Raw genomic sequence first — 144,179 nt, 5'->3', positions numbered from 1 at the left:
GGAAGAGGGAACCAGAGAGATGGACTCTGCCTGATGCTACTGGCTTTAAAGATGGAGGGAGGGGGCCATGAGCCAAGGAAAGTGGGCAGCCCCTAAAAGCTGGAAACAGTAGGAAATTTTATTTTCTGAGTTTATAGTTAGACTTTACTTACAAAGAGAATCTACATCCTCTTACGAGCTATGCACATAGCCCCTCCTACTCCCACTTCTATTTCCTGTAATTTTCTAAGTTTCTCCATTTCTCCAAACGGAGCAGAGCACAAAGGCCATGATGCACCTGTTGGTACAGGCTACATCTATCCCTCAGAAACCCGGAAACACAGCACATCCTTGGCTGCATGCTTGATGCAAAAACCCAGGAATTCCTCAACTATTTTATTTCTCTGACTTTGAAGAACCTTAAGCCACTTAAAAATATTCTCTCACACTACAAGTATTAACTGCACTTCTACCATGTCCCAGGTATTGTGCTTATCTCTGGTGAGCTAGCGATGAGCAAGCTAAACACTGTTCTTGTCCCTGGGAAGCTACTGAGTGTAAAAAAGTAGTAAATGATTAATCACATTGTTTAGCAAATACTTAGACACTATTTTAGGTACTTAATACACATTAACATTTTGTTTCCTCAGCAGTCCTAAAGGTTGTTATTATTTCAGTTCAGTTTAGTCGCTCAGTCGTGTCCGACTCTTTGCGACCCCATGGATCACAGCATGTTATTATTTATGCCCCCCTTATACAGATGAGAAAAACAGATTTCAGAGGGTTTAAGTAACTTGGCCAACTTATCTATCTAAATAGTAATGGAGCTAGGATTCAAACCCAGGCCATCAGGGCCCAGAACATTATGTTCTCAGTCTTTTCAATACATTATCTCTTTGTGACTCTGTGAATACAAATATTCCTTACACTACTCGTTTATTCTGCCACAAGATCTATTTTGTCTAGAGTGACAGGCCAGAAATAAGATTACTGAAAAGCAGGGTAAAGAAAAGTATGATCAGGGTCTAATGCTTGACCCTGAGCTCAGAAGCCCAGTCTAATTTGAGGGGAACCTGTTGTGGTTCAAGAAATGATGCCAGTGTTACATCCTTCTAATCAGACAGCAGAACTCTTTGCTATTCAGTGTCCTTGTCCCTGAGAAGTGAGACTGCTCTGCAGATCACAGTTCTGGATAAGCCTGTTTAAGGCCCCAAAACATATCCCTAATTTTATCAAAAACAGATTCAACCTATCATCTCTCCTACTGCAAGAGCCTGGATCTCTGCCTGAAACTTTGCCTTCAAGGAAATGCAACTGTGTTTTCTTTGTGCAATCACTGAGAAACCTGCCCTCAGCCAAAAACCACTTCCTCTCCTCGCAAAACTCAAACATGACCAGCTTGACAGTGGGCATTGCCCAGCAGCATCCAGCTGCAAGTGAGGTTTGAAATGTCACTGTGAGAGGTCTCCCAGTGCAGGAGGAGCCCCACTCTTTGTGTAAGGCTTTTCCCCTGAGGATATACCCAGTTCAGTCTGCAGAACACACCAATGTGTCTAAGAAGGAAAGAAATAGAAAAAAAGGGATGAGACTCCTAAACTCTCCAGCACCTGCCTCCTAAGGTCAAAGAGATCCCAATTAGATCCCCGTAGAAGACTTAAATATAGAGGATAAAGCCAAAAGAGTATTATTAGAGCTTTGCCTCCAACCTTCTCTTAGGAACCCTGGATGAATAGACTGGACCATATTTCAGAGGATCTTGCTTTGGCTCATCTAGATATCTGAGTGGTTGTTGTTTTCACTAAGTCCAGTCTGACTCTTTCAAGACACCATGGACTGTAGCCCATCAGGCTCCTCTGTCCATGGGATTTCCCAGATAAGGATACTGGAATGGGTTGCCATTTCCTTCCCCAGGGGGATCTTTCCAGACCCCCTGGATTGAACTCACATCTCCTGCATTGTCAGGCGGATTCTTTACCACTGAGTCACCTGGGAAGCCCAGATTGACCTGAGTAGCCTGATTTAACAGGAGGGCATTGCAACCCACTCCAGTATTCTTACCTGAACAACCCCATGAACAGAGGAGCCTGGTGGGCTCCAGTACACAGGGTCGAACATGACCAAAGCGACAGCACAGCACAACAGTGCCTGATTTAAAAACCATCTGAGTGGCTTTCTTGTCCCACTGTCTCTAGATCCATACCCTCTCTTAGTCCTGGAGATTTCACCAGGATGAAAAGAGACAGGGAAAGATAAATCTGTGGGGAAACACACCCCAAAGAGGGCAGTGTTTCCCTTAGGGGTCCCAGGATTGGCCCAAAGCTATCTACCTAGGAGAGAGGGGAGGAAGAAGCCTCCCAAGGGACAGAAGGGTCCAGACTCTCTCATTGCATTAGCAGAGGGAGCATTCAAAAGGAGACAGCCCCAGCTACAACACACATGGAGGGGAATAGGACTCAGTCTCCTGGGGGAAGATTCAGGAAGGAAACCCCCCATCACCACCACCAAAAAGTCTTGAACAAGAAACAGGAGTGATGATGTTCTCCTTATTTTCTATTTTACCTAATTGTCATGAAAAATAGCAATAAAGTTAGAAATAAAAACCTTTTAAAAAAATTTAGCACCTAGGACAGTGCTTATTATTCAAATATCGACATTTGTTGGGTGAATGCATACCCCCTTCTCCCTACCCAGAAAAATTCCCAGACTTCCAAAACAAGTCCAGGATTCTATAAGCCACACTGGATCCAAAACGCTGGTAAAATTTTGACAGGTTTAGCCTCAAGCCCCACTGCTTGTTTTGATGTGAGACATCATTTGGGAGTCTACTTCCAGATGCTTCCAGACCCCTTCTTGCTGTAGGGGCAGGAATGGACTCAACAGTTGCTCGGATGTAATAGTGAAACTCCTCTGTTATGTCCCACAATGCCTGAAACAAATCCTCTAGAAGCCAGCCACAATTTCAGAGCACAGAAAATAATGCAGACTTTCCTTTATTCTTTGGAGCATTGAATACTTACTGTGTTCAGGTACTGTTCATATATTTAAACTAATTTAGTCCTTCTTGGTGGAGAAGGAAATGGCAACCCACTCCAGTGTTCTTGCCTGAAGAATCCCAGGGACAGTGGAGCCAGGTAGGCTGCCGTCTATGGGGTCGCACAGAGTCGGACACGACTGAAGCGACTTAGCAGCAGCAGTCCTCCTTGGATCAACAAGATCAGATCAAATAGGGAAAAATAAGCTGCCTTCTTAGAGAGTGGGTATCATGGTCTGAGAAGGACATCAGTGGCTTTATGAGACTGTCTCATTTAAAGAGCGCTGTGTCCAGTTCCTGGTGTCACATTTAAGAAAGTCTCCACCTGTACCGGGGGCTTCCCAGGTGGCTCAGTGGTAAAGAATCCTGCCAATGCAGGAGACGTGGTCAGGAAGATCCTGGTCGGGAAGATCCCCTAGAGAAGGAAATGGCAACCCACTCCAGGATTCTTGCCTGGGAAATCCCACAGACAGGAGCCTGGTGGGCTACAGTCCATGCGGTTGCAAAAGAGTCAGATACAACTCAGGACTAAACAACAGCAACAAGCACCTGGACTGAGAAGACATCTCAGTAAAGGTGACCCCCAACTCCTAGCTAAAACAATAAACAACAGCACATTAACACTGGTACTCAAACAGAATCTTCACCTGCTTCATTTTATCCAATTACGCCTACTTTCAGCTCTTCTCTCTCTCTGTGAAGGAAGAGTTCAAAGGAACTCAAGGCAAAACGCCCACTCCTGATTCATTTATGAAGTATGGTCTGTTTGCACCAAGTCTGCATTGGAGGGGGAATTACTTTTCCCTTTTCCTGAGGGACATCATTAGCAGAGTGATAATTAATGAAAGGCTGCAGCCAGGGTTTGGTAAATGATTAATGGTTTCAATCACCCAGACGGCAGACAGCCCCTGTGTGCAGTTGTCCCTGGCGACAGTGTGCAGAGCTCTGGGCAAACAGGGGTGGTGGACAGAGAACCAGAGCCGTGTGTGTAGCTCTGCCTCCCAGAGTCTGTACACACAGACTCAGCCTTTCCCATCCAAGCAGACTGGGTTTTCACACATGCATGCGTGCTAAGTCACTTGTCCAACTCTTTGTGACCCTATGGACTGTAGCCTTCCAGGCTCCTCTGTCCATGGGATTTTCCAGGCAAGAATACTGGAGTGGGTTGCCATGCCCTGCTCCAGGGGATTTTCCCAACCCAGGAATCAAACCCGCATCTCTTGCATCTCCTGCACTGGCAGGCTGGTTCTTTACCACTAGGCCACCGGCTATAGAAGTGTTCCAGGATTAAGACTGGAGCAGGTCCCTCTGGCAGATGGTGGATACTATCAGATTCTCCCCATAAAATGGCCAAGTGGGAATTAGGCCTGGTCTCAGGGACCTGTTAGAACCCTATGGGGAAGCAGTGGTAGGTTTTTACAGCAACCACAGATATTGGGGGCCAGAGGGTAAAACTGAGAACTGCACTAGGAAATCAGTGTCAAACTGTAGCTGAAGGGTGTTTCACAAAGAGTTATCAGAACATGTATATATGGCTGAATCCCTTTGCTGTTCACCTGAAACCATCACATCATTGTCTGTTAATCGGCTATATCCCAATATAGAATAAAAAGCTTTTTTAATCAAAGTGTTATTAGAGTCAACAGGTTGGAAACAAATGTCAGGATCTGAGATACACAGACAAGAGGAACTACAGGCAACCTGGGGAAATGACGGTGAAGAGGAACAGGTGAAAGGAAAGATGATCAAGACACATCCCAGGGGACAGGGACTCAGTCCCTAGTGGGAATCTTCCTTCCTCCCTAGTCCACCTGCCGGGTCCCACTTAAACGGAGCCCTTTTGTTACATAAGATCATAAGCTCCTGGAGGGTGGCACCTTGACTGTCTTCTTCTCTGCTCCATCTCTGGAGCCCATCACTGTGCCTGACACAGGGAAGTGCTCAAAAATGTTTGTTAAAACAGACTCACAGATATAGAGAACCAGGGGTTCCCGAGAGGAAGAGGGAAGGAGCAAGACAGGGGTAGGGATTAAGGAATACAAACTATTATGTATAAAATAATTAAGAAACAAGGATATACTGTAGACCCCAGGGAACACAGCCAAGATTTTATAGTAACTTTAAATGGAGTATAATGTATAAAATATTGAGTCACTATATTGTACACCTGAAACTAATAAAACTGTAAATCAACTGTGCTACAATTAAAAAATGTTTGTTAAATAATGAATAAAGGGATAGATGAATGGATACAGCTATCTTACCACACTAGATATTGCCTAAGGGAAGAAATGTTGATAACCATTTTTTTCAATGAAATCACATCCATTGTTACTTTGAGTAAGAATTTATTGAAGAATTCATCAGTGAGTTGGAAAAGAAGGTTTCTAATATACATAAGCATACACCAAGTAACTAGATAAATGCTCATTAGATATTTATGTTCTTCCCATAAATTCCTTTTCCAAATGTCTCCTTGTTTCTCAACACAGCACACAAGCACTCTCTCACTCTCTCTCCTTCTCTCTCCTCCTACCCTCACTAAGTGCAAAATAAAAACAAACAGTTCTTTCCATACTGCATGTGTTTAAGAAAACCACTCCTCCAATCATGATGTGATTTGAAGAATGAGAGATGTCACTCCCACATGCCATCCCAAGAACCCTTGATACTCTTTCTCCCTTTGCAGGTGTGTGCTGAGCCTTTGAGATGCCCAGCCAGAGGCAGGCTCTAGCAAAGTATGAAGCAGATAAGGCTGGTCCCAGTGTGTCCCTACAGTGCCCTAACACCTCAGTCTTTCTGTCATCACCAAAAAAAGGGGCTATGGAAAACCCACCCTAATGTAAGCACGAGTAATTGGGTGGTCTGGGCCTTTCAGGAGTATTTGCTTTTTACATCAGCACCACAAAAAATGGGAATTTGGGGAAATGTCTTTTGTGGGGACTGATCTAGTGGACAGAAAGTGAGTTACTGAATAAAACAAAACCTATGAATTAGAGAACCACCTCAAAAATTTCCCGCAGGACTCAGAGGGAAACTATCAAGGTGAAAAGGAGAAAAGATATAGTTCACATAAATATAGATATAAGAGATTCTATATTTATATAAAAAGAATCCCAGAAAGGGAACTAAACAAACAGCAGAGAAGCAATAATCAAAGAAATGAGAAAAATAACTTTCTCTTAATCAAAAAAAATCTTGAAATTTTCCATTGAAGGGGCTTAACAAGATTCAAGCTAGATTATGGAGATAGATATACCTCCAAGATACCCTGAGTGATATTTCTGAAGTGTAGGAAATAATCTCTACTCAGAGATTGAGGAAGAGATAAGACTCCTACCCCCAAAAAATGACAATTACAGTGAAAGATTTCCCTTACCCCAATGCCAGAAAAAATAGATCAGCAGCATGACAGGAAGCATCTACATCAATTTTTAAAAGCCTGTTCCCTGAAAAAGCAAAATAAACACAAATTCAAGTGTGCAAGGAATGAGAAACACAGTACCCAGAACTCCAAAAGTCACTAAAAGAAAGATTCTCATGAATTGAAATAAATAACTCAAGAACTGAGACAATGTTAAGAAGAATCAATGATGAGCAATACCAGTAAAATTTAGAATGAAGTCCAGAAAATGTTTGCTATTGGTTGGGAGATTTAATGCAAATGTTAGTATATTATTGCTAAGATGAAAAAGGTAGAAAATTTTAAGTGTTTCAGTTACTTAAAAAGAGACTAGAAAGTGCCATGGAAGATACAAGTTTAAGATTCTACTGTAGGAGCTTCACTGGTGGCCCAGTGGAAAGTCCACCTGCCCATGCAGGAGACATGGGTTCAACCCCTGGTCTGGGAGGATCCCACCTTGCTGCTGGGCTACTAAGCCCGTGTGCCACAGTACTAAGCCTGTGTTCTAGAGCAGGGGAGCAGCAACTACGGATCCCCCTGTGCCCCAGCTACTGAAAGCTGCACACCCCAGAGCCCATGCTTCACAGCATGAGAAGCTACCACAATGAGAAGTCTGTGCACGGCCAGCTAGAGAGTAGTCTTCACTTGCTGCAACCAGAGAAAAGCCCATGCAGCAACGAAGACCCAGCACAGCCAAAAATAAATAAAATTATATAAGATTAAAAAAAAAAAGATTCTACTACAGGGAATTCCCTGGCAGTCCAATGGTTAAGGATGCCACACTTTCACTGCCAGGGCCCAAGTTCAATCCCTGGTTAGAAGTGATCAATACATTAGAAAATCTATCAATAAATTCACCATGTCAAGCTGACAAAGTGAAGGGCCAGGCAGCACAAACAGCAGGACTGGAGCAGCACTGTTGGGGGAAGTGTGTGATGGGGGCAAGGGCAGGAGCAGGGGTGTGGTTTTCCCACTGGCTGCTCAGAACCAAATGGTAGCTGCTCAGAAAGGGATCCAGGCCCTTAGCTGTGAGAGGTATTAGCCGCTCACCTGGTGGGATCAAGGGCTATAGCTGTAGAAAATGGCAGAATCTTAGACCCCAGCCCTGATCTTTCCACCTCGGAATTCCTCCAAGATTGACTGCTCAACCACTCCCTTGTAGCCACGGAGTCAGCTAGGGGCTGCCTACTTCTCTGGGAGGCAGATTAAGTCAGATCATTAAAAGGTAAGTAAAATTAAGTAAAATATTAATAAAATTAATAGATTAACATAAAATGACTATTTCAATAAATACAGAAAAAATTCTTTGACACTTTATACTCATTTATTTTTAATTTATTTTTTATTGAAGTATAGTTGAATTACAACATTGTGTTAATGACTGCTGTGCAACAAAGTAACTCAGATATACATATATACGCGTTCTTTTTCATATTCTTTTCCACTGTGGTTTGTCACAGGCTTTGAATATAGTTCCCTGTACAGTAGGAACTTGTTGTTTGCCCATTCCATATATACCATCTGAATAGGTTTTTTAAAACTTTTTAAATTGAGGGATGGTTGCTTTACAATACTGTGTTGGTTTCTGCGATACATCAACATGAATCGGCCATGGGTATACATGTGTCCCCTTCATCTTGTTCCTCTCTCTCACCTCCATTTTTGAAAAAAAAAACAAAGTAAAATACCTTAACCTAAGAAAGGGTATGTATTTTTTAATACACACACACACACACTCCCTGTGAAGCTTTAGAAGCTCTGTCGCTGAAATCAAGCGTCACTAAGAATGCGGGCTGCCACCTCCGTATACTGACATTACACTGATAGACCTAGTCAATGTAATAAAGCAGTAAGTGGAAGTACAAGAATTAGAAAGGACTCGAAAACTACCCTTATTTTCAGATAACACAATCATCTATATAGAACATCTAAGAGAATATATACACAATATTTAAAGCTAACAAATGGGAAAGTTCAGGAACATTACTGGATCTTGCCAGTCTATAAACATAGTATGGAATATTCCCATACACAAATCAACCAATTATGAAATGTGATTGAACTAAAAAGCATACATAATAGCACCAAAAAATACTAAATAATAAATCTAAAACTTAAAAAAAATTCTAAATAACTAATAAATCCAAAACCTGTCTGAAGAAAATTATTAGTTATTTTAAAATTCAAACTTAGAACTCCCCTGGTGGTGCAGTGGTTAAGACCCCACACTTCAACTGCAAAGGGCACAGGTTCCATTCCTTGTTGGAAAGTCCCCCATGGTGTGTGGTGCAGCCAAAAAATAAAATAAAACTCAAACTTAAATTGAGGTGATTTCAGGTTCATTCTTTCTTTTTAAAGCCTGTGGTTCAAGTAAGTGAAAGTTGCTCAGTCATAACCAACTCTTTGCAATCCCATGGACTATACAGTCCATGGAATTCTCTAGGCGAGAATACTGAAGTGGGTAGCCTTTCCCTTCTCCAGGGGGTCTTCCCAACTCAGGGATCAGACTCAGGTGTCCTGCATTGCAGGCAGATTCTTTACCAGCTGATCCACAGGGGAAGCCCAAGAACACTGGCGTAGGTAGCCTATCCCTTCTCCAGAGGATCTTCCCTACCCAGGAATCAAACCAGGGTCTTCTGCATTGCAGACAGATTCTTTACCAACTGAGCTATCAAGGGAAGCCCATGGTTCAAGTAAAGTTGAAGCCAATTTGGATTGAAGCTTATTTGCTTTATTTCCCAGTTCCTCAAATATAGAATATTAGATGTGATAAAATAAAGTCGAGTTCAGTGTCCAAATATCTCAACTGGAGGGGGAGTCTTAGATGTCTGCCTGTTGGAAGCCCTGCAAGGCTGCCCAACTCATGGGGGCAGAGCCATGATTGGAAGCCAGGCTTCCTGCTTCCTCTGCAAGGCAACCCTGCCCTTACCTCTGTTCTGGTGAAACCACGCCTGAATTGGAGTCTGGAGCAAATCTAGAGAAGCTCCGGGTTCCTTCAAGACTTCAGTCCTTTCCCCCAACAAGCGTCTCTCTCTGTGTTTCCTTTCTCTGGCATCTACCATCCTCCCAGCTTTTCAGACTCCTCATTTTATAAGCCTCCATGAGTTCAATGGCTTCCAGATTTCCAGATTTTCTAGACCAGTCAAATTTCTTCCCAAATTCTGGCATTTGAAAATAGAGATGCCAAATTCTGTTTTGTTAACGGAAGCATTAGGAAAACAACCACCATTTATTTTCACAATCATTAAAGAAAGAACATTTTAACACTGAAATTGGGGACTTTTCTGACAGTCAAGTGGTTAAGATGCCACGCTTTCAGTATAAGGGCCATGGGTTTGATTTCTGCTTGGGGAAATAAGATCCCACATGCTGTGTGGTGTAGCCAAAAATAAAAATTAAAACATTTAAAAATGAACATTGAAAACATAGGGAATGTACATTTCAAAAGGATGAATTTTATTACATACAAATTATACCTAAATAAACCTGACTTTTTAAATGCAAGTATGCTAAACTTTGAATTATAACAATTAAAAATCGGATATATCTAGCTTTGGCACCCCCACCTCCACACTATTTTACTACAAGAGAAAACACCATTATGAAAAAAAACATTAGTTTCCCATTGGGGAAACTACTGCTTTGGACTTTCCCCTGAATGATGTCTTTTTTGTCACTCCTGTCCATTCTTACCGCTCTTATCTACCCAAGCCCTTATCACTTCTTTCCTAGAATTCTGTGATAGCCTCCTGCCTGCCCTTTCTGTGCTCGTGTCTCCCTCTCTGGTCCCTCTCTTAATGTGCAATCAGAGAGCTTCCTAAAACACAGCCCTAATCATGTCATTCTGCTACCAGGAATAAAGCCCTGGGCCCTTACCCACAGCCTGAGCCCCCTTGTCTCCTCCTTACCAGTTTACACCATGTGGACATCACATGGACTCAGCATTCAAGTTATTTCTTACTGCATCCCCTTTTCCCGATGTACTTCATTCACACTATTTCCCATGCCTGAAATAAGCTTTTCCAATAGTCACCTTTGAAATATACATTCTTCAAAGAATATTCGAATACCACTTGTGTCTTCTAAATTCATTTTTCTCTGTCTAGCATTTGACGTATCATGTCATACGGTGAATCTCTTACATTATGGCAGAGACCTGGCTATTATCAATTTCTATATTGTGTACATATAATTACTGAACAGACAACTTGCTTCATCTTCTCCTAGCAGAAGACTTTACATCCTACTTCCCTTGGAAAACAGAAGCCATAAAATAACCACCCCAACTTCTTGCCATCACACCTACAAAGTCACCTGTATCTGTCCACACCATATTCTCCCACCTTACCACTCTTCCTACAAACTAATCTTTTTCTTGGCTCTGAATCCTATCCCCTCATCCCTGACCAAGAGCTTGCTTCATCAATTATCTCTCCTTTCTTCTAAATTTTTAACCTCTTCCTTTCTGCTGATTCTTCCTCTCAATAGTGCTAGAAACACCAGCTAGAAATATCCACACAAATTATTTTCAAGTCAAAATAATTTTGCTGACAGATTCTCAAGGCTAGATACCGTGAAGAGCGCACATATGCTTAGGAAGGTAAAGAAAACAAACTGTAGACACATTAGCCAGGTAAGAGAATCCTATTCTGGAGAAGGAAATGGCAACCCACTCCAGTGTTCTTGCCTGGAGAATCCTGCGGACAGAGGAGCCTGGTGGGCTGCTGTCCACAGGGTCACACAGAGTCGGACACGACTGAAGCGACTTAGCATGTAGCAGAATTCTATTCATCCATCACTGAGACAAAGAAAACTGAAAGTTGATGCCAGGACAACCCCCTCCTTACTCTCAGTCCCACTTTCCCGTGAGATATCTGTGACCTATGAATGTTCGTTAATATCACCTGGCATCTGATCAAGGCAACTGTGTACACCCAAGGGAACCCAAAGAACTATCCACAGGGGTAGCCCTTGTGCCTCTCCTCATCTGGCATTCATCTGCTAAGAGTCCTGGCTCTTCTTTCAGTTCCTCAAGCACGTCGACATCTATCCTGCCTTTGAATATGGCATAACCTCTGCCTGAAGCCCTTTGTCATTTCTTCTCCTTCCACTCTGTCTTTGACATGACTGGCTCCTTATCCGTCAACTCCCAGCTCAATTATCACCTTTCCTGACTGCTCATTTGATATCACCATGTCCTTCATAGAATTTCTCATGGCTTATAATTTTTGTTATTAATTTTTCTTACCACTAGACTGTCAATCACTAGACTATAAACTCTATGAGAACAGGAATTATATCTATCTTACTTACCATTATGTTTTCAGTACCTAACATATGGAAATACTTGAAAAAGTGTGGAATGAATGAATTATATTAAAAATTAGCTCAGCGTTATAGTGGTTCTGGAAGAGGAAGCTTCGCAGAACCACCTGAGGTTCTTATTTAAACTAAACAATCCTAAACCCCCTTCCCTAACTACATTTCAAACTGTCAAAAAAAAAAAAAAAAAGCTATAGCTGGACAGTTGTTAAAGCCATAAAAATGAATTTTATTCAGGACTATTGCAATAAGGGAAAAGAGACTTAGGTACAAAAGGGGGCGCAAGTCCAAATGAACAAGTAGTAACTTATGGCCAAGGAACAGGTGGGAGGTCCATGAATGGAAAGTTACTAAGAGGTAAAAGGGGAGACTCTGGCTAAACTGACCTAACAAGCTCTTTAGTGAAGGAGGGGCCAGGGTGATCAGACATCACCTAGAGGATGGTGAGGGTAAGGAACCTGATCATATTTGGAGAGTGATCAGATGTCCAAGGTGGGGTTTTTTTTTTTTGATAAACTGACTTAGCAGGGCTCTCGGTAATATTATATTTTGCAAGGAAGTACACAGATGGGTCTAGGACAAGGTTCAGGAGCCCAACTAAAGTGGATCAAGCAAAGAATCTATGCCAATACCTAGAGTCAGATGTGCCATTTTCTGGATTGGGAGAGGGTATTGGTACACAAATAGAATCTGGGTCCCTCAGAGCTCTCCAGATTCTGGCACAGGGTAAGGGGTATAATATCAGTAATCATCACAGGAAGAGGAATGGTTGTGCGCAACTGAGAAAAGTCATCCATCAATCTTCACATGTCATCCCAGGCTCCTGTGAGAACCACTGCTCCATTCCTACACTTTATTACTCCTCAGATCTTCATGTGGAGGAGCTTGTCAATTCCCAGACCCTCGATCTTTCAGCCAATCTCAGAAGGAGGAAATGGTGACCCACTCCAGTATTCTTGCCTGGGAAATCCCATGGACAGAGGAGACTGGTGGGCTACAGTCCATGGAGTCACAGAGAGTTCGACACAACTAAACAAGCACCCACTATTCACACACAAAAGTCTCTAGGGAAGCTTCCATATGGGCAACAACTTTGATCATTTCAACTTTCTTGATCTTTAACATTCTTGTCCTCTCCACAGGGACCTTCAATCATTAAACATATTTAAACATTCTACTTGAAGAGGCGCTCTTATACTGATAAAATGAGAAGGCAAAGTTACTTCTAACAAGCCACTTAAGTGTTGCCATCACCAATGTAAAATGTTATTAGCACTGTGAACTTAAAATCTGGGCCCCTCCAAAAAATTTTCAGAAAAAGTCGTTTCATATCCAGCCCACAGATTCTCCGTCATCAGTCTCCCATAAGTCCACACCCTTTAGTTGTATGAAATAAGAAAGGAGGGATGATATAGTAGGGGTAATGGTGAGGGGTACAAATTAAAGGGGTTTGGAACAATATTCTTAAAATATTTTTATTCTTTTTTTGAACTGCAAATTCTTCCAACACTTCTTGCTTTGGGGAGAAATACTGCAGGGTAAAATAGGAAGCAGTTCTAAGAGTTATCCCTGAGGGTCTTGTCTATGCAGTAACCAATGATTAAAACAGTTTCCTCACCTCACTTACTTAGGACTGACATGAATAGGAAAAGTTAAGGTACTCAAGAAGAAGATTAGAATTTCAATTGAACTGCTTTCTGGAAAAGCAGTGGACTAGAAATTACTTAATCACTCTTTTCAGTTTTTAAAAATTAAAATGCAACACATTTCAATCACTACTAAGCCTGGTATTCAAATGGAAATGTGACTCCCCTAAAATACATTGATCTAATTTCTATTAAAGAAAGAAGTGTTTTCTGGGGAATTTGAGAGTCCATACAGCCTGCTCAATTGCCTGGGGTGACACAGAGAGAAAAGACAAACCTTTTGAGAAATTAGAGCTGAAATCATGATTTAGGATTGATTGAGCTAGTCCTGTCTTCTGTCTTGGTGTCTGCTCCCTCCTCTGGGGAAAAAAAAAAAGTGATAATAGTATCTTGCAAGATAATTAAGAGGACCAGTCATGCTAACAGTAATAATAAGAGCAAAGGGCAATAAGACTAAAGGGCAATTGTGTATGGCAATATTTTACACACCATATTCTAGATCCCTAAGAATCAGTGGAGGGACCTTATTTTTAAATTATATTTTTATGCAGGGGCCTCCTGAGTTTGCATTAGGAAAAAGCCACTCAAGATGCTTCTTCCTGAATATTATGTAGTTTGATTTACAGTCCCAGAAATGTGACCTCAGGTAAGCACTCGGAAACATTTAATGGCTCCTAAACTTTACTTTTAAGATTTTTGTATTTCTCGAGTTGAACCTGCCCTCATCGATTTTCATTTGTTCCCTTAGAAACTGTTTACTGAAATGATCATTTTCCCCTTTGAATTGAGAATATTTCCAAGATTGTGTATCAAACAGTGGTAATTATTGGGTTTCACACTCTTAGAGCTGCTAAAATGGCTATTTACCTTCCTCTGGACATAAAACAACCCCCAAAGAGTCTACTTTTTTAACCAATGCATAACTTCTAATAAAGGAACTGTCAAAACAAAATTCTTAATTTTTCAAATTGCTCTTAATGTGACTAAAGGCTGAAATAATTTCTCTATTGTTCTCCCTGTTTAAGGGTTCTACTGAAGGTTTTAATAAACAAAATGTATCAACTCAACTCCAATCATCTTCATTTCATCTCTCTCTCTCTCTTCTCACACACACACACACAGCACCCACACACACATCCATACACACAAACACACATACTTCACACACCACTGCAATCAAAGGAAAATAATATACCAAAGTTTGTGCAGCAAACTCCTAATTAATGATGAAAGCTCCTCGGAGTCCTGGTGCTGTTTTCCCAGTGGACCTCTATTTTAAAAACATTTTTCTTTGAAAACAACAGCATGATTAATCCCACCATTCCTATCTAAATTATTTATGCAGAAACAACAATGCACTATGAGCAATTATGAAAAACACTTTATTATGTATAATTTGTACATGCTTCAATTTGTGATGCTTGGGTGATTTATTTTCCAGGTTGTGATGTCATCTGTCAAGATTTTACCTGATCTAATTTTCATCCTGTCATGCCACCTACAAAAATACAATTTTCAAAGTGAAGTTCTTCCTCTTTGCTTAAATATTCACTTTTAAAAGTTTGTCAGACAGAGAAAATAAGAATAGAATACTTTGTACACAGAGCCACACCATACAAGGCATTACCCTTCACACAGTAACATCTAATGTGTTCTTTTTATTTGGAAACAGCAGGAAGACAGCCCCCTTTTCCTTAGAGGGAAATGCAAACTTTGTTGCTAAAGCCAGACTCCAGGGATGAAGGTGTGGTCCCCTGGGGAAAGTGGGGAGGGGGCTTATGGAGAAGCGTGGGTGCCTCATAAGCACTTCAGGAGGAAGGAATTGCAGGAGGTTCCTCGGGGACAGTCACACAGCTTCCCAATCCTAGCTCCTTTCCGCACGGCGCACTGCTCTCCCGCGTCACACTGCAAACAACACAATGTATAGTCATGCCGCACAAGCACACCTGTGCTCCCAACAGGCGCGTCGCCCCATCAACAGAGTCTGCCTCTGGGGAGGGACAGATGAACCCTACCACACCACCGTGGGTCTAAGTATAGTCAGGCTTGAAACAAGGAGAGCCTTGGGCTTGTTATTTGAGAGAGAGAACATAAAAAGTAAGAAATTTAAATTATTAAACTGCTCCTACTGTGTTCTACCTTTTTCAGGGTACCTTTCCTGGGTCCTCCAATTGCTCATCAAAAAAAAAGTCAACCAAACCTTTTCATCTAAGAAATAAACAATAGACCTTGCAATCCTTGCTCCCTGTGTCCACCTTCTCATCCCAAGAAAAAAAGATTAAAATGTGTGTGTGTGTGTGTGTGTGTGTGATTCAAGGACGGTGAACAGACAGGAATCAAGATTTTTTACTTGAACTTAGGTTTTTAAAAACTGGCAGTGCTTCAGAAGGCAGGAAGTAAATTAGAGGAACAAGAACTGACTAGATTCAAGGACTCTTCCACTCAGAGAATTCTTTGGGAGGTTTAAAAAAAAAAAAAAGCGTATTTTCAGGAAATACTGCTTTCCACAGAAACCCAAGGGCAGATTCCTGGTACCAGTTGTTTGATGTTCCAGAATGGCCAATCTATTCTTTAACTTTAGAGACCAAGAGAAAAGGGTTGACACAGTGGAAGCAAAGGGGAGCCCACGAACTCTGCAAACCCATTATCTGAATGAATAGCCACATCCTGGGAAGAAGCTGGTGTCTAAGGAAGGTTCAAGGGGGTGCATTTCCTCGTAGAAAAGCATGGGGAGGGGTGACCCCAAAGCCTTACCATGGGGACTTGGCCATACTTCTTCTCATAAATTGGAATACGTTTACTCTTGAGCTTCTTCAGAACTTCCTGCAGCGCTTCAATCTGCAACACACCGCCCCCCGGATCCCCAAGTTGCCGCCTTGGCTGTGCGCCCAGCCCAGGTGCTCACTTCCAGCCCTAGTTATAAGGAACCGGGGCACCACACACTCCTCCCCTGGACTCCGCAAAGAGGGACGTTCGAGGGGTGGAAACTTAGCGAGCGCTGTCCCACGTACTGACCGCAGGGCCAGGAGCCGCAGAGACTCCTGTTGCTCTGAGGAGCCGGGATCAGGGATTTGCTCCACAGACTATCTGGAGCCCATGGGCTCAAGACGTTCTTCGAGTGACATCGGGAGCCGGGGATTTGTGCCCACCTCCCCGGACCCTGAATCTAAGAATCGGGGTGGGGAGGCAGGGAGAGAGAGAGACGCGTACAAAGCAAGGAATATCGCGGCAGCCAGGGGAGTCCGGGGCGAGGGGGTACCGACCAGCTCCTTCTCATGGGAGGCATCCTCCACGGCGGAGTAGATGTCCAGGGCTCGCGGCTGGAGCTCGGCGTCCTCCTGGGCTAAGGCGCCCAGCAAAGGTAGCAGCAGCAGCAGGGCGGCACCCAGGAGGGGCAGCAGGCGCAGGCGGGGGCTCTCCATGGTGCTGAAACTCGGCGCTACTCGGGCACCCTGCGCTCCCACCTTTTATAGCGAGCCTGAGCCGGGGCGCAGGGAAGAAGGAGGGGGCGATGAAGGAAGGAAGGGGGTGTGGAGGAGGGTCCGGGTCAACCGTCTGTAGGCAGCGCTTCGCCGCCGCTTGACGTCAATGCCCGCCGGGCTCCAGGCGCCCCGGAACGAGGTTCTGCGCACAGATGGGCAAGAGCTCGGAGAACCGGGACCCTGCGCCCCCAAGTGCTGTCAGCCCCGCGGCAAGGGACGCTCCCCTAGGGGCCTGAGCTGAAGGCCAGGGGCGAGAGGTGAGGGATGGAGAGCGGGAGGGGACTAGGAAATGGAAAATGCCTTCGAGTCGAGGCACAGACTGAAGCATCCCTCCCCACCACCTAGCAGCCGAGGGAGTAGCAGGATCCACCTCACAGCACTGCCTTACTCCTTACCCCAGCCCCGTTTGCGGCACCAGGAAGACTGTGTTGCCTCCAGGCACGAACGTTTGCTGAGCACCTTACTAGGCACTCTGTGGTGGAGGGGAGGCAAATACAGTCCATAAAAAAAGAGAGAGAGAGAGAGAAATCACGGCCTTCCTCCTACTGGGTTCTTTGATGGAGTCTGTGTGGTAATGAGAAGAAAAGGAAAATAGACTAATCCCAACTCGGCAGCTACGTGGAGAGTGTAGGGAGCCAGATTCCGGCTTCAGTCCTGGCTCTACCCTTACAAACTGTGTGACTTAGGGCAAAATGAAAAACATATCTGATCCTCCCCCATTTTTTGTTTTGTTTTGGAAAAGTGGAATTTTAAAATGTACCTCACAATGTTTTCAAGAGAATGGAATGATAGATTAGGTATATAAAACCCCCGGCCCTTAGCACAATTAGCGCCAAGCCTTTCCTTTGAAATTTGAGGCTGACCAGATAAGTGACTGTGGGCAGTATCTCAGTTTTTCCTCAGGTCAAATGCAGCCATCCTTGGAACCCCTCCTACCCACTGCCCACCCCTGAAATCTAAGAAGTCTGACTAGAGAGAAAGCAAAGAGGGTGGGGAAAATGCAATAACCTAATTATGGAGTTATCTTCAAAGATCAAAAGTCAATGGTGAGCCAGGTCCTCAGTGACTGCAGAAGACAATTTTTTCAGAGACTGGAGTTCCTACAGTATAAATGGAAATGCAATTCCTATAGGAGATGTTTTCCCACTTACCTAGAGGCTTATCCCACCTGTCTGCCCATCTGGCTTCTTCTTTCACCACACCCACTTTCTCTTAACTGCTCCTGAATCTATCCACTCTTGCCCAGCCCCATTGCTACCACCCTAGTTCTGGACAGCTGTCCCAACTTACTTCGTGCTTACCACCAGCTGCCACCCCACCTTCTCTTGCTTTCCTCTAATCCATAAGTCACCCCCAAGCAGAGTGTTCTTCCCCTTAAAGTACACTAATGGCTTCCCATTACTTTCCATACTAAGCATGCATGCTAAGTCACTTCAGTCGTGTCCCACTCTTTTTGACCCTATGGACTGGAGCCCATGAGGCTCTTCTGTTCATGGGATTCTCCAGGCAGGGATACTGGAGTGGGTTACCATGCCCTTCTCCAGGGCATCTTCCCCACCCATGGTTCAAACCTGCATCTCTTATGTCTCCTGCATTGGCAGGCAGATTCTTTACCACTAGTGCCACCTGGAAAGCCCCCTCACACGAAGCACAGAATCTAAATTTTTATCCTGACTTACAAAGTACTACTTGATCTGTACCCTTCTCCAACCACATGTCCTACCATTCTGCACAGACCCCTCTACTCCAGCCTCAGTAGCCTTCTTTTTGGTCTTCTCACAGGCCAAGCTCATTTCCACTTTGAGGCCTTTACACTTACCTTGCCTAGAAAGTTCTTCCTTCATCCCCAAATGACTATTCCCTGTCATTAAAATCTCAGTTTCAATGTCCTTAATCACCCCATCTAAAGTATCTACCAATTTATTCTCCAAAAGATTTATCATCTAGCAGATGATCTGTGTCATTAGGCTAGTTAATACATAACACACTGTTTCATTTATCAAGTTATTTAATGGCTACTCAAATGCACACTGGAAAGCAATCCAAGAAGTAATATCTCAGGACTTTCCTGGTGGTCCAATGCTTAAGACTCCACACACCCAAGGCAGGGGGCCTGGGTTTCATCCTTGGTCAGAGAACTAGATCCCACGTGCGGCAACTAAGGGTTCACATGCCACAGCTAAAGATCCTGCATGCCACAACTAAAAAAGATCCCACATGCTGCAACTAAGACCTCATGCAGCTAAATAAATGATAATTTTTAAAAAGTAGTATCTTCCCTAATAAGTAGCACACATATTAACAGCATCAAAATACTTCCCTTTGGGATAAACACAACTTGAAAATTAATCTAACACCTCTCCTAGCTCTACCTTTCACACATACTTGCAATTCTACACAATAAAACTTCGTAGCACCACATATTGCCATTCATACCTTACAGACACATATTGACACTCATTGCAAAACCCATTTCCAGTGATAAAGCTATTGTAAGCTTTAGAGGAAAAATAGTCCCAGATAAGATTTTAGCCCATCCTTCTGCAGAGATGGGATATTCCCAATGTAGCACTTTCTTACATGAAGAGGATGGCACCAACCCAATATCAGCAGGGCATGAACTTTTGAGCTATCTTTCCAAAGGAGTGGCACAAAGGAAAAGCTATTGTTTGTGTCTGGATAGAGAGAAAGTACTACATAGGGAATATTCCCATCTTTGCAGAAAGATGGGCTAAAATCTTATCTGGGACTATTTTTCCTCTAAAGCTTAAAATACATCATTTACATGCTACCTTAAATTCTTAAATATTTGTATTTAAGATTGTTTTTTTACCTGAGTTTGCTGTAACTCCCCTCCCTCAAGTTAAACATTACTCTGTTGTTTTTTGTACACATTTATAATCTCTTGGGGGGTTGGGGGGCACACTTGCTTCTCTACATTGTCTGCCGTCCACCCTCCCTACCCCCAGAAGGGAGATTACTTTCCACTAATGTTCATCTTCTGTTTACTGACTTTCAGTGCATAGCCTTTCTTCCAAAGGAGCTGATGTTCACTCTGTTCTGACTAAACATCTTTATCACTATCTGAAAGAAAATAATCTTTCAGAGAAGGACATTTGGTGTTGGTGCTAAATTGGGAGGTGTAGTAGGGAAGAAGATGTGCCTAACAGACAGCCTCCAAAGGAATAAAGCAGAGGAAATTAGACAAAGCTTTCCATTAATTTTATTATGCTTTCAGTTAAAAGGCCTCCAATTTCAAGGTTTCCAATTTTTAAAAATATGAATGCCCAATATGTTCACAGCACTGCTAAGTCTTAGGAGGACTGCTAAGATAATCAAGACAAAGTTCTTCCCTTGATCTTTGGGTCTGGTCATACCCACAAATACCCCTAATACAACATCTCAGTGAAGTCAGGGTCCTAACAGAGAAGGAGAAGCCCAGAAAAGTTGGAGATTAATTCCCTCTGAAGACAGGAAGCTTCATGAAAAAAAAAATGGCAAATGAACTGCTGGATCCTAGAGGGTGGGTAGAATTTCAGCGATAACAAACATCCCACTCTGAGGCCTTGGACGCAAGGGGGCTGTGTAAATGAAGTCACAGAGGCGAGGACATCTTGGGGGATACTGGCCAATCTGCTTTGCTGGTGAGTAGGCTGCATGGAGAATGTGAGAGGTGGCAATGTGTGATGGGAAACAAGACTAAAAAGGAACAGTAGAGCAGAAAAAGAAAATCCAAGGCAGCAATAAACAGTTCCAGATTTGGATCCAATGAACAGGAAGCAGGAGAATGGGTGAACTCAAATAATTCAAATTTTTAAAATGCTAACACGAACACAAGCTTCCTGACCTGAAAGGTCTAGCTTAAGTTACGTAGAATACAGGAAGGAATCACTGATGAAGAGATACTCATCCCAGGACAAACCCATTTTTCTCTGCTTCTTTGGCACAGCACACCTGGAATGCAACAGATGGAGTGCCACCCAGTCCACACTCCCTGGGCCACATCCATCCCAGCTTCTCCTCTAGCTCTTCTAGATCCAGACCTCTTAAGCTTACAGGAAAGATAGTTTGTTGTTGCTGTTGTCCATGTCCATGCTGTTGCTAAGCCATGTCCATGCTGTTGCTAAGCCATGTCCAACTCTTTGCCACCCGAGGGACTATAGCCTGCCAGGCTCCTCTGTCCCTGGGATTTCCCAGGCAAGAATACTGGAGTGGGTTGCCATTTCCTTCTCCAGGCGATCTTCCTGACTCAGGGATCAAACCCATGTCCCCTGCATTGGCAGGTGGATTCTTTACCCACTGAGCCACCACAGAAACTCCCAACAGGGAGTATAGGGTTAGCACTAAAGCAGCAGACTCTGACTTACTGGAGCAATTTGAATCTAGTTAACTTCCCAGCAATAGTAACAAAGTTTCTCATAATTTGGTCCTGCCCATATTTTCAATCTCATTTTCCTCCATTCCCAATAAGTCCATCAGATATCTTGTATTGTATATTGTAGGCACACCATATTTACTTCTTAATTTTGCACTGAATTAGAGAAATAGACTAGGCTATAGTAAGTAACAAACAATCCAAAATCTCAGTGACTTGAAAAAAGCAGGTATATTTCTCACTCATGTCCATGTGCATCAAGAGTTGATGGAGTGCTATGTTCACCATGGTCACTCAAGGATCCAGACTGGCATCATCTGGATCATCATTTCTGATGTTGTCAGTGTGTTCCAGAAGGACAAAAGAGCTTTGGACAGTCTCGAACAAGCTATGAAAAGCTTTGGCCCAGAAGTGATATATTTCACTTTTGTTTCCCACTGACTATCCTAAACTAGTCACGTGGCTCCAACAAAGTAAAAGGCACAAAATAAGAAGTGCGATGTTCCCAGGTACCTAGATTGCATTAGTGACTACCACACACTCTGCATGTTTGTACCTCTGCTTCTGTCCATGTCCTTCCCTGTGGACCACACCTTGAACATCTAAAAAGCTCATGCTTTGAGATATATCCTACCTGAAGCCTTCCTCATCCACTGCTCCATCACACCACCAGGTTTGCCTTGCCTGTGTTTCCATGGAGTTCTCTACATATACTTATTAAAGCACCCATCTTAATTGCTAGACAAGATGTTTGAGGGCAGAGAATTTATCTAATCACCTGTGTGTTCTCAGAATGTAGCATGGTGCCTGATACACAGATGAGGAGAGGAAATGCTGTGAAATGAAAGATTACCTTTAGACACTAACAAGATGACCATCCAATAACGTACAATACACAATCTATTACAGAATAGGTTCATCCAAGCGGCATAAAAGTACTACCAATTTACTAACCAGAAACACCATTTTTACCCTTGTGTAAGGAGAAAAAAATGTGCTAGAGGAGGTAAAATTGTTTCACAGTAGTCAGTTTCAGAAATAGGATTTCTAAGGTTCAGACTATGGCCTCTCTCAACATTACCTCCCTACAACTAAGGGTATTTCAGTTGCAAAATGGAAAATTTTTTTCCCAGATGCAAAACTGGCTGTGTCACTAGGGAGAAGGCTATCAACTCCATGCTCTTCTTATGGACTTCATTACTTTCCCCTCACACTCTCATGGTCCAGTATGGAAAGAGAACTGGGATAGGATCAATCCTAAAAAAATTCTCGAGAAGTTTAAAACCGACCCCTGATCATCAGTCTACAAATCATGGAGACGTGAATATGTGACTCCTGTGCTGGACAGGGGTTTGGCTTAGATGGCATCTAAGGTCACTTTTAAAACCACTGTTCTTCTTTGCCTCCTTCAAAACTCATCGAAGTGAAGTCTACTTCTTTTGACATAAACTATAACCTCAGGAGAAATAGGATACCATCTAGCATGATCCAAAGAGGCAGGGCCTGAGGGCAAAAGTATATTTTATAGGAAGAAAGATCTTCAACAAGTTTCTCCTCTCCTTTTTAGAAGTTCTCTGGTCCTGACATTTCTCTACAGTACATCAACAGAAGTTTAATCTGGCTCTGCTTTGAAAAGTAGATTCATCACGTTGGCTTGGCTTACCAACTAAGTCAGACCCACTTCTCCTGCTCTGCAAGCTAGATGTATTGACCATCAGGCTTCTGTTTTTCCCCTCAAACTGCCTCTCTAAAGCCAGTCTGGCAGCCTCTGAGATGGATGGGCCAATGATCATTCCTTAAGCTCCCCCATCACTTGCAGGATGTCCACAGGGATTGTGCTTATTACTCAGGAAGGGGAGATTAGAGTGGGCTTTGAGAAGACTGAAATCCAGAGAACCGTAAGCTTGCCCAAGGTAACATGTCAAAGTTTTCCTCTCCTGTTAATGATTGCTGGAAGATAGTTGCTTAAAAATCCAGATGAACAGGATTATAGACAAGGCAGGTTCTTATATTTCTATACAAAGGAAGCTTAGGGACTTTAGGGAAGGCAATCCAATCAGAAGAGTTGTGCCAGAAGGGCATGTCTTAAAAGTTGAACTTGCCGGAGAGTTCACTGTTTTAGGAAGATGTTAGACAGACAACAATGAAGATTATGGACATGCTTTTAAAAATTCTCAGTTTTTTTTCAGTGCCCTGTACTCCCCTAATTTTCCAACCTTCTCTGAGAAAGATAGCTCTTTAATAGTATTTTCCTCTCTTGGGCCCTGGGGCCTCTACTCCAGTTCATCTGAGGATGTGAGCCATTACTTCCCTTCTTTGTTTATCACAGCAGTCTGTGGCGACCACTCCCTCCGATGGTATATTATGCACTGTGTTTCAGTTCACGACTATTTACTGCCCCACTGCGGGAAAGGATTATACTTTGGGTCCTAGTGAACTCATACGTGGCCTAATGACTCGCTCTTGGCCAGTAAAACACTAAGCAGAAGTATGTTGGGTTGTTTTCATGGGAAAGTTTTAAAAGTCAGGGTATACTCAGCCTCATTTTCCTCTTCCATGGTGATTAGCAATGTTCCAAAATGCAGTGGCTCTGTCAGCCTGGGTTGTGGAGGGTTTTGGAAGGAGGGAAATGTTGAGTACAGCTATAATCAACCTTCCGCGGACATGTAGTGTGTTTAAGGAAATAAACTTTTATAGATATGAGCCACTGAACTTTGAGGGTTGTTTATTGTTACAGCATAATTTAGCTCAGTCTGATCAGTTCAGATAGACTACCATACCCATCAAAATATCTCATAGACAGTATTAGTTGTCTATCGCTTATAAGCAAAGTAATTTGCTTATAAGCCCAAAGCTTAGTGGCTTAAAAGAATCCATGTTTGTTATGTCACCATGTCCGTGGATCAGGATCGCAGGTGTGGCTTAGCAAGGTCATCAGCCCAGGGAATACAGACCCTGTATTAGGGAATACAGCCCAGGGTCTCTCAGAAGGCTGCAATCACAAGAAGTTGACTGGGGCGGCAGTCATCTCAAAGCTCAACTAGAGCAGGATCCACTTCCAAGATAACTCAGTGGATGCTGGCAAGATTCACTTCCTCACAAGCTGTTGCACTGAGGTCTCAATTACTTGCTGGCTTTTGACCAGGGGCCACTCTCAATTCTCTCAAGGTAGCCCTCTCCATCAGAATAAACATGAGAGAAGAGCCTGAGAGAGGGAATGCCAGCAAAAGAACAGGCTCAGTCTGTCCTAATCTAATCACAGATGTGACATTCCATCACTTTTATATTCTATCAAATGTCAAATTCTATTCGCTGGGTGCTGCCCAGACTCAAGGGCAGGGGTTACATAAATGTGTGACTGTCAAGAGGCAGGGACCACTGGGAACCATGTTATAAACTGTCTACCACAATTATCTGTCAAAAAAAAAAAAATTAACACAAATTGTGCAAGAACCGAGGCTTGTCTGGTGAGGTAAAAAAGAGAACTGCAGATTTTACAACTAGGTTCAGAAGCCCAAGAAGTCTAAATACCTCGTCTAGAATATACAGTCAGAAGTCAAGCCAGGATTAAAATTCAGGTCAGGGACTTCCCTGGTAGTCCAGTGGTTATGAATCTACATTCTAATGGGACGCAAATTGGGTCTCTGGTTGGGGAAATAAGATCCCACATGTCTCAGGGCAACTAAGCTTGAACACTGTAACCAGAGAAGCCCCTATATGCTACAACTAGAGAAAAAACCCACTTGTAGCCAAAAAACACACACCAAAACCAAAAACAATTGTTTCAGTTTTCTAAAGCTAGTTTGGAAAATTCTATCTGAAATGATCATATTCATTCATGAGTTATAGTATCCTTTCATATATAATGTTGAGTATATACCAATAATTCCCAGAACATTTTAAAAATTAAAAAAAATTAAATTCAGATCAGTATTATTTCCACTAGAGATAAGTGAAAAGTTAAATAGCAATATAAGACAAATTGCATTCAACTGAAAGAGAAGCTAGCCATCAATTTCTAGTTGAATTGCCAAATAAATCATCTAGACAATGAGTGTACAAGATGTGCAGAGAAAGCAAGCTCTTTGGGCTGGAGCAATTGGAAAGGTAGGTCATGATATGAGCGAGGCTTTGCAGGGTGTAATATTTGAGCAGAAAAGAAGGGGAAAGTGTTTTTAGGATTGGCCAAACTGAGGCTTCTTTAGGGAATGCTAGTGTCATTGGGAAAAGTTCCCCCAAGTGACTCTGATATAACCTGTTATAATCCCCTGGTTGAGGAGCACTGCTCAGGGGATCTTTTGCATCATCTAGTGAAATGTCAGGGAGCATGCTTTGCCCTATAAAGATCCCTAAGGCCAAGTCTTTCAGGATTCCAATATGCTTTCCTCATACAAGAATAGCTGTATAGACTCTTCCCAGTATTGATGGATAGAGTCAAGTTACTGGCAGTTAAGCAAAGACTTCCATGGTCCCCTCATCTAAAGGGTCATGAACACACCCAAAGGGTCTCCGAGAGCACCTGACATGCAGAGATAAGCCCCCAAGATATAAGTCATTAAACTTTGAAGAAAGACTTATTAAAAAAAAAAAAAGACTTATTTATATTCACCTTGAGCTGATACTGTGTTCCCAATTCTGCAGGCGATATCATTGATAGTTTAAGCAATTGGATCCAAATCCCCAGTCAAGTGGGAAGGAAGCTGGACCCAAATCATCTGGAAAAGTGTTTTCTTATTTACACCTTCCTTCCATCTTGTTTTATCAACTTGATCATTTTTTTTTAAGGAGATTGGGAAAAAAGAGAGAGCAAAAGAGAAGGAGAAAGTAAAATTTGAATTCTAAAATAATCTTTAAATTTGGTAAAAGATAGTCCCTAATGGTCAAGATCCCCCTTTGCTCCCTGAGAAACCAAGTCATTTTTCCATTGAAAGCTGCAAAGATAGCCGATTAAGCGTCCAAGTGCAAGCTTTGACTTTCCAAACATGAACTGGGACTGGCCGTGTTATGACAGAGACCTTAATGCCGGGTAGAAGGGAGAGGCCTTTAGGGCCTTTTAGCCAACAGAACAGTAAAGATCTCGGCCTACAGAGACACAAACACCACCCCCACCCCACGCCTGACTGAGGAGGGACCCTGTGGAGCCACAGTGATGGGCATGTGAGATGCTTTGTACCCAGACGCAAATGTCATCTTCTGCCATTTGCACTCTTGGCCCGGGTCGCCCTGGATGAAGACTTTGCTGATGGATATGGCCTCTGTCCAGCGCCCTGCAGTGGGGTTTGGAATGGACGATAGCTGTAGCTTTGCCCACAGCAGCCACAAGATACCCACGGAGACCTATGTCCTCCAAGGTTTGCTAACAAAATTTCTCCTCTGGGAATTAAAAGGACTTCAGTGAAACCTGTCCAGTTTATTGTATTTTTTATTATGTTTTTCTTCTGAAGCAAAGCTGAACATAAAAGAGCAAGTAGCTTCAAAATGTTTCCTGTTTCCTAGGAATCTTAATATTTGCCATAAGACAGTCTTGATGTTCGAGCATTTCAAAGGAAGACTGAAATAACTCTTTGTTCTTTTCTCATCTTCTCTCTTTCTCCAGAATTCTATAAAATCTTAGCTCTGGAGATAACAAACATAAAAGTCAAAAGTGCCCAGGACTTCTCCGGTGGTCCAGTAACCAAGGCTCTGTGCTCCCAATGCAGGGGGGCCTGGGTTTGATCCCTGCAGGGGTCAGGCAGATCCCACATGCCACAACTAAGACCCAGCCGCAGACAAATTAAAAAATAATTTTTTTAAGTCTACAGGGCCCAATTACACATCAATAAATCAGGATGAGGTGAACGGGGCTAACCCAGAGGTGCTGGGAGACAGGTAAAAACACCAACTTTGATGCAAGGCTTCATGAGCCCATTTGTCTGACATAGAGACCTGAGCCTGGAGTACTACTTATGGGCAAACCCTAAGTGGAGATTTTTAACCTGGCTGGGGATTAGAACCCCCTGGGGAGCTTTTCGAGCAATACTTATCTATCCTCAGACTCTGATTCAATCAGCCTGGGATGGTGCCCAGGCAAGGGCCATTTAAAAGCTCCCCAAACACCTGTCAATGGATATTTAGGTTGCTTCCGTGTTTTGGCTGTTGTGAAGAGTGCTGCTAGGAACAGAGAGGTATATGTATCTTTCTGAATTATAGTTTTGCCGGATATATGTCCAGGAGTGAGATTGCTGGATCACATGGTAACTGTATTTTTAGTTTTCTGAGGAAGCGTCATACTGTTTTCCATAGTGGTTGCAAGAAATTACTTTCCCACCAACAGTATAGGAGGGTTCCCTTTTCCCCATACCCTCTCCAGCATTTGTTATTTTTAATGGTGGACATCCTGACCGGTGTGAGATGGTACCTCACTGTAGTTTTGATTTGCATTTCTCTAATAAAATTGTAAATCAACTATACTTCAAGATAAATAAATAAATGCAAGCTCCCCAGGCGGAAACCAAACGTATCTCACTCTTCCAATGATCAAGTGGCCTACGCACTAAACTAGACTTGGGGTCAATGGCTTTGTTCTAGCCTTGGGGTTACAAACTCAGATATCTAAGATGGCCAGTAAGGTAAGGCATGAAGAGGGCCATATACACGGCAACAGAGAGAGGTAGAACTTCTGGGTTTTCAATAGAGGTGGAAATTTGGATTTTTACAAGAAACTTACTGACTTTAAAGTGCTGACAATTTATTTAACGTGAAACTCTTTGAAGGTACACAAGGCAATAGCCTTGGTTCCCACTCATACCATTTCCTACGCTGGGTCCTCAGATGACCTGGTTATCTCTTTCTTTCATGGATAAACTAGCAAAATTAAGGCAAGAGCGAACAGGTCAATAGAGCTTGAGTGCATCACCTGGTTAACACAGGCCCGTGTCAATATGGGGCAGAGAGGTGAGTTCTCATATATACCCTTGTGTCATTCATTCATTCATTCATTCATTGTGCTGGGTCTTTGTTGCTGCTTGGGCATTTCTCCAGTTGCAGTGAGGGGGGGCTACGCTCTAGCTGCGGTACACAGGCTTCTCATTGCGATGGCTTCTCTTGTTGCACAGGAGGGCACAGAGCACAGGCTCTGTGGCAGGGGGGCCTCAGTAATTGTGGCTCAAGGGCTCCAGAGCACGGGCTCAGTAGTTGTGGCACATGGGCTTAGTGGCTCCCGGGCATGAGGAATCTTCCCGGACCAGGGATCGAATCCATGTCCCCTGTCTTGGCAGGTGGATTCTTATCCACTGTACCACCAGGAAGTCCCTACCTGTGTGTCTTTAATTGCATTTAATGACTGTGGTTACAGGGAAGGCACGGGAATATCCCCATCACCTAACTGGGCAACACTGAGCCTGAGGCCAACCCTAGTGTAACTCTGAGACCAGGTCTTAGACAAGGATGTGCTACTGGGTCCGGGACTTCAGAAGAAACCCAACAAAAATAAGAAGGGGAATAACTGAACCCCCTAAAGATCACTGTTGAGCCTGTTTATTAAGATCACAAATAAGAGCATGTGGTGTATAAGGGAAAGCACAGGAACTACAGCCAGACACCTAGAGTCTAGTATGACACTGGCAAACTAGACTGTCCCCAGACTCCACATCCATAAAAGGGACATAAAAAGAGCTCCCCCCAAGAGTTACAATGGCAACATAACATGTTCAGAGCATTGCGCAGTACCTGGTACATACAAGGCACTCCGTAAACTCCCAGTCAGAAAAGGCAACCATTTGCACTCCTTTGTAACTGAATTAAATCATCTCAGAACACTTATTGTTGGAGAGCTCTTCCAAATATCTAACTTAATTCTAAATCCTTTTTATCTGCAACAACTGGCAAATACATATGTACAAATACATACATATGTTCTTTCCACATATTGAGCACAGATTAAAAAAAGCCTCCCCCCATCATAGCCCTTTCCTCCAGCATTTTCCGAAGCTCCAGTGATTCCTGTCGCCTCTGAATCTGTCTCTCTTCCCGCATACCTGAGGTACACCAATTATCACTGAACCTACTGTATCATCTGCCACTCAGCTCATCAGGCTGTGAAAACACCACACCTTAGCAGTCTGCATCGAGTCTCCAGACAGAATCACCCTTAGGGAAGAGACTGTGTGTCATTTATCTTTTCATCCTCTTCAGATACAAAACATCACCCCGAAGACCAAAAGTGTCACCCAAGACACTTTCTCCCAGCCTCTCTCCACAAAGCCCTATCTTGCCTCCAGCACCACAGCCAATTCCGAAATTATATCTTCCATCTTGGTGGACTCTGCATTCCACAGAGCAGCCCCAGTCACGGCTCACCATCTTCCAGAACATCTATTTACACGCAGTTCAATTTGCAAACAGGTGGTGACTTCTACCTCCAGCCACTCTATTTAAGGCCTTGAGGTTAGTGATAGTGTTAGTCGCTCAATCATGTCTGACTCTTTGCAGCCCTATCGACTGTAGCCCGCCAGGCTCCTCTGTCTATGGAATTCTCCAGGCAAGAATACTGGAGTGGGTTGCCATTCCGTTCTGGACAAGCTAAACAGTGCAGTGTCCTTGTTCTGAGTTCCCACATTACAGAACAAGTTTTCTTGAGAGGATGACATCCCATCTGTGGTTAGGCAACTTTTTATTAATACTTCTCTACTCTGTATCTCTTTACCAAGACACCCACCTCTGATTCAGATTCCCTGGCCCAGAAGTGGAGGGGTATGACTATTAACTAATATAACTGATTTTTTTGTTAATTTATTTTTATCAAGGTAGTACTGATTTACAACATTATATAAGTTTCATGGGTACAACATTATATTTCTACTGTATACACTACAGCATGTTCACCACCAAAAATTTAGTTTCCATCCACCACTATACAGTTGAAACCCTTTAGCTCTTTTGCCCTCCCAACCCTCCACATTTTCCCCCTCTGATAACCACTACTCTATTCTCCATATCTGCATTTGTTTTTGTTTCGTTTGGTTTATTCATTTATTTTATTTGTTTGCTTTTATATTCCACATGTGAGTAAAATAATACAGTGTTTGTCTTTCTCTGTCTGACTCATTTCACTTTAGCCTAACACCCTCAGGGTCCACCCATGCTGTCGCAGATGGAAGATTTTATCTTTTTTATGGCTAAGTAATATTCTATTTAGAACTTCCCTGGTGATGGTATGGATCTAACAGAAGCAGAAGATATTAAGAACAGGTGGCAAGAATACACAGAAGAACTGTACAAAAAAGAGCTTCAAAACCAAGATAATCACAATGGTGTGATCACTGATCTAGAGCCAGACATCCTGGAATGTGAAGTCAAGTGGGCCTTAGAAAGCATCACTACCAACAAAGTTAGTGGAGGTGATGGAATTCCAGTGGAGCTATTTCAAATCCTGAAAGGTGATTCTGTGAAAATGCTGCACTCAATATGCCAGCAAATTTGGAAAACTCAGCAGTGGCCACAGGACTGGAAAAGGTCAGTTTTCTTTCCAATCCCAAAGAAAGGCAATGCCAAAGAATGCTCAAACTACCACACAATTGCACTCATCTCACACGCTAGTAAAGTAATGCTCAAAATTCTCCAAGCCAGGCTTCAGAACCGTGAACCGTGAACTTCCAGATGTTCAAGCTGGTTTTAAAAAGGCAGAGGAACCAGAGATCAAATTGCCAACATCCGCTGGATCATGGAAAAAGGAAGAGAGTTCCAGAAAAACATCTATTTCTTCTTTATTAACTATGCCAAAGCCTTTGACTGTGTGGATCACAATAAACTGTGGGAAATTCTTCAAGAGATGGGAATACCAGACCACCTGACCTGCCTCTTAAGAAACCTACATGCGGGTCAGGAAGCAACAGTTAGGACTGGACATGGAACAACAGACCAGTTCCAAATAGGAAAAGGAGTACATCAAGGCTGTATATTGTCACCCTGCTTATTTAACTTATATGCAGAGTACATCATGAGAAATGCTGGGCTGGAAGAAGCACAAGCTGGAATCAAGACTGCCAGGAGAAATATCAATAACCTCAGATATGCAGATGACACCACCCTTATGGCAGAAAGTGAAGAGGAACTCAAAAGCCTCTTGATGAAAGTGAAAGTGGAGAGTGAAAAAGTTGGCTTAAAGCTCAACATTCAGAAAACGAAGATCATGGCATCTGGTCCCATCACTTCATGGGAAATAGATGGGGAAACAGTGGAAACAGTGTCAGACTTTATTTTTTTGGGCTTCAAAATCACTGCAGATGGTGATTGCAGCCATGAAATTAAAAGACACTTACTCCTTGGAAAGAAAGTTATGACCAACCTAGATAGCATATTAAAAGGCAGAGATATTACTTTGCCAACAAAGGTCCATCTAGTCAAGGCTGTGATTTTTCCAGTGGTCATGTATGGATGTGAGAGTTGGACTATAAAGAAAGCTGAGTGCTGAAGAACTGATGCTTTTGAACTGTGGTGTTGGAGAAGACTCTTGAGAGTCCCTTGGACTGCAAGGAGGTCCAGCCAGTCCATCCTAAAGGAGATCAGTCCTGGGTGTTCATTGGAAGGACTGATGCTAAAGCTGAAACTCCAATAATTTGGCCACCTCATGCAAAGAGTTGACTCATTGGAAAAGACCCTGATGCTGGGAGGGATTGGGGGCAGGAGGAGAAGGGGACGACAGAGGATGAGATGGCTGGATGGCACTACCGACTTGATGGACATGAGTTTGAGTGAACTCTGGGAGTTGGTGATGGACAGGGAGGCCTGGCGTGCTGCGATTCATGGGGTTGCAAAGAGTCTGACACGACTGAGCAACTGAACTGAACTGAATATTCTATTTCTGAATATATTACCTCTTCTTTATCCATTCATCCATTGATGGTTACATAGGTTGTTCCCATATCTTGACTATTATAAATACTGCTATGATCACTGGGGTGTATATGTCTTTTTGAGTTAGCTATAACTGATTGTTTAAAAGTAAAGCTTTTGTGTGCAAATACACCTGGAAAGAGATCAGAGTATGCTACCCCCAAAATAAGTACATTAGCCTAAGGTTTATTTCAATAAGAATTTGAGCTGAAGAGAATCAACAGACACAGAAAGAATTCTCTGTCCCCCCTTTATCTGCCTATAAGCAGAAAATAAATTTTTCTGTACTAGAAGAGAAGAGTGACCCTTTTAACTGAAGACTGAGAGACAGCACCAAGATGAGTCTGCAGAAACAAACTTACCAAAATGGCCCTCGTCTTCTGTAAGTTTCCCCCATGTATCTCCTAGTCACTTTCTTAAAATTTATTGTCCCCTGAAGCCCAAACCCTCTTTCCTCTGTTAAAAAGGTTATATAAGCTACCATGTCTACCTGCTTCTCTGAGTTTCACTTCTTTTCTGTGAACTCCCATGCATGTAAATATTAATAAAAATGTGTGTTTTAAATTGTGTTGATATGTCTAATGCCAGTCAAATTTGCAGACACCCAACCACTGAATCGAACAGGTAAAATCTTTTTCTCCCTAACAAGTTCCTTCAGAGCAGACATTCTTGGAGACAGTATTCTTATTCTCTAAACCTAAGGACCTGCACCCCCTTCTTGGAAGATTCATTGTAGTTTATTTAATTAGGAAACAATTATTGAGCCCTCATGCATGCAAGGCTGCTGGTGGAGAATTATAAACACTTATTTGCCCTGAAGCCATGGCTAAGCTACTGGAGATAGGATGAGGATACATGAAACAATTTCAGAGCAGTGTGAGATGAGCTGTAAAAAAGGAAAGCACGGAATGCTACAAACTGGACCTTGGTAGCTGTGCTTCCAGCTCAGATCCCGTGCTCCCACAGAGCAACCGTGGCAGTCCTGAGTCTTATTTTTCCCCTGCTCAGATCCCCTGAAGGCTGGCTTTGCACTTAGAATGAATTCCTAATTCTTTTCACAGTCTACAAGACATGGCGTGTATAAATGATTTTATTTGCAAAGCAGAAATGGAGACATAGAGAACAAATATATGGATACCAAGGGGGAAAGGGGAGGAGGGTGGGAGGAATTGGGGGATTGGGATTGACACATACACACTATTATTGATGAAAAAGTGAAAGAGATAGTCGCTCAATTGTGTCCGACTCCTTGCGACCCTGTGAACTGTGGCCTGCCAAGCTCCTCTGTCCATTGAATTCTCCAGGCAAGAATACTGGAGTGGGTAGCCATTCCCTTCTCCAAAGGATCTTTCTGATCCAGGTATCAAACCCAGGTTTCATGCACTGCAGGAAGATTCTTTACTGCCTGAGCACCAGGGAAGCTATAAAATAGAATAGCTGTTATAAAATAGACCACTGTTGGGAACACGCTATACAGCACAGAGAACTCTACTTGATGTACTGTGGTGACCTGAATGGGGAGGAAGTCGGGAAGGGAGGGGATGTATGTATATGTTGGAAGAGGAAATGGCAACCCACTCCAGTATTCTTGCCTGGAGAATCCCCAGGACAGAGGAAACCGGCTGGCTACAGTCCATGGGGTCGCAAAGAATCAAACATGACTGAGCAACTGAGCACACACACACCCAAATGTGTATGTATGGCTGATTCATTTTGCCATACACTAGAAACTAACACAACTATACTCCAATTAAATTTTTAAAAAGTAAAATAAGGAGAATGAGAAATTCAAATATGGGGGGAAGAAAAAGATGCAGAGTGATCTGTTCCTTGCTGCCCTCTCCACCCACATTTACTGGTCCTTTCAGCATCTAGGCTGCAGGCCTCCACTCATCTCACTTCAGGCCACTCCCCTTGACCCTCACCTACTCCTGAGTGGTTTCTTCTCCTCCTCTGTGTCTTTTGTTCTAATGTCACCTCGATGGCCACTTAAAATAGCTGCCCTCTGTTGCTCTCAATTACAGAACGCCATTTCCTTCAGAGCACTTATCACTGTCTGAAATGGATTAACCTGTCTCCTTGTCAAAGGTTTATCTTCCTCCTTAGATTGCAGACTCAGTGATGACCGGGTTCTGGTCTGAGTGGAAGAGCACTGCACACAGAGCCTCTCCAGAACCAATGGTTCTGAATGATGAATGGAGTCAGAAGGTCAGCCTTCAGGACAGCAGCCCTCCTCCATGCCCCCATCCATCACCCACTCCCCTGATGTCTGGGGCTTGTGCTGTCTGAAGCCAGTCACCCCGCACCTGGCCACAGCCGAGCAGGAGCAGGTTCTCCCACACACCTGGTAGTCCAGCAGCATCTCAGGGCCCCTTTGCAGTTGCATTCCTGTTCCTGAGTTCTTTCCCCACCCAGCCTCCAGGCAAGCCTTTGGAAAATGGACTGGATGCCAAGAGAAACCTGTTCCTTCCTCTCCTTCCTCATCGCACCTCCCTAACAGGTGTGCGTGCACACACACACATATACACACACACACACATGCGCACATCAGGAAAGCATGGCTGGGCTTCCACAAATAGAGACACAAACTATCCAACAGGTACAATTCTGGCTTTATTCTAAGATCTTCAACTCCTGGTCCCTCACTCCCAAGCTGTTTCCCACGGGAGTCTGTGCTGGGCCCTGGCTCTGGAGCTCCTGCAAAAACCCTCCTGAGTCAGCCTGAGGGAAGGCCGGGCCACTGCCGCCCAGAACATCCAGTGTGACCAGAGTTTTCAGCGATGTCAGTGCGTGACTGTGGGCACTGGGTGACATCATACATGACCTAGCACTGGACTTTCAACACGGCACAGCATGAACTTCATCACAAGAACCAGAAAATATAGATTTGATGCCTCCAGAAAGAGATGACTGAGATCTCATTTCCTAGGGATCAGACAGATCATGCTGAAATGGGTGTTGATAATGCCCACTGATTGCATCTCAAGGGCCATTCCCCTGAACAAAGCCTGGGTCTTGTCATCAGAGAGCTTATTCCTTTAAAGCTACATCTACTGCGAACATTTTAGCTCTAAAATATACAGCATTAGAGAAATGGAAAAAAACCTTTTAGGATTGTATAGTGAAGACAGTTTCATAACAACCTAATTAAATTTTAAGATACCATAGAGCTTATTGAAGGGCAGCTATGAAGAAAAGATGCATTAGTGTCTTAGGGGATACGCTCAATAGACTCTGACATCAGAACCCTGCCAGGGACGCTACCAGAACCCTTACTCTGGGCCAGGCACTGAGCAAAGCAACAGGCATGTCTCATTTAAACTGAGGGTCAGAAATTATTCTATTTTCACATGAAGAAACTAAGGCTCAGAGAGTTTAAGTAGTCACACAGCTTATAAGTGACTCAGCCCTTTGCCACATGGCTCCATCAGTTCTTCCTGCCATCATCTCTGTTGCTTGTGAACTTGGGAGTCAGCAAGAGAGCCAGGGAGGTAACCAGCTTAAAATCCACCAGCCACTGCCGCACTGTCTGCTCCCTATTGCCCATCTAGGTGGTCTCATCACCAGCCGCCCCAGGCAGACAGCCCTCAAGGCTGCTGCTTGGAAATGGGACCTGCGGGAACAGTGAGGAGAACAGAGGACCAGAGGGCAAGACCCTCTCCTGCCACTGACTCACACAGCCCCCAGGAGCCCGCATCCAGGGTCCCACCACAAAGAACACTGATGACACGGCTTTCAAACCTGACAGTATCTGCTGAACTTGAAAGCAATGTGCTCTCAATAAGCTGCTCTTTCAAAGCTCTAAGAGCTGAGTCTAATGGGTGCCCTTTAAACATAATCCAGGGTATATTTCTTTCCTGATATATTTTACTATTATTATTGTATTATCATAGAATTATGTAATAATAGTAATAAATGGCTAGTGTTTACTGAATATCTACTATGTGTCATGAATTACATAGATATTTCTCTTAAATAGCTGTATCATGAACAATGCACACTGTACTAACATTTTAACAGCTATTAATGGCTATTCATAGTATCTTAGTATGAAGGTATTATTAAAAGTATTTTGTTTATCTATTTCAAATCATTTGCAAGGTTAGTAATTTCAATCTTTCAGATTTTTATAGCAATTATAGTTTAGAATAGAGCCAGGCCCTATACAGACGGGAGTAGGAAATGGCAACCCACTGCAGTATTCTTGCCTAGGAAATTCCATGGACAGAGCACAGACCATGGGACCACAAAAAGTCAGACATGACTGAACACCGGCACTGGCACTCTAAAGATTAATTCATTTCATTCTTCTTAGCAACACTACATTATTTTTTTTCATGGTTATAGTCTTTTTTAAATATAAATTTATTTATTTTAATTGGAGGCTAATTACTTTACAATATTGTATTGGTTTTTGCCATACATTGACATGAATCCACCATGGGTGTACATGTGTTCCCCATCCTGAACACCCTCTCCCACCTCCTTCCCCATCCCCTCCCTCTGGGTCATCCCAGTGCACCAGCCCTGAGCACTCTGTCTCATGCATCAAACCTGGACTGGCAGTCTGTTTCACATATGATAATACACATATTTCAATGCCATTCTCCCAAATCATCCCCCCCTGACAGAGTCCAAAAGACTGATCTATACATCTGTGTCTCTTTTGCTGTCTCGCATATAGCGTTATCATTACCATCTTTCTAAATTCCATATATATGCGTTAGTATACTGTATTGGTGTTTTTCTTTCTGGCTTACTTCACTCTGTATAATAGGCTCCAGTTTCATCCACCTCATTAGAACTGATTCAAATGTATTCTTTTTAATGGCTGAGTAATATTCCATTGTGTATATGCACCACAGCTTTCTTATCCATTCAGCTGCTGATGGACATCTAGGTTGCTTCCATGTCCTGCCTACTATAAACAGTGCTGCGATGAACATTGGGGTACACAACAACACTACATTATTATCCTTTTTTTTTGCAGATAAGGAAACTGAGGTCCAGAGAGAGTAAGTAATTTGCCCAGGGTCACACAGCAAACTGATAGCCTAATGGAGATTTGAACCCTACCAATCTGATTTCAGAGTCCAAGCTTATGGCCTCTTCGCTTTGCTGCTACAAATGATTCCGGCGGCTAACTTCTTGAGAAGGCAAAGGATAATTGCATAAAGCTAATGATTGCATTAAAAAAAAAATTAGCAGATTCAGACAAGTCCATCCTGTGACAGAGTCAGAATCACATACATCTCATAGGAACACTTTTACACACTGAAAGTGAAAGTGTTAGTTGCTCAGTTGTGTCCAACTCTTTGCAACCCACGAACTGTAGCCCACCAGGCTCCTCTGCCTATGGAATTCTCCAGGCAAGAATACTGGAATGGGTAGCCATTCCCTTTTCCAGGGATTGAACCCAGGTCTTCTGCACTGCAGGCGATTCTTTACCATCTGAGCCACCAGGGAAGTCTTTTACACACTTAAGTTGATTAAAAAAAAAAAAAGTGTTTAATGTTGCACACTACAGAGATCCTAACCTTTTAAGATTAAGTAAATAAAGACTTAGAAGTGCTTACAATACTTATTAGCATTTCTTTTTTTTAATATAAATTTATTTATTTTAATTGGAGGTTAATTACTTTACAATATTGTATTGGTTTTGCCATACATCAACATGAATCCGCCACAGGTATACACAGGTTAGCATTTCTAACTGTAATTTGTTAGTGTCTCCATTTATAAATCAACAGGAACCACATGTAATATACTCACTGGATATTCATGCTCTCAGTGGATACTCAGCTACAACCCACATGCAGATGAATCTTGGGGAAACATACTTAATCAGGTGTGTGTGTGTGTGTGTGTGTGTGTGTGTGTGTGTGTGTGTATAACAGACAGTAGCCTGCAATGTTTATTGGTGGGAAATAGGACACTCAGGTAGAATATGTAACGTGTCCACTACTTACTCACTACACTGCCTTTCTGAAAAAACAGAATGAGAAGAGGTTTCAGCTATGTTTTTCTATGAAACCTTGAATTTATGTTAAAAGTTATTCATCAAAAGGAGATAAACAGACCTAACACTCATAAAGTATGATTTATCTGCCATTCTTTGATCTATTTATTTTCTATCTTCTGTAAGTTTTGTATCCCCAAGGTCTTTCATAAGTCATATTGGTTGTCATTAAAAAGATTATCTATTTAATTGATTGTTTTTACTTAAAAATTCTGTATACTAACGCATATATATGGAATTTAGAAAGATGGTAACAATAACCCTGTGTACGAGACAGCAAAAGAGACACTGATGTATAGAACAGTCTTATGGACTCTGTGGGAGAGGGAGAGGGTGGGAAGATTTGGGAGAATGGCATTGAAGCATGTATAATATCATGTATGAAACGAGTCGCCAGTCCAGGCTCGATGCATGATACTGGATGCTTGGGGCTGGTGCACTGGGACGACCCAGAGGGATGGTATGGGGAGGGAGGAGGGAGGCGGGTTCAGGATGGGGAACACATGTATACCTGTGGCAGATTCATTTCGATATTTGGCAAAACTAACACAATATTGTAAAGTTTAAAAATAAAAATAAATAAAAAAAAAAACTCAACATTCAAAAATGAAAAAAAAAAAAATTCTGTGAAGTAGGTTTGCTAAATGCTTGGAATTCATGTTTTACAGTATTTCTTTTTAGTGTACCATAAACTAAAATTGTTCCTTTCTTCCTTTTTCTAAATGACTAATTTTAACCCAAAAAATAGCAATGGAAACCAAAGGATTTTGTGGGAAACAAAACTGTGCATATTGTTATCATTTTGTCCTCTCTCTTGTTACTCACTGAAACCATGAATCCTTATCACAATGATGACAGACAAGAGAACTCCGGATAATACATTGTCTACAAAGCAGGTGAGGAAAAAACGGAAGAAATGAGAAAAATGGTCAGACTTCATCACATCTGGGTCAGGTGCACAGGACAAAATGCCTGTAAGCTGCTTTTTTTTTTCAACTGCTTCATTTAAAAAACACCATTTGATCTTTTTTGCCTTTGACTTCATCTCTGAGGCATGTTTCCACCCTTCGGTTGGCTTCAACTAGCTAGCCAACCCTAAGGTCATGCGTGATGACTTCCTAAATGTCAGGGGAAGATCATGGCTGGAGGGTTTAAGACTCAGGCTGCTCCTATCAGAACTGCCTGGTGTGGGGGTCCAGCTACCTCAGCCCCCCACCAACTCAAAGAAGCAAGTGGTCCACTTAAGGCCTGTGGCCTGTGTGTCTCTCAACCACTTGAGAGACTGGGTTAAGGTTAGAGCTGGGGACAGGCATGAGCCAAAGCAAAGCCCTGAATGTTCACAGGCTGAGGCCCCTCCCCTCTTGCTCGGCAACCACACTGAAGTGCTCTTCCCGTGTCCTGAGCAACCATAAAGGCACAGCATTTCCCAGACAATGTGCTCAGCCTGACCCCCATACACAGCAGCCCTACGGAGTGAGTGCTACCATCTGCATCCTTGCCCAGAAGGGGAAAGCGAAGTGCCAGCTGGGACTACAAAACCCAGCAAGCTGGCTCCAGAGCCCACTACCAAGGACCACAGCTCTGCCAGTGGAGCACCCCAGCACCTTTGCAGGTGCCTTGGGAAGAGAAGGGTAAGCCCAGAGCAGGGGTTTGAGCACCAGGGGAAAGCCTCACCATCTGCATCATGCCCTCCACTCCCTGGACCTGGTGAGAGAGCATAAGCTTCCAGACCCACCTTAGGGCTGCCACTGCGGTCCTCAGAGGCCTGAAGGAGAGGAAATGAGGCAACACATGAGTTTTCAAAAAATTTTTTTGAGCCTAAGGTCCGTCTAGTCAAGGCTATGGTTTTTCCAGTGGTCATGTATGGATGTGAGAGTTGGACTGTGAAGAAAGCTGAGTGCTGAAGAATTGATGCTTTTGAACTGTGGTGTTGGAGAAGACTCTTGAGAGTCCCTTGAACTGCAAGGAGATCCAACCAGTCCATTCTAAAGGAGATCACTCCTGGGTGTTCTTTGGAAGGAATGATGCTAAAGCTGAAACTCCAGTACTTTGGCCACCTCATGTGAAGAGTTGACTCATTGGAAAAGATCCTGATGCTGGGAGGGATTGGGGGCAGGAGGAGAAGGAGACAACAGAGGATGAGATGGCTGGATGGCATCACCAACTCGAGTTTGATGTGAGTTTGAGTGAACTCCAGGAGTTGGTGATGGACAGGGAGGCCTCACGTGCTGCAATTCATGGGGTCGCAAAGAGTTGGACACGACTGAGCGACTGAACTAAACTGAACTGAACTGAAAAGCTAAGAGAGGTCTTTTTGAGGGAGACTGTAGAGTCTGTCCTTGAACTTTACAACAGAGGATGGACAGTCCCCTCGGCTGCATGCTGAATGTCCTTCCATCAGACCAGGACATTTTGCTATTGTTCCACCCCCACCCCAGTGAAATCCTCTTTTGTCTTCTTCTATCTGCCCTTTACTTTCTCCCTCTCTGTAAGTCTTCACTGATTTGACAGTCTGAAACACTTTACTTCTTGTCCAAAACTTAGTCACACCATCCAATAATTTCTTGACCTCCTTGATATATAGACAACTAAATAGTTTGGGGCTCAGTAATAAGACTTATTATGTCAGACTGAAAAGGAAAGAACATTTAAAACATCTTTGCCCCACAAGTCACTGCTCTTTCAAGTCTGCAACAGATATCTACAATTATCAACTGAATAAAAAAAATTAAAATGCTGCTTTCTAATAAACCCTAATTCTTAGAGCAATAAAAACGGTTTGTGTGACAATATCCCTGTAAACCTTTTTTTTTTTTTTCTATTGGTCTCATGTGTTCACTTTCAGCTAAAGGCTCAACATGAATTCATTTACAGATCAAGGAGACTTTTAATAGCTCCCTAGCCAAAGGCTCTGCTGGATGACTGCTGCCACTGCCTCTCAGCGACAATGTTCACCTCTGGGGAATTTTTCCATTAGTCATGGGTCATCACCATTCTCAAAATGTAATAAGTTTGTGGCTACACATGACCCTGTAAGTGAGAGAAACGTAACTGAGTACTTTGGCATTAAACGTGCCTGGGTTAAAACCTAGCCCAGCAATTCTGTCCTCCCCTATGTGCATAACGAGTTATGGACATAGATGAATACTGTAGCACTGTGTTTAGCAGAAAAACAAAGAAAGCAACCTAAATGTCCACCCTAAGGAAATGCGCTGCTGTGCTGGAACACTATACAAGAGTTAGAAGAGCTGATCTAGATGTTTACAACAGCTTATGTTTATCAAGTGCTTACAGTGGAATAACCAGACAAATTTCTGTTCTATGACCAATGATTCCAAATCCACCTCCCATGCAGTAATGTTGGTAATGCTTGTTTGAGGACACAAGAGGGATTTGGTGGAAATTTGTATCAGTGATAGAAAAAAACAATTCAACAACTTTGTCTTAGTGATGGACAGCCAGGGGCAATCTTTAATAAATAGCAGCAAAAATGAACAGCAATTACTGAGCTCTTTCTGGGTCAGGCACTGTTGTGCACACTTTACATGGTTAACTCAATTTCTGCTTCAACAACACAATAAAGACGATAAGAACCTGCATGTCACAGACAAAGAAACTAAGATACAAAGAAAATAGGGAGTTTCCCGAGGTCACACACTAGTGATGGCAGGGCTGGAATTCAACCCAGACCATCTGACTTCAGGCCCTGTGGTTCTAACCACATTGCTATCTATTTCTCTATTGGAATCAAAATGATAGAAGTCAAAATAAAATGAGAATGGGGAAAAAAGGCTGCAGAATTTTATACAAGACATAACTCATGGAAACTTTAAGAACACATATATATTATAATAATACCACATGTTAGCTACTAGCATATAAATGTATTATGTAAAAGTATTTCTATGTGGTTCATTAGGGAAAGAAGGGGTAAAAGACATCAGGATGGGGAGGTGAGGAAAAAAACTGAACAGAGCTGTATCCCTAATATTTTCTCTCTTTAAAAAGGTTTCTTCAGCTTCAATGAATATGTGAAGTCAACGCACTGCTCTTTTAGTTTTCCCAGTACTCTTACAAAATGTCTCATTTTTCCCTGTGGTATTTGCAAAGCCCAGAATCCATAAACATGCTTTCAATTTAATCCTACCAATTAATACTTGTATTATTAGGAGACAGTTTAAATGACATTTACTTTTACTGAGTTATGCATTTTAGTAGTATGAAAAGATTTGAAAGAAAAACCAAATAGATTAAACAAACTTTACTTTCTTATGATAAAAGTGTTGCAGATTCATTTTAGAAACTTAGAAAGTTTCAATATGCAAAATGACACTTCACTGAAATACCACTGTTTACAATCCCATGTATATTGTTCCAGGGATATTCTGTGACTCAACATACATATGTAATTTTTATATAAAATGACATTATATTGTATATCCATTTCCGTAAACTGTTATTGTCCACTAAAGACACAGGAAATGTCTTTAAATGTATTTCTGCATTAAGCAGCTACATATGCTTGATTATACGGATGTACATATTTAACAACTGTTATTACCACCCCCAAAAAATAGGAAGGTTAAATAAAGACATTTTTGGAATAATGAAAGCTAAAAGAATTTGCTACTAGCAGATCTACGCTATGAACAAGTGTGAAAAGTAGTTCCTATGACCGAAGGAAAATCATTCCAGACAGAAACCTACACACACACAAAGGAATAAGGTGCATCAGATGGTAAATATGCGAGTAAACAAGTTTTTGTTGTTTTTTTTTACACATCTATAAAATATAATTTAAAATTTAAAACAAAAAGGAATAACAGTGTATCCCAGGTTTTGTAACAGGAATAAACTCGAAAGATATGACAATAACAGCACAAAAGGTGGCAGGAAAAAATGGAAGCAAACTCTGGTAGGTTCTTACATTATTCAGGAAGTGGTATAATTGAAGTAAAATGTGAAAAGATGTACATTGTAGACCTGACAGCAACTGTTATACATTTAAAACAAAAGTATGAAATAAGACAGCAATTATATGATTCCAATAACTGATATTTAAAGAAGGAGAGAACTTTCTTAAAATTAAAAGCTTTTACACAGCAAAAAAATAAAAAAATGAAAAGACAACCTATTGAGTGGAATAAAATACTTGCAAATGATATGACCAATAATGAATTAATAGTCATATATATAAACAGCTTATACAATTCAACATCAAAAAATCAAACAACCTGATTAAAAAATAGGCAGAAAACCTGAACAGATATTTTTCCAAAGCAGGCGTGCAGGTGGCCAATAGGCATGTGACATCTCTAATCATCAGGGAAATGCCAATCAAAACCACAATGAAAAAAGAATAAAAATCATTTTATAAGACCACATGGTTTATCACTGCACACTTGTCAGAACGGCTTGATAGCCAATGAGAATTTGCTGTATGACTCAGGGAACTCAAGCAGGGGTTCTATGACAATCTGGAAGGGTGGGATGGGGATGGAGTTGGGAGGGAGGCTCGGGAGGGAGGGGACATGGGCGTACCAATGGCTGAACTTGTTGATGTTTGACAGAAAGCCACAAAATTCTGTGAAGCAATTATCTTTCAATTAAAAAAATAAAGTGGAAAAAACACACACAAATACAAATGTTGACAAGGATATAGAGAAAAGAACCCTCGTACACCTGACGGGAAGGTCAACTGGTGCGGCCACCAGTTGTTTTTCAGAAAGCTACAAATAGAACTACCGTGACCCAGCAATTCCACTCCTGGGTATGTATCTGAGAAAAAACAAAAACACTAATTCAAAAAGATATACACTCCCCAATGTTCACAGCAGCATTATTTATAACTGCCAAGATACAGAAGCAACCGAAGTGTCCATCGGCAGATGAATGGATAAAGAAGATGTGGTGCACACACACACGAGGGAATCCTACTCAGTCATAAAAAGGAACAAAGTCTTGCCTTTTGCTGCAGTGTGGTTGGACTTAGAGGGCGTTATGCTAAATGAAATAAGTCAGACACAGTCAGACACATACTACATGTTATCACTTACATGGGGAATCTTAAAAATACACAAACTAGCGAATATAACAAAAAAGCAACAGTCTCATAGAAGACAAAAATAGTAGTTGCCAGTGTGGAGAAGGGGAGGAAGGGCATATAGGGGTTGGGAAGCAGGTGTGCAAACTATTGAGAGTAAGATTAACCAGAGAAGCTTGGGCCCTGAAGCTTTGACATTAATCACCCTTTTTCTATTTTAACAGTTTATCACCACTGAAGATATTTTAGATTCACTTTTTAATACAGTTTCAGGTATGATAACCAAAGTGGAAGTCTGCTGGCATTTTTCAATATCAAGGGATCAATTTTTCTAAGGTTCAGTTCCTTTTTGCATCCACAAAAGGACAGAGACAAAACACAGCAACTTGGCCTTGAATGAGCCCTCTGGGAAAGCCAGCTGTTGTTGCCAAATACATTGGAACTCAGGTGGTGGAAATCAAACAGACTTTCTGAATCATCCCATTTTGTTGCCTGGGTCCAGGCACAGCTCTGCACGTCTCTGACAAATCCTCTTGTTCAGTGAGGTGCCGCCAGTGCCTGGAGGCCTCTGGCAGCTGAGAATTTTTTTAATGGTTCATCAATCTCAAAATATAGTTATCACTCTAGACCCATCCCAGACTTCCTTTGTGGCTATGGGCAAAACACCTGACCTCCTAGAATCTTGCATTTGTCACTGGTAATTATTATATTAATTAAACCGAGCACTTGGGCCTTAATATATGCTCTGAATGGGCACTAAGTGACTATATTATACACATGTATAATATATAATACATATGTATAATTTAATAAATAATATATATGCACTTAATCCTCACTATAGATGATGAAACTGGGACAGAGAAAACTTGAGTAACTTGCCCTCAAACTAAAAACCAGAAAGTGGCAGAGCTGAGGCTTCAAAGCCAAGACTTGGCTCCAGCTCTTCACCTCTGTCCCACACAGCCTCTGGTCAAGGAAGGTGAAAGACGGAGTCAACACAAAATCAACTCTTTTTTAGCCCCAGCTTCCAGGTGACAATAGCCGAACACTGGGACAGAACGCAGTAACCTCGCTTCTTACTCATGCCCCTGCCGCTAATTTGCTGCCCCCACAGCCTCCCCTTGACTGCTCCAAATGTAGCATCATGTAAGCACCTCCCCCAAGAGTGAGAGACAGCCCCCTGTGGTCACTGCGGAGGGTCCATCTACCGTGCGGGTCTCTTCTAGTGCTGGCACCTCAAGCCAAGTTGGCTTTCTTACCCATAAGGAATGCATCCATTTGTTCATCCCACCAATATTTATCAAGCACCTATTATGTGCCAGCCTGGGCACTGTGCCAGGACCTGGGAATACAGAGCTAGATAAACAAGAATAACCCATGCCTGTGAAGAATATACAACCAAGTAAAGAAGACAGACAGTGAACTCATAATTAACAGTTTGAAGAGAAAGAAAAAATAGGGAAATGTAGCAGAAGAGCTGACATTTGAGCAGAAATTGGAGGCTTTTGTGGGAGTTTGTCAGTCAAACAAGCAGAATAAAATTCCAAGTTGAGGTCAAGCACATGCAAAGACATGAAAATACACTGTTGGTGGGAATGAAACTGGTACAGCCACTGTGCACTTTGGAGAACAGTACTGAGGTTCCTTAAAATCCAAAATTAGAGTTGCCATATGATCTAGCAGTTCCATCCCTGGGCATACACCCAGACAAAACTATAATTCAGAAAGATACATGCAGCCCAATGTCCACAGCAGCAGTATTTACAATAGAGAAGACATGGAAGCAAGCTAAATGTCCATCAACAGCTGAATGGATAGAGAAGATAATGTGATACATATATATATGGAATATATATAATAGAATATTACCCAGCCATTCAAAAGAATGAAATAATGCCATTTGCTGCAATATGGATGGGTCAAGAGATTATCATACTAAGTGAAGTAAGTCAAAGATAAACACCATGTGATATCACTTACATGTGGAATCTAAAATATGACACAAATACATTGAATGAAGTCAGACAGAGGAGAAATACCATATGACATCCCATATAGGTGGAATCTGCAAGGAAATGATACAAATGAACTTATTTACAAAACAGAAACAGACCCACAGACTTCAAGAAGGAGCTTATGGTTGCCAGGTGGTGGGGGAAAGATGAGAGGAAGGAATAGTTAGGGAGTTTGGGATGGGCATGTACACATGGCTATATTTAAAATGGGTAACCTTCTGGAGAGCACATGGAACTCTGCTCAGTGTTATGTGGCAGACCGGATGGGAGGGGGTTTCAGGGAGAATAGATACATGGATATGTATGACGGGGTCCCTTCTCGGTTCACCTGAAACTATCACAACATTGTTTATTAATTGGCTATACCCCAATTGATGCTTTTGAACTGTGATGTTGGAGAAGACTCTTGAGAGTCCCTTGACTTCAAGGAGATCCAACCAGTCCATCCTAAAGGAGATCAGTCCTGGGTGTTCATTGGAAGGACTGATGCTAAAGCTGAAACTCCAATACTTTGGCCACCTCATTGGAAAAGACCCTGACGCTGGAATGGATTGGGGGCAGGAGGAGAAGGGGACGACAGAGGATGAGATGGCTGGATGGCATCACCGACTCAATGGACATGGGTTTGAGTAGACTCCAGGAGTTGGTGATGGACAGGGAGGCCTGGTGTGCTGCAATTCATGGGGTCACAAAGAGTTGGACACGACTGAGCGACTGGACTGAACTGAACTGAACTGAATACCCCAATTCAAACTAAAATTTTTAAAAATATGACACAAAAAAACTAATCTACAAACAGAAATAGATTCACAGACTTGTGATTGCCAATGGAGTAGGGGAAGGGGAGGGATGGATTGGGAATTTGGGACTATTATATATAGGATGGATAAACAATAAGGCCCTACTGTATAGCATAGGAAACTACATTCAATAGCCCTTGATAAATCAGAATGGAAAAGAATATGAAAAAGAGTATATATATATGTATAACTGAGTCACTTAGCTGTACAACAGAAATTAACACAACATTGTAAATTAACTATACTTCAATAAAATTTTTTTAAAAAGAAGGAAAGAGATTGGAGGGTCCCATGACTGTGGGATTATGGGCAAACGATGGCAGGACAGGAAGTCAGGTGAAAGAGATTAGGCAGCCTTTGACTGAAGAAGGTAAACTAAGCAAGGATGTGTGTCTCCTCACCCCCTTTACACACCAGGAAAAATGACAGGAAGCAGCACAAGAGGAATAAGCTGACAATAGCAAAGATATAGGAAGGGGCTCATCAGTGGATGTATCAAGGTGGAAAGCACAAGAAATGGTGGTGATTCATAAAGCAGAGTAGATGACAGACATCCAAATTTGAGGTTTCCCAAAAGCAGATCCTGAGACAAAGACTTGTGTACAGTTAGTTTATTTGGGAGGTGATCCCTAAAAAGCATAAGGAGGCAAATTGCAAACAAAGGTTGAAAAAGTCAATAAAGTACATGTTAATTTGAAGGTTTTGTGTGTGTCTTAGTCACTCAGTTGTGTTCTGCTCTTTGCACCCCATGGCCTGTGGCCCACCAGGCTCCTCTGTGCATGGAATTCTCCAGGCAAGAATACTGGAGTGGGTTGCCATTTCCTTCTCCAAGGGATCTTCCCAACCCAGGGATCAAACCTGGGTCTCCTGCATTGCAGGCAGATTCTTTACCATCTGAACCACCAGGGAAGCCCAGTTCGAAGGTTATTAGTACTAACTAGGGATCCATCCTGGTGGGGATGTAATGAACCTCAGAATTGGAGTATTTATCCAACAAATTCCATCCCTCACTGGTTAAAGATTGTCCCTGGAGGCTTAAAACTCCAGCACTTTCAGGCTGCCCTGTATGCTGAGCCAAGCCCTCCTGGCCTGGGAGAAAGCCTACATGCAGGGAGAGGCAGGTACCTGAAGTAGGAAGTTGGTGGTATCTACAGTGACAGACTTTATTTTCCTGAGCTCCAAAATCACTGCAGATGGTGATTACAGCCACAAAATTAAAAGACGCTTGCTCCTTGGAAGGAAAGCTGACAAACCTAGATAGCATATTAAAAAGCAAAGCCATTACTTCGCTGACAAAAGTCTGTCTAGTCAAAGCTATGGTTTTTCCAGTAATCATGTATGGATGTGAGAGTTGGACTATTAAGAAAGCTGAGCACTGAAGAACTGATGCTTTTGAACTGTGGTGTTGGAGAATACTCTTGAGAGTCCCTTGGACTGCAAGGAGAACAAACTAGTCAATCCTAAAGGAAATCAGCCCTGAATAGGCATTGGAAGGACTGATGCTGAAGCTGACGCTCCAATACTTTGGCCACCTGATGTGAAGAGCCAACTCACTGGAAAAGACCCTGATGCTGGGAAAGATTGGATGACATCACCGACCTAATGGAGATGAGTTTGAGCAAGCTCCGGAAGATGGTGAAGAATAGGGAAGCCTGGCATGCTGCAGTCCATGGGGTTGCAAAGAGTTGGACACGACTGAGCGACTGAACAACAGGCACTGGGACTGCACGTAAATTCAGAGGCGATCTGCAGGGATGTGGTGCCAGGTATAAGCAGCTTCTGCTATGTACAATAGGCTCCAGACTCAGAATGTGTGAAGGACAGCAGGAATGGGGCAGGTATTAGCTGGAAACTAGCTGAAATTCAGCTCACCAAGCAAATATTCTCTCACAACACCATGCGAGGTAGGCTCTGCAGTCAGATCATTACCCTTCTCCTGCTCTATTATTCATCCAAAACTGAAAGGTTATGAAGAGTGGTGATACCAGATTCAAGTATGCTTCCTCCAAAATCCAAAAAGGCCCACCAAGTTCTGGACCTCATTTTACTGGCGGACAATGAAAGAGCAACCTGTCTCTCCCCCTCAGGCGCTATTTCAACTGGACCCCCAGAAACTTCACCAGGGAGACAGATTCCTAAATGTTCACAGGCTTTATCTCCCACCCCAAGTTCACGTATGTCTCACTAAGGCATCTTAAGTATCTGCTACTTCCTGCTCACCAAATCTAATTAACTTGACATCAAAATAGTGGTGAATTATAATGCTGTATGGAAAGTCAAAATGACCAAGGCTTTGGTGGATTGTGTTATAACAAGAGGGCAGAACAGGTCGTGTAGACCTGAGGTAAGACTGGGCAAACACACTGTTGGTTCTTTCATGTAAGAGCAAAATTGCTTCTGGTGATACTCAGAAATTGGTAAGAAGAAAAGGGCATTTTTCTGGGTCAAAATCTGAATACCAGATGCCTGTGTGCTAAGTCGTTTCAGTTCTATCTGACTCTGTGAGACCCCACGCACTGTAACTTTCCAGGCTCCTCTGTCCATGAGATTCTCCAGGCAAGAATACTGGAGTGGGTTGCCGTTTCCTTCTCCAGGGGATATTCCTGACCCAGGGTTCAAACCTGGGTCTCCTGCATTGCAGGCAGACTCTTTACCATCTGAGCCACCAGGGAAGCCCCAAAAGGCAAAATAGGAAGGTGAAACGAGGATGCAGTAAGCAGCAGCAGCTCACATCTTTTACGTATTTGACAGCAGCTCTGCAATTCTTCTGCATACCAGCTATTTCCTCCCACATCAGACTGTGTGCTTGTCACCCTAATTATGGATCTCGTGACAACAAGGAGAGAGTGGGGTGGGTCTTGATGACATCAGGCATCCTCTTGTAAGGCAACTTCCTTGAGTAAAATTATTACAGTCTTCAAGCTAGAGAAAGCTTGTCTTCTCAGATGCAGGGTAGCCTGCTTCCTCCAACAAGAGAGCCTTGAAAAGACTGGGGATTTGAGATTCTCAGCTCTACCTGGGTCCATAAGATATCCCCATTCCAAGTCTTTTTTTTTTTTGGCTGTGCTGGGTCTTAATTGCAGCATGCAGGTTCTTCTTATTGCTGAGCGTGGACTCGGGTATACGGGCTCAGCAGTTGCAGTGCTGGGCTTTCCACTTGTGTTGCATGGGCTTAGTTGTCTTGCGGCATGTGGAATCTTAGTTCCCAGACCATGGATTGAACCCACATCCCCTGCATTGGAAGCTGGATTCTTAACCACTGGACCACCAGGGAAGTTCCCCATTCCAAGTCTAAATATTTCATTCCTTCTCAATGGTTTCACTCTCACAAGAAAGACAGCTTTGTCATGCAAAGCTGTGAATTCAGTTAAATTTTGTATTTTACTTTCAACGAGATTGGCTCTGTGGCTATAACAGGAGATTATTTTAGGGCTGCCCTAGAAGCTCTCTGGTTCTCTGTAACTAGAACTGAGAATTTAAACATCTAAGCTTGTCACTTTCTTTCTCCCGAGTTCCCAGGAGACTCCATCCCAGGCTGTTGTTCTCTGAGGCCATCATTGCTGCCACACTGGTCAAGAGCAACAGCCTCTTGTTTCCACGGACACTTGCTTCCATAGACGCTGCATCACAATTAGCCACACATGAGATTGTTCAGAGGTTGAATTTGCCAGCAAATGGGTTTCAACACCAAGATTTTTTTTTAATCTTTTCAATTTCATAGATTTCTGAGTTTTAAAACTGTAGACAAAAGATGATGAACCTGTGATAATAAAACTATACTGGGAGGAGAAAAAAAGAGGAGATGGGGATGGCTGGGTAGGTGAGCTAAAAGTTTATTCTAGCAAGAATTAAACAGATTATTTCTAAAGCTAAAAAGCAAAGAAACTATTAATCTTTTAAATGGGGATATCACCTAAAAACAAAACAGAAATGTTTTACAGTGATTACTCCTATGGATAAAAGATGGATGAGAAAGGTGGATCTGGGGGACTGTTATGTACCCGCTTCTTCTATTTATTTCAACCATTTGTAAGTATCATTTGATTTTTTTTTTAATTTAAAGAATTTAAGCCAAGCCCAGATCAGTCAGGGATGCCAAGGAAAGTCATGTTAAGACATGTTAAGGAATCATGTTGATCCGCTAAGTGATAGGGAATCAACAAAAGTATTTAAGCAAGAGAACAGCATGATCAAAAAATGTTTTAAGAAAGGTCGGGGGTCTGCAGTGTAAGGAGTATACCATATGATCTCACTTACATATGGACTCTAAAAAAGTCAAACTTGTAAAACCAGAAAGGATCGATAGAACAGTGGTGACCAGGGGCTGAATGGTGGGAGAAACAGGGAGGTGTTAGTGAAAGGGCACACAACTTCATTAGAAACAACTACCTTCTGGAGACCAAATGTATGGCCTGTGACAACTGTTAATAATAATGTGTTGTATTCTTGAAATTTCCTAGGAAACTAGATCTTAAGTGTTCTCAACATACACACACAGACACATGCACACATACGCACAAACAGAAATGGTAACTATGTGAGGTGATGGTATGTTAGCTCCATTGTGGTAACTATTTCAACAGTGTATGTGTGTGTAGGAGCATCATGCTGTACAACGTAATACATATAGTAGTAGCAGTGTCAGTTGCTCAGCCGTGTCTGACTCTGTGCGACCCCATGAACTGCAGCCCTCCAGGCTCCTCCATCCATGGGATTCTCCAGGCAAGAATACTGGAGTGGGTTGCCTTTCCCTTCTCCAGAGGCTCCTCCTCACCCAGGGATCAAACCCAGGTCTCCTGCATTGCAGGCAGATTCTTTACCATTTGAGTACAGGGAAGCTCTTTAAATATATATAACTTTTGTCAGTTGTACACAATAAAACTAAAAAATATATATTTTTAATGTAAAAAAAAAAAAGATCATATCAGAGGCCTATTAGAAGGTGGGGCACAGGAGTGTATCAAGACTAGTCAGAGGGGAACTTTCCACACCCATAGTTCTCATAGCTGAATAGTTCAGAAACTATTTCACTTGCAATTCCAAGTTCCAGCAGTGAGAATATTTAAGCTCATCCCTCATACAGCTCTTATATGGTCAGACAGCACACCGATGAAGGCTGTTTTTTAATCTATTAGTTATCATTATTACTTTGGGGTATATTACTACCTTAGGGTATAGAGTTAATAAACCCTGACTATTCATTGGAAGGACTCATGCTGAAGCTGAAGCTTCAATACTTTGGCCACCTGATGCAAAGAGCTGACTCATTAGAAAAGACCTTGATGCTGGGAAAGATTGAGGGCAGGAGGAGAAGGGACCGACAGAGGATGAGATGGTTGGATGGCATCACCGACTCAATGGACATGAGTTTGAGCAAGCTCCAGGAGTTGGTGATGGACAGGGAGGCCTGCCGTGCTGAAGTCCATGGGATCACAAAGAGTCAGACACAACTGAGCAACTGAATAACAACATAAAGAGCTATATATGGCCCCATATTGTACTGAGGCCCAATCTAGAGGATTAGCAGAAAAAGTCTTCCACTAAGAACCAAAGAGTCAAGGTGGATGCCTGGTATTTAATGGCCATGGGATAAAGGTGTGGACAGAACAAGGATCTGAATGGCATGCTTCAGATGCCCCAGGTACTCCCATGCCCACTCACTTCCCTGCTGGCATGTGTGAGTGAGACTTGGAGAGGAAGATAACCAAGAGTTAATGTACTCAGTCTTTAAACTGATCCTGAATTTGCAAATATTTGAAAATACTACCCATCAAATTTTAACCCAAATATATATATATATATATAGTATGGATGGATGAAGAGAGGAGGGAAGAGCTTCAAAATGGTGATTCTGTGGCTCAGTGATGTGACCAAGGATCCAGACCAAGGATCCTTTCAACCTGCTCTGCCACACTCAACATCAGCTTCATCCTCTGATGGGAAGCAACCAGTCTCCAATCCCAGAGCCACGTCCCCACAAGACAAGATCCAGAAGAAAGAGATCAAATTTTTGGCTTTTCTCTGGAGCAGAGAAACATTTCCTAGAACCACCCCTCTACAGACTTCTTCCCATGCCAATTCCTGGGCCAATCACTGAGAAAGAGACTGGGAAACCCTTTAAACCAGACAAGCCCACCTGGAGCCAAGGGTTGACAGGACTTACCTGAGGCATGTGGATGCATTCATCAGTATGAATAATTGAAGAAAAAACAAACAGAGTTATACAGGAGAGAAGAGAGTAGCCTGGACACTGGGCAGACATCCACTAACATCCATTATAACATCTACGTGGGAAAATTGGCTTATGGGGTCAGGAAATCAAACTATACTAACTGGTAATTTTGTTCAAAATCAATAGGGAAAATATCCTGATTTCTGAAAGTAAAGGAAAGAAAATGCTAACAGGACATAAGACCCACAAAAAAGTATTTCTAATAATCTCACAGAAATCTGGGAGAACATGTGGCCTCTGAGATCTCAGCTCTCAAGAAGCCTCCAAGAATACAGGAGGCACAGGAAGGTACCGATGCAGAACCCATGAATGTCTGAATGAATAATTACATACCATAGCATAGAATGTATCAAGCTCTTGCTCTACATTAAGCACTTTACATGCATTAACACACAAAATGCTCATAAAAACTCAATGCTGCTGCTGCTAAGTCGCTTCAGTAGTGTCCGACTCTGTGCGACCCCATAGACGGCAGCCCACCAGGCTCCCTCGTCCCTGGGATTCTCCAGGCAAGAACACTGGAGTGGGTTGCCATTTCCTTCTCCAATGCATGAAAGTGAAAAGTGAAAGTGAAGTCGCTCAGTCGTGTCTGACTCCTAGCGACCCCATGGACTGCAGCCTACCAGGCTCCTCTGTCCATGGGATTTTCCAGGCAAGAGTACTGGAGTGGGGTGCCAAAAACTCAATGAGGAGTCATCAAAGATGAAGAAAATGAAGCTCAGGTAGGTTGTTACTCGCTCAGCTTCATAATCCTAGTAATGACAAAGACAAGACACAAACTCGAATTTATTTGATTCTGAAGCTCATGCTCTTAGTCATTCATCTACAATAGTTTCTAGAAAAATGGAGGAATTAAACTAAACAAATTAAACCATGGTCTATACCAAAAGTTCTGAAGAAGTCTAATGTAGTTTTGGTAGCAGGCTTTATCCATTTGGAGAAGGAAATGGCAACCCACTCCAATACTCTTGCCTGGAAAATCCCATGAACGGAGGAGCGTGGTAGGCTACAGTCCATGGGATCACCAAGAGTCGGACACAACCGAGTAACTATTTTTTTAAAATCCATTTTCACTTAAGTAACCTTTCCTAAATACCCTCTCTGCCCTTAAACAACACCTAGGTCACCCGGCCAATCAGTACGAGTATTCCCTATTGTCTTCTACTAAAGTGTGGTCCACAGATCAGAAGTCTTGGCATCAGTAAAAGCTCAATAGAAACGCAGAGTCACAGACCCTACCCCTAACTTAGTAGACTAGAACTGTATTTTAATAAGATCCTTGGGCAATTCATGTGGGAGACCTGAGTTCCATCCCTGGGTTGGGAAGATCCCCTGGAGAAGGGAACAGCCACCCACTCCAGTATTCTGGCCTGGAGAATTCCATAGACTGTAGTCCATGGGGTCACAAAGAGTCAGACACAACTGAGCAACTTTCACTCACTCGGGCAATTTACATGCACATTAAAGTTTGAATTACTGCTCTATAGCCTCCCTGACATCTGGGCTCCTCTAATTTTTCCTGGGGACAGCTGACTCCATAACAACACAGCTCCCATTATTATTAAATTCTTACTAAAGTTTCTCTGATCATTCTACTCCTTCCCCCAGTCTGCCGTCTCAACTTACAAAAGGAAACTCTTCAAATTTTAGAAATACATATTACATCCCACCATGGTCCTCCCTCTCTAAGCGCCTTCAATGTTTTCCAGGTCACGCTGTTCATTTCCTTCATATCAGTGGTCCCTGATCTGATATGTGTATTGAATCACCTGAAAATACCCAGACGTAGATCCTAAGCATCTGTGCTTTTTACATACTCCCCAAGTTCAGCCAACCACTGCCTTACATGCCTTCCAGTATCTTATTGATAATATTCTCCTTAGAATGCAGCTTACAGAGCTGAAGACAATGATTTGTCTTAAATATAGGCATTATGCCCATAATGAGAGCAGCCTGAAGTGTGACCAGCCTGAAGCGTGACTAGCTCTTGTAAAAGGTCTCATCACACTATTAACCCTTATCAAGTCTGTTAATAACCAAAACCTCCAGGCCTTTTTTCCCCCTATGAACTGCTACAAAGTCAGATTTCCCCAGTTCTACACATCAGCTTTTTATTCTCCTTTAGAATTAGATGTAAGGCTATGTACTTTTTACTCTTAGATTTCCTCTTGTTGTTTTAACCCCTTAATTTCACCTGCCAGGAGTCCTAAATCTTTAGTCCATCCTTTATTGGATGGCAATGAACGGACTGTGAAGAGTTGGACTCTAGCATTAGACATGCTTAGGTACAATCAGATTTATTTCATTGAGACAAATGACTCAAATAGCTCAGCACAAATCCTTACAAGAAATGTTCGTGCGCTAAATTTGTTGAATGAATTAATGATGTAATGACTGATTAGCAGTGATAACCAGGGAGACTGGTTAGGAGGCTCTTGTACTGATTTAAATATGAATGGATGGTCTGAACTGAGATTGGTTCAGTGATAAACAAGGAAGATTTAGGGAGCTACGGAGAGGTATAATCAATAATATTTATTGGACAAGAATAAGAATGTCAGGATAAGGAAGAGGGAAGAATCACAATGGCATCCATGCGTCTAAACTGAGCAACTAGGAACAGGCTGGTGCCTGGCCCAAGACCAACCCATATCCTACCTCTGCCCACCCCACACGATTGCCTAAAGGCTCCAGGGAAATAGAAATGTTCTCTATCACCTGTGCGTGTGTTTAATTGAAATGGGGCTGATGACTTTATGGACCTAACTCAATTGTGACACAGACAGAATTGATTAAAAATAATCTCCGGATAACCTTGAAGACCTTATGCTAAGTGAAATAAACCAGACACAAAAGAACAGATACTGTGTGACTCCACTTACATAAGATACCTAAAACAGGCAAATTCATAAAGACAGAAAATAGAAGGGCCTGGGGGAAAGGGAAGAATGGCAATTATTTTTTAATGAATACAGAGCCTCAGTTTGGGGTGATGAAAAAGTTCTGGAAATGCACAGTGGTGGTGGCGGTGGCACAACGATGTAAATAAACTAATTCCACTGAATTGCACACCTAAGAAGGGTGACAATGGAAAAGTTTTGATGTATGTTTTGCTGCAACGAAAAACGTTTTAAATGGACCTCACGTTATCAACCACTGATGTTGATGAGCATTCCACTTTTTTTCTAGTTACGGTTGGTTGGGCTTGAGGAACTGACAAAAGTCCTGGGAGACTTAAACCTTCTGTTTAATTTACTGTGAAGTTACAAGAAAGGCACTAAGGCATAAAGAACCAACTCAGAAAACAATTCACTGAGAAGTTACAGCAAAGGCTCCAAGGCATAAAGGACCAACTCCTCGGAAGCAAACTGTCAGCTGCTGTGATGGCCCATGATGTAGAATACTTCTGTTTTTACTGGTTTTTGTTCTGATCTCATCTTTCCATCACCTTGAATAAATCTCATAGCAACTTTTACCTACTGATAAACACTTTCAGCAAATAGCCTGAAATGAGGTACATATAGAAGTCAAGTAGGCCTTAGGAAGCATCACTATGAACAAAGCTAGTGGAGGTGATGGAATTCCAGTTGAGCTGTTTCAAATCCTAAAAGATGATGCTGTGAAAGTGCTATACTCAATAAGCCAGCAAATTTGAAAAACTCAACAGTGGCCACAGGACTGGAAAAGGTCAGTTTTCATTCCAATCCCAAAGAAAGGCAATGCCAAAACAATTGCACTCATCTCAAGTACTCTTGCCTGGGAAATCCCATGGACGGAGGAGTCTGGTGGGCTGCCTTCTATAGGGTTGCACAGAGTCGGACACGACTGAAGCGACTTAGCAGCAGCAGCAGTCTTTATTTTGGAGAATGAAGTGGCAACCCACTCCAGTATTCTTGCCTGGAGAATCCCGTGGACAGAGGAGCCTGGTGGGCTGCTGTCCATGGGGTTGCACAGAGTAGGACACAACTGAATCGACTTAGCATGCATGCATGCATTGGAGAAGGAAATGGCAACCCACTCCAGTGTTCTTGCCTGGAGAATCCCAGGAACGGAGGAGCCTGGTGGGCTGCCTTCTCTGTGGTCGCACAGAGTCGGACACGACTGAAGCAACTTAGCAGCAGCAGCACGAATTAGCAAAGTAATGTTCAAAATTCTCCAAGCCAGGCCCCAACAGTACATGAACCATGAAATTCCATAAGTTCAAGCTGGATTTAGAAAAGGCGGAGGAACCAGAAATCAAACTGCCAATGTCCGTTGGATCATCAAAAAAGCGAGAGAATTCCAAAACAACATCTACTTCTGCTTTATTGACTATGCCAAAGCCTTTGACTGTGTGGATCACAACATACTGTGGAAAATTCTGAAAGAGATGGGAATACCAGACCACCTGACCTGCCTCCTGAGAAACCTATATACAGGTCAAGAAGCAACAGTTAGAACTGGACATGGAACAATAGACTGGTTCCAAATAGGAAAAGGAGTACGTCAAGGCTGTATACTGTCACCCTGCTTATTTAACTTATATGCAGAGTACATCATAAGAAATGCTGGGCTGGATGAAGCACAAGCTGGAATCAAGACTGCCAGGAGAAATATCAATAACCTCAGATATGCAGATGACACCACCCTTAAGGCAGAAAGTGAAGAACTAAAGAACCTCTTGATGAAAGTAAAAGAGGAGAGTGAAAAAACTGGCTTAAAACTCAACGTTCAAAAAACTAAGATCATGGCATCTGATCCCATCACTTCATGGCAAATAGATGGGGAAACAGTGGAAACAGTGAGAGACTTTATTTTTGGGGGCTCCAAAATCACTGCAGATGGTGACTGCAGCCATGAAATTAAAAGACGCTTGCTCCTTGGAAGAAAACCAACCTAGATAGCATATTAAAAAGCAGAGACATTACTTTGCCAACAAAGGTCCCGCTAGTCAAAGCTTTGGTTTTTCCAGTAGTCATGTATGGATGTGAGAGTTGGACTATAAAGAAAGCTGAGCACTGAAGAATTGATGCTTTTGAACTGTGTTGGAGAAGACTCTTGAGAGTCCCTTGGCCTGCAAGGAGATCCAACCAGTCAGTCCTAAAGGAAATCTGTCCTGAATATTCATTTGAAGGACTGATGCTGAAGCTGAAACTCCAATACTTTGGGCACCTGATATGAAGAACTGATTCATTTGAAAAGACCCTGATGCTGGGAATGATTGAGGGTGGGAGGAGAAGGGGACGGCAGAGGATGAGATGGTTGGGTGGCATCACTGACTCAACGGACATGAGTTTAGGTGGACTTCAGGAGTTGGTGATGAACAGGGAGGCCTGGCATGCTGCAGTCCATCGGGTTGCAAAGAGTTGGACATGGCTGAGTAACTGAACTGAACTGAAACACTTTCAGCAAATAGCCTGAAATGTGGTACATACAGAAGTCAAAATAAGACAAGTTTTTATCTGGGTTGTAAGTAAATACCTAACAAAAAATGTATATACAATCTGAAATTTCAGACTTTAAATTTATGGAAGTGTCTTGAGATGAACAGTGGCTCCTTTTGAAATCTCCTAATCTAGCCCTGTGAAGTGACTCTCAGCCTGGGTCACACACTGGAATCATTTGAGGGAGTTTTACAAATTGCCGATACCTGCATCCGAACCTGAAAGATTTAGTTATCTGGAGTCCAGCCTGTGCATCAGAATTTTTATAACCTGAGCTCCTTGGGTGATTATATTCAGCCACTGGCTTAGAAAGTAAGACAAATTCCCTGTATCCTGAAAATGAGAGATGGAGAGAAATGTATCTAACTAAAAACCTGTGAGAGTAATCACATCATCACAGAAGAAATTGATATAAGAATCCTAAAACTTTAGAAGGAACTTCAAGATAGTCTTGGAGTAGGTAAAGGCAACATACTCCAGTACTCTTGCCTGGAGAATCCCATGGACAGAGGAGCCTGGCAAGCTACAGTCCATAGGGTCACAAGGAGTCAGACACGACTGAGCGTGCACGCACTCAAGATAGTCTAGGTGGTCAGTGGGTCTCAAAATGGGATACCCAGACCAGCAACATCTGCAGCCGCAGGATGTGTATTAGAAAAAGCATATTACAGGGCCCACTCCAGATCTGTGGAATAAAAATCTAAGGTGGAGCCCAGCTACCTGAGTTTTAAGAGGCCCTCAAGGCCATTCAGCTATCAACTGAAATTGAGAACCATTGTTCAAGAGCAGTTAACCGGGAATTTTAAACAATATCCCATCACACTTCAAAGATTCTGATACAAGGGGTTTTTCTTTTTGAACCTCAACTGATTTCACTGTGAAACTGGGATGGAAAACCAGCTGGAAAAGAACACAAATCTTTTGATTCCAAATTGAGCTCTCTGTCTAGCAGCCAATTTAGGTTCTTCTACTCAGGATGCTAGATCCAATCTGGTATAGATTTAAGCTGTGACTCAGTTTGAAGACTTCATTGTCCCTCACAGCACTCAGTTCTAGGAAATTGACCTTCTGGTTACTGTTCTTATATCCCTCATGATGGAAAATGAAGGTTAGGCCATGAAAAATCAACACAAAGTAGGGGAAAAATAAAATTAAAATACCAATGAGTGTGTGCATGCGTGCTAAGCTGATTCAGTCGTGTCTGAGTCTTTGCGACCCTATGGACTGAAGCCTGCCAGGCTTCTCTGTCCATGGGATTCTCCAGGCAAGAATACTGGAGTGGGTTGCCATTTCCTCCTCCAGGGGATCTTCCTGACTCAGGGATTGGCCAAAGGATCAAACCTTACATCTCCTGTATTGGCAGGCGAGTTCTTTACCATGAGTACTCCAAAATAAAAACAACCTTACAAATACTTGCAAACAAGCATATAATAAATGAAGTGTTTACATTTCAAAATGGATTGTGGAAAATCTATTTACCATTCATATAAGACCAGCACTCTGATCTTCAGGCTACCAAAGATCCACTTAAGCCTACTTAAGAAGTTACTTTGTCTCTTTGTGAAGTGAAAGTGTTACTCACTCAGTCCTGCCAACTCTTTGCAACCCCAGGGACTGTAGCCTGGAGTTTCTGGCAAAAAATTCTAGCAAAAATAAGTACAACAAGGCCCCATTCTTCTGCAGCAGTGAGACAGTGACATGGGAGGGTCTTTCCTCCTGCTCAGTACCCCTCCAGCTCCTCCTGCACCTTCCCAGACCTTCCCTCCCAGACCTTGCCTCCTCGGCCCACTTGCCCTGGTACTGGCAGAAATATGAGGAGGGGGAAAGAAAACGGGCCTCTGGAAAAGGAAGGAAAACAACTAGTACTAGGCCAGAGAGGCTGATTGTGGTCCCCTGTGATCTTCCCCAAGCTCCCACAATTTTTTAGTAGCAGAACTAGGACTGAACTGGTCTGCTCCCAGTCCTTTTCAGCCTAGTGTTCTTTCCACAAGCATGACACCTCCCATGCATTTATGCTGTCTTCACAACTTGTTACTGATGTGACACTGTCACCTACACTCAACTTTTAAGAATTAAAGGAAACACTCATTTTGTAAACCGTTTGATTCTACTGGCAGCTATTTCAGCATCTGAGAGTCCCAGGGTCATCATTATATCCAGCAATACTTGTACCATAAATGTACATTTATAGAGCACAGTTTAGTAACGTGCCTTAAAAAGCTTGATCTAACATATACCTTGATCTAACAATTCCTCTACTAGGAATTTGTACTAATAATCATAGTCATATAAAGAAACTACAAGATACTTGTTGCAGCATCATCTATAATAGAGGGCATCCAGAAACAACCTAAGTACCAACAATATGGCAGTGGTTAAGTCAAACAGGGCGTCTACACAAAGTAGTTAGGCAGTATCAAGATTATTGTAGAGGGGACAATAAATGACATTAAAAACATGTTAACAGAGTCACATTACATTAAGTGAAAATGCAGATTGCAGAATAAGTTTTTCTGTGAAAAAAATTCCTACAGATAGAAGAAAAGACAACAGTATACAGGAAATTATGAATAGCAGTTATCTCTGGGTGGTGAAATTACAGAGAACTTTCACTTATTTTCTTCACTTGTCTCTAAGTTTTCTACAAATAACATTATTGGGTTTTTAATTATAAATCATTTTACAAGAAAAGTTATTTTTAATTATCATAGGAATGTGATGAATAGAGATATGGTTGAAAATGTTATCCTCTATAGAAATCTCTATATTGGTCCAAGTTCTCCAAAATTCTAGTTCACATCTTACAGTTAATATCTACTCAACAACACATTTAAAAGAATTCATTTTCTCTAGCGTACTTCTTTTTTTTAATTTTATTACTTCTTTTTTTTAATTTTATTTAACTTTACAATATTGTATTGGTTTTGCCATCTATCAACATGAATCCGCCACAGGTATACATGTGTTCCCCATCCTGAACCCTCCTCCCTCCTCCCTCCCCATACCATCCCTCTGGGTCATCCCAGTGCACCAGCCCCAAGATCCAGTATCGTGCATTGAACCTGGAGTGGCAACTCGTTTCATACATGATATTATACATATTTCAATGCCATTCTCCCAAATCATCCCACCCTCTCCCTCTTCCACAGAGTCCAAAAGACTGTTCTATACATCAGGGTCTCTTTTGCTGTCTCATACACAGGGTTATTGTTACCATCTTTCTAAATTCCATATATATGCGTTAGTATACTGTATTGGTGTTTTTCTTTCTGGCTTACTTCACTCTGTATAATAGGCTCCAGTTTCATCCACCTCATTAGAACTGATTCAAATGTCTAGCGTACTTCTGACAAGTAGTTCTGGTCATGTTTTCTCTTCAGTTAAGTTCTCCACTAAATCCCCACCTTCTAAGACCTTGTTCTCCCTCAGACACTTCTCTCCCTTAACATAAGGAGCAGCTCAAACCTGTGACGTGGGTCACCTTTGTGAAAGAAAAAGCTTCCAGACAGGCTGAAATGCTGGCTGCCACAGAAAACCAAATTGCCCTTGCCCTATGGTAAAGTCCCCTCCTGAGTCAATTACACAGCTCTCTAGAATACTAACACATGTCATGTGTTTGATATCACATGGAAATCTACATTAAAATTCACATATTAGGCAGATGGCCTCTAGAAGCTGAAATCAGCAAGGAATTGGATTTCCCCTCAAAGCCTCAGAAGGAATACAGCCCTGCCGTTTTGATTAGACTTCTGACCTCTAGAACTGTTAAGAGAATAATCCTGTGTTTTTCAAGCCACTACAAAGCTACAGAGCAGCTATCTGGAATACTGGTTTGCAAGAATTATCAACACCTGACGTGTAACATCAGCTCTCAGTCCACGACAGTGAGTTAGAAAGAGAGCAACCACATGCCGAAGTCTGCCTGGTTAGTCCTGGCTCACATCTGTTTCTCACGGAATTATTAGCAGTAGGGCTCAGAGTGGCTGGCCAATTACACAGTCACCTTGATTATAAGCCTCCTCACCTGGAATGCACCCTTGCCTACAAAGGTCAAAGGCAGACAGAAATTTCATTTAGCTCCAAGAATAACTTAATCCTTAGCATCTTGACTCCAGACACAAGAAAATTCAAGGCACATTAAATAAAAAGTTATTTTAGTATTTTGTGAAAATGATGAAAACCAACATCATCATTAAATATTAGTTGTATTTAATTGTACCATTTACAGACAAATGTTATAAATGACAGATCATTAGTATCTAGTTCATTTCTTTCATTTCTAAATATTGAATTTCAGAGCCAATCATTAAAAGATCCAGCTTTGGCCAGAGCACTCAACAACAATTATCCTTCCAGAACACCATCATCAATACACTTTACAACTAACAAGAACTATGTGATCCTCCCCCACCATCCTAGAAGTCTTATTAATGATATCATTCAAAAACCTGTTCTTGCCCCTGTAAAGGTAATATACACCCTCTCTCTAGTCATGCCTTGCATGCAGCCATGCTCGTTTGGTAAATGACCAATTTTTCACTTGTACATTCACCAGTGCCTTCCGCTAGCATGACAAATCCTCACTTGAAAACATTTCCCTTGAAAACTGAAAAAGAGAAGTAATTTTGTCTCTTTTTCATTCTGTAAGTGCCCAGAAAGCCTACTTGAGAACTGTATGTTTCTTAAAATTCTAAGAAATACTTAAAATTCTAAGAAATACTCAAAATTCTAAGATACTCATATTATCCTAGCTGAAATTCATATTTTAATTACCAAAATGTTTAAATTCTCATTACAAAAAAGTAGTCTTTATGTATGTTGATGGATGTGCCAAGTAACCACATTGTGGTAATCATTTCACAATATGCAAGAGCATCAAATCATCACATTGTATACCTTACACTTACATAATGTATGTCAATTATACCTAAATAAAGCCCAAAGGGCAGGCAAAAACTGCTGCCTATTTTGGCAAAGCATTATAAATGCTTTTTATCTGATAAAATGAACAAAATAATTATTTTAAGTGTGGTGTTAGTGGTGACCATGATCTTCCTAAAGAAAGGTAAAAACACTTCTAAAATAGCATGAATCTTTCTTTGCCTTGTTGATGGTTCCTACAATGAAATACCAACTAGTCTTGATTAAAAAAAAAAATCACTGTTTTCTGATAAGGATGTAAATTTCAACCGAAAATTTAATATAATTTACTATTTAAAAACACTGTGTTCCTTTGCTGGTTTGGTTTCCTTTCCTTTCCTCGCTGCCACACACAGAGGGAAAGGAGAGAGGAGGAGACACAGCCACTCCAGACTGGGAAGAGGCAGGTTTATGAAGGCAGGGAACTCACAGACCAGTGTGGTGGCTGGGCCATACCAGGAGAGAGTCTCCCACCCGCTCACCAGAATCTTAGAAGTTATTATAGAGTCCTTATCTGAGTTCAGTTTATGTATTTAGGCCAGATGGCCCTGGCAACACCTTACTTTCTCCACGCTGCTTTCAGCAACCTATGGGACTGGTGGGCAGTCGGGGGAGTGGGGAGGAGCCAATGATTGCCCCGTTCAAGGTCAGGGGTCACCTGGTGGTCTCCTCCTCCACAGGACCTCCTCAAAACATTCATCTGAAAATGCAACTTACCTCTGAATTGTGATCTTCTATCTGTACACATCTCAAAGAACTAAACTGACTTCAGATACACAATGCAGCCTAAACTGAACATCACGTACAAATGTTTGAAATATTAATTTTATTAGGAAAGCATTTCATAGTAGTATCAGATCATATAATCAGTCACTTCATTTTAAATACAATTAAAATACAAACTTTTCATTCATTTGACACGTATCTGGGCACCTACCAGTGCCAGGCATTGGGGACACAGGTCAAGCAGGAGGATCCCTGCTCTCACGGAGCTTACATTCTAACAGGAGGGCAATTTTTTTTTTTTTTTTAAATGCTTATATTTCTTATAAACATGTAAGTCAGAGGAAGAAAATGGTGTTCTACAAGAGCACATAACAGGTGTCTAACCCAGCCCAGGGAAACCACAGAGATAAAAAGATAAGTGTTTAAGTAGAAGGGAGAAGAGTTCAGGTAGAGAGAACCTCATAGACTCTAAGAGGGGAAGGACTTTTTAGGTTCAAGGAATTGGAAGAAGTCTAGAATGGGAGAAGTATCCAATGTGAAAAGAGGAGTCAAGGAGATGAGACTTAAGAAGTGATGATCAAGACCCATGGAGGGCATTAGGGGTTTGGCACTTCTAAGGGGAACAAGTGAAAGATGTAAGTAAGGCAGCAACGTGCCAGATGTGCGCCTTAGAATGGCCATTCTAATTCCAGAGTGAGGCAGAGATAGGTAAGACTGGATGCAGGCAGACTCCTTTTAAGCTCTGCAGTAAACGACAAAAGTAGTGGAGGAATTCAAGAGATGGTCAGGAGGCAAAATCAATTGAACATGAGGATCGAATTCTGAGGTTCCCTGAAGCTGTTTGACACAGAGGTCTGGAGCTCAGGGGAGAGCTGTGTTAAGAACTGTCGGCACAGGAATCATCCCCATTTAGACGGTAACTAAAGCCAAAAGAAGGGCTAGAATGGCCAGACAGCATAAATGAAGCCATGAAAAACACATACATTTAAGAATGAGGAGGAATAATATTCAGCCATAAAAAGAATAAAATCTTGCCATTTGCAACAACATGAGTAGACCCTGAGGTCTACTATGCTAAGTGAAATAAGTCAGAGAAAGAGGAATACCATATCTAACTGATATGTGGAATCTAAACAACAAAACAAGCTTATACAGAACTGATTAGTATTTGTGAGAAGGGAGAGGGGTGAGGGTGGACAAAATGACTGAAGAGGGTCAAAAGGCAGCATAGGTCCAGCTATAAAATACATAAGTCCTGGGGATGTGATGTACAGCATGGGGACTACAGTTAATAATGCTGTATTGCATATTTGAAATTTGCTAAACAAGTAAATCTTAAAAGTCCTTATCACAAGAAAAAAAAAAAAGAAAATATTTCGTAACTGTTCATGATGATGGATGATGATTAGACTTATTTTGGTGATCATTTTTGTAGTGTACAGAAATATCCCATCATTATGTTGTACACCTGAAATTAATATAATGTTACATTCAATTATATCTCAGTTTAAAAAAAGAAAAAGGAAATGTGCCAGGAGCAGGGAGAAGAGGGAATGGGGAGTTATGATTTAATAACAGAGCTTCAATTTGGGATGATGAAATGTGCTGGACATGGATGGTGGTGATGATTACCAACAACGTGAGGTGCTTAACATCACAGAAGCGCACATTTGAAAATGGTTAAAATGGTAAACTTTATGTTAGGTGTATTTTGCCACAGTTAAAAGAAAAAAAAGAGACACTTTTGTGCTATTTGTATCTTTTAGAGTAAGAATGTATTCACACACTGCTAATGAAAAATCAGGACGAATGGTGAAGGGAAGGAGGAAGGAGCAGAGGAAGCCGGGCCTGCAAAGGAAACAGAAGGAGGACCGGCACGGAGCTGGGAGGTTACAGCGTGGAAGCTCAGAACAGCGCTGCTGGAAGGAAGTGTCTGACCGACATGAATGCTCCAGGGAACTGAATCAGGTAAAGCTGGGAAAAGACCCACTGGTTTCGGGAACATGGAGGTCAGTGGTGACCCTGGAGAGGAGGGCTGCTGACAGTAGAAACCAGAGAGGCTAGAATGGGTAGGAAACAGAAGCCAGGGTGCAGACAGCCAGAAGGCCGATGCCGTGGAGAGGAGGAGGCGGTGGCTGCAGGGGAAAGTAATAGATGCTGTTTTTAAAAACGTACATTAACATATCACCATGCATAATTGGCAAAGCAACCACTTCAGGGAAAATACAATTTTCTGTTTAAAATATCTCAATAATACCTGGAATTTACAGATAACAGAACTTCTCATACTTCTTAGGGCTTAGAAAGGATAACTCTAAATTATTTCCTTCCTTCTAAGCATGGCAGAGTTGAGCCACAGAAAGCTTTTTCTAAGAGAATTTACAAGGAATGACACTTCATCAGATAAATATCTTCACTGATTTTTTTTTAAAGGTAGAAAAGTACAATGCACTGTGTTAAGAAAACACTTTTACTATTAATAGCGACATGTTGAAAAAGTCTAAAATTTTAAGGCTACAAATATATTAAATTTCAGTACACGTCCAACAGAAGATGCTTTATATTCCAATCACATCCTCAAGATGCCGAAGTTAGTTTTCTGGATGGGCGCGTTGAGGGCAGCACTAAGACTGAGGCCCAGGACCAGCCTGGTGTCCACTGGGTCGATAATCCCGTCATCCCACAGCCTGAAAAAAGACCAAAAAATGAGTGATTATGCATCCTGCACCAAACACCCAGTTATACTCACAATGCCTAAAAGTGCCAAGGAGGTCTTTCTGCAGGTAATATATGGATCCCCTGATGAGCTTCTGTGTATTATAATCTCACAATAGAAACCATGATCAGGAACAGGAGAGAGGAAGGAAAGAAAAGTGACTTGTCTCAGAACCCACAGAATGTCAAGCTGAACTTGAGGCTTTAGGAGCAGCTTACTATAAGGAACCTCAAAATAAACCCTGGTTTTAAAATACTTTATTTCATGAAAAGCTTTTCCATCCCTCCTCTGTGCACACAAACATACAAACCAAAATGTTATATTATTGCTATTATTATGGAGATCCATATAAACCAAGGTAAGAGTCTCCAACCAAAGTCCCCACTGATAAAGGTATAGTCCCCCAAACTCCTAAGAAACTATGAAAATCATTAAATAGACTTCAGTCCATTTTATTAATAAAATAAATATCTTCATATGTAGTTCTTTATTTTTTTGCTACAATAGGAAAAGCAAGTAAACTGATTTTAAACTGATTTCAGAAAAAATTTACAAGTAGATATCCTAGTTTGCTATTCATGGACAACCTCATATTTATACAGAAAAATGAATAAGAAATAATATTTTTTAAAGGTCATTAGTGGGTGTCAGTTTTGCTTTTTGTAAACAAACTGCCTTCGGTATCTAGACATAGCATCAATTATTAAACCATACTTACATTGACAGACCATGAATCAAATCTTTACTCATAAAACATTCATAATAAGTACCCTAAAGCATCAACAGGCAATAAAAAAATTATTTTTGTAACCTGTTCAATTGACTATACACTCCCTCTGAAGCCTGCATGCCTGTGTGCTCAGTCATGTCCAGCTCTTAGCAACCACAGGGACTGTAGCCCCTCACCAGGATCCTCTGTCCATGGAATCCTCCAGGCAAGAATACTGGAGTGGGTTGCCATTTCCCTTTCCAGGGATCTTCCCGAACCAGGGATTGAACCTGCATCTCCTGCATCGGCGGGTGGATTCTTTACCACTACCCCACCTGGGAAGCCCCTTCTGGGACCTACAGCGGAGTAAATACAGCAAGCACAATGATATCAAGATTGCTCCAGGTAGGAGGTCCTTAATCAAATGTCTGGATAAGTTTGGATATAAAAACAATTGAGAAGAAGAAAATTGGCATGCTGTACATGTAACCTGTAAAGATTAAAAAAAACACAGGAGGTTACAGTGCAGATGATGACAGAGCTCTCTGAAAAGACACACCTAGCCACATTAAAGCCTAAACAGATGAGGAAATTTATTATTAAACTGAGATTTATCCAACTGAAGGAAGGTACCATAAACTGGCTTGAAAATCCTTTAATCATTGAAACAAAGTTGGTATATCCATGCCACCAATTGTTTTAACAGATCAAACATCTACAAATTAAGAGAAAAACCTTAGTCTTTCAATATTAAATCCTAGAGATAAGTCTAGGTGGGCCATATGCTCTCCTGTCTTGAATATAATCCATTAAAAAAAATAATAATGTTAAGTATGAAAATAATAAGGGATTCAGTCTAGCTAGGACTGAAAAACAAATTAATGGCTCACACAAAATATGCTATTTTTCAAAGTTTAATATTCCACTGTCCTTTTAAATTTCAAAGTCTTATGTAAAAACAAATTATAGGTGAGCTTATAATGTATATTTTCTCTTAAATTTTTATATGATTTTCTATCCCTTCTTTGTTCCTACTGGCTACTATGTAAGCCTATTTCAGTGAGGGTAAAAAAGAACATACAATTTCTCAAACCAAAGACTATATAAAATATTCTGTTCTTAATTAAGTGAATCAATGACCTGCCATGACAAAATACACTTGGACATTTGCTTTCAGAAATACATATGAACAAGAAGAGAAACAGGTTCTTCAAAAATCCCAAATGGTATTAATTTAAAATTTGAAACTAAGGATGCTCTGGGAGATAAGTATGTTCAGCCTTTGCAGCCCCCCAACATTAGGAGCAGAGTCTGCCACAAAGTATGCATTCAAGTGACTGACATGGATTCTACTTTTTGATTTTCCTTTCTCCCTTCTCTCTGGTTTCTCCAGTAAATGACACAAATCACAGCATAATCTAATTTTAAAAGACACAAATAGTTATTTTCTTTTTTCCATCTGCCCAAAGGATAAAAGGAAGACATAAAGCTTAAATTATTCTTCAGAATGCAGAACATTAGAGTTGTTGAAAAAGAGGTCTGAAAGCACACACATATCTCCAATGGGGACAGCTGGGATAATTTATTACCTCATTTAAGTGGTGTAAGAAACAAACAGAATAAGAACCACAGTGGTATGTGAGGTAATTGCTTAATGTCAACACGTGGACCCTGGCTGTGAATAATCACCTTCTGAATGCACCAGGCTCACTTGTTAAGAAGTGTCACTAAGTGACCATTTTCATGTTTAAATGGAGTAAAAGCAAAATAATCAGAGAGGGGGATGACTGGGATTCATGTGTCCAAGCAAAAATTATTGCAGAACTAATTCCTGAAAGTGACACAGCCAGGATTATAACTCAACTTCCCAGCCCCAGTGTGGTCCACCTCTCGCCCCAGTGTGGTCCAGGCCGTAGACCACTCAACTAGGAGCGGGCTAAGGGAAGAGGTGGGGAGAGTGGCAGGGTCACACCAATAGGGATGGATCCAAAGTCCATCCTGGAAGAAGAGCCAGCATTTCAGCAGCAGGCATTCCCATTAGAGAAACAACTGTACAAAATTGTGTCCAAAAATTATTTTTTGCTTCCCACGAGGGCTGGATGATGCCAACTGCTCAGATCTCGTAAAGCTATTGCTCTGACTATCAAGATGTGCCCATCAAAGAGTTAGTTATTCTCTGGCTCCCACCTTGCGCTGGAATAGTAAGGGTTTCCTTCCTCTTCAAACCTCTTAATGATGGGCTCTTTTAAAGCTGCTTCATCAGCACTGGAGAACTGAAAGAAAAGGGACCATGAGTAAGTCCTCCTGCAGGGGAACACGGATCCACTCAAGAGAGTCTCAAGGGAAAAGGGGCAACAGATTTCATGAATGACAATGTTACAACCGACATCTGAACACTGAGGTGTAGATTACATGTGGTGCTTTAACACATCTGATCTCACCTGAGATGTGAGTATCTAATAAATTAGTGCACTGTTACATCTCCTTCATCAGAGCCAACATCCTGAAGTTGTTTAACATAAGGTCAACACCAAGGTTATCATATACTTCAGCTGCTACTGCTGCTGCTAAGTCACTTCAGTCGTGTCTGACTCTATGCGACCCCATGCGACCCACAGACGGCAGCCCACCAGGCTCCCCCGTCCCTGAGATTCTCAAGGCAAGAACACTGGAGTGGGTTGCCATTTCCTTCTCCAATGCATGAAAGTGAAAAGTGAAAGTGAAGTCGCTCAGTCGTGTCTGACCCTCAGTGACCCTATGGACTGCAGCCTACCAGGCTCTTCTGCCCATAGGATTTTCCAGGCAAGAGTACTGGAGTGGGGTGCCATTGCCCTCTCTGACATACTTTAGCAGGGTAGAGCAACTGGATGTGAATTATACAACATAACAAAAGGACTATAATATATTACATTTAACAGCTTCTGTTTAAGGAGGTGGAGAAGTTGGGGATTTTCATTCAAAATAGCCAAAATTTTAAAGATTTTAAAGTTGAAAGGGATAAGACAATAAACCACATTTTAAATAACCTCTGCAACTTCCCAGATAGCTGAGATTTTTCTCTAATTAACACTTAAGGACTGGCCCATCCATATTGCCAGAAACAAGTGATAATTAATTCGGACTGCAAACTCTCTATGCAAATTAATTTTGAAATCCTGAAAAGTATTTTCAACTTAAAGATTATTTTTTCAAATAAACCCAAGATTTTTTAATGTACTTTCATTGACTAATGTCATTTATAACTCAAGAATTTAAAGGGAAAACCACTAAAATCCTACACTTTCCTTTAAGACATAAAAATAGATGAATTCATATATCTGTATACCAAATTAATCAAATAACTATTTAATAAGGTATCACTGTGCTGGGCTAGCATTTAAGACATGTCTTCAAAACATCAGGTAGAATTTCATAGACCCCACTGCACACACGTGCCCCTCTGCACACACAAAAGTAAGGCTTTCCTTTTGCTTGGATACTAGTCAGCACTAAAGTGAATCTGAAACCTCAATTCCGCAGAATTCCTGTCACTTGGGATGAGAGGCATGGATGAGATGCATTCAGGGAGGCAGGAATCACCTCTGGCTTTATACTATCCTCACGCTACACACTGGGCAGTTGACCAGATGATCAATCTCTAAATGACAGAACTGAGAGCCTGAAAAGGCAGGGCCTCCTCTATGCCATGCCTTACTATGACGAAACAGTGCATCCAAGCAACTTCAGGAACATTCACCAATCATGAAATAGTTGTAAGTTATAATAAGTTACAATGTAAAATTTCAGATGAATCTTTAACAGACACAAACAAAAGACTCCATTTAAAAGCAGTCATTTGCTGATCTGCCTTTCATTAAGCTTCCAGGGCCCTTTCCAGCCTTCTTCATTGATACTTTCACAGTGTAATAATGGTATTCAATTCTCATTATATGACAGGGCCTCCACTCAAGGTATTCTTAACAATCTACAAGTAAAATAGGAAACAAAATTCTGCGGCTTTAGATCATAAAACCAAAGACGTAAGTCAGGTTTATTTAAATCTCTTTCACTGCAAATAACTAAGAATCAAACATCTTTATGCCTCAGGCACTCACAGACAAGAGTTTCTGAAGTGTTTTCTTAGAGATTCTTAAAAATGTGTAAATTACTACAAGAAGTTACTTCAAATGAAATGGCTTTAAAAAGAGAGATGGAGAATGTGGAGGTCTAAGTTGCTAAAGCAACTTCCAGGCCAGCATCTTCTAGACAAAGCCAGGCCCTGCATGTTGGAACCGTGCCCGTGAACTTGGCAGGGTTCCGGGTGTGCTGCTCCCCGGCTCCAGTGCCTGGCGAACCTCAAACAGCACTTTACCTGCTTCCCTTCCCGCGCTCGTTGGTCCTTTGCTACTGTCGCCAACACGTTAGCTGCCTGCTCTCCTCCCATCACTGAGATGCGAGCATTTGGCCACAAGTAGAGAAATCTTGGGCTATGCAGGGAGAAATGAAAGAATGATCAAATGAATTCACTGTACAACACAGAGATTTTCAGAGGCTCATGTTTACCTTTTAAATTAGTGGTTCTTCATTCTGGTTGCATGCTATAATTATCTGAAGATTAAGAAAAACAAAAACAATGCCCACAACCTACCATAGACTAATCTCCAGCAGTGGGGCTTCAGCATGGTAGAATTTCTAAGTTCTCCAGGTGATTCTAATGTCTGTTTTGATGAATTATATTTTTCCAGTTTATCCAAATTTATGGGGCAAAAATGTATTCAAAAGATCTTCTTCTTATGTATGGTTATATGCTATTTTCCATTCCTAAAATTGGTGATACATCACCTTCTCCCTTTATTTTTTAGTTTTAACAGGGAGACTCTCAAGTTTTTAACCCTTTTAAACATACCAACTTTGGGCTTTCCTGATTATTCTATCTTTATAATGTTTGTGCTTTATTACGTCCTGTCTCTATTTTTCTTGTTTTAATATCCTGCTCTTCTTTGAACTTCTTGGGCTAGCTGCTTGGCTCAGTGATTTTCAGCCTTACCTCTTTTCCAGTATATATATGTATAAAGTCTACACACCTTCAAAACAAGACTTTAGCTGCATCGCACAAGTTATGATATGATATATAGTGTTTTCATTATCAGCCATCTCAAAATATTTCCTAATTCCCACTTTGGCTTTCTTCCAAGTGGTACCTTTAGCATTAAATTTCATTTCACCCCTCCAGAGGATGCAAATTACAGCCTAATTGAATAGGATTTGTGAATGTCATTCTGTGTTTCAAATAAACTTGAAATAAACTAACCATTCATAATTATACCTGAAGTATGATTCATTCCTTCAGAGAAAGTCATGACAACCACCTACCTATAGGCTCTGCCACACATCCCGTAGTTTCCAGCCCCGTAAGATCCCCCAATGATGACAGTTATCTTCGGCACATTGGCACAGGCTACGGCAGTCACCATCTTGGCACCATCCTTGGCAATTCCTTCAGCTTCATAGTCTCGACCAACCATAAATCCTATGAGGAAAGAACAGAAAGACAGCCTCAGGGTGATGAGATTAATGTGCAGTCATTTTCACCAAGGTACTGGAAGGACATCTTGTCAAACTACATATATTTTACCAGAGGTCTCTCACCTTAATAAAATATTTATATGTGAAATACGCACCCCGCCCCCAAATTTACTTTTAAGGGTAAAGTAAAATTTTCTCTAATCATTTAAAAAATTGCTTAAATGTTTCATCTGGATACACACAGAGATATTCAGACAAGATAACAATGCCACATATCTTCAAGAAATTAATGTCAAAACTACAGCTTGGTGAGGAAAGAACAGGATGAGGCAAGTTAAGGAAAAGTAGTGGGGCAAGTCCAACTGTGAAACTGTGGGTTTCCAGGCTCACTGACCTGGTTCACAATATAGATTATTCTTTCTGAAGCGCTGCTTTAAAACTTTGAGGAAATAAAATTAATGTTTCAGAGAGACGCTCAGAGTCCTTGTCAGTGACTCAATAGCAAGATAAAAGAATTCTCATTATCATTACAGGATCCTTCTACTTCTCCAAGCTCCCAGCTCTGTTGAAACTGATCTGCAGCCTCACTGGGCCTTCCAGGCCTTGGGGTCCTTTTCCCCTTCACCTTACAGACACCAAGTTAGGCTTCATCTGTCTCCCTCCCCGTACGCAGTTTCACACGCCTACTTGATAGTTGCTCTTCTTGCTTTGCACATCTCCTGCATTGGGTAATTCAATTCAACCACTTTTTCCGGATCACCTGTACTTGCTGTGGCTACAACAATACTGATACAATAACCCTTGCCCTACCAGGCACCATCTGCTTCCTCTGGTTACCCACCCCAGCCCTCTGAATTGGGCCCTCAGAACAGCTCAGAAACTCCTTTATCCGTTTTATCTTGACTCCCTGTCACATTTCCACAATAGTTATCTCAAATATCGACTCTTTAAAAGTTCTCACCCCCACCCACCACTCCACTGCCCCTCTAGTCCCTGTGAATGATTTTACCTTGAAAAAGACGACAAGCCATTTCACCTGGCTTTCTCTGACCCTTCTTTCTTTCACCATAAAGAACAACATAATCACGCTGCCTTTCTTCCTTTACTCTCATCTCCTGGAAGAAATTACTCAAAGACTGTCCCTTTCTCTTCTCCCTGGGTCTTTTCTATTCCCACAGCTTTATGTCCCATCTCCATGGATGTCTCCATGTTCCCCTCCAGCTAACACAGCTTTTGTGCTCAAGACTGTTCAACTGCCCACCACACATCTCCAGATGGGTGTCCCATAGGCCCCTCAAATACAGTGCTGTAAACCAAACTCCACTCTCTGTCCCCAACACACCTAAAAATAAAATACAACAAAAATGTAGGAATCTTCCAAGCATACAGTTTAACTTACTGGTGATTAATAAACCATGACTCATTATTAGAAACAAGGTCTCTGGACTAGCAAATCTTCAGAAGACTTTTACATGACCTCTTAGAAGGTCTGCCGCACAGGGTCCTCTCCAGCCGCAGCTGGATACAACTTCTCCAAGAGTCATCTAACCAAGGATCTTCAATTCAAGAACAGTACTAGATGAAGCTGTTTTAGTACCAGTACTGAGTAAAACCCTGCTAACTGTCAAAGGCCAAACTCCTTCTCATAAAGGCATGCCTGATCCCAGCAACTAATTAAGGGGCCTCTCCTTCCTTTGAACCTGAGATAACCATGCATGACTTAGAGGTAGAAAAAGTTTTCAGCTCAGCTACATATTAGAGTGCTTCCTATATGTCAAACACCAGGCAACACAGAAAAAGTATAAATAGCAAAGTCAGAGAATTCCAGGAAAAAGAACTCTAGAATCATAAGAGCCCTTAAAGAATCATTTTATCCACCACATTAGGATGATCCATAGATCATGAAATTGGACAGGTGACATCAATCATATTGTTCTTTGGAGTCAAAACTCCAATTCCAGACTTTGGTTCAGGATGTACGTGTCCATTTAAAAAAGATGTTGCTTCAGGGAGAATTACACAATGAAAGATGAGGAAAAGGGAAGACCAGAGCATGTGCTTGAAATCTTTTAAGGGCAATGAAGTACGAGAAAGAGACCAGGGGGCAGACAGCATCGTCTGCCCCTGATGACAGTGGAACTAGCTCAGGATACCACTGCTTTCTTGGGGTGGGTGCGGATACGCAGGCGTGAAAGGAGGTCACGTGAATGTGGTGCATGAAACTCAAAACCTGCTTGGCTAAAAAATATGCATAAACTCCTCCAAACCTTTAAGATTCATGAAGCAGTAACCTTTGAAGACAATCTAGAGAGAGCAAGTCCAATCAAGTTTTCTGTTCTGATGGAAGCGTTCTCTGTTGGCACTGCCCAATACATGGACATATTGGACAGTGCGGCTCTGAAATAAATGCAACCAAACTGGTGGAACTATTTTCTTACCAGTAATATTTTGAAGGAAGAGCAGAGGAATATTCCTTTGGCAGCATAACTGGATAAAATGAGCCCCCTATAACCAAATAAGAAACAAATCTTTTCAGAGGAGGTTAACAAATCTGTGATCACCATGCATCCTGCAGACGCCAGCTGGGGTCAAAACAAGAGTACCTCTGCTTGGCTAGTCTGACCTTGCGGTAACAGTAATGGTGATACCACAGTGAGACCCACTGTCAACGGAGCACTTGATGTGGCCTGCACTGAACCTGTGCTGCCCAGGCACCTGTCTGATCACTGGCATACGGCCATAGCACAACTCCTGTGTCCAAGATGACACCGATCACTAATATGCCAAACAACAAGGAAAATTTAAGGACCAGGGAAGGAAGAATTGTTTGTCAATGAGAATTTCTGAGTCTCACCATAAGGCATTCTCTGGCTTTCCACTTTTAAAAGGATAGAATATAAATCCTTCTGGGATATCTATGTTTTGATGATCATCTGAAATTCTTTCATGCACCAAGATTATAGTAAAATATATCTTTCCTACCAACGTGTTTCAAATAAATGGGATTTTAGATAAGTGCTAGAGACCCTTTAACCTTAAGCTAAGGAAATTAATTAATGACACAAAAATATTCCTTTCCCTATTTTTTCTAAAGATTATATGAGTAAAAGAACAACTAAACCATTTGTTTCATATTTTACTCTATTCACAGATGCCCTTAACTTAGCTGAAAATGCCTTGGCAAGTACAAGATGGCAAAGCAATTGCTCAACCTCAAATATGAGGATGAAGAAATCACACAGACTTGTGTGGCTTAACGTCAACAAATGAAATGTCAGACTGGGGCCAAACACAGCTCTTCTCCTGGGCTTATCTGTGACAAGCCAGCAAATAAAATGAGGTGGAGTTTGCTGACCCCCATCTGACATATCCTCTATTGAAATATGCATATTATACAGTCATTAAAAGTCAGTGTATTAGGAATATTTAGTATTTTAGGAAACACTCACTATACATATTATTAAATGAAAGCAAGCAAAATCTCTCTATATATGGCAGAACCCATTCTGGTTTTTGTCTTTTGTGTTTTAAAGAGAGGGAATTAAAAAAAAAAAAAAAACTAAGGAATATAATAAAATGCTACCCAAGGTTGTTTCTGGTAAGAGTGTAGCTGACTTTTCTGTTCTTTATTTTTACTTTACTTTCATCTTATAATCACAGTGGGGAAATGACAAGGAATACAGAATCCAGAAACCAACTTTACTGGTAAAACATTCCACCAAAGACAAGCTCTTCCTAACTGAGGTACGAAAGTGCTTAACTGCCTGCTACCTGCCTCAGTAAGAGATGCTTCACCTTATTATTTACCTACCTTATGAAGAGGAAAAACAAAACACTGAGTATGTTTATTTTCTTAAGAAAACATTTTGTCAAATAAGTACATGAATTACATTTACCCAAGTTTAGGTAAATCTGAACAATGATGTATGAAACTGAATACTGAACCCAAAAGGTATTCATTAATTTCCTCTCTTAAAACCAGAGCTTTAGTTCTCACTATCTTCCTGTTCCAAAAAGTGAAAATATAATCAGGTTAAAATGATGACAGGATAGAATAGAGCAGATGATGTCTCAGAACTATAAGAATAGTATTAATATCTTTGAATCCCTCAAGTGCATGAAATACTATCAAGGCAAGTATTTCCATATTCTTAGAATATATACACACAATCCATAGCAGTTATAATTCAAGTATTAGAACTTTCCTAACAATCATTTGTATCTTAATAGTGCTCCAGACAGTTCATCATGTTTATGTAAACCTCCATAAAGCTGTTTCAATCAAACACGCACACACACACATGGCCACACGCTCACACGCACACACTGTTCTGTTTGCTAAGGCATCTGGTTAAATATTTGAAAGCTTTCATGCAATAAATTTTCACTCATTATTTGAAATGTTTAAATTAAAACAGGAAAACCCTGGAACATTTTAACAGTACTTGCCTTTTTTGCCGATTCAGAAAAAAGAACTCCATTGTTTCCAACGATACCTATTGGGTATCCAAATATTCTAGCAAATCCTGAAAAGAAAATTGAAAAAAGAGAAAAAGATGTATGTATTTCAGAGGGCTTTTAATTCATCACAAGCAGACATATTTATACATTGTTTAATTTCAAATCAATGTTTAAAATGTACAGATTTCATCTATGGTACAAAACAGCTCAGGGCATGATTTATTTCTAAAGCACTAAAGTCTGGGATTTATGCTTTCTTGAAAGGGTTGTGTCACATGTAAAGTAAATTATCCACTTGTCTGATCTACTGGTTTGGTTAGATGATCGGGTCAGTGCGTCATCCATTCACTCACATAACATGTATGTAAGAGCATCCACTATGTACCTCACATACAGAGTATTCTGAACTAGAACAAGTCAGAGACATGGATCCCTTAAAAGGTCAGTGTCCAGAGTCATCAGCCAGTTTCAAGTGACAAGCTCGCCTTAAAATGCCTGTGTTAATGATACCCCTTTGAAATAAAGGGGATAAACTCAGCAAAGACAAATCTTTTTAAAAAGCAGAAACAATCAAGCCCAGTGGTAACCGAGCTGAAGGTAAGAAATACGGTTAAACTTAGAAGAGCGTATCACTCCACTTTGCTTTTCTCTGTGCTTGCATCTTTTTTCCCTCCCTTTCACAAGTTTTGTTTTTGTCTCACCACCACTTTCACTACCACTCCAAATGCCCACTACACACACATGCGCACACACACACACACATGCACACACACACATGCACACACACACACGCGCGCGCGCACACACACACACACACACACACACACACACACACACACACACACACACACACACACACACACACCAGAAGTAAGAGAGAAGAAAAATGGTGAAGAATACTCTGTAATTTTATGAAGTAGATACTCTGGGTGACTCTAGGATGCTATTTTGTAAACATGAAGGAGGTGACTAGAGACATTTCCAAACCTACTGGATTATAAACAGGTGTCAGGTACTTGGAAGCCAAGTATCAACAAACTGTGCTTGTTAGAGCGAGTCACCAGAAGTATGCTACCAATTCCTGGACCAGGCTCCGTCTCCAAGCTCAAGCTGGACAGGCTGCTGCCAAGACCCCCAGTGCAGGGGGGCCAACAAAAAGCAGGTGCTCAAAAAGTGAATGGATAAGAGAGAATGTCAACCTTAAGACTTATTTTTGTTCTTTTCTCTGTCTTTGTCTTGATTTATTTTTAAAAATTCTTATGGTTATTTAAGAATACTAACAGAGAATAAGATGGTTGGATGGCATCACCGACTCGATGGACATGAGTTTGAGCAAGCTCCAGGAGTTGGTGATGATGGACAGGGAGGCCTGGCGTGCTGCAGTCCATGGGGCTGCAAAGAGCCGGACACAACTGAGTGACTGAAGTGAACTGATGGTTATTTAATATGATAAAATGAAACACTGATTTGATGGTCACCTATAATTCTTCTGGTCTTTCAGACCTAAAATCTCAGCCAAAACCCTATGCTACACACCATAAAAGCCATTGCCTCTTACAGAGGCAGTTCAGGGAGAGGCAAACTTGCCCAGAGCTCTAGCAATCCACTCTGAGTCCATGCCTGTCCCACAAAAAGAGCTGGGAATTTGGTCCCTGTCTCAGCTGCTGCTGTTGTTGCTGCTAAGTCGCTTCAGTCGCGTCCAACTCTGTGTGACCCCATAGACAGCAGCCTACCAGGCTTCCCGTCCCTGGGATTCTCCAGACAAGAACACTGGAGTGGGTTGCCATTTCCTTCTCCAATGCATGAAAGTGAAAAGTGAAAGTGAAGTCACTCAGTCGTGTCCGACTCTTAGCGACCCCATGGACTGCAGCCTACCAGGCTCTTCCGTCCATGGGACTTTCTAGGCAAAAGTACTGGAGTGGGATGCCATTGCCTTCTCCACCCTGTCTCAGCAGTAAGGTGCTAACCCTGAAGGTGTTCTGCCCTGTTAACTACTTAGACTTTCCATCCATCCTTAGTTCTGTTGAGTAGGGTGCATCTCTCACTACACTAGGCTCACCCACCCATGAAGGGAACATCTTCACCAACTTCCTATGGGTCAAACAAATCAGTGAAATGTCTATGAAACCCCTATGGTTAAGTGCAGGGGCAGGAGGGAAGCTGTAAGAACCGCCAACAGCACCAGCTCCTTGGAGAAATCTGTCCTTGTTCTCCTTGCTCCCACTCAGGGCCCCGACCCTCTCAGGGCCCCCTGATCATCACCCCCCCAACTCCTGCCCCTCTCATTTCCCCCCCGCATCTCTTACTGCCCCACTTCCTCTCAAACCACCCTCCCCTCCAGCCCCCTCCCCTCTCATTCCCCACCTCCTCCTCTATCCCTCCTCCCTCGCCCACTCACTCCCTCCTCCCCCCACCTCTCAGTCCTCTCTTCTTCCTCTCACTCCCCTCCCCTCCCCTCAACCGTATTTGAATTCCAACACAGACTAAAAGAAATGGAGGACAGTGGATATAACCCTGGTATTTTAGGAGGCAAAGGACTTTTAGCAAGTCCAGGGCAACTACATAAAAAGAGATGACAAAGACAGCCCATCCATCTTCAAGAAAGAAGGTGAAACAGTTCTGACTTGTTTTAAATTGCTGCACAATGCGGGTTACATGCTGAACTATTTGGTGACAAATCCTGTCTATATATCAAACAAAAGGCTCTTAATCACTTAAACACCTACATACAAACACATAAATTCCACTCCCAGTATGAACCCTTCTCTTGCTCATAAATCAGACCAGAAGAAAGTGCTGTGACTTATCCTTAAACCTCAATGTATATTTGCAATTTGGATTTTTGCAGCTAGTTGCCTTTTCTCTACTCTGATATGTTACCTTCAGGTTAACTACTACATTTTGGAGCTTCTACAAGACCAAATAAAATGCCCAAATTTGTTTTGCTGTTTGTTCAAGACAGATTATTATGGATCTGGTATCTATGCTTCAAATATTTTTTTTTTCAAAGGCCTACAAACAACACTTTAGGTAAATGAATTAACTTTTATAAATATTCTTATTTTGCTTTTTCAGACTTGATATTCTGTCCTGTATTTGTGTGGGTCAACATAAGATCTACACATAGACAGTGAGAAGGTTTAACTCAGTTTTCTGGGAAAATATCACATGAAACTTCACAGTTGAATTGAAGACTAAAGAATGAAGAAGACCGTGCTGAAATTTTCAAAACAATTATAGCTATCCAGAGAAATAAAAAGAACTACAAATATTTCTTTTAATTTTATGATCATAAGAATCTTTTTATACAGCTAAAGCCACAAAGTCACAGAATAAGGGCCTGGACCATAGCATTTTGCCCTCTGATTTTAAACTCTGGATCCATTCAGCTACAAATGATCCTTACAAAACACTTCCTCTTGAATACTGACTCACATTTGTACTGCTCTAAATAACAAAGCTCATGCCAAGTGCATCAGAGGCATGAGACAAGAGATCATTTGTTTTCAAAGCATCATAAAATGTTCACATTTTCAATTCTTCATCTTTATACCTGTAACTAATGTGTCTCCATATAAGGCTTTGAATTCATTGAATCTGCTTCCATCCACGATTCTAGCAATGACCTAAGAGGAAAAAATAACAATGTCCCTGAGGAATTATATTACAAAAGACTTTGTGCATTCAAGTTATTCATAAGGAAAACAAATTCTTAATGAAGTTGTCACTTTCACAAAATTTCACCCTGTTCAGAAAATCTCAGTAGAATTTCACTAGACTTGTATGGTTAATGCCCTGAAGTCATTCTCAGTCCTGATATTACACTTCACTATAAAAGCTACAGTACCACATGGCCAACCTAGACCAACCTAGGCGGCACATTAAAAAGTAGAGACATTACTTTGCTGATAAAGGTCCATCTAGTCAAAGTTATGGTTTTTCCAGTAGTCATGTATGGATGGTGAGAGTTGGACTATAAGGAAAGCTAAGTGCCGAAGAACTGATGCTTTTGAACTGTGGTGTTGGAGAAGACTCTTGAAAGTCCCTTGGACTGCAAGGAGATCCAACCAGTCCATCCTAAAGGAAGTCAGTCCTCAATATTCACTGGAAGGACTGATGCTGAAGCTGAAACTAGAATACTTTGGCCACCTGATGGGAAGAACTGACTCACTGGAAAAGACCCTGATGCTCAAAAAGATTGAAGGCAGGAGAAGGGGACGACAGAGGATGAGATGGTTGGATTGCATCACCAGACCTGAGCTCATGGACATGAGCTTGAGGAAGTTCCAGGAGCTGGTGATGGACAGGGAAGCCTGGCATGCTGCAGTCCATGGGGTCACAAAGAGTCAGACACGAATGAGCAACTGAACTGAACTGAACCACATGGCATCCTACAAGGGCTGAGAAGCAGAGAAGCAGAGACTACAAGGGCTGGCTACTGGACTCAGAGCTTCAGGGGCTGTCAAATGTATTAGCTGAGGGTCAGGGATTCAATCAGAAAGCAAGGACCCACTGTATAGAACAGGGAAGCATACTCAATATTTTGTAATAACCTAAAGGGCAAAGAATCTGAAAAAGAATATATGTGTGTGTATATATATACATACACACACACATATATGTATATTTTACATATATGTAAAACTGAATCACTGGACTGTACACCTGAAACTAACACAACATTGTAAATCAACTATACTTCAATTAAGAGAATATATTAAAACAAGAAAAAGAAGAAAGAAAGGTCCAGCCTTAGAGTTAGAAGACTTAGGCTCCAACCTAAGGGATCACATATAATTTGTGGGCCATTTGTGTGTCCTGGAGTAAGTCAATTAGCCCCTCTGAGTCTCAGTTCTCACTTCTGCAGAAACGGAACAAAGTTGTGAAGATGTGATGAACTAGTAACAAAGGAACCTAAGAAAATAATGCTGAGATGAAGAACCAGCTCTGATTCCCAGCATCTCCCAGCTCCACCACTGAGACACTGGAGTCATAGGCTGGTTACCTAAAATCCTCAAAACCTCAGTTTCCTCATCTGTTTAATAATAATAATACTTATGTGCTAATAACAAAGCACACTGCCTGGCACTCACTGAAAGGCAGCTGTTATTAAGTCTTCAATAAAGGTTCTTTGATTCTGAATCTGACAGATGTTTCTACATACACACATGTATATATACATGTCATTAATCTATAAGAGATCAAAGTTACCAGATAATCCTCAGTGCTCAGCATTAAACATCAGGACTATTTCAAAGTGTTTAAACATGAAGCATATTCCAAATTTTTTCAGAAACTATTTTAGATGCTATGCATCATTTTTTCAGTCCAGTTCAAACTTCCTTTTCCCTCCTTACCATGTCAATCAAAGACATATTTTACAAGATGCAAAGGCTGAAAAATGAGTGAATAACTTACTTTGAATTATGTTTTAGTTATTTTCCTGAAAAGGTCCAATAATATAATGGGGATATAACAGTTGTCTAAGGGCTATGGAGTTCTAAAATTACACCTTTTGAAAAACAAACATATAACAACAACCATTCTTCCATACAAAAATAAAATCACTCAAGGTCAGAGAAACCTGGGGCCAATTAATGTGAAACTCCCTTCTATCTGCTTTATGATGAAGCTCATTTAACCACATAAAATATACTAACTCATCTTCCCAAAGAAGTAAGCTTTAGGAAACAGACATATCACATGATATTATCCCTATTTGTAGGAGTGGAAATCAATGCTCAGAGGTTCAATCTCAATACCACTGACTAGGGAAACAAGGACCAGAACTGGGTTTTTCAGTTAATATCCCAATGCAGTCCCACAGCTCCATATACTAATATCTCCAAACAAGGCTTATTTGCTATTACAGAAAAATATAATAAATTATCATCACAGTGATGAACATGAAGAAGCTAGGATACAATTTAAGAAGGCAGAGGTCTATCTTTATAAAAAGATACCAGTTAAGATGGCATCACTGACTCGATGGACGTGAGTCTGAGTAAACTCCGGGAGTTGGTGATGGACAGGGAGGCCTGGCGTGCTGCGATTCATGGGGTCGCAAAGAGTCAGACACGACTGAGCGACTGAACTGAAATGAACTGAGGATGAAATTGAAATACTGTTAAAAAAAAAAAAAGATGAACGACCACGAAGGCATGGATTTGCATCTGTTTTGTTTATTTCTCTACCCTTGGTTCCTGAAATAGTATCTTCACAGAAAAAGCATGCAATAAATACTGTCAAATATATGAAAAAAGTGATTATGCTTGAAAGAATGAATCCTTCACCATCTAGAAAACTTGACTATTAAAACAACTCATTTTTCAGGGACAGCATCCCTGTAAGTACCATTTTTTTCTCTATGTCTGTAATTAACTGAGAAGTCAAATCAAAAACCTAATTTTAAAATGTATAGTTAACTAAGTTACCTTGCCAAAGTGAAGTAACAGTTGAAGCTTCATTAAAATCCAGGATTTAAGACTCTCTAACAATAATAGAGTATTTCCTAAATAAATAATTGCTCACATCCATAAGTTGGATATTACATTCATCAATTCTTCCAAAAATTGATTTACTGAGTGCCTGCCACGTCACCAAGTACTAGCATAAGAATGAGGACCTAGCTACAAAAAAATGTTTCATGAAGAACTTTTCAATAATGGGGAAATGTTTATAATTTAAGCATTGATTTCCACTCCTAGAATATATGTATATACTATCTGAACTACATAAAAATGTATACACACACATTAAGCCAAAATACCAAATACTGGCTGCTTTCTCTAGACGGTGGAATTACAAGCGATTTTTGTTTTTCTGTATTTTCTATATGTTTCACGATTAGTACATAATAGTTTTATAGTCAAGGGGAAACATAACAAAATATTAAAGGCACAGAATCTGCTATTAGGACAATTTCCTAATTTAAAAACTATTCTGCCAGAGAAGATTACATGCTGTATGCAAGCACTAAAAACTGTCGACCTAGACCATGGAAGACAATCTGTAACCATAGCAACATCTTCAACTGTAATCAGAAGTCTAATCCTTTGTTCATGTCCTATTGATCTAAAAGGGTATGTTTTTTCTTTCAACAACTTACTGACATTCCATCCATTTCCCGAAATAAGAACCCAAAAAAGAAACAGCTGGAAATTATAGTGTTGCCCTACATCTTTCCTCATGTCCACAGGAATACAGAGCACTAAATATGAACAAAGCAAGCTTAGGCATCGTGCAGGGAAAACTTGCTGATAATTAAGAGGTGTTCCCCCTTTTTTCTTTTAGTAAGGTATCTTTTCCCTTTTATGTCCCATATATAAAACAGACTTCAGCTTTGAAAATGGATACATACAGCTTACTAGTTCACACGAAGTTTAAACACATGCCTTAAACTATGACAGCATAGCTTATAGCTCACAGTTCCACTTTACACACCTCTCGGACATCAAAGTTCCTCTTAAGGTTGGCACCAACTATTCCATACAATTCATCAGCAGGAAATAAAGGATCTTCAGAAGGCTCAATGGTAACCTGCAGAAATACAGAATAACAACATTAGCCTGTTTAAAGATATTATTTCAAGGTGACATAAGCCAAATTGCATTGGAAAAATAAAAAAATATAAGAACAAATTCAACTCACATCCATTTTCTTCTGATAATTTAGACTCCTCACAATCTTCCTAGCTAAGTGAAGGGCATGATTATCATCCAAAGCGTAGTAGTCACTTACTCCAGACTTTCTACAGAGTAAAGCACACTAAAATAATCAGAACAGGGGAAAGAAAAATAATTAAATACCTTAAACCCCAAGAATCTTCTCTCATCTAAGGATTTACGAACAGGGAAAACTGAGGTACACAGAAGTTATATACCTTGCCCTAGGACCGCCAGTAGCTGCGTAAGAACCCTCACCTTATGTTTCTCAATCCTGACTTTCTTTTAGTAGACCACAGGGCCTTACTGGCAAGAACTTCTATTTGATGCTCATCCCATACACCACAGATAAAACTGCATATGATGTATTTCAACCTCAGCTGGCCCACTTTTGTGATGTAGTTGCCAACAACGACAAGACTCACTGAGGTACAACTGTGTACCTTCATCAACTGTAAAGATGATCACAACCTCACTATCTTCATCAACTGTGAAGATGCCAACTGTGACTTCCCATTTCTGAGAGATTGCTGAGGCCTCCCTTATCAAGTTACACCCCCAGAGTCAGCTGTCGCAGGTAGCACACACAAAGTCTTGAAGACATTGTCCCTCAGATCAATGGTGAAAATAACTGATAACGTGGCACTGTGGTAAGGGCCATGGAAGTCCTTCTCATTTCAAGTTCAATGTGAATGAAGCCTGGGCATACTCTGGTTCTTAGATGGCTTGTTATTTCACTTGTAGATGTATGGCTATGACTTTCTAATGCAATATTTTAAGAAGAACTATAGAGTCAGGCAAAAATATATACCTGAAAAGAATAGAATTTTAGTTTATTTTATAAGCAAAGATTTGGAGAAGGAAACGGCAACCCACTCCGGTATTCTTGCCTGGAGAATTCCATGGACTGAGGAGACTGGTGGGCTACTCCACGGGGTAGCAAAGAGTCAGACACGACAAAGTGATTAAACAGCAACAAATAAGCAGAGACTAAGCTGCCATAGTCTAAATTTTGATGTCTTGTCTAAGGAAAACACCAAATCCTCAGGAGCTATGTCCAGACTAGGGCTCTCACGGTGGTCTCATGTCCTGTCCACTTTGGGCTTGGGTGTTCCTCAGTAAGAGCAGGGACCATGTATCCTCCAATACCTTTGCAAATGGTAGATCCTTCAGTTTCATCAACTTAATAAGGCATTTTACAACTGACCATATCTTTCAAACATTTCACACATAATACCAGCTGCATTTGCTGACTTCTATCTACACTATAGCAACTCAGTAAACAAAGAGAAATAGAAGAGATTGCTTCCCAATCAGTAAATATTTAAAATAAAATGTCTTCTTTTAAAAACTGCCTAATATGTACCAAAATAGTAGGAAAGAGAAACTTTTGATGAGACACTGTATTATGTAAAGCCTTGTGTCAAATTACCTACTAAGGATGACAAATCGTTATGTACAAGTATGTATTTATTTATAGTAACAGAGAGAACCAAAGCAACTTGTGACTAGTAAATTTCATGACACTGTTCCCGAAAAAAGCCATTACCACCTAATCCACATGACTTTAAACAAGCTATTATTAATGATAATAGCTGGCAGTAATAGAGCGCTTAGGATGCCACAGACAGTGTGCTGTGAGGCAGAAACAACTCACATCTCCATTTCACTCATGAGGAAATGAGGCTCCGGGAAGTTTAGTAGTTTGTCTAGTCACAAGGGTAACAAGTGAGGCAAATGGAAGATGCATCCTAGAATCTACACCCCTAACTTTTTCACCTTTTGACTTTATACTGGAGTAGCTGATCAACAGGCTGTGTTAGTTTCAGGTATACAACAAAGTGACTCAGTTATACACATGTATATATCAATTCTTTTTCAAATTCTTTTCCCATTTAGGTTGTTATATAACATTGAGCTGAGTTCCCTGTGCTACATAGTAGGTCCTTACTGGTTATCCATTTTAAATATAGTAGTACGTGCACGTCAATCCCAAACTCCCTAACTGGACGCAAGCTAGCATACTCGCTCTGTAATTGTTTTTTAGTTCATTCATTTATCTGCCTAATTAAATTATAAATCCTTGAGGGCAAGGACTAGGCCTAAAATTCTTCTGCATTACTCATAACACTTAGTATAATCCATCTATCCACAGTAAGTGCTCAGTGAGAAAGGAGTGAATGGAAAACTGAGGCAGAGGTAGGTCCCTCAGCCAGCTCTTCAAAAGGCATGGCAGTGTTCTTTGATAGGAGAGTGGAAACGTTGTACATATTTTCCTTCTCCCACTCACTAGACTGTTCCTACAGCCACCTGCTGGTTTGTGGTATGGCAGAGCAAAGAAAGGTTTACTGCACCTCCCAGGCCACTGAGCTCAATGATTAAATCTACCTGCCACTTATGCCTGGGTTCTATAAAGTCTAGTCCTAGGCCCTGTTCCTTATCTACACTCAGCTCGAGGTGGACTTATCTAGTCCCATGGTTTAAATTCCACCTCTGTGCTGATGGTTCTCAAGCACTGATCTGGGCTCCAGACACTTATAGTTAACTGCCTACTCAGCATCTCTACTTGGATGCCTGGAGCATCTCTAACTTAGCAACACTTGACCCCTCCCAACACTTGACCAACATTTTATTCCCTCCCAGACTCAGGGAATAAAACCATTTCATGTCATTATCTTCATTACCTCACTTTCCTGTGCCCCATATATGAAATCCATCAACAAATCCCTCAATTCTACCCCTAAAATAGAGCACAAATGTGATTACTTCCTTCCTACCTTCACCACCACCATGACCATCTAAGCCAGCAGTGCCTATGCTATTGATAGAACCATCCAACTGGTCCCTCATACACTCTTGCCAACCTACTAAGCATCTTCCGTCTAGCAACCGGAGGGATTTTTCTAATGAAAGATTTGATAATAGTACATCTCTCCTTAATACTCTTCAATGATTTCCTCATTGCTCATAAGAATACTGATTATTATGATGATAAACATGATAATAATGGCAGTTAACATTTATAGGTACTTAGTTTAAAGTGGGAGAAGGCAATGGCACCCCACTCCAGTACTCTTGCCTGGAAAATCCCATGGACGGAGGAGCCTGGTGGGCTGCAGTCCATGGGGTCGCTAAGAGTCGGACACGACTGAGTGACTTCACTTTCACTTTTCACTTGCATGCATTGGAGAAGGAAATGGCAACCCACTCCAGTGTTCTTCCCTGGAGAATCCCGTGGACAGAGGAGCCTGGTGGGCTGCTGTCTCTGGGGTTGCACAGAGTCGGACACAACTGAAGAGACTTAGCAGCAGCAGTTTAAAGTGGGTATTGTTTCAAGCAATTTACACATAATATCTCATTTAATCCTCATGAAATTCTAGGAGGTAGATGGTGGTATTCTTACTCCTGAACTTTAACCTGAAATGGGCCAACCGGTGATGTAATGGAGCTGGCTCACGCCTGACTCACAAGAGCCAATTGTATGTATCTCTTCCTGATGCCATGACCAGTGTTGTCCCACTGGTAGCTTAAAATCAGGCATTGTGGGATAATTTATACCACAAATATGGATTGGCAGATGCCACAAAGCAGGATATTTTCTCTTCTCAGAGAACAAGCTAAGTGTTTACCTCTTATTGAGCATTTAGCTAAGCTATTCCTCAGCATTCCATGCAGCCTGCAGGGACCTTGAATGGACACAGGCTCCTCAAGCAAGACCTAGGTAGCCGCTCAGTCACGAGCAAATTTAAGCTCTCAATGACTTCCCCAACAGCCCTTATGATCAACAGTCTGCACTGCCTCTCATGGCCTGCATGCTTATATACAGTCTCCAAGGAACTTAACACTAGCCCCAATCTTCTGGTTTGATTGACCAATCTGGCCCTAGTCAGGGGACCCCAAAGCACTCCAATGATCAACCCTAATAAAAACATGTACCCCAGGTCCTGTCTCATCTCTGGGCAGCCTGGCTTGACCACCTCATGTGGTCCCTCAAGGTGTGCTGTATAATTTCTCCAGGACCTATGACTAATAAACTTCTCTATTTCAGATTCTCTTATGGTCTATTGTTGAATCATGGCTCACCATCCAGCACCCTGTCCTCCACTTAACAAGTGTTAATTAAGCAATGTCATAATGCCTGCACGCCACTGGCTTAGCTCTACCTTCTATATGCCTTCCCTATACTTCTTTTTTTGTGGCCCTTATCATGTATACACATTTATGTACTATTTTGAAGGAGGTGAAACAAACCTCCCTGACTAGACTATAAGCTTGAGATCAAAGACAATGTCTATCTGACTACCTTGAATACCTACACAGTGCCTGGTCCGTAACAGGTGTTCAATGAGTATTTGTTAAACAAATGATAACTCTGTCTCTCCAGTCTTTCTAGGCTATAATAAAAAGCTGATGTTCTTGCTTAGAAATGGAACACTAAAGAACTGAACCCCAAAACTGCAGATCTAGAATAAGTAAACTGGTTTGATCTGGCAAGTTTAACACTTGGAAAAAATAATTTAAAATTTCTTTTAAACAGATAAATGACAATCAATCCTGGGAAGAAACAACTGCTTCTGTTTCACCTGCAGTGAAGATCAGCCCCTCCAAGATCCTCAGCTGACACCTCTTCTCCAGTGGCTGCTTTAACCTACAACAAAGATAAAAGTCAAAGGTGAGTTTTGTCCATCAGAGTTATTAAAATGCCTTCCCATACATTCCCTAACCTGGCTATATCTACCATTCTTTCTTTCACAGAACTACATATTTTGTTTCTCATTTAACCCACCTGGATAATATTGCCTCTAGTCTACAGACAAGAAATGCGAACCCAGAGTCACTAAGGAACTTGCCCATAGCCCCCAAGCAAGGGACAGAAACTGACTTGAACCCAGACATTCCTGGCTTGAAAGCACGCTCCTTCCCCTACTTTATTCTGCCTCCACATGCACCTTAAAGCCTTTGTATCTGTGCATATGCTGTTCCCACTACCTGGGCTCCCTTCTTCCTCTCATCCACCCAATGAATCCCCACTTATTGTTCAAGCCCTACCTGCTCTATGGGGCTTTCCCTGATCTGCCCAGGCCTTTAAACCATTAATGACGCTGCATGGTATTAACAGAGCAATGCTTGCTCATCTGTGGTTCAAGCATATTCCACTTACACCTCCAATGGCACTTGCCAGACTGTATTTCACTAATTTGCGTGTGTCTCTCTCATCTTTTCTATACTGTGAGTTCCTGGATGGCAGAAATTGTGATTTATTCATCTTTGGACACTCAATAAATGTACTGGAGTAACACTATTTTTTTTTTCATCTTTGGTAAATAATTCCAGTGACTATCAAAAACAACTCTTAAAGGTACGGTATCTTTAAGATGGGGGAAAAAAATCTCCATGATTACCCACATCTAAGATTCATGAGAATATGACCAAAAAGAAAGAAATGTTAAGTAATAAATTAAGACTGTCTTAATTATAGTCTGAGAAGTTTTAACAAGAAAAATGATTTAAGGCTAAATGCCAACCTGGTCCCTTAGAAATCGTTTATTGATTCCTACTTCTTTGAGTTGGTTGATTTATTTCTTTTTCTCCAAGTAATTTTTTAAAAGGCTTTTATTAGAATAATGAACATTAATCTAAAACACAGCATAGGAATGACTTATTCACTACATCAAAAGCTCTGTCTTAAATATTATTCTACAGGGAGAAGTAATTAAATTTTTTACCTCCAAATATTCCACCCCCAGAACTAAATTCTTGATTCTCTTCTTCCCAAAAAATTCAGTGTAAAATAACATTCAGTCCAGACAATAACTAGTTACAAAGGTGTCTGGATATTTAAAAACTAATAAATAGCTGATAAATGATATTCATTTTCAGGGAACTAATACCAGATGAAAAAATAAAATTTGTCATCAGTTAATATTTACTGAAACACTTACACATGACTGAAACTGTGACATATATAAAAATTTGATAAAAGTTTAAGAGAAAAAGAAAATAGCTCATTCTATTAAATAATAAGCGTGGACAATAGAAGATAGGACAACAAAACAGCTCCTTCAAAACCTTGTCTGCAAAGCCTTTTCTCAACTTTCAGTAAAACAAGCATCAAAATTTAGAATTCTCCAACAGCTGAGGCTGCTGCTGCTTTTTTTCTACCTATAAACATGGCCTTTTGATGGCAGACTACGGAACAGGGTTCAGTTCTCTAACAGAACTGCAGACTTCAGTGGCCAGGTTGCTTTTTTCCAAGGTATAAGTTAAATCTGAATCCACTGAACAGACACTGTGATGTTGATGCTGACAAAATCCTCTCTCAAAAACAGCATTATATCCATATTACGATAATGCCTTATTCCCAAAAAGATGTTTTAAATTCTAGTCATATCTGTACTCATTCTCTAATAAAAAATAAACAAGACTACCCAGGAAAATTTACTATACATAGTAAATTAACCAACAATCGCTATGAATATAGCTAGAGAGATATTAAAGAATAATATTTAGTATTATTCTGCAGGCTTTTGGAATGAAGCCTTGAGACTTTTACTACATCTGAAATGGTAGTTTTTCAGGCTTACCTGATCCTCCATAAAAAAGTTATTGAAAATTAACATGAAGCATAAGATCTTCTAACATACTCTTTTTAATAAACTTGTGTTAGTATTCCAAAACCAAGATAAACTTTTGAAGCAATAAACTTCCTTTGTAAGATATAATTCATGTACCAGAAAATTCGCCATTTAAAAGAATACAATTCAGTGTTCTTTATCATATTAACAAGGTTGTGTAATCCCCACCACCACCCAATCTCAGAACCTTCCATCACTCTCAAAAGAAGCATTCCTACCCACACACCCCCACCCTAGACCCTGGCAACCGCTAACCTACCTTCTGTCTCTATGAATCTGCCTGTTCTACATATTTCATAGAAATGGAACCATACAATATTCGTCCTTTTGTGTCTGGCTCAGTGTTTTCAAGGTGTATCCATGTTGTAGGATGTGTCAGAACTTCATTCCTTTTTACGGCTGAATAATACTCCACTGTAGGTTTACTGTACCTTTAGAATTTCCTTGGCATTATTCTGTTTACCTCTTTAATATTCTTGGATTATACATACACAGTGGGACGTTTCCTTGTAATTTGTACTAACTATCTGTGTCTTTACCCACCCTCTGTTTATCCCTCTGAAATCTAGGATCAACATAACGTGGCATAAACACTGCAGGGTGACCGCTGCTTTCCTGAAACTCGCTGTTGCAGCCTGGTGGAGCACAGACCAGAAACTGCCCCATGAATCAAGGGTGCAGCAAACTGCGCCCTCGTGATTGTCCTAGTAAGCATACCAAATGCACATACTTGGGGCAGGATGTGCTCGCTGCTCCGCTTCACTGCCTGCCACTGCGTCAGTCCCCATGGAAACAAAACAAGATGTTCCTGATCAACAGCAGAGCCTTAACTTGACTCCCTCTTTATGGTGTGCTGATCAAACTCCCCAGTATAGCTATTCCCTAATGATCTCATGTGACTTCTACCAATAAAAGTGCGGGCTGAAAGGAGACATTTTGTCTTCCTGCCATGGGGAGCAGGAGGACCCCCTGATTCCCTGCTTGCCCAATTATGTGTCTGACTTTTCATTATGCGCCAGCCCCCGTTTCAGGACTTTCTCACCCGTTGTGCTGGACGTGGCAGGTGGCGCCCAAACAGGGACCTGAAATTGGGAAGAATTCCCCCGAGGGAAAAAACTGAAGTGAAGACGTGAAGAAAAAAGTGAAGAAAAAGTGAAGTGAAGACGTGAAGAAAGTGAAGACGTGAAAGTGAAGAAAAAAGTGAAAGTGAGGCGCCTGGATCATGGCCAGGCCCTCAGACTCTAAGGGTGGAAAGTCCCTTGTTGTCTTACAAAGTCAGGGTAACAATGGGGAATGATTTGAATAAAGCTGAGAAACATTATCTCCAGCTTTTGAGGCACCTCCTCCAGAGATTGCTAAGTGAAAGTGAAAGTGAAGTCACTCAGTCGTGTCTGACCCTTTGCAACCCCATGGACTGTAGTCTACCAGGCTTCTCTGTCCATGGGATTTTCCAGGCAAAAATACTGGAACGGGGTGCCATTTCCTTCTCCAAGAGATCTGCCCAACCCAGGGATTGAACCCCGGTCTCCCACATTGTAGGCAGACGCTTTACCGTCTGAGCCACCAGGGAAGTCAGAGGTGGTTAAATATAATCCTTGGTTTCTGGAAGAAGGCACTCTAGATATTGAAAATTGGGATTGAGTGGGAGAGAATTTGAAACCAGCACACAGGAGAGGGGATCGCATACTCGTGATGGTATTTGCAACCTGGGGCTAGTGTGCTCGGTCCTATACCCTTTTCAGACTGAGAAATCATGCCAGAAGGCGGTGTCCCCAGAAGCAACTCTTGTTTACCCTTCCACCCCTTTGCCACCTAAACTTGAGGATGATTTTCCACCACTGCCACCTCCACTGGATCTAGAAATGTCTTGGGAGGATAAGTCGCTGACTCAATTTCAGCCTGCCATGGCCTCCACCCTTCATACGTGTGCTTTAAACATTGAGGACCATCTTGCTTTCCCTATTAATTACAGACCCGACGCCAATAATCCCACTCAGGTTATTGCAACCCATGAAACTTTTGACATCAGTGTTTTAAAGGAACTAAAATCTAGTGTTAGGTTGAATGGGGTTAATTCCCCTTAACACAGGAACTGTTGGAAATTTGTTTCCCTGGAAGAAGTTCTCCTTACAATGTTAAAATGTTAGCCAAAGCAGCTTTAAGTGGTCCCCGATATTTACAATTTTTTGCCTCTTATACTGAGTTGTGCCAAGAGCAAGCCCATACCAATTTGGCCACTGGACATAATCTTACTTTTGAAATGCTCATAGGCACAGGGCAACATACCAGTCCAACAGCCCAACTGACTTATGAAGGTACAGTGGTGGAAGCGTATCAACAGGTCACCAAATGTTGCCGAAGGGCGTGGCAGACAGCATCAGACCCTGACAAGCCTACCGGTTCATCCGTCAAAATTTTACAGAGACCTGGAGACGACTCACTGAACTTGTAGACTGGCTCTCATCTGCTCTCCACTGTCAAATTAATAGTCCTACGGTGGAGGACATTTTGTTAAAACAATTAGCCTATGAAAATGCCAATGAAGATTGCAAGGCTGCCCTTAACCCTCTTCATCAAAATGTCAGCCTTGCAGATTTTGTTCGAGCGTGTCAGAATATTGGTACACAGGCTCACAAACAAACCGTGCTAGCTCAAGCAATTTGTGCTGCCTTTAAAAATAATTTTAGCTCTTCCCCTGCCAAATGTTTTCAATGTGAAAAGCCTGGACATATGAAAAAGGATTGCTGTTCCCGATCTAAAACAGGTATTACAATACCTCCACCCACTTGTAACAATAAAACACCGGGACTGTGTCCTCAATGCCAGAAAGGCAATCACTGGGCTAATCACCACAGATCAGAATTTCATAAGAATGGTTCCCCTTTAAAGCCAGGAAACAGCCAACGGGGCCAGCCCCAGGCCCCACAAATGATGGGACACAGCTGGTGAAGATCTCCAGCACACCCTGCAGCCTATCTCCAGCCTCCCAGCTGCTGCCAGCGGAAGTGCTGCATTGGACCTCCCAACCAGAGTAACTGTTCAGATTAATGAATCAGACCCCCTGCAGCAATCCCTACTGGGATCTGAGGCCCCATTCCACTGGGGACTATAGGACTCATTCTGGGCAGAAGTGGCCTTACTCCCAAGGGCCTCCAAATTCTTCCTGGCCTTATTGACCTAGACTACTTGGGAGAAATTAAAGTAATGGCTCTTTCCTGCTCATCCCATGTCATTCTGCAAGGTCAACGAACTGCTCAGCTCCTTCTCTTGCCTTACCATGCCCCTAACAATTATAATCCTATCACCAGAGGAAAACAAGGATTTGGGAGCACTGGTGATCAAGTAGTGTGCTTTACTCAACAAATACTCTCAGATCGGCCCACTTGTAAGGTTAAAATTCAAGGAAAAACCTTATCTAATCTCTTAGATACTGGAGCTGACTTTTCCATCATTATTTCTTGTCAATGGCCAGATGACTGGCCCTTGACTGAACCCCAGGAAAAAATCTCAGGTTTGGAAGAATCCCAACAACTTGCTCAGAGTTCAGCAATTCTTCTTTGCCTAGGGCCCGACAAACGACTTGCCCAATGGCACCTAGTTCTCTCCAACAAGGGAAAGGCAGATCATATGATGATGAGAATGGGGTAACAACAGAGAAAAGGGCTAGGAAAAAATTTACAGGGAGATCCTTCTCCTTTACCTATTCAACCCAAACTGGAAAGAAAAGAGCTACTATATAAAAATTTTTAATGAAGGTCACTGACATTTCTCCGCCACCACATGCCACACCTCTAACGTGGCTGACATCTAAACCTGTTTGGGTGGATCAATGGCCTCTGGCAAAGGAGAAACTTGCGCATTTACAAGCCTTGGTAGAAGAACAGTTTCAAGCAGGACACAGAGGAAAGTACTAGTCCTTGGAATACTCCAGTTTTCACAGTCCCTAAAAACATCAGGCAAATGGAGGCTGCTTCATGATCTTCGAGCTATTAATGCTGTAATGCAACCCATGGAGGCCTTGCAGCCCGGACTCATCCCCTTTGGCCATACCTCAAGATTGGCCAATTGTAGATCTGGATCTTAAAGACTGTTTTTATACAATCCTCTTAGCTCCACAAGACAAAGAAAAATTTGCCTTTTCAGTACCTAGTATTAACCAACCAGCCCCCATGAAATGGTACCAATAGAAAATGTTGCCTCAGGGGATGATGACGCTATGGCAACAATACGTGGCTAGCACTCTGGAGGGAGCTCAATCCCTCTGTCCTCAAGCCTCCATCATTCACTATATGGATGACATACTCTTAGCTGCCCCGGAAGTCTCTCCTAAACCCACTTTTTCACCAAGTTCAACACGATCTTAAATGATGGGGACTACATGTAGCCCCCCAAAAAATTTAAAAAACAGCTCCCTTTTCCTATTTAGGTTATTGGGTTTCAGAACATACCATTATACCCCAAAAGGTATCCATTAGATGCGACAATCTCAAAACATTCAATGATTTTCAGAAGCTTTTAGGAGATATTCATTGGTTGTGCCCTGCTTTGTGCACTCCTACCAGTTCACTTACACACCTCTTTGAGACCCTTAAAGGGGACTCAGCCCTTTCTTCTCCTCAGACTCTGACGCCACAAGCTAAAAAGGAACTCGATATAGTAAATATTGCCATTCAAAATGCTCAACTTAATCATATTCATGATGATCATCTTATTCTCTTCATTGTCGTAGCTTCTTCAGAAGCCCCTACAGGAGTTCTATTTCAAGAACAGCCCACCTTTGGCATCATAGAATGGCTGTTGGCACATTCTCAGGAGGGCAAAACTCAGATGACGTACCTTACCCTTGTGTCTAATTTAATTATACAAGAAAGAAAGCATACCTGCCAGTTAACTGGCTTTGATCCTCAAACTACTCATGTTCCATTTGACAAAACTCAACAACAGCATCTTTGACAGACTTGCTTATCATGGCAGGTTGCCCTCACTGCTTTTGTGGGCATTTTAGACAATCACCCTCCTGCACATAAATTATTACAATTTATTTCCCTAACTCCCTTTGTGTGGCCCAGAGTCACCAAGGCCACGCCTATCCCAGGTGCTCCTACTTATTTTACAGATGGCTCTAACAATGGCAAAGCAGGCATTACTGACCCTGAGGAGTGAGAAACTCTAGTAACTCCCCACACCTCGGCTCAGCGGGTGGACCTAGTAACAGAAATTACAGTACTTGTTTCTAAAGACCTCTATTAATATTGTTAGTGACTCTGCCTATGTGGTTGGAATGACCAAGTCTACTGAGACTACAAAAATTAAACATGTTAATTCTGAGGACTTATTCCTCCTATTTCTCCAACTTCAAAAAGCCATTCGCTCCCATTCCTTTCCTTTCTTTATTACACATATTCAAGCTCACTCCCCTCTCCTGGGGCCTCTCACCCTTGGCAATTCTCAGGCTGACCTTCTAATGATGCCCATTTTTAAGCAGGCTTACCAGTTTCATCAACTTCTTTATCAATCTGCCATTCCCTTAGACATCAGTTTAACGTTACTAAATCCCAAGCAACACAAATTATTCAAGCCTGTCCTTCCTGTTAACAAGTCAGTGCTTACCAACCTCCATCACCTGGAGTTAACCCTCCAGGGGTTACTCCAAATGAAATTTGGCAGAAGGATGTAACCCATTTTCCTGAGTTTGGACACCTTAGCTACCTTCGTGTTTCTACTGATACTTATTCTCATATGCTTTGGGTTCTGCTCATCCCGGTGAAACCACCATTCATGCCCAATGCCATTTATTAACTGCTTCCGCTCATATGGGCATCCCAAAGAAACTTAAAACTGACAACGGGCCAACTTACACCCGTAAAGCTTTTACAGCCTGTTGCTCTCTCTGGCCTATTAGTCATTCTACAGGCATCCCACATAATCCAACTGGCCAAGTTATTGTTGAATGAGCACACTATGCTCTTAAAAGTCAACTTTTAAAACAGAAAGGGGGACTAGCAGGGAAATCTCCACCTGCACATCTGCGTCTAGCTCTCCTAACCTTAAATTTTTTCACAACAGATGACCAAAAATCAACCCCACATGAGAAACACCATTCACATACTCCTTCAGTGTGATACCCACAGGTCTGGTGGAAGGTGCCAGAAGGTAGTCCATGGAAAGGACCAACCCCCCTACTAACGTGGGGAGGAGGATATGGTTGTGTCTCAACAGGTCAAGGCCCTGGTTAGATACGAAGCAGGTGCATCAAGCTTTACCATGGATCCCCCATTTGCACCACGGGAGATGTGGAATCCCACAGTGAGCATGGCGATGGTGACACAGAAAGTCCAGAGGCTGCACCTGGCGGACTGCGCCCTGAGCCCTGCCCTCCCCCCACCACCGCCCCAAGCAAGAAGGACAACCACGCACTCCTCAGGCACCTCCTATGACTTGCGGACAACTGAAGAGCCGCAGTCAAAAGAGTGAACAGATGCTCTTGCACACTCAAACACCTGACTAAGGCTCCCGAGACCATGCTGCTGGCTATGGTGGCATTGGTCTCCTGTGCTGTAACTGGGGCTGCTGCTGCTAAGTCACTTCAGTCGTGACTCTGTGTGACCCCATAGACGGCAGCCCACCAGGCTTCCCGTCCCTGGGATTCTCCAGGCAAGAACACTGGAGTGGGTTGCCATTTCCTTCTCCAATGCATGAAAGTGAAAAGTGAAAGTGAAGTCGCTCAGTCGTGTCTGACCCTTAGCGACCCCACGGACTGCAGCCCACCAGGCTCCTCCGTCCATGGGATTTTCCAGGCAAAAGTACTGGAGTGGGGTGCCATCGCCTTCTCCAGTAACTGGGGCAGATGCCGATTTGTATTGGACTTATGTTCCAGACCCTCCATTAGCTAGACCCTTAACGTGGACTGACACTTCCCCTACAGTTTGGACCAACGATTCCCATTGGTTCCCAGATCCTATCGGGGTACCCCCAAATTTAACACAGAAAGAGCCCTATATTATTATTCTGGACTGACCATGATAGTCTTGCAATCAAAACAAAAAGGGGGAGATGCTGCAGCCTGGCAGAGCAGAGACCAGAACCTGCCCCACGACTCGAGGGTGTGGCAAACTTCGCCCTCGTGATTGTCCTAATAAGCACGCCGACCAGACATACTTGGGGCAGAACGTGCTCCCTGCTCCGCTTCACTGCCTGCCACTGCGTCCGTCCCCATGGAAACCAAACAAGTCACTCCTGATCAAAAGCAAAGCTTTAACTTGACTCCCTCATTATGGTGCGCTGATCAAACTCCCCAGTATAGCTATTCCCTAATGATCTCATGTGACTTCTACCAATAAAAGTGCGGGCTGAAAGGAGCCATTTTGTCTTCCTGCCATGGGGAGCAGGAGGACCCCCGATTCCCCGCTTGCCAAATGATGTGTCTGTCTTTTCATTACACGGCCGCACCTGTCGCAAGTCTTTCTCACCTGCCCTGCTGGACACGGCACTCAGTAATGGAGATGGTCAAATGGGAAGTAAGGAAAAACCAGGGATAACATAATCCAGTCCCCAGTGCCTACTTTACAGGCAGGTGGCCAGTGAGGGTACACAGGGTCCCACTCTCAGAAGAGTCCTGTGCTCGGAGTTTAATGCTCACTGGTTACCCTGGTGCAAGTCTAAACAATTTTATCTCTGAAGCTGTTTTCTGTAATGAAGTCTGATGGGACAATGGAGCATATGTGTTAAGGTTTACAGCCTCTGCTCTTGTGCAGTCCTCCTCCCCTCTGCTCCCTGCTTCCTGGCTGACTGGCGCCTGTGCCCTGGGTCTTGCCCTACCTTCTCTTCCCTGCCCCTGACCAGCGACTGTTCCATTTGTCCCCAGTGGGGCTCTGGCTCAGGAGCAGGGTCATAGGTCAGGCGTGCACCCCATGGTGTCTCTGGGAGGATCATGGTAGCCCATCACAGACCTGGGCTAGGCAGTGCTGAGATGTGCTCACCAACAGGCCACTTGAGGAGAGGAGGGGGGCTAAGGGCTAGCCTTTTGCCCATCTCCACCCGGGTACCAAGCACATTTTCACATGGAGATGGCACAACTTTGGGGTCATAGTGGGCCCATGGGAAGCAGAGATGCCCACATGGAGATGGCACAACTTTGGGGTCATAGTGGGCCCATGGGAAGCAGAGATGCCTGGGGCGGCGGTGGGGGGTGCAACATCATGAAACAGCGAATAAAAACACAACTGCTAGACAGATCACAGAAGAAAGGAAAATGTTTTATGTTTTAGTACCTTTGACAGTGGAAACAACCCAAATGTCTATCAACCAATAAATGCATAAACAAAATACAGCCTATCCATACAATGAAATATCACTCAGCTATAAAGAGGAATGAAGTAATTCCTCAAAAATTTAGATACAGAGTTACCACATGGCTCAGCAATCCCACTTCTGAACATATAAGAAATGAAAGAAGAAGAAATGAAAGCAGGGACTCACACAGACATTTGCACATGGTCACAGCAGCATTATTCCAAACAGCCCCAAAGTGGAAGCAACCCAGAAGTCTATTGAAGGATAAACAGACAAAATGTGGTATATACATGTACACTGGAATATTATTCAGCCTTTAAAAGGAAGGAAATTCTGACACATGTTACAACATGGACAAATCTTGAGGGCATTTTCCTAAGTGAAATATGGCAAACACAGAAGGACAGATATTATAGGATCCATTTAAATGAGGTTCCGAAAGTAGTCAAATTCATAGACAAAGTAGAATCATGGTTTCTGGGGTAGTGAAGAAGGCAGGGAATAGGGAGTTAGTGTTTAATAGGCACAGAGTTTCAGCTGGGGAAGATGAGAACGTTCGGGAGATGGACGGTAGTGACAGCTGTACAACAAAGTGACTATACTTAATGCCAGAGCACTGTATACTTAAACATGGTCAGAATGGTATATTTTACTTCAAGCAAGCAAGCAAATGTTCTTACCAAAAAGAAACGAACAGGCAGGTTCTTACCAAGGGAGGTCCACCCAAGAAAATGGTACCCTGCTTGCGGACAATGATGTTTTCATCAGCCATTGCAGGCACGTAAGCTCCTCCTGCTGTGCAGGAGCCCATGACCACTGCTATCTGGAATCCAAGCACACAGGAAACTCATGCAGTACAGCTCGAACAGTGAATTACACAGTCTCTGGATATACAGTTCCACAAACAGTACCAGGGCATGTTACTAGCTTGTCCCTATGTTGTCTTTGTTTTTATCTTTTGGTTTTTTGGGTTTTTGTCTACGCTGTGTGGCTTGCAGGATCTCAGTTCCTGACCAGGGATTAAACCCAGGTCATGGCAGAAAAGCTTGGAATCTTAACCACTAGGTGACCAGGGAACTCCTTGTGTTTCATTTTTAAAATGAAGTTCTCTGAGCGTTTAGAACTGTTACCTAACTTTTGTATCAAAACATTTTGAAGGGCTTAGGTCACACTTCTACAAAGCTTGTGGACAACCTCCCTGTCAAATGGAAGACTGGCCAAACACACCATTACACTGAGCAACTAATGGAGAGAAGAAACTCACAATCAACCCATAAATTAGCAAAATTATATTAAAAGGACAACTTTTATATCTAATAATAGCAATAATAAGTTCTCTAAACAATTGCCACTTACCTCATAGGAATACTGAAATAATTCTCCAAATGAGCAATGTTAATTTTGTGTTACCCTGAATATAAGACTTTCTAAATATAAAACTAATGTTAGCATCACAATTGAAAATCTTGCTCAAAAGAAAGTCAGTTGTGTGGAAGCTGGGTGATGCATACTTGAGGGTTCACAGTACTATTTTTCTACTTTTGTGGGTGCTTGAAATTTTCCATGATAAAAGTTTTTAAAAAATTCTTGCTTAGAGATTAGTATGATACAAATAATAAATATAGATTTTGCTGATTAGTCCTAGATAGGAATAAATACTACCATGAAGAAAAATAAGAGAAGTATGTAGTGAATATTTTCTTAAATTACCATATGAAAGTAGTTTTACTAATTCCAATATTCCATCAGTTTTCCTTCTAGTCATATAAATACCTACTTTGGAAAAGAAAAAAGCCACACTATTATTAATCCAAAAGCAAAAGGCAACATGAGTTAACATTTTCTATGTAGATGGCTGTCATGTTAACTCATGCGCTGCCTTCTATTTAGATGGCTGTCACAAAAGGCATTTTCTCCTATTTCATGTAATGTTATTAAAACTACCTGTAACATTTGTCAATATATAACAGAAATGTTTATCACTTACTCTTTTGCTTGTTTGCTTATCAGTCACTGAGAAGTCTTTTTCTTTCCGTTTTATTGGAATATAATTGACATACAGTGCTGCCTAAGTTTAAGGTGTACAGCATAATGATTTGACTTACATGGATCATCAAAGATTATCTTAGTAGCTTTAGAAAATACCCACCATCCCATTTAGATATAACTTTGTTTTTTGCTGCACCATGCCGTGTATGGCATTCTTAGTTCCCTGACCAGGAATCAAACCCATGACCCCTGCAATGGAAGCATGGAGTCTGAGCCATGGACTGCCAGGGAAACCCCTGAAATTTTTAAAATGGAAGAAAAATGTTTTTCTTATGATGAAAAAACCTCTTAGGATTTACTCTGAACAGCTTTCACACATAACATAGAATAGCCTTAATTATATTATTCATATTGCACATTATATCACATTACTTATTTATCTTATAAGTTTGTACTTTTTGACCACTGTCATCCAGTTCCCTTTCTGCCCAATCCCTCGTCTCTGGTAACTATAAATCTGATCTCTTTTTCTATGGGTTTGTTTGTTTGGTTGGTTGGTTTTGAAGTATAATCAACCTAAACACTATGTTAGTTACTGTAATATGACAGAGGGATTTGATATCACTATACATGTCAAAATGATCACCACAATAAGTCCAGCCACAGTCTGTCACCATATAAAGATAGCACATAATTCCTGACTATATTCCACACACTGTACATTTCATACCCATGACTCATTTTACAACTGGAAGTTTGCACCTCTTAATCTCCCTCACCTATTTCTCCCCCTGCCCCTGCCCCACCTCCCTGCAGAAGTTTGTTTTAAAATATCTATGGCTAGAAAAACTCTTGCCCATGAGTACAAAGAAATATTCATCATAGCAATGTTTGTAATAGCAAATACATGCAAATAACCAACAGGTCTATCAATACGATATTTTGAAAGGGATATTGTAGATAAATAAATTCTTTAAAAATCTGAGGCAAATGGTACTAATAAACTTCTTTGCAGGGAAGGAATAGAAATGCAGATAAAACAGACATGGGGGGTGGAGGAGAGGGGAGGGCGGGACGAATTGATAGAGTAGCATCAACATACGTACATTACCCATGCGTAAAATGGTATTAAAAAAGCTAGTGGGAAGCTGCTGCATAGCACAGGGAGCTCAGCTGAGCTCTGTGACGACCTAGAGAAGTGGGACGGGAGGTGTGGGAGGGAGGCCAAGAAGAAGGAGATATATGTATACATATAACTAAGATCATGGCATCTGGTCCCATCACTTCATGGGAAATAGATGGGGAAACAGTGGAAACAGTGTCAGACTTTATTTTTGGGGGCTCCAAAATCACTGCAGATGGTGGTTGCAGCCATGAAATTAAAAGACACTTACTCCTCTGAAGGAAAGTTATGACCAACCTAGATAGCATATTGAAAAGCAGGGATATTACTTTGCCAACAAAGGTCCATCTAGTCAAGGCTATGGTTTTTCCAGTGGTCATGTGTGGATGTGAGAGTTGGACTGTGAAGAAAGCTGAATGCCAAAGAATTGATGCTTTTGAACTGTGGTGTTGGAGAAGACTCTTGAGACACCTTGGACAGCAAGGTGATCAAACCAGTCAATCCTAAAGGAAATCAACCCTGACTATTCATTGGAAGGACTGATGCTGAAGCTGAAGCTCCAATATTTTGACCATCTGATGCCAAGAGCCAACTTGTTGGAAAACACCTTGATGCTGGAAAGATTGAGGGCAGGAGGAGAAGGGGGCGACAGAAGATAAGATGGTTAGATGGCATCAGCAACTCAATGGACATGAGTTTGAGCAAACTGAGAGATAGGGAAGGACAGGGAAGCCTGGCATGCTGTAGTCCATGGGGTCACAAAGAGTCAGACACGACTGAGAGACTGAAAAACTAAAACAAAGAACACTTCAGATGCCTTTTCTCTGCAGAAGCTCTATAATCAAGGAAATCAACAATCCACTTCTCCAAAGCCAGAGAAGACATCACAAACGTATAGAGAAGACCTTTGCTTAGTAATGAGTGGGATAGTGTGGCAGGCAACTTCTAAAACACCCCCCACCCCACTTCATCATCCTAGACTCTTGGTATTCACGTCCTGTATGATCCCATTGCCTTGAGTGTGTGGTGGGTCTGGTGATATGCCTCTAACAAATGGAATATGGTGAGTGATGGGACGTCACTGCTGTGCCCAGGGTATGAGAGACCATGTCTTGTGTCTTGCTGGCCTCTCTCTTGCCCACCTGCTTGCACACTCTAATGCAGCAGCTGACATGCTGTGATATGCTGTATGGAGAGGCACACAGCAGGAAAGAACATACAACAGCTCAAAAGGAACTAAGAAAGGCCTGCAGAGGACCGAATCCTGCCATCAGCCAGTGATACAGGGTGGAGCCTTGAGAGGATGTAGTCAGTCACGTGATCCAGCTAAGAGGAGAGCTCTAAGATCCAGCTAAGCTGTGCTCAGACCCTGAATCCATAGAAACTGCAAGACAATAAGCATTGTTGTTTTAAACTGCTATGTTTGGGGATAATTTGTTCTGCAGTAACGGAGAACTAATACAGAGATCAAAAACCATCTCCCTCATGTGACTGCAGAGAAGGCAATGGCACCCCACTCCAGTACTCTTGCCTGGAAAATCCCACGGACGGAGGAGCCTGGTAGGCTGCAGTCCATGGGGTCACTAAGAGTCGGACATGACTGAGCAACTTCACTTTCACTTTTCACTTTCATGCATTGGAGAAGGAAATGGCAACCCACTCCAGTGTTCTTGCTTGGAGAATCCCAGGGACAGGGGAGCCTGGTGGGCTGCCGTCTCTGGGGTCGCACAGAGTCGAACACGACTGATGCGACTTAGCAGCAGCAGCAGCAGCATGTGACTGCAACTGAGGCACATCTGAAGACCTGGGATAACCTGCGTTTGAAGTGCTTTGTTGCTGTTGCTCTTTAAGTGTCTGTGAACTGCTCCTCTAGTCCAGAGGTGGGAGCCAGACCAGCACTAGCACTCTGTACCACCCAGAGAGTGGTGAGAAACCAAGGGAGAGACAGGGATAAACTGTGAAGCCATTACGCTAAGTGAAAGAAACCAGTCACAAAAGACCACTTACTGTGCAATTCCATCTATACAAAATGTCCAGAAGAGGCACATCCATAGGTTACCTGGAGGGACTAAGTTAAAAAATAAGATTAACTGCCAATGGGTGTGGTATTTCCTTCTGGAGTCATTTAAAGTTGTTTTAAAGTCATTTAAAGTTGTTTAAAATTGATTCAACCCTGTACATATCCTAAAAACCACTGAATTATACATATTAAATGAGTAAATTGTATAGTATGTGAAATATACCTCAATAAATTACTTTTCTATAAAACTTATAAAATTAAAACAAAGCACAAGAGTTAGAGTGACTAAGTATATAAGAATCAATATCCTCACATTTTTCATCAATAAGAAAGAGAGGCTATTCTAGTTCTAAGCATCCAACACAAACTTAATATCGCTAAAGCAAATTCTGAAAATAGAAATAAAAGAACACAGTGAAGTCACCAGTGTCACACAATCTCCTCTTCTGTATTTAATTCTGAGTCCTTCACTCACTCACAAATAGAGTGAGCACGCACTGAGAGTTCTGCCTCTGTGCCTACCGCTATTTCTCACAGAGCGTGGGGACCCCAGGGCCCAAACAGCACTGAGGACTTTCCAGGCCCCGAAGCATTTGTCCAGAGTGCAGTGAAGACCTAACACTGGGCCACACTGAACAAGGGATCCAGAACCCCAGAAAGGAGATTCTGCTGCTTTCTCTACCAAGAGGACACTAAAAGGACATAAGGAAGCTCTGTGGCCATAAGCCGCTCGGGCCACACTCAGCATAGCTTTGGCTGTGTGGGTGACACAGCCCAGGCACTGTGTCAGCAGAGACGTCACAGCGCCCCTCATCTGCATGAGAACACGAGACCTCCCGCCAGCTCCAAGGAGAGGCCACTGTCCACTCCTTCACCTTTGAGGTGGGCCTGCTCTGTGACACAGACAAACCAAGAGACCCCTCCTGCAGGGTCAGCAGGGCCATGGCGACTCAAAAACTGGAATCCAGAGCAAGAAAACAGCGAGGAGGCTAAGAATGATGTGTAACTGACAGCAACAATCCTCGTCATCACCGCCGCGGGCAGCACAGCAAACGCTGTCAAAGAAAGGAAACGAGAGGCTAAAGAACAGAGGGAAGAGACTGGAAAAACTTTAGACAAACCTGCATTACCCTCCAGGCTTTGTCTGCACAAACAGAGACTGGTTGTCACTGCACCAAAAACAAATTACATATTGTAGGTCAGCAGCCTGCCCTGTGGACGGGGTCTCTGAGGTGAAGTCAAGAGGTTTTACATCTAATTCTGAGAAGCTGTGTGAACCTTAGACCTCCATCTTTCCACTGAAAAATTGCAGAAGACCATGCAGTTCAAAGGCTCTCTCTGATAAATGTAACAGAACTTGGGGACAGAGATTTTCAGCTGCTTGATGGAAAAGCCATTAAACTATATATTTTTTTAAATCTCTCATCTTATTCCTTTTTCCTTTCAAAGTAATGCAGAAAGCAAATACTGCCTGTATCACACTATTTGCTTCTATCCTTGGGTGGGGAAGATCCCCTGGAGAAGGAAATGGCAACACACTCCAGTATTTTTGCCCGGAAAATCCCATGGACAGAGGAGCCTGGCAGGCTACACTCCATGGAGTCACAAAGAGTAGGACATGACTGAGCATAAGGCACCTAAAGAGTTACCATTAAAAAAATAAAAGCCATAATATACACATATCAAGTCAATAGCTGTCTAGAATTTAAGAATATTATCAACTAAACCATCTGATCACACTGTTGATCCTAGAACATGCATGCTTATCTGTGCCCAGTGGATAGGACAAAATGTATATAGAAAACAAAAAATCCACCTTACCCAGAACATTCCGCTTCTGCTCCAAGCTTTTTATCAGAGAACTTCAAAACAATCAAACAGAGTGGTTTCTTCTACCCCTGACCCTGTCTGGTTTCATAAGCAAGTTCAAGTGCATTTCAAAAATAATACTCAGTGTTTATCCTAAGACCCTCCAAACATTTACCAAGGTCTGAACCAAAAATAAATTACAAAAATAAGCTAAGCCAAAGGGGATAAGAAGGAAATGGTAAGAAACAGAGGAAAGTAAGGACATTTGAGAATAATTTCAGGTACATCTCCAAAAAGAAGAATGGGCAGAAATACAAAGAAGAAGAAAGGAAGAAAGGCCCGAGGAGCTGCAACTAGCACGGCTAGGTGAATAATGCCTGAATCAGAAGAAATAAACTGCTAATAAAAACAGAAACATTTGTTGCTGGTGTAGTAAGGATCACAGTAAAACAAGGAAGAGAATTAATGCATCAGAGCAAAGATCAGTCCAGACTAGACTCTCACTAGACTATAAAAATTAATGGTAATGTAAGATCTGAAGAAAAGAAACACCAAGATCCCACTTCTGAAGAGAACTGGAAGTCTCACACTTAAAAAGTCAGCAACGCGGGAGCCACAAAAGAAATTAAACACTAATGGACACCAATATGCCAAGTCTTTAAACTTCAAAAACAAATCAGGGGTCCTAAAACCTATGAGAAAGTAAGGAAAAATGAAACAGGAGAGAATACAGAGTGTATCTAGTTAACTGTTTTTTCTCGAGTCCAGAAACAAAATTATTGGATCTGGAAGATCTGTAGGAATCTAGTCACATCTTTACAGCTGCAAAATATAGGACATAACAGAGATATCGTTGTACGAGACATACTTCTTAGAAATGGATAAATGGATTTAAAATGGTCAAGGTTAATAATATTAAATAAAAACCAATCTTCGGGAGGAAAACAGGAATTGAACCAACATAGCAAGTTAGTGCTCACTGGGCTTCCCAGGTCGTTCAGTGGGAAAGAATCCACCTGTCAGTACAGGAGGCACAGGAGATGAGGGTTGATGCCTCTGCTGGGAAGATCCCCTGGAGAATGATATGGCAACCCACTCCAATGTTCTTGTCTGGAGAATCCCATGGATGGAGGAGCCTGGCCGCCTTCAGTCCACAGGACTGCAAAGAGTCAGACACGGCACAGCACATAGAGCTCACTATCAAAATGCACGCATATAACATAACTGTGGTTATAATAGTGATTGCTTTATGCGGTAAAATACAAGAAAAAAAAAGATTGTTTTTAACAATCCATCTAAGCTAACATCTTAAATACAGTAAATAATAAAACATGGGATTTTCCAGATGGCCCAGTGGTAAAAGAATATGCCTGCCAATGATTAAAACAAAAGAAACAGAACCACTTTATAGCCATAAAGGGTTTCACTCTTTTAATAAATTATTAAGTAGACAAATACATGTGTTGGGATGTAAATAATCCAATACCGTCTCTAATCCCAAGTGGCATAGAGTTTAGTAAAGGAAATTAGTCAGGATATGTCTAGATAAAAGGGATAAATGCCACTAGTAAGGCAAAGTGCAAGAGTTACGGACGGGAGTTGGGGGAAGAAAAGATGACTTCCAGTAAGGGATTCTCAGAAGTTTTCCTGGAAAAGGTAGCATCTAAAATGGATGCCACCATCCATCTCAGATGGCTGCGTGGGTGCAGGAGGGCCTGGAGGAGCTATTCCACGTTCAAGGTCAGGAGGGGCAGCGGTGAGGAGATATCCCTCGTTCAAGGTAAGGAGCAGTGGCTGCGCTTTGCTGGAGCAGCCGTGAAGAGATATCCCACGTCCAAGGTAAGAGAAACCCAAATAAGACGGTAGGTGTTGCAAGAGGGCTTCAGAGGGCAAACACACTGAAACCATACTCACAGAAAACTAGTCAGTCTAATCACACTAGGACCACAGCCTTGTCTAACTCAATGAAACTAAGCCATGCCCGTGGGGCAACCCAAGACAGGCAAGTCATGGTGGAGAGGTTGGACAGAATGTGGTCCACTGGAGAAGGGAATGGCAAACCACTTCAGTATTCTTGCCTTGAGAACCCCATGAACAGTATGAAAAGGCAAAATGATAGGATACTGAAAGAGGAACTCCCCAGGTCAGTAGAGGCCCAATATGCTACTGGAGATCAGTGGAAAAATAACTACAGAAAGAATGAAGGGATGGAGCCAAAGCAAAAACAATACCCAGTTGTGGATGTGACTGGTGATAGAAGCAAGGTCCAATGCTGTAAAGAACAATATTGCATAGGAACCTGGAAAGTCAGGTCCATGAATCAAGGCAAATTGGAAGTGGTCAAACAGGAGATGGCAAGAGTGAACGTCGACAGTCTAGGGATCAGCGAACTGAAATGGACTGGAATGAACTGAAATCAGCGACTGGAATGGGTGAATTTAACTCAGATGACCATTATATCTACTACCGCAGGCACGAATCCCTTAGAAGAAATGGAGTAGCCATCATGGTCAACAAGAGTCCAAAATGCAGTACTTGGATGCAATCTCAAAAACAACAGAATGATCTGTTTGTTTCCAAGGCAAACCACTCAATATCACAGTAATCCAAGTCTACATCCCAACCAGTAACGCTGAAGAAGCTGAAGTTGAACAATTCTATGAAGACCTACAAGACCTTTTAGAACTAACACCCCAAAAAGATGTCCTTTTCATTATAGGAGACTGGAATGCAAAAGTAGGAAGTCAAGAAACACCTGGAGTAACAGGTAAATTTGGCCTTGGAATACAGAATGAAGCAGGGCAAAAGCTAATAGAGTTTTGCCAAGAGAATGCACTGGTCATAGCAAACACCCTCTTCCAACAACACAAGAGAAGACTCTACACATGGACATCACCAGATGGTCAACACTGAAATCAGATTGATTATATTCTTTGCAGCCAAAGATGGAGAAGCTCTATACAGTCAACAAAAACAAGACCGGGAGCTGACTGTGGCTCAGATCACAAACTCCTTATTGCCAAATTCAGACTTAAATTGAAGAAAGTAGGGAAAACCCTAGACCATTCAGGTATTGACCTAAATCAAATTCCTTATATTATACAGTGAAAGTGAGAAACAGATTTAAGGGACTAGATCTGATAGACAGAGTGCCTGATGAACTATGGATGGAGGTTCGTGACACTGTACAGGAGACAGGGATCAAGACCATCTCCATGGAAAAGAAATGCAAAAAAATGGCTGTCTGGGGAGGCCTTACAAATAGCTGTGAAAAGAAGAGAAGCGAAAAGCAAAGGAGGAAAGGAAAGATATAAGCATCTGAATGCAGACTTCCAAAGAATAGCAAGAAGAGCTAAGAAAGCCTTCCTCAGCCATCAATGCAAAGAAATAGAGGAAAACAACAGAATGGGAAAGACTAGAGATCTCTTCAAGAAAATTAGAGATACCAAGGGAACATTTCATGCAAAGATGGGCTTGATAAAGGACAGAAATGGTATGGACCTAACAGAAGCAGAAGAGGTGGCAAGAATACACAGAAGAACTGTACAAAAAAGATCTTCATGACCAAGATAATCACGATTGTGTGATCACTTACCTAGAGCCAGACATCCTGGAATGTGAAGTCAAGTGGGCCTTAGAAAGCATCACTACGAACAAAGCTAGCGGAGGTGATGGTATTCCAGTTGAGCTATTTCAAATCCTGAAAGATGATGCTGGGAAAGTGTGCACTCAATATGCTAGCAAATTTGGAAAACTCAGCAGTGGCCACAGGACTGGAAAAGGTCAGTTTTCATTTCAATCCCAAAGAAAGGCAATGCCAAAGAATGCTCAAACTACTGCACAATTGTACTCATCTCACACGCTAGTAAAGTAATGCTCAAAATTCTCCAAGCCGGGCTTCAGCAATACATGAACCATGAACTTCCAGATGTTCAAGCTGGTTTTAGAAAAGGCAGAGGAACCAGAGATCAAATTGCCAACATCTGCTGGATCATGGAAAAAGCAAGAGAGTTCCAGAAAAACATCTATTTCTGCTTTATTGACTACGCCAAAGCCTTTGACTGTGTGGATCACAATAAACTGTGGAAAATTCTGAAAGAGATGGGAATCCCAGACCACCTGACCGGCCTCTTGAGAAACCTATATGCAAATCAGGAAGCAACAGTTAGAACTGGACATGGAACAACTGACTGGTTCCAAATAAGAAAAGGAGTACATCAAGGCTGTATATTTTCACCCTGCTTATTTAACTTATATGCAGAGTACATCATGAGAAACACTGGGCTGGAAGAAGCACAAGCTGGAATCAGGATTGCCAGGGGAAATATCAATAATCTCAGATATGGAGATGACACCACCCTTAAGGCAGAAAGTGAAGAGGAACTAAAGAGCCTCTTGATGAAAGTGAAAGAGGAGAATGAAAAAGTTGGCTTAAAGCTCAACATTCAGAAAATGAAGATCATGGCATCTGGTTCCATACTTCATGGGAAATAGATGGGAAACAGTGGAAACAGTGTCAGACTTTACTTTGGGGGGCTCCAAAATCACTGAAGATGGTGATTGCAGCCATGAAATTAAAAGACGCTTACTCCTTGGAAGGAAAGTTATAACCAACCTAGAGAGCATACTGAAAAGCAGAGACATTACTTTGCCAACAAAGGTCCGTCTAGTCAAGGCTATGGTTTTTCCAGTAGTCATGTATGGATGTGAGAATTGGACTGTGAAGAAAGCTGAATGCCAAAGAATTGATGCTTTTGAACTGTGGTGTTGGAGAAGACTCTTGAGAGTCTCTTGGACTGCAAGGAGATCCAACCAGTCCATTCTGAAGGGAGATCAGCCCTGGGTGTTCTTTGGAAGGAATGATGCTAAAGCTGAAACTCCAGTACTTTGGCCACCTCATGTGAAGAGTTGACTCATTGGAAAAGACCCTGATGCTGGGAGGGATTGGGGGCAGGAGGAGAAGGGGATGACAGAGGATGAGATGGCTGGATGGCATCACTGACTCGATGGACGTGAGTTTGAATGAACTTCGGGAGTTGGTGATGGACAGGGAGGCCTGGCGTGCTGTAATTCATGGGGTCGCAAAGAGTCAGACACATCTGAATGACTGAACTGAACTGAACTGAGCAACAAACACACACACACGGAGAACTTCAGGAAAGGGAAAAATGACAAAACAAACAATCTGTGTGGTCTCCAGGAGGTTAATGTTAGCAGGAACTTCTGAGGGCAACAAGGTTTTTAGGAGACTAAGCAGTCAGGAATGAAGATACTGGGCTAAATCGTAAGAAGTCTGGTAATCCAGGGAGGAAGAAAAGCTTCATGGAACAGCAGAAGTTAGAAAAGGTCCTTTTCTTTGGGCCTTATTTTTTGGGGTACTTGTTCTTTAAAAAAAAAAAATGAAGGGGAAGTCAACAGGATAGAATAGTGCTCACAAATATCTTGAGTTTTTCAGTAAAGCTTCAGTGCAGATAACCAGTTTAGCATTCATATATTGGGGAAAAGACTAGAAGAGGCACCCCAGATGCTAGTGTACGACAACAATTAGATTTTTTTTAATTCGACAAGGTTCATAGAATAGAGGGGTACTTCCCTGGTGATCCACTGGCTAAGCCTCCGTGCTCTTAATACAGGGGCCTGAATTAGATCCCTGGTCAGGGAACCAGATCCCACACGCCACAACTAAAAGATCCTGTATGCTGCAACTATTTGACTGAGGGCAGTCAAATAAATAAATATTTATTTAAAAAAAAAAGAATACAGGAAGGCAAACCTTAACCACAAACATCCTACTGGCATGAAATACAAAAAAACAAATGTTAAGAGAAGGAGCTCAATTAAGGAAATACTGATGTTAAAATTTTTAGGAAATATGGACTTTCCTCTTGGTCCAGCAGTTAAGAATCCACCCGCCAATAGAGGGAACGTGGGTTTGATCCCTGGTCTGGAAAGATTTCATATGCCGTGGATCAGCTAAGCCCATGCGCCACAGCTACTGAATCCACACTCTAGAGCCTGTGATCCACAACAAGAGAAGCTACGGCAACGAGAGGCCCTGGCACAGCACAGCCCAACAGAGAACAGTCCCGCCTGCCGCAGGTAGAGAACGCCCACACAGCAATGAAGACCCAGTGCAGTCAAAAACAAATAAATGAATAAAATTTTTAAAACATTTCAGGAAACACAAATTAAATACGCAAACTGAAGGCATTCAGTCAAATGCCTCAGACATACTATTTTATGATAAGCAGAAAATTGCTTATTAAAAATATAGGACACTTTTAATTGTAAAAAGTCTCAGTTTTTAAAACACTCTTTAAGCTCCAGGTTCCACAGGAGCAGAGACTCTACCTAGTTTTATTCACCAGTGCAGGGCCTGGCTTAAAGTAGCTTCTCCACAAATATTTGCTGGATGTTGGTTGACGTATTTTGTGGTTTCTACAGAAGCTACATGAACCGAAAGCCAGAGCACAGAAGAAGCATGCAAGGTGACAGAAGTCTACAGTGGGTTGAATGTCCACACTCGAATCTCTGGAACCTGTGAATGTGATCTTACTGGGGGGTGAAAGGGGGGGTAGGCTGGGGGGGTGGGGGAGGTCTTTGCAGATGTAATTAAGTTAAGGATCTTGAGATAAGATCATTCTGGATTACCCAGGGGTAATCCAGTGACAAGAGCCCTTATAAGGAGGAGATGGGACACAGAAGAGGAGGCCATGTGAAGACTGAGACAGAAACCGGAGTCATGCGGCCACACGCCGAGGGAACGCCTGGAGCCATCGGAAACCCAAGGAGATGAACAGAGTCTTTCTTACAGCCTTGTGAAGCACCGTGGCCCTGGCGCTACCTTGATTTCAGACATCTAGCCTCCAGAAATTTCTCCTAAAAGACAAAAGATCACAATAAGAATTTCTTACCAGATAATGGATGAAAGGGCTGACTGTGCAAAAGTAAACAAAGTTGAAGTTTCTGTTTAGATAAACAAGGCACAGAGATAGGCAAGGTCGTCATATAACAGTAATCTGCTAAGTCACTTAGCCGTGTCTGACTCTTTGCGACCCCATGGAATCTAGCCCAGCAGGCTCCTCTGTCCATGAAGTTTTCCAAGCAAGAATACTAGAGTGGATTGCGATTTCCTTCTCCAGGGGATCTTTCTGGCCCCAGGGATGGAACTTGCATCTCTTAGGTCTCCTGCATTGGCAGGAGAGTTCTTTACCACCAGCGTCACATAACAGTAACAATAGAATATAGAATAAAAATAACAATACATTGTATTGGTAGAATATAAAGAAGAGATACAATAATTGCAGGTGATGACTAATTAGAGTATTAATAAAAATACTAAAAACTTAAGAAATTCAATAACAACAACAAAAAACCCAAAGGAATGGCAGCAGTATTATTAAATATTTTAAACATACAAAAAGATTAGAATAAAATAAATATTCTTTACCTAATACCCAGTCTCAATAAATCTTGACATTTGGCTAACTTTACTTCTGAATTTTTTTAAAAGAATAAAATATTTCAGATACAGTTGAAGGCTCTACAGACCTCCTACTGGCCTTTTTCTCCTCCCTCCCACCTCAAAAGAAACCACTGTTCTAAAGTTGAGTGTATCTTTCCCATGTACCTGTTTAGACACAAATAATAGGTTATTTGATATATTTAACATTTGCATACAGAGCAACTGGTTATATATTTACTTTTTTTTAACCCAATATATTCTTTGCGACTTATTTCTGTTGATGCATACAATTCTAGTTTGTTCATTTTTTTTTTTAATTTATTTTTAGTTGGAGGATACTTGCTTTACAATATTGTGATGGTTTCTGCAATACATCAACATGAATCAGGCATAGGTATACATATGTTCTCTCCTTTTTGAACCTCCCTCCTACCTCCCACCCCATCCCACCCCCTAGGTTGTCACAGAGCTCTGTATTTGAGCTCCCTGCATGATACAACAAATTTTCAGTGGCTATCTGATTGTACCCATGGTAACGTATATGTTTCAGTGCTACTCTCTCAATCTGTCCCACCCTCTCCTTTCCCCACTGTGTCCACAAGTCTGTTCTCTATGTCTGCATCTCCATCACCGTCTTGCTGATAGGGTCACCAGTACCACCCTTCTAGACTCTGTATCTATATGTTAATATACGATACTTGTCTTTCTCTTTCTGACTTACCTCACTCTGTGTAATAGGCTCTAGGTTCAGCCACCTCATTAAAACTGACTCAAATGCATTCCTTTTTATGGCAGAGTAATACTTCACTATATATATGCACCACAACTTCTTTATCTATTCATCTGTCGATGAACTTCTAGGTTGCTTCCATTTTCTAGCTATTGTAAATAGTACTGCAATGAACATTGGAGTATGTGTGTCTTTTTCAATTATGGTTTTCTCAGGGTATATATGCCCAGTAGTGGCATTGCTGGTAGTTTGACTCCTGGTTTTTTTAAGAAATTTCCATACTGTTTACCATAGCAGCTATATTAATTTGCATTCCCATCAACAGTGCAAGAGGGTTCCCTTTTCTCCACATCTTTTCCAGCATTTATTGTTGTAGATTTTTTGATGATGGCCATTCTAAGTGGTGTGAGGTGATATCTTATTGTAGTTTTGATTTGCATTTCTTTAATAATGAGTGATATTGAGTATCTCTTCATGTGTTTATTAGCCACCTGTATGTCTTCTTTGGAGAAATATCTGTTTAGGTCCTCTGTCCACTTTTTGATTGGGTTGTTTGTTTTTCTGGTATTGAGTTGAATGAGCTGCTCATATATTTTAGAAATTAATCCTTTGTCAGTTGTTTCATTTGCTATTATTTTCTCCTATTGAGGGTTATATTTTTACTTTGTTTATAGTCTCCTTCACTGTGCAAAAGCTTTTAAGTTTAATTAGTTCCCACTTGTTTATTTTTGTTTTTATTTCCATTACTTTAGGAGGTGGGTCATAGAGGGTCTTGATGTGATTTATGTCAAAGAGTGTTCTGCCTATGCTTTCCTCTAAGAGTTTTATAGTTTCTGGTCTTACATTTAATCCATAGTTCATTCATTTTAACAGGTGAAGGTTGTAACTATCCCATGAAAGGTCATTTACTGCGTTCTTTAACCTTTGTTACAAAAAATAGTGCTACAAGTAACATTCTTATGGATGTCTCCTCATACATATACTAGAATTGCTCCAGAGTATCATCCTAAAATAGCAATTACTCAGTGTCCTTTCCTTTTTAAAAACTCGTTTCCTTTGGAACTAACCTTTTTTTTTTTTTTTCACTACAGCATAACAATATTCCCATATATAGTAGATTAATCTGACTAGGCTTTCTGTGGAAAAAGACTAAATTGTGTATTGATTATCCTTTGTCTCTTTATCCAGTTCTGTTTTTCTTTATAAAACTTATCACAGTTTGAAATTATCATGTACTTGAGATCAGTTCAAGATGGCAGAGTATAAGGACTGTGCTCATCTTCTGCCAGAGCAGCAAAATCATAACTGGCTGTTGAATAACCATCAACAGGAAAACATCAGAACCCACCAAAAAAAGATACCCCACATCCAAGGACAAAGGAGAAGCTGCAATGAAATGGTAGGAAGGGCACAATCACCATAAAATCAAATGCTAATCTTGCTGGGTGGGTGAACCACAAACTGGAGAACAATAATACCAAAGAAGTTCTTGCACAGTTGTGAAGGTTCTAGACCCCACATCAGGCTCTCCAGCCTGGGGATCTTGCCAAGGGATTGGGAATCACCAGGGAATCTGACTTTGAAGGCCAGCGGGACTGGATTACAGGACCTCCACAGGACTGGGGGAAACAGAAACAAAGCAATGTGTGCCCAGGTCCCAGGGGAAAGGAGCACTGACCCTACAGGAGACGGAGTCAGACCTCCCCTGAGTGTGTGAGGGTCTCCTGCAGAGGCGTGGGTGGGCAGTGGCCTGCCACAGGGAGAAGGGCACTGGTAGCAGCAGCCCTGGGTGATGGGTCTCAGCATAAGTTCTCTTGGAGGATGTCAATAGCCCTATCACAGAGCCTTAAGGGGCTTCCCAGGTGGTGCTAGTGGTAAAAGCCCATCTGTCTGTGCAGGAGATATAAGGGACACCGGTTCGATCTCTGGGTGGAATATCTCCTGGAGGAGGAAATGGCAACCCACTCTGGTACTCTTGCCTGGAGAATCCCACGGACAGAGGAGCCTGGTGGACTACAGTCCATAGGCTCGCTAAGAGTCGGATATGACTAAAGTGACTTAGCACACACAGCACAGAGTCTCTAGACTCAAGGACTTGGTCAGTTCCAAGCCAAACAACTAACAGGGAGGGAGCACAGCCCCACCCATCAGCAGGTAACTGTATTAAAGTTTTACTGAGCATGGCCCTGCCCACCAGGGAAAACTAAGAGACAGTTTTGCCCACAGCCAGTCCCTCCCATCAGGAAGCTTGTATAAGCCTCTTATCCTCATCCACCAGAGGGCAGACAGAAGAAATAAGAACTACAATCCTAGCAGCCTCAGAACTAATACCACAATCACAGAAGGCTAACTAAAATGAAAAGAAATAGAATTATGTCCCAGATGAAGGAACAAGATAAATCCCCAGAAAAACAACTAAACAAAGTAGAAATAGGCAACCTCCCAGAAAAAGAATTTAGAATAATGATAGTGAAGATGATACAGGATCTTGTAACAAGAATGGAGAAGATGCAAGAAATGTTTCCAAAGACCTAGAAGAACTAAAGAACAGAGATGAACGATATACTAGAAGGAATCAATAGCAGAATAACTGACTCAGAAGAATGGATAAGTGACCTGAAGATAGAATGGTAGAAATCAATGCTGCAAAACAGAACATAGAAAAAAGAATGTAAAGAAATAAAGACAACCTAAGAGACCTCTGGGACAACATTAAATGCACCAACATTCATATTATATGGGTCCCAGAAGAGAAAGAGAAAGGACCTGAGAAAATATTTGAAGAGATAATACCTGAAAACTTCCCCAACATGGAAAAGGAAATAGTCAACCACGTCCAAGAAGCACAGAGAGTCCCAAGCAAGATAAACCAAAGGAGAAACACACCAAGACACATAGTAATCAAATGGACAAAAACTAAAGACAAAGATAAAATATTAAAAGCAACAAGAGAAAAAAGACAGACAACATACAAGGGAAATCTCATAAGGTTATCAGATGATTTCTTGAAGACTAAATTGTATATTAAATTCTCTTTTGGAACTTCCCTGGCATTCCAGTGGTTTGGATTCCATGCTATCAATGCCAAGGGCCTGGGTTCAATCCCCAGTCAGGGAACTAAGACCCCATAAACTGCATGGCATAGCCAAAAAAAAGTAAAATTCTCTTTTAAGTCATCTCAGAATACCTGGTTAGCAAAGACATTTGATGCAAAAAGCAACATATCTCATTAATAAGAAATTACCTGTGTAATGCTTTTAGAAGACATAACTGCCTGATTGTAGAATATGCGGCCAAAGTGATCTCGATCTGGAAATACCTCTGCTTGTCGAGGTAAGTTTGCCCCTCCTGAGTCAACTGAAGACAGGGGAAATAACAGATATAAGTACATCTCAATGAACAAAACATCCTATACACAGGAAGACTTGTCTCAATGATAACAGCACCAGTTCTTAATTACATTCACAGAAAAAAATTTGCTCTTTCTAAACTCTTCTGCAGCCTCTTTCTCCAATCTTCCCACACAGCCCCCTAAATTCTATTGCTTTCTTCAAACATATTAGGCTCTCCTACCCCTATACAAAATTCCACTTGAAATTATTTAGGACATTCTCTGCTTTGAGGATTAGCCCCAGAAATCGCAAAAAATCCTTAACCAGTTCAGCTGAAAATGGATCTCTCTCTCTTTAAAAACAATCCAAAAATCATCTACCAAATTCATGGGATAATTTTATCACACATCGCCTTCTGTTTCTCTTTTTACTGTGATAACAGTGGTGGATAAGAATGTCAGCTGAATTCAAAACAGAATTTCATTACTTCACAGCTGTGTGACCACAGAAGCATTTCTGAGCCATTCTATGCCTCAGTTTCCCCACCTGTGAAATGAAGGTAACAGCAGTGTACCACAGGGTCGTTACCAGGATGACATGAAATAGTGTATGCAAAGCACTTAGTTCAGCACATACTGTGAGCGTACAGAGCCAAAGTTACAGAAAGCTAGCTAGTCTTATATCTATCAGTATGAGTCTTCTATTGACGTTTAATACATTATATCCTGTCTCCAATTCACTATGAGGAAGACAGACAACACGACGCCCTTAACTGCTTTCCCTACAGCGTTGGGCACAGCAGTTGCAGGCTGTAGGGTCCCATTTGTTGTTTTCTATATGTGCAAAGCAGTTCACACTCTAAATCAATCAGGTAAATTCACTTTCATAGGAAAAAGAAATCTCATGTGTACCTGTTCAAATATTCACAGAAATGAACAACAGATACTGGTGTTTTTACAAACTAAGCTAATATCCAGGAAGTGCCAATTTTAAACTGCTTTGCTTTTATGTTCTTTAAAAAATATCCTTAGATTTTATGATTAATGTATTTTAATTCCAAATATAAATTTACTTTCACTGAAAATCAAATTTCTTTAAATTATGTTTGCCCAAATTATGTACATACTCAAGCATTTAACCTAGTATCTGACACTCAAGAGACTCATAAATATTAACTATTATTTTTTCATAGTTTGAATCCATTATGATGAATAGAAAAACAAAAATATATAGAAGGAAAAAAACACCACTCATGTAGAGGAAAAAACAGCACACCCCAAAATAGTGTCAGGGATTCCTCCTCAGTGATGTTATAATGGGTAGTTCTTATTTACCTTTCCTCCCAAGGGTTTTAACAAAGAATAAGTATTTCTTTTGAAATTATGAGAGAAACCAATAGCTCTTCTTGAAGTGCCCATTGATAATGTCATATATCCTTCTAAACAATCTTTTACTTCTCTAGCTGAATAACAGTTTATTTTACAGTTCTTATAACTTACCCAAGTAAATGCAGGGGAGCCTGTTTTGCATTGCAATTTCTTGTGCTCTTAAGTGTTTCTTCACAGTTACTGGATAGTAGCTGCCTCCTTTGACTGTGGCATCATTGGCAACAATCATGCATTCTACTCTGAAAGGCAGAAATTTCATTGGAGAGAGTATGAGAGATTTTTTAAAAGTAAAGACCAACTGCATCTCATTATAAGACATTCCCAATACAATCTGGCAATTTCCAGTATTAACACATATCACTAATGATAGCCATTAGGCAATCGTATGGTATAGGAGCTTTAATCACTGTTCATATATTCATTTATATAAAATGAATCACTTTTAATAAGTTTACAAACTCATATCTTATTTTTTTAAAGAATCATCACCCCACGTTAGCAGAGAAAAACTGACAACCTAAGCCACATTTTGCAATGTTCTTTGAATGAAACAGTCCTAACATGATAAGACGACAACAACAACAAATCCAAGTCTCGAGATGAGAAAATCCCTCGTGATAAACTTCAGCATTTCCTTTTAGGAAGGTAATTTTCAAAAAGGAAAGTTGAGCCATCGAAAGTATTTATGTTTCATATTTTCAAAAGTTCTTCGTGTTACTGCCATATGCTTTTCTATAAAACTAAAAGAAGTTAAAAATACAACATTTATCCTGCTTAAAGTAACAACAGGTGCAAATTTTAAAATAGTATTTTTGAAAGCATATACTATAATGAGTCATTAGTGGGACCCTTTCTCACCAAAAACCTGTTTGTCAGGTACCACGGCCCCCAGGCAACTAGTAAGAAGTGGGAAAGTGAATGAAGAGGGCCAGCAGAGAGCCTGCTGAGTGCTGCCAGGAAAACCGAGGGCTGGAGGCTCACTCGAAACTTGAGAGAAGTGTGGTCTTCACAAAATTTATTCTTCTTTATATTTATGATGTTTTCGTTACCTCACTTTATATTCTCTAGAATTCTAAAAAATAACTTATTGAGTTCTTGTTGAACATGAACTAGAGAACAGCAACTGAGCCCATGACCTTAGGTAATGTTAAATTTCTTTTATTAGGGTAAGTGGTTCCTCTCCTCTGAGTATCAATTTTATTCACTAGGTTACAGCAAGCATTTTCCCACATTATAACTAACATTTTACAGAGTGGGAAGTACATTTTTAATGACTTTAATACTAAATAAATCACTTCAAAAGGAACTGAGGCTCTTGGCAGGCTGCTGGGCCATAACCCCACACCTCCAGAGTATGGTTACTCTTCCCTTTCCTGGGGGTGCTGCATTAGAAAAGCTAAGAAGTTCTGGTGCAGGAAAGAGCCCAGGCTATGAAGTTAGGCAAAGGGAGGCTGAACTTCTGACTCTGTCACTTGCCTCTATCAACCTTGCACAAGAGACATTACTAGTAACTTTTACTTGTTTTATGGAAACATCACAGGATTTCCCTTGCGGTCCAGTGGTTTAAAAACCATCTTCCAACGCAGGGGACATTGGTTCGATCCCTGGTCCGGGAGGATTCCACGTGCCCCAGGATAACTAAATTCGTGTGCCACAACTACTAACCCCGTGCTCTAGGGCATGCGAACCACAACTGTTGAGCCCCAGTGCCGCAACTACTGAAGCCTGCACATCCTAGAGACTGTGCTCTGCAACAGAGAACCCATCGCAATAAGAAACCTGTGCATCACAACTGGAGAAAATAACCCCGCTCACCGCAACTAGAGAAAGAGCACGTGCAGCAATGAAGACCTAGTGCAGCTCCCCCGCCAAAAAAAAACAGAACAAAAGCACAGACATAGTACAGAATGAGAAGAAAAATAAGGCCACAAAATATTATATTAGAGACTCCTCTGGTGGTCCAGTGGTTAAGAAGCCATGCCTCCACTGCATGGGGCATGGATTTGATCCCTGCTTGGGGAAGTAAGATCTCGCATGCCACAAGGCATGGCTAAAACGAAAATACATACACTGTATTAGACACCTATTGATTTTGCCTATCCACCATCTATTATATTGGCAACAAAACTAAACTTTCTTTCAGAAACTATTTCTTCTCTATTTTTAATCCATGTGGTTCTAGCAGGACTGACCCCAAAGTCCATCCATCTTCAGAGGTGAGCACAAGGACCAGGCCTTTCTACTCAGTGTCCATGTGGTGGGTTCAGCGATGGGCCCTGGCCCTGGGTCTGTGCCCTCAGGAACTCTCCTCTTACTGCAGCTGCTAAGCTCATAGAGCAGAAGCTGGGGAAGCCTACGGCCAGCTCTGCCTCAAGACTTGAACAGACTGCCTAGGAACAAAACCAAAAACCAGCCTGGTGGCCTGGTGATGCTGTTTGAACTCCTAGATCTGGCTTGGCCCAAAATCAGTTAAGAGTCAACAGATCTTTTTTTATTTAAACTAGTTTAAACATCTATCATCTGCTAGAGAAAGGGTGCTAACCATATTCAACCATATGATTATGTAAGAAAGGTCACTTTAATTATAGCAAAGTACTACTTTAGATGTTTTGAATAAGTGAATTCTTTTCCAGTCATACTATCCAACACCAGAGCAGCTTCAGGGAAAAGACAAAATCTGTCTGGTCTTGGCCCCTGCCTCCATGGAATCTTGTGAGCTAAAGTGCATACACTCAATATTGAGCCCTGGCTACTGATGTTCATAGAGCACCTCAGAGAATGGGTGTCTGAGAAGAGCACTGATACAAAGTTTAAAATCTTCAGTGGAATGAAGCAAGGCTGTGTTCTGGTCCCTACCCCTCTGTCTCTCTGATTTATCACTGGGGCGTAAGGCTTAGGAGTTAAAGAAGGAAGCGAGAAAGAAGCAACAACGGTGAACGACTATAGTCACACCTCCCGTGAAGGCACAAACCACGGGGTGAAGGTGGAGGGACACACACGTAAATCAGAGTCCGAGTCAAATGCAACTGGATCAGGCTGCCTGATCTCAAAGTCAAGTTTTACCAGTGGCTTGATCTTTGGCAAGTTATTTTAACACTCCAAGGCAGTTTCCTTACCCGTAGAATGGTGATGATTATAGCACCCTTCTCACAGGATTGTGGTGGAGATTAAGACAACTAGGCAGTGGGGAGTGTTTATTGCAGTACGAGGAACGGTGACTGCATGGTCAGTGTGAGAGCATACAGAATACACACAAACAAATGTAGTATCTAGCGATCAAGATGCCCTAAGTCTATGGCGGTTCTCAAAGGATAGCACTGGAGAATCCGGACAGCTTGTTTAAATGCTGATTTCGGGGCTCTACTCCCTGAATATGCCTTAGTACTTTTTGGGAAGACCTGACCATTGACGCTTCTAACAAGTTCTCACTTGAGGCTGATGTTCCCCAGGGACCACACTCCAAGAACTACTCCCCTAAGACAGCGGTTTTTTGCTCTAGATGTGTAAGAGATCACCTGAAGAGCCTTGGAAAACTACCCACGCCAAGTCCAAACCCTGGAGATTCTGATTAAGTATGAAGGTTTGTATTGGGTCCCCAGGATCACTGCTTGCAGTTTTTCCCTTCACTTTCTATCCTTGAAGCTCCACAGATGACTCTAACACATCTGGGTAGGAAACCTCAGATCCAAATAATATCACTAGCATGACACTCACACACTCACGTGCAAAGCGCTGAGTGGTGGATGCCCTGCCCTGTCGGCCTGCTTCCTGACTCACGGGGCTGAGCACGGTCAGAATACTCACCCTGACACTCTCCCAATGCCTGTAATAACGCCACCTGCGGGGACCTCCTCATCACCATACAACTGGTAACCCGCAAACTGTGATAATTCCAGGAATGGAGACCTGAATGGAAGAAAGAATGCTGCTTGAATTAATGTTTTCTTTTTTTTAAATCATATGTGAATAGTTACACATGGAAAAGGAAAAGAGTTTTTTTTCTTTAATGAGTCAACGTTTCAAATATGTGTGTTGGATATAAAGTTTACAAAAGGAAGAATGTCTAAAACAAAGTCTAGTGTGAACACTTTGGGGATTGACACAATATAGCCACACAAAGGAACACATTTATCTTTGAAGATATTGTACAGATGTACTTATTGATATAGAAAGAGAACAGCAGCTAACACTTACGTAGCACTTAACCATGTGCCAGCCTCTCCTAGGAGCTTCGGAAATGCTAACTCATTCAGTCCTCAGGACTACCTTCTGCTATAGATCCTACTAGGATCCCCGCTGACCAGTGAGGAAACTGAAACACAGCGATGAGGTCAGTTGTCTGCAGTCACATGACTACCAGTACGTGGCAGAGCTGCTTTGATAAGCTCTCTAATAGGGGACCAGGCTCTTAGCCACTGTTATTATTCTCTCACTTAAATGTTCAAGATACATTAAGGGCAGTGGGGGAGGGGGAGAAGGGGGTTATAAAACACAAGATTCCATTTTTCTAAAACAAACAAAAAAGTGTGTCTGATCTGCATTTGCATGAAAATAGTGTAGGTGTTAACGGTATATACACTAGTGTGTTAATGCACACCAGGTGTTAATGCTGTTTGTCTCCAGGCTGGGCACGTGTGTGCATGTCCGCAGAAACGATACTTCTGAATCTTCATTTCTCTAACTGGTCCTGGCCCTTCCACCCTCGAGCCCCACAGTCTACTCACACACGTGGCCAGAATACCTTTTCAAAACATAAGTCAGGTAAGTCCTACCAAGTCTCCCCATTTCTTTCAGAGTAAAAGTCCAAACTCTGACACTGACCCACAAACGCGTTATGAATTTGACCCCATCTTCCGCTACTCCCCACTTCACCAAACCTCTGCTCCCACGAGACGGCCTCCCGGGCCCTTCGGCATATTGGCATCTGTGACCCACTCCCAGCTCCCACCACAGAAACTTCGCACTGGCTGCTCCATCCACCTGTAATCCCCTCTCCCCAGATATATACAGCCCATCTCTCTCCACTCCTTCCAATCTTTGCTCAAATGTCACCACCTCAGCGAGGCCGATCCTAACCACCTCATTTGAAACTGCAACTTGATCTTCATCTTTCTCTCTTGTAACCCTGGCCGACCTTTTCTTTTTTTCCCATGAAATGTATCACCTTCTGACTTATTATATAATTTGTGACATTTATCAATTATTTCCTGTCTCCTCCTGCTCCCCTGTAAGCTCCAGCAGGGCAAGGAACTTGGTCTGCTTTGCCCACTGCTGCATCGCTAGCACCTAGAACAGCACCTGACATAAAGCAGCCTCACAACAAACACCTGTTGCTGAAGCTTAGGTAAGAACCAGAACGTAAAACCACTTATTTCACAAAACTTTCTAAGATGGGAATTTCCTGGCGGTCCGATGGTTAGGACCCTGCACCTCACTGCCACGGGCCTGGGTTCAATCCCTGGTTGGGGAACCAAGATCCCGAGAGCTGCACAGCACAGCCAAAAAAGAAAAAAAACAACCAAGAAAGTACCATGGAACAGAGGACACCCTGAGCCAACACCTGGGTTATGTACCAACCCTGGGTCTATGAGATTGTCAATTCTTTCTCTGGGTAACAGTTTTCCTCTTGATATGTGCCGTGCTCTGGCTTTCTCACCACCTCCTGTGATTAAAAAAAAAAAAAACATTATAGATGAGATGAATTCAATATAAGGTCTTCATTCAACTGAATACCAGAAAAACATATAACACTTAATGCAAACAAAAAAAATAACATATCCTATGAAAAACATAATTTTTCAGATCATTCAAACTGGAATTTTTTTAAAAATCAGTGTATTATAAGCCCACAGTATATTATACATTTTCTAAATTCAGCAGTAATTACTTAAGGAAATAATGTAATACGTTTCTCTGTATCTCACATACTGCAAATACTGCCTCATCTCCACCATACTTATTGCACCCATTATAAATATCTAGCACTGTACTATATGCTCTATAAAATTTGAAATGTTTCTAACATCATCTGTACCAGGTAAAAAGCATTTTCTGACTTCCATAATATACACAACAAATCTTGGCTAAAGGTGCCACTCTGTGCGTGCTAAGTCGCTTCAGTCGTGTCCGACTCTGCGACGCCACGGACGATAGGCTGCCAGGCTCCTAGTTCCATGGGATTCTCCAGGCAAGAGCACTGGAGTGGGTTGCCATTTCCTCCTCCAGGGGATCTTCCTGATCCAGGGATCGAAACTGAGTCTCTTACGTCTCCTGCATTGGTAGGTGGGTGCTTTACCTCTAGCGCCACCTGGGAAGCCAAGGTGCCACTAGCGACCCATCACTTTTACGGCCCTCAAACAGGAGAGAGTTGAACACATTATATAATAACTAAAACAGCCCCTGTGGGGACTTCCCTGCAGTGCCGTGGTTCAGACTTTGTGCTTCCACTGCAGGGGGCATAGGTTGGATTCCTGGGCGGGGGAACTCAGACTGTGCACGCCACAGTCGTGGGGCCAAAAAGAAAAAAAAAAGTCCCCTCTTGTTACTATCCTGACTCAGAGATTGTCTTCAGTGTTTCCTGACTTTGCCCCAGACAGAAGGAAATCACAGTGACTGAAGAGTTCGCTGGGGTAACCGACCCATGAGGCTGTTTGAGGTGAGGGGTGCACGGAGCCTCACCCAGCCTGAGAGCTGCCAGGCTCAGTACCTGGGGAACAGCCACACCCTACCCTCAGCAAACCACAGTAACCGAGCAGAACAGACCATCATATCACACCTTAGTATCTTCACCTTCACTGCTGCCTAAGAATTTCATCTTAATAAACTCCTTGTCCACTGAAATGTTTAGCTATTTTTAAAAACGATTTGTTTTTTTAGGTGAGAAAATACATTCATACAGATTTCAAAGAAGCCTCCAGGTAGCACAACTTTATTTTCAAATCAAGACTTTCCTGTATCTAAGGGGATGTTTAATTTTTTTCTGAAGAGGTAGAGGGCTTATTTTTAAGACTAAGCCTGCCTTAAGGTAACCAAGAAGAACATATCATACATCTAATCTTTTAAAAAGAAAACAATTCTGGGAGGGAAAGACTTACAAGATAGTGTGAATTAAATCAAACGGCTTTCCTCCTTTCTCCCAGCCCCAGGGAATTCAGAGTTCCTAAGTGAGGTATGTGTGGGGGTAGGAGAGAGTGGGAACAGGAGGGTGACAGAGGGCAGAGCAAACTTCTGAGTGACATTTTCATCATCATCTTGATGGCAGGGACAGTTTCACGGGTATATACGTATGTCAAAACTCATCAAACCGTACACTTAAAATACTGCAGTTTATCACATGCCAATTATACCTTAATAAAGCTGTTTAAAAATAAATATTAAAGAAAAGTGAACCTAAGGCACTACAAAGAAGACGAGGCTTGGGTGAGGGTCTTTGGAGAGCCGAGGGACACAAGGCTCCACTCAGTGGCTACCAGGATAAGGACAGCAGGGGAGGGTGAGATGACAAAGAGGTAAGAAAACAGATCTGTGGCTTGTCTGGTTTTTTTTTAAGTACTTAGACCAATATTATTCTTCTGCCTAAACCTTGACTTTGCTATTAAGAGCATCTAGTGAATTCAGATTTTATTAGGAAAAACCAGAAAGAGTGCTATCCTTGATATAAATTCTCAGGTCACAGAATTCATGCAGACCACAGAAAGACAGCATGTCACAGCACCTTAGTTTTCTAAACACTAACTCTTAAAGACTTTTGCATTAATTATCTCCACTCCCACAGACTCAGAGCTGGAAAAGCCATGTTTTCCTTCAATCTCATTTACCATATTGCACTGATTCTAAAACACGCATTTTGTTCACATTTTAACGCTCCTCAAATCAGGAAGGATTTTACAGTTTATACCATCTTTATACTATTCCTGTCACCAGGGGGCAGTTGAGACATAGCGGTCAGCCTCTGCATGCTCAGCACAAATGCTTAACTGTGGTCACTTCAGTGATGCTATACGCATTGCTGGAGCTACAGACATGCAGTTTAACTTCCACTCCAAAGTGTTTTTAAAACTACACAAAGTCCTTAAACAACAAAGTCCTACTATATAGTACAGGGAACTATTCAACATCCTGTAACAAACCATAATTAGAATATGCAAAATGTGTATATATGTATAATTGAATCACTTTGCTATACACCAGAAATTAACATGACACTGTAAATCAACTATTAATAAAATAATATTTTAAAAAACATACATAAGCCTTATCTTAAGGTCATTAAGAGGCCCTTGTTTCAAACACCAGAACTATTTGCATTTTTCTATATCAATAAAGTTATTACCCAGTTTTAGAAAAACTAAGCACTTCTGAAACTATCAAAACACTTACAGGCCTTCAGTTAACTTGTTAATCAAAATACTTGAATTCTGGCTAGCACAAATAACACAGCTGCGGTAATGCTCGTTCCACCTATAGGAACGACTAAGTCGCTCCCAGCCATCCTATATGCCACACGCGCTGGGTGTGCTTAGCCGTTGCAGTCGTGTCTGACTTTTTGCGACCCCATGGACTGCAGCCCACCAGGATCCTCTGTCCATGGAATTCTCCCAGCAAGAATACTGCAGTTGGTTGCCATGCCAACCCTCCCCCTCCAGGGGATCTTCCAAACAGAGGGATAGAACCTGTGCCTCCCACCTTGCAGGTGTATTCTTTACCGCTGAGCCACCAGGGAAGCCCCTACATACTCTGTGGGAACCAAAGGGGAAGCAAACATGGTGCCCTGAGAAGAAATCTGAAATAACGGTAGCAGTGAGGCGGAGGAAAAGAAGACACAAAACGGAGGACGAGAATCCATCCATTATTGCCAACCTTTTTACTTACCACAAGTTCTCTTAGATGAAAACTTTGAGGGTTAACCTCCGAAGCAACTTGAAACACTGTCCCTTCCTCTTACCTGAAAATTACTTCGGAAATGTTATGAATTCAAAACTGAGGATATCTATACATGAGGTCAACGGGGACATAAAAAGATGCTCAACATCAATATGATTAGAGAAATGCAAAACGTAACTACAGTGAACTGCCACCTCACAGCATTCAGAATGGCCATCAGTAAACAGTCTACATATAACAAATGCTGGAGAAGGTGTGGCGAAAACGCCTGCACTGTTGGTGGGAATGTAAATTGGTACAGCCACTATGGAAAACAGTATGGAGGTTCCTCAAAAAACTAAAAATAGAGTTGCCACATGAATTGGCCATCCCACTCCTGGGCACACAGCCAGACAAAATCATAATTCGAAAAGACACATGCACCCCTCTGTTTATAGCAATACTATTCACAACAGCCAAGAGATGGAAACAAGCTAAATGCCCACTGACAGATGAATGAAGAAGATGTGATGGATACACACGTACACATACACACAACGGAGCACTCCTCAGCCATAAAAGAGAATGAAGCAATGCCATCTGCAGCGAAAGGGAGGGACCTACAGACTGCCCACTCAGGGAAGAAAATTAGAAAGACAAACACCATGTGATTTCACTTATATGCAGAGTCTAAAACATGACACAAAGGAACTTATCTATGAAACAAAAACTACCCCACAACTGCACTTATCTCACACGCTAGTAACGTAGTGCTCAACATTCTCCAAGCCAGGCTTAAGCAATTCGTGATCCGTGAACCTCCAGATGTTCAAGCTGGTTTTAGAAAAGGCAGAGGAACCAGAGATCAAATTGCCAACATCCGCTGGATCACTGAAAAAGCAAGAGAGTTCTAGAAAAAACATCTATTTCTGCTTTATTGACTCTGCCAAAGCCTTTGACTGTGTGGATCACAACAAACTGTGGAAAATTCTGAAAGAGATGGGAATACCAGACCATCTGATCTGCCTCTTGAGAAATCTGTATGCAGGTCAGGAAGCAACAGTTAGAACTGGACATGGAACAACAGACTGGTTCCAAATAGGAAAAGGAGTACGTCAAGGCTGTATATTGTCACCCTGCTTATTTAACTTATATGCAGAGTACATCATGAGAAACGCTGGGCTGGAAGAAGCACAAGCTGGAATCAAGATTGCTGGGAGAAATATCAATAACCTCAGATATGCAGATGACACCACCCTTATGGCAGAAAGTGAAGAGGAACTAAAGAGCCTCTTGATGAAAGAGGGGAGTGAAAAAGTTGGCTTAAAGCTCAACATTCAGAAAACTAAGATCATGGCATCTGATCCCATCACTTCATGGCAAATAGATGGGGAAACAATGGAAACAGTGACAGACTTTACTTTGGGGGGCTCCAAAATCACCACAGATGGTGACTGCAGCTATGAAATTAAGACTCTTACTCCTTGAAAGAGAAGTTATGACCAACCTAGATAGCATATTAAAAAGCAGAGACATTACTTTGCCAACAAAGGTCCGTCTAGTCAAGACTATGGTTTTTCCAGTAGTCACATATGGATGTGAGAGTTGGACTATAAAGAAAGCTGAGCGCAGAAGAATTGACGCTTTTGAACTGTGGTGTTGGAGAAGACTCTTGAGAGTCCCTTGGACTGCAAGGAGATCCAACCAGTCCACCCTAAAGGAAATCAAGCCTGAACATTCTTTGGAAGAACTGATGCTGAAGCAGAAACTCTAATACTCTGGCCACCTGATGCAAAGAGCTGACTCATTTGAAAAGACCCTGATGCTGGCAAAGATTGAAGGTGAGAGGAGAAGGGGATGACAGAGGATGAGATGGTTGGATGGCATCACCGACTCAATGGACATGAGCTTGAGTAGACTCCAGGAGTTGGTGATGGACAGGGAGGCCTGGCGTGCTGCAGTCCATGAGGTTACAAAGACTGGGACACAACTGAGCGACTGAACTGAACGGATGAAACAGAAACAGAGAATAGACTTGTAGTTGCCAAGAGGGAGAGGGGGTCACGGAGGGATGGACAGGAAGTTTGGGATTAGCAGATGCAAGCTATTATATATAGGATAAACAAAAAGATCCTACTGCATAGCACAGGGATATTGAATATCCTGTGATAAACCATAATGGAAAAGAGTATGAACAAGAATCACTGAACTTTGCTTGCTATACAGCACAAATTAACATAACATAGTAAATCAACTATACTCCAATAAAATATATTTTTTAATGTGTCTTTAGAGATATTACTGATATGTTACATATGAATAACATAGGGCTTCACAGATGGCGCTAGTGGTAAAGAACCTGCCAGCCAATGCAGGAGATGTAAGAGATGTGGGTTTGATCCCTGGGAGGGTAAGATGCCCTGGAGGACAGCATGGCAACCCACTCCAGTATTCTTGCCTACAGAATCCCATGGACAGAAGTGTATATCACTTGTACATTATATGTACCTTGTAATACCCACTTTCCTAGCATAACAGTGCTAACACCAGGCAACACCATGAGGACGGCTGTCTGTCCTTCCCTGGCTTCCCTCCCAAGGAGCCCCACTCAATGCTCTGCTCTCCTGCAGAAATCAGACCGCCAGAGGGTCAGAACCTGCCATCCCCAGCAGAGGCCCAGCGCTGGAGGCCTCTACTGCTTCTTAGTCAGACCCATTAGGCTTAACATCCAAAGGGAATAATTAACTCTTCAGTTCTGCTCCCAACAAAACATACTTTCATTTCCGCAAGGGTTCTGATTCTTTTTCAGGAGACAATGCCTTATTCCAAGATGACTTCAAGACTATGATTCTAGTCATCTTTCTGAAAAGCATACCAGCAGGATATCTTGCCTCTCAAATCATATCCAATAGACAAAAACTCATGTCATTTTTTAACACCATTTCCTCACACTTAGAATAGGGGTTCAGGAGCTACCTGGTCAAAAAGAATGACAAATGTCCACTACCTCTGTTTTTACAACTCACCCTCCTATTTACACACCCCTCTCTTCCTAGACAGAAATTAGGGTGGCAGAGGATGAGCTGGCTGGATGGCATCACTGACTCGATGGCCGTGAGTCTGAGTGAACTCCGGGAGTTGGTGATGGACAGGGAGGCCTGGCGTGCTGCGACTCATGGGGTCGCAAAGAGTCGGACACGACTGAGCGACTGATCTGATCTGAACTGTTGCTGTTTAGTCACGAAGTCGTGTCCGACTCCTTTGCAACCCATGGACTGCAGCCCTCCAGGCTCCTCTGTCCATGGGATTTCTCAGGCAAGGATGCTGGAGCGGGCTGCCATTTCCTTCTCCAGATCTTCCCCACTCAGGGACAGAACCCTTGTTTCTCGCATTGCAGGTGGATTCTTTACCACTGAGCCACCAAGGAAGCCCAGGGTGGTCTGGAGACAGTGTAATTGACATTCTTTGCTTTTTGACTGCCTGCTTTCCTTTCCTTCTTTCCTGAAAACCACTGCTACCTCCATGAAGTTTCAGGAGCTGCCAGCTGCACACTGTCTTGGAGTCCTGGTGGACATGGGTTCAGGCTGGCACTGTGAAGTACCACACCCCACTGGATACAGTGACTGGGCTAAGAAGAGAACACGGGACCCCAGAGAACCCATCAAAGTTTTCCAGATTGGAGGTGAAAGGATAACTAGATCTTTGCTTCACATTATAAACTGATTGTTTACAATTTACTTCAGATTGTTGCTGGCCTCCAAGCAACCTAGCTCCCCACCTCATGGAGAAAGAGAATGTGGTCCAACATACATAGGCATCCTTAAATGAGAGAAAATGGGCAGAGACAGTGAGTTCTGGAGGGCTTGGAGTCCCCTGGTCATTCAGCACTTCCTTTGCATGGTTTGGTTGTTGGCTTCTGGATTAAACAAGTTTGATTTGGATCTTTGTGACTTACAACCAAAGGGACTGGATACAGCCATTATCAAAATAATATTCTTCTTATATTACAAGTACCTAACCTAGAAGAAATGGCTTCCCAGGTGGCACAGGGGTAAAGAATCTGCCTACCAATACAGGAGACACAAGAGACATGGGTTCAATCCCTGGGTGAGAAAGATCCACTGGAGTAGGAAATGGCAACCCACTCCAGTATTCTCGCCTGGAAAATTCCAGGAAAGAGGAGCCCAGTGGACTAAATTCATGGGGCCAAAAAGAGTCAGATACGACTGAGAACACAGAATACAGAAGGACCTATAGGAAGTTTACCATCTTCGCCTGTTTTTTTTTTTTAATTCTCCCCTATATCCTTATAGATAGAATGGGAGCAATTACTGCCATCTGAATGAGGTCTTTGCTTCACCTGGCCCCACATTGAATTTCATATCCACTTGTTCATGTCATGGTAACTTTTAGAGGATTTAATTGATTTTGACACTAAACTGCTGCTGCTGCTAAGTCACTTCAGTCGTGTCCAACTCTGTGCAACCCCATAGACCGCAGCCCACCAGGCTCCCCCGTCCCTGGGATTCTCCAGGCAAGAACACTGGAGTGGGTTGCCATTTCCTTCTCCAATGCATGAAAGTGAAAAATGAAAGTGAAGTCAGTCTGTCCGACTCTTCGAGACCCCATGGACTGCAGCCCACCAGGCTCCTCCGTGCATGGGATTTTCCAGGCAAGAGTACTGGAGTGGGGTGCCGTTGCCTTCTCCGTTGACATGAAACTACTACAGTACAAAAGGCAGAGACCAGTATATTCCAAATGGATCTCTTTTATGGTTTTTTTCAATTAACTTTGATTAATCTATTAAGTCAAAAGAAGACAGAAATGTGTGCTTTGAGTAAATAATGCTTGTACTTCACAGACCCACTCTTGAGTCTCAAGTTACAAATGAGGTACTGAAAATGTTCAAGAGGGATTAAATAACTGGACCAAAGTGGTTTACTTATTGGAGTAACTACCACCCTCAAAATTCTACAAAGGATGAAAATACTGAGCTTATTTCTTTCCTATTGCCTATACAAATGAATACACAATTTTAGATGATCTTTCTGTCCATCTGCCATCAATCAATTACCTTGTCTCCATCCTTAAAGTGCTCAGAAGAAAAAACATATAAAAATATTTTAATTTAAACAAATCCACTAAGATTTTGCCAAATTATTTCACTAATGACTTCTACTCAAAGTCTGTCCTCTGAATGTGATAAGATCATATCCAGGAATACAACACCCTTAAACTACAGGTTGATAGACCAAACAGATTCTATCTATGAGGATATTGAAGAGAATTCTTTTTTTGTTTGTTTGTTTTGGGGGGGATCTTAAGGTTTTTGATGGGGAAACAGTGAAAACAGTGTCAGGCTTTATTTTGGGGGGCTCCAAAATCACTGCAGATGGTGATTGCAGCCATGAAATTAAAAGACACTTACTTCTTGGAAGAAAAGTTATGACCAACCTACATAGCATATTGAAAAGCAGAGACATTACATTGCCTACAAAGGTCCGTCTAGTCAAGGCTATGGTTTTTCCAGTGGTCATGTATGGACGTAAGAGTTGGACTGTGAAGAAAGCTGAGCTCTGAAGAATTGATGCTTTTGAACTGTGGTGTTGGAGAAGACTCTTGAGAGTCCCTTGGACTGCAAGGAGATCCAACCAGTCCATTCTAAAGGAGATCAGCCCTGGGTGTTCTTTGGAAGGAATGATGCTAAAGCTGAAACTCCAGTACTTTGGCCACCTCATGCGAAGAGTTGACTCACTGGAAAAGACTCTGATGCTGGGAGGGATTGTGGGCAGGAGGAGAACGGGACGACAGAGGATGAGATGGCTGGATGGCATCACCGACTCGATGGACGTGAGTTTGAGTGAACTCCGGGAGATGGTGATGGACAGGGAGGCCTGGCGTGCTGCCATTCATGGGGTTGCAAAGAGTCTGAGAGGACTGAGCGACTGAACTGAAGGGTTTTTTTTCTTTCTTTAAACAGTCTGGTCCCAGATGGGGGCCTCTCCACCGCCCCTCTCCAGTTTGGCTACAGTTCTGAACGTCGCTCAATTTTGAGCAGCTCCACCTCGATCACCAAGTTTGCACCACCTGGAATCTTTGGGGGAGCTCCCTGATCTCCATACCCCAGCTCTGATGGACTCACCAGCTTCTGCTTTCCCCCCTCACACATCCCTAACAGCCCCTGGTCCCAGCCCTGGATGACCTGGCCTGTGCCCAAGGAGAAGACAAAGGGCTGGTTCTGGGGCAGGCTGCTGTCAAACTCTGTTTCATCTTCTAGCTTCCCCATGTAGTGCGTGCGCAGGACGTCCCCTTTGTGCGATTTGATGGGACAGTGGTCTACCCGCTTCTTGACTCCGACCTGCAGCTTCTGTTTGCCCTCGGCCCCTGTGGCCATGACCACGGCGCTCAGGCAGATGGACAGTACTGTCAAGACCCAACTCAGCCTCATCTCTCTCCTCGCTGTGCCCCTGGAGTCAGAGAACTCTTTTTAAATGAAGGCCATAAAATTCAAATAGCTCCTTCTCAGGTACTTCAACATGAGGACTCTTACTTTGGAAATGGCTATTATTTCAAGTCACAGAGCCTTCTAAAGTAAATTATCATATATACCAATAAAGGCACAACAGAAGTTGAATAAGTTAGTACTTATTTAAACATTATTTAAACACTTATTTAAACATTAGCATTTTATATTCCTATGATGCACTTTCTTCCAAGAAAAAGAATGTCTATTATGTCCACAACTTAAAAATAAAAAATGACAATTTACAAAGTTTTTAGGAAATCTCATTTATTTAATTAGCAATAAACCCACACAGAAATTATTTCCAAATTATACAACACAGCAGAAAAAGCACAATTATGCAAAATACAGTATATAGTATGAATATGATGAACAGAAAATGTTTTTAGTTGCTTCAAGTAAGACAAAAATTTCAGTGTGATCCTGTGACTGAAATAAAAAGCTTAAGAAGAAACAGTTTAAAATACTGATGAGGAAGTTCTCTGGTGCTCTAATGGCTAGCATTTGGTGCTTTCACTGCCATGGCCCAGGTTCAATCCCTGGTTGAGAAACTGAGGTCCCACAAGCCACAGAGTGTGGACAAAAGAAAAAAAAATGATGAATCTGAATTTCTACTTTCCCCCAAATAATGGCAGAAAAACTGACCAAATACCAGGAAAAAATAAAATGTCTGCATGCCGACAAATGCAGGCTTTTTTTAATTGAAATATAGTTAAATAACAATATTGTGTTAGTTTCAGGTGTGCAGCAAACTGATTCATTTATATATATTTTTTTCAGTTTATTTTCCATTACCAGTGATCACAAGATAGTAAACACTGTTCTCCATGTTTAGTAAATCCATGCTGCTTATCTATTTTGTGTATATTAACTTTTTATCTGTTAATCGCATACTCCTAATTTCTCTCTCCCCCTTTCCTTTCCCCGAAGTTTGTTTCTTATGTCTTTGTGCCTGTTCTGCAGTCAAATGCTCCACCACTGAGCTATCCTCCATGTCTGTTTCTGCTTTGTACATAGATTCATTTGCATTATTTTTTAGATTCCATATATAAATGATATTATATAATATTTGTCTTTCTCTTCCTGACTTACTTCACTTAGTATGATATTCTCTAGGTCCATCCATGTTGCTAGAAATGGCAATATTCCATTCTCTTTTTATGACTGAGTATATATCCACATGTATATATATATACATATACATCACATCTTAAACCAATAACCTGTTGATAGGTATCTGGGTTGTTTCCATGTTTTTGGCTCTTGTAAACCATGCTGCTATGAACACTGGGGAATTAAGAGCTTTCATCTTTTCCAGATATAAGCTGAGGAGTGGGATTGCTGGATCATATGGTAACTCTATTTTTACTTTTTAAGAACCTCCACACTGTGTTACATGGTTTCCCTGATGGCTCAGGGAAGAATCCACCTGCCAATGCAGGAGACGCAGCTTCAGTCCCTAGATGGAGAAGATTCCCTGGAGAAGGAAATGGCAACCCACTCCAGTATTCTTGCCTGGGAAATCGTATGGACAGGGGAGCCTGGTGGGCTACAGTCCATGGGGTCGTAAAAGAGTCGGACACGAGTTAGCAACAACAACATACTGTCTTACACAGTGGCTGCCCCAATTTACATTCCCACCCACAGCAAATGCACAGTCTTGAAGAGTCAAAGCGCTGATGCTACTAGTTTTTCTAAAACAAATAAAGGGACAGCTTAATTAAAAGCATAAACTGAAGAGTAACTGAGCGCTTACCTAGTCTGATGCTCTGTGCTCGCTCGTGGAGTTGATTTACTAGTGCTTTCATCTGTTCATAGTTTTCCTAAAAGAGAAGCAAGGAAAAAGAGAGAGAGTATTCTAGGAAACCAATGAAGTTTTTTGTTTTTTTTTTTCACCATAACGAGGGTTAAGGAGCACAGCATTAGATGCCAACCGTATGTGGCCTCCACACTGGGCCACTTCCGTACTGAGCCAACTCCAACATAAACTAAAAAAGTTAGTTCATGCCTCTCTGTCTTTGCTCAATGTCTTCTGCACTACCACGGCCCCTCTCTAGTCCATCTATATAAACCTCACCCTCTATTTATTCATCTATTTATTGGCCACCCCTCAAGGCATGGGGAAGCTTAGTTCCCTGATCCGAGATGAAACTCATGCCCCTGGCATGCGTGGAAACGCTGAGTCTTAACCACTGGACTGCCAGAGAAGTCCCTCACCATCCCCTTTTAAAGCCTAATTCATATCCCATCTCATCTCCAACTTAGTTTTTGGCTACTGCCACTCATTTTACCCACTTCCTTCCTTACACGCCTACTGAGCTTACCTCTACTGGTTTTACTCTGTTCGGGAATATAACCTCTTTGAGGGTTAGAATGCCATCTTTTTTTCTGTCCTATCAAATACTATTGTGAGGAGACACCAACCAATTCAGAAATACTTGCTTTTACACTTACTGACAATTTACACTTAAAAACAAAGCCCAGGGGAAAACGGATCCTATTTTATGTTTTAAAAGGATCAGAGGGAAATTCCCTGGTGGTCCAGTAGTTAGGATTCCAGGCTTTCACTGCCCTGCCAAGGGCACAGATTCAATCCCTGGTTAAGGAGCTAGGATCCCACAAACCATAAGACACCGCCAAAAACTAGAAAAATAAAATCAATCTCTGAATCTGTCCACATTATGTGATTTGACAAGTGGAATGTAGGCAAAAGGGACAGTGTACCAACTGCAAGCAGAGGCTTTAAGAGGGACAAGGTACTTCCACACTCTTTCCTCTTGTGCCCCAGACTTCCATAATGAGAGGAGCATCCCACAGCTGCCACTGCCCCCTCATTCTGGGTCCTGGAATAAGAAACAAGTGGAGCAGGGACTTCCCTGGTAGTCTAGTGGTTAAGAATCAGCCTTTCGAAGCAGGGGATGTGGGTGCGATCTTTGGTTGGGGAACTAAGATCCCACATGCCACAGGACAACTATACCAGTACATACCAGTGAAGACACAATGCAGCCAGAGCTCGAAGCCTGCAGTTGGTTGCGGAGGAGCGTGCTGGACACCACTGTGGGGCCCCGAGGGTCCTGAATTCCTACTTGGTTGGTGAAGATTCTACGTACAAATTCTTTGATATTATCCTCATTGATCCATTCCATAAAGTTATCAGAAGAAACCCTGGCACCCAGTGGATCACCAAACCAGTCCACAAGCACAGGGAAATGCGGGGGCTGACATCTGCAGGCAGAAAGAGCCTCGGCCTGGGCAAGGGCCACAAGTTCCACCACACTATTGGTGGCTCTCGCCGGGCAGAGCGGAGAAGGCGCAATACTCTCCAGCTCCACCGCTACTGCTAATATAGGCAATGGTCAAGTCATTCCACTCTTGAAAATGCTATTGAGAAAACTCATCACTGGTGTCAATGCAAGTTTAATTGGCCTCCAATTTCATGTTGTCTACAGTTCCCATCCCTGCTCAAACCAGCCTCACAGTTCCAGACTTGCTGGGCGCCAGCTGTGGTTGCCCTTACCACCTCATTCTGCTTGTTCCATCACGTCCTCCCGTAGACTAGGCTTCTATTTCCCAGGGTGGATTTGAGTGTAGGAAATACAGAAGACGAATTACCCCAATTCTTGGCTTGCTATCTTCATAAATGGTTTGATTTTGAAATTTAATTGCTGGTTTTCTTGAACCAGTTTTTTTCCTTCAAGGGTCTTTTAAAAAGGCCCACTTAAGTGATTTCCAGAAAACAGGCTTGCAAAACCTTTTAAGACCCAAATTCCTTCCAACTCAAAAAAATCTTAAATCATATTATTTTGTGTGTGGAGGTTGTTCAACTACATAATAACAGAATAAATGTCTATTAAACCAAAAGAAAAAGAAAAAAGAAAAGCAACAGTGTGGACCTGAATCTAATACAGCCCTGGAGCAGAGCTGCTACCGCCGCCCCAAGTGTGAAAACTAAATATTGTTCTTTTGAACACTAAAATCTTGGGATTGGTTGCTACTCAGCATTACTGAAGTAACATCTAGCTAAAATAGATCACAAGATGACCTTGAGAAGAGGAGGCAAAGTAGCAAGAGCTAATACTTCTTGAGGGTTTATTGTACTTCAGGCACCGTCACTAACTGTCTTGATAAATGAAACATACACCTAATCATTAATGTCACAACACAAGTGAGGCACAGAGAAGTAAGTAATTCGTCCAAGATCACTCAGCTAACAAGCAGTAGAATTAGGATTTTAAACCAAAGCTCTGGAATCTTGTTCTTAAAGCACAACACCTCTTCTGCCCACTGAAAGGGCCACTGTTAACATTTCCTCCAGGTTTTCCCCCTCTATGGAAAAATGTTCCTTGTTTACTTTTAAATATATATGAAATACTAAATCAGTGTTTTTTCCACCACAGCACAATTACTTCCCTATTCTAATTACTAGCACACAGACTAAACCAGAACATAAAACATTTTACACAGAGAAAGAAATTATAATCTCAGGCTCACACTCCCTAACCCCTGATTAGCAGCTGCTTATCAAAGACATCAGCCCAGACCTGACCTCAAAAAGACGGGAGACCAATAAGCTCCAGGAGCTCATTCCCTCACAGAGACATCACAGAACAACCCCAAACCGACTAGCGTAACCTTACAGGAGCTCTGGAGAACACTCAGAGGTCTACAGCAATCAAGAGAACACACCACGAAGAAGTCACATTCGATGAGGCAGGAAACCCATTCTCTACCCTGCTGCCCTGCCAATTATTCTGCCACGTTGACAGCATCATGCCACTTCTCTACTTAAATACCAGCAAACAGACTGCAAAGGGACATCAAAACGTGGCTCCGGCACGTGGCTTCCCTCCTCTACCTGGCCACGTAAGCAATCCCATTTACCCCATGAACTCCACACCGTGGCCAGGACTTCCAAGTTCTCACTCCCACTAAATGCTTTCATAATTTAGAACCTATGTTCTCATGACTTCTTTTGGTTGTATAGGCCCATTCTCCACCCTGAACCTGGACAGTTCTTACTCCACTCAAGAGCCAACTCACTCATTACTTCCTATCTTTCTGCAACCACTTTCTAGGCTTTAGACACCCCTCATCACAATGCACTGCTTTCTTGTCTGTCTCCCCGACAAAAATATGATTCCATTCCTGCACATCTATTCCAAGTACCTAAATAGTGGCTTCCCTGATAGCTCAGTGCCGAAGAATTGACGCTTATGAACTGTGGTGTTGGAGAAGACTCTTGAGAGTCCCTTGGACTGCAAGGAGATCCAACCAGTCCATTCTGAAGGAGATCAGCCCTGGGATTTCTTTGGAAGGAATGATGCTGAAGCTGAAACTCCAGTAAGAGTTGACTCATTGGAAAAGACTCTGATGCTGGGAGGGATTGGGGGCAGGAGGAGAAGGGGATGACACAGGATGAGATGGCTGGATGGCATCACTGACTCGATGGACGTGAGTCTGAGTGAACTTCAGGAGTTGGTGATGGACAGGCAGGCCTGGCGTGCTGTGATTCTTGGGGTCGCAAAGAGTTGGACACGACTGAGCGACTGAACTGAACTGAACTGAACTGATAGCTCAGTTGATAAAGAGTCTGCTTGCAATGCAGGAGACCCCGGTTCAATTCCTGGGTCGGGAAGATCTGCTGGAGAAGGGATAGGCTACCAACTCCAGTATTCTTGGGCTTCCCTTGTGGCTAAACTGGTAAAGACTCCGCCTGCAGTGAGGGAGACCAGGGTTCGATACCTGGGTTGGGAAGATCCCCTGGAGAAGGGAAAGGCTACCCACTCCAGTACTCTGGCCTGGAGGATTCCATGGACAGAATAGTCCACGCAGTGGTAAAGAGTGGGACACTACTGAGCGACTTTCACTTTCACACAGTGCCTAAATCACAATAACCATTTAATGTTTCTGAGTGAAACATTCTCCCTTGATCCCAGGAGATCTAAAAACTTCTGGAAGTCTCTCACTAGATATTATTTCTGCCTCAGTCTGATTTTCTTTCAACCTATTTGCTTTTCCAAAGGGAGGAATTATTTAATATGTCTTTTCTGGCGACTTCCCTGGTGGTCCAGAGGTTAAGAATCTGCCTGCCAATTCAAGGGACACAGGTTTGACCCCTGGTCCGGGAAGATCTCACATGCTGAGGGGCTACTTAGCCCCAAGCCCATGGGCCCAGAGCCTGTGCTCCGCAAAAAGAGAAGCCACCGCAAGGAGAAGCCCACACACTTCAACTAGAGAAAGCCCACTAGCAGCAAGGAAGCCTCAGCACCGCCAAAAATAAACAATTTTTTTTAAAAATAAATAAAATAAAATGTATCTCCTGAGAGTTATCTGGCACAACTTAAACGTTATCTGTATAGGCTTAGAAACCATGAGATAGACTGAAAATTTCCAGCTGATATTTCATAAGCCAGGAGTAGATTGTGACCTGTGGCACCTCCAAATTCCAAGAGGAGTAGATTGTGTGACCTGTGGCACCTCCAAATTCCAAGAAAAGCTATTTAAATACAAGTATTCCCCATTAACATAACCAACTATCTCAAATCTAGTAACCACAGACCAGGGTTAGCTAGCGTTCGGCCAGTGGTTCCCAAAGCTAGCTGCCTCCAAGGCCTTTGCCCCTCCTCACCCCCAACCTAATTAACCATGCAAACACCAGGACCCCACCCTGGAAGACCAAAACGGCCCAGGGTGAGGCTTAAGGCGGCTGTAACTCGAACAAGCTCCCGGAGAACCACTGGCTTTGAGAACCACTGATTTTAAAGATACAAAGGACAGTGCCAGTGCTAAAAGTGAACTAAAATGTATCTGATTTGTTTTCTTTTTCAAACTTCACGACCTCCTAGTGCGTCCCAGAATCATCACTGCGGATCCAGAGAATAGAGGAGCTACTCTTAAAAGTAGCCTACCCTCTATGCTTCCCAGTCCGGCCAACACCTTGTCCCGTCGGTGAAGAGGAATCACTGACCCGGGCCGCTCACCCACCCTACCTGATAGACGGCAGAGCTCGAGTCCGGTTGGGTGCCCAGGGTAGCCACGGAGTCCCCATGATAGGAACGCAGCGCTGGGGCAGCGGCGCGGGCGCACGGCCGCAGGGCTAATCTCAGAGCGGCCCACATGGCAGCAGGCACAGAGGCAGGAAGCTGCGTGAGAGAGCGGCCTGCGCCGATTCGGAGCCGAAGCTTTCCCTGCCAACTCCTCGGCTTCGGGATACACTTCGGCCCAGATCCTTGCTGTCCCAACTCGCCTGAAACCTCCGGGATTCTCCGGTAAGCCTAGGCACGTGTCGGCGAACGCGGCCTCTGATTGGTCGATGTTGAGCACCACGCCCCCCTAACTCAGCCAATGAGGGACAGAGATGCAGCCTCGCGAGGCCGGTCCGTTCCCCAGCCCTTGAGCATTGCGAATCCTAGGACGGAGCTCCGGAGCCGCAGCTGAATTTCTTTGCTTGTCTGAGAGCTTCTTCTACGTGCTGTTTTCTTCTTCCCCTACTGCTAGAAAGGGTATTCCGGGACTTGAAAAAGCTTATTCTTATATGAGAGCTGGAAACCGAACAGGCTTATAAAACTGTCCTAAGAAATTAAACTCTTTAAAGGCGATAACCATCCGTTCAACAAATATTTCTTCAGTGTACCCTATCAGGTGCTCTTTTGGAGCTGGGGATACACTGGAGAACAGGCCAAACGTACCCTTTTATAAAGCGGAGAGAACATAAATTTAAAATTCTGGTAGTGATAAAGTACATCTTAGATGTACGATTATAACGTACTTCTAAACCTAGCCTGTAACAAGTCATCTCAGTTCAGCCGCTCAGTTGTGTCCGACTCTGCGACCCCATGGTCCCTGTCCATCACCAACTCCCAGAGCTTGTTCCAATTCACGTCCATCGAGTCGGTGACGCCATCCAACCATCTCATCCTCTGTCTTCCCCTTCTCCTCCTGCCCTCAATCTTTCCCAGAATCAGGGTCTTTTCCAATGAGTCAGTTCTTCACATCAGGTGGCCAAAGTATTGTAGCTTCAGCTTCAGCATCAGTCTTTCTAATGAATATTCAGGACTGATTTCCTATAGGATGGACTGGTTGGATCTCCTTCCAGTCCAAGGTACTCTCAAGAGTCTTCTTCAACACCACAGTTCAAAAGCATGAATTCTTCAGCACTCAGCTTTCTTTAAGGTCCAACTCTCACATCCATACATGACTACTGGAAAAACCATAGCTTTGACTGGATGGAACTTTGTTGGCAAAGTAAGGCAAAGTTGCCTGTAACAGATCTGAGTGAAAAAGTGAAAAAGCTAGCTTAAAACTCAATGATAGGGCCTACATGGGATCTCATTGTTAAAAATGGCTTGCAAATAAAATATAAAGTCACAGTGACCCATGAAACTGACCACATTGCTCAAGTGACATCCTGTTTTAGCCACTGGCACTCTTTGCCAAGACTAAGTGACCACCCTACCATTGAACACCTTTGGCTTTCTCAAGACTACCAACTGCCAAATTCCATCTGCAGACTAAAGATGAACTAACCACCCCCTGAGGGGACCCAGTTTCCCGCCTGGAGGGTGTAAGAGGGACCCATCAGAAGGGAAGGGGCTGGTTCTTCTCAAGGGCCAGTCACTCTCTTGTTTCCCTTTAATAAACTTCCTTTTCTTTGCCTGGCTGTCCA

The 144,179-nt window shown here is 42.0% G+C and overlaps 2 protein-coding genes and 1 pseudogene across 4 annotated transcripts; all 3 read right to left on the bottom strand.

Moving 5' to 3' along the window:
* Positions 1-14,745: 14,745 nt before the first annotated feature.
* CARTPT (CART prepropeptide) lies at positions 14,746-17,057 on the bottom strand. The gene is made up of 3 exons (XM_086361056.1): positions 16,645-17,057; positions 16,136-16,219; positions 14,746-15,286 (listed from the first exon to the last, which is right to left on the bottom strand). Exons 1-3 carry the CDS (start codon positions 16,801-16,803, stop codon positions 15,179-15,181), a joined length of 351 nt encoding a protein of 116 aa, XP_086217182.1. The 5' UTR covers positions 16,804-17,057; the 3' UTR covers positions 14,746-15,178.
* Positions 17,058-64,374: 47,317 nt separating this feature from the next.
* MCCC2 (methylcrotonyl-CoA carboxylase subunit 2) lies at positions 64,375-142,825 on the bottom strand. 2 transcript variants are annotated; one of them, XM_086362106.1, is made up of 17 exons: positions 142,504-142,825; positions 137,271-137,337; positions 125,707-125,791; positions 123,934-124,035; positions 120,241-120,368; positions 118,654-118,766; positions 100,983-101,096; positions 89,930-89,994; positions 85,333-85,432; positions 85,126-85,221; positions 81,236-81,308; positions 77,671-77,747; positions 75,660-75,726; positions 73,069-73,225; positions 72,068-72,182; positions 69,904-69,989; positions 64,375-66,978 (listed from the first exon to the last, which is right to left on the bottom strand). In XM_086362106.1, exons 1-17 carry the CDS (start codon positions 142,630-142,632, stop codon positions 66,861-66,863), a joined length of 1,692 nt encoding a protein of 563 aa, XP_086218232.1. In that variant the 5' UTR covers positions 142,633-142,825; the 3' UTR covers positions 64,375-66,860. The 2 variants fall into 2 exon arrangements, with proteins under 2 accessions (XP_086218232.1, XP_086218233.1); XM_086362107.1 differs by lacking the exons at positions 118,654-118,766; positions 120,241-120,368; positions 123,934-124,035; ... (1 more) ...; positions 137,271-137,337; positions 142,504-142,825 and adding an exon at positions 105,393-105,922.
* On the bottom strand, positions 134,288-135,582 carry LOC147350505 (peptidyl-prolyl cis-trans isomerase FKBP2 pseudogene; annotated as a pseudogene). The gene has a single exon (XR_015148958.1). The product of XR_015148958.1 is annotated as a peptidyl-prolyl cis-trans isomerase FKBP2 pseudogene (transcript).
* Positions 142,826-144,179: the final 1,354 nt, after the last annotated feature.

This window comes from Bos grunniens, chromosome 20 (assembly GCF_055505025.1).
Source record: "Bos grunniens cultivar Pamir isolate PY7600 chromosome 20, Bosgru_T2T1.0, whole genome shotgun sequence".
NCBI lineage: Eukaryota > Metazoa > Chordata > Mammalia > Artiodactyla > Bovidae > Bos > Bos grunniens.
Note: the sequence above shows the minus strand (reverse complement) of the source record. Positions and strands in the feature narration are given on the sequence as shown.

What these genes read in the sequence shown, in the direction of transcription:
- CARTPT (XM_086361056.1), bottom strand. Translation starts at nt 16,803, where the DNA reads ATGGAGAGCCCCCGCCTGCGCCTGCTGCCCCTCCTGGGTGCCGCCCTG. An exon ending in CCTCCCATGAGAAGGAGCTG is followed by an intron (nt 16,220 to 16,644) that starts GTCGGTACCCCC and finishes GGTGTGTTGCAG; the next exon opens with ATTGAAGCGCTGCAGGAAGT. An exon ending in AGTATGGCCAAGTCCCCATG is followed by an intron (nt 15,287 to 16,135) that starts GTAAGGCTTTGG and finishes TGTTGTTTGCAG; the next exon opens with TGTGACGCGGGAGAGCAGTG.
- MCCC2 (XM_086362106.1), bottom strand. Translation starts at nt 142,632, where the DNA reads ATGTGGGCCGCTCTGAGATTAGCCCTGCGGCCGTGCGCCCGCGCCGCT. An exon ending in TTTCTGAATCGGCAAAAAAG is followed by an intron (nt 75,727 to 77,670) that starts GCAAGTACTGTT and finishes ATTTGGTTATAG; the next exon opens with GGGGCTCATTTTATCCAGTT. An exon ending in CTTCCTTCAAAATATTACTG is followed by an intron (nt 73,226 to 75,659) that starts GTAAGAAAATAG and finishes CTTTCCTCATAG; the next exon opens with GATTTATGGTTGGTCGAGAC.